The 143,152-nt window shown below is 46.3% G+C and overlaps 4 protein-coding genes and 2 long non-coding RNA genes across 13 annotated transcripts; 3 read left to right on the top strand and 3 right to left on the bottom strand.

The window, feature by feature from the left end:
* The first annotated feature begins 34,652 nt into the window (after positions 1-34,652).
* Positions 34,653-54,266, top strand: TMEM72 (transmembrane protein 72). The gene is made up of 5 exons (XM_081560499.1): positions 34,653-34,722; positions 48,835-48,901; positions 50,635-50,706; positions 52,223-52,362; positions 53,788-54,266. Exons 1-5 carry the CDS (start codon positions 34,653-34,655, stop codon positions 54,264-54,266), a joined length of 828 nt encoding a protein of 275 aa, XP_081416625.1.
* On the bottom strand, positions 49,312-75,338 carry LOC145533339 (uncharacterized). The gene is made up of 2 exons (XR_014074009.1): positions 74,895-75,338; positions 49,312-55,681 (listed from the first exon to the last, which is right to left on the bottom strand). It is a non-coding gene; the product is annotated as an uncharacterized LOC145533339 (long non-coding RNA).
* On the top strand, positions 72,675-106,869 carry RASSF4 (Ras association domain family member 4). 8 transcript variants are annotated; one of them, XM_081560436.1, is made up of 11 exons: positions 72,675-72,767; positions 83,441-83,537; positions 85,916-85,991; positions 95,092-95,225; positions 96,592-96,683; positions 97,599-97,756; positions 102,000-102,101; positions 102,384-102,435; positions 103,039-103,160; positions 103,989-104,086; positions 105,331-106,869. In XM_081560436.1, exons 2-11 carry the CDS (start codon positions 83,476-83,478, stop codon positions 105,389-105,391), a joined length of 957 nt encoding a protein of 318 aa, XP_081416562.1. In that variant the 5' UTR covers positions 72,675-72,767; positions 83,441-83,475; the 3' UTR covers positions 105,392-106,869. The 8 variants fall into 8 exon arrangements, with proteins under 8 accessions (XP_081416562.1, XP_081416571.1, XP_081416579.1 ...); XM_081560445.1 differs by having other exon boundaries at positions 83,444-83,537; XM_081560453.1 differs by having other exon boundaries at positions 83,444-83,537; positions 102,000-102,071.
* On the bottom strand, positions 90,851-92,317 carry DEPP1 (DEPP autophagy regulator 1). The gene is made up of 2 exons (XM_081560530.1): positions 92,106-92,317; positions 90,851-91,536 (listed from the first exon to the last, which is right to left on the bottom strand). The coding sequence occupies exon 2, from the start codon at positions 91,507-91,509 to the stop codon at positions 90,883-90,885; it is 627 nt and encodes a 208-aa protein (XP_081416656.1). The 5' UTR covers positions 91,510-91,536; positions 92,106-92,317; the 3' UTR covers positions 90,851-90,882.
* LOC145533336 (uncharacterized) lies at positions 103,758-113,996 on the bottom strand. Its single transcript, XR_014074007.1, has 4 exons — positions 113,717-113,996; positions 109,260-109,367; positions 108,025-108,056; positions 103,758-104,884 (listed from the first exon to the last, which is right to left on the bottom strand). It is a non-coding gene; the product is annotated as an uncharacterized LOC145533336 (long non-coding RNA).
* Positions 113,997-116,459: 2,463 nt separating this feature from the next.
* Positions 116,460-118,743, top strand: ZNF22 (zinc finger protein 22). Its single transcript, XM_081560515.1, has one exon. It carries the CDS (start codon positions 116,550-116,552, stop codon positions 117,225-117,227), a length of 678 nt encoding a protein of 225 aa, XP_081416641.1. The 5' UTR covers positions 116,460-116,549; the 3' UTR covers positions 117,228-118,743.
* Positions 118,744-143,152: the final 24,409 nt, after the last annotated feature.

A 143,152-nucleotide genomic window follows, 5' to 3' on the forward strand; every position in this document is an offset into this window, starting at 1 on the left:
AAAACTCACATATCAGACAGTAATGAGAAAAGACAAAAGCTGATTTACAAGAGTCCAGTCCTGGTAAGACAATTCAGGCCTCTAAAGAGGACTCCCCACCCTCGGGGAAGTGGGGATAGCTTTCTTCCCATAACAACAGATTAGAGAGAAGAAAGAGGCCAGCCTAGATCCAGGGAGAATAGATGAGCATCAGCACTTGGACTAGAAGGAAGGAGGAGGGGGGCTTGGGGAGAAGGTCACAAAGGGTCAGTATTGAACCTTCCACCCAGCACCGGGGAGCCACTGATTGGACGTCATCTGCACATCACCTGGGTTGAAAAGCTAAGCCAACTGTTGCTTTCACTGCTAACATGTGAGGTCCAGCCAGGGGCAGCGGTGGCCATGCTGCATGCAGACTTGATTCACCAACCCAGGGGCTTTGCAACTCCCCAACCACCAAACATCTTTCCCCACTCTCACCAGTCCCTTGAGACAAAAGCTATATCCCTGATGCCCAGAGGGCAGAGATGGGGTACAATGGAAAGCCCCCAGCTCTTGAACATGGTGAGACTGGACTGCAGTGACCTTCATCCCTGTCACTTTATGGTAACATTTTACCCACTCCAGAGTGGAAGTCGTGATGGCTAGGTCCCAGTTTGCTCATCTATAAAATGAAATTCAGTGGTCAGACTATGTCATGTTCAGTTTGACATGTTCAGGCTATGTCATTGCCCAGTACCTGCCACATGGACACGCTAAGGAGACTTGTCCTGCCCACTGTCTTTCTAGGGGCCAAGGGACCCATTCAGACCACAGGAACTAAAGTCGCATTTCCAGGACTGACCAGACTTGGGACAACAGAGGCACAGAGATCAGAGTAGCAAGGGCTTGCCAACCTCCCTCTGAGCTCTCCCTTCCTGGTGGCTGGCAGGAAGAGGCAGGGAGAGGCTGCCCTGTGTGCTTTCTGTTCACATCATCTCAGATGCCCTTGGCAATATTCTGAAATAAGGTTATAAATGCAGGCTGAATAGATATTTCCTCAGAATAGGAATCCTGAGGATAAACGATAGCAGAAAGTGTGAACCACTCTTACTTTGGAGATAACTAGCAAGGCGCCTGTACAAACACGGGGCTTCCCAGGTGGCGCCAGTGGTAAAGAATCTGCCTCCCAATACAGGAGATGCAAGAGATGTGGGTTCTATCCCTGGGTCTGGAAGACCCCCCCGAGGAGGGCATGGCCAGCCACTCCAGTACTCTTGCCTACAGAATCCCTTGGACAGAGGAGCCTGGTGGACTACAGTCCATGGGGTCGCAAAGAAACGGACAAAACTAAGAGACTGAACACACACAGTCCCCTATTTTGTAGGGCAGTCAGGCTTCTCACAGTGTCCTGGAAAAGTCTCTCACACACACACACACACACACACACACACACACACACACACACAGCCAGGTGCTGGTTGGGGAATCACAGAGGGTAAAGTGAGTTGACATGGCCTGCCAAAGATCCCAAAGCCCACTTAATGGTCACACCTGCTCCCTCACTGGCCCTCAACACATCTCTGAGAAGCAGATAAGGAAGCAAAGGCTTGGAGCCAGGAGCCGGCCCAACATATGGATGATTCAGGAAGACACTGTTGAGCTCATTAAGAGGAAAAGTCATTCAGATCTTTTGCAAGTTTGAGGTGAGGTTCTGTGATTCCAGTTGCCTTTATCTCTGACGCTCTGTGTGTGTGTGTCTGTCTGTCTGTCTGTCTCTCTGTCTGCCTGATTTTACTAAATGCCAGTAAAATCACAGAACACAGAGGCTTCATTTCTAAACTCTTTCTCTCAGGGCCAATATTGTCTCAAATAAATGATAAACAAATGAATACACAGAAAAAACTGGATTTGTCAGGAAGATCTTCAGTATGTTTGCGTTCTTAGCTTCCAGCCTTTGCCAGAGTTGTTGCTTGCCTTTTCCTGAGTTTGCAGACACACGTGTGCGCTCACATACACTCACACTCATGCACACACTCAGCACATCTGTACTGGGCTATATGTGTCCCTGTCTTAGGCACATTCTTTCCTCCAGAACAACCTTGCCCTCTCTCCAGGCTGATTATCCTTTATGATTAATGAATGGCTCGAAGGCCCTATTAGATTCCACAGATGGGCCTTTGATAGAGCTGCCCTCGGGATGAGCTTTAGAGCAAGCACAGTGGAAAGTGCACAGATGTGTCTGCGGGGAAGCATGGTGCCCAACGCATCCTCCAGAGCCAGGGGACTGGGGTGCCAGTCATCCAACTCACCAGCTGTGTGACCTGAGACAAGCGCCTTAACCTCTCTGAACCTCAGTCTCTTTATTTGTAGCTATGATAATGATAGAACTTGATTCCTAGAGTTGGTGCGGGGGTTAACTGGTCACAACAGAACAAGGTTTAGAGCAGCATCTTTCCCATCGTAAGGCAGGAACTCCAGACCTTCATCCTGCAGGCTCAGACCCCCAGGACCTACAAACCCACCAGCAGCCACACTCCAGACTGAGTCCGGAGACTTTAGTTGTCTATCTTTCATTTCTTTGTAGTTGGGCCCCTAGGAGTTGGTTCCTTTTTAGTTTTTCAACTAAAACCTCCCCATTGGGCCCATGAACCCTACCTTTGGACCCCTGCCCATCAGGCTCAGCCCTGACTCCACAACTGCCCTGTTCGGGGATCTACCCCTCTCTGCCCTGGTTCAGCAAGTTCATCAAGACAGTTCCCCATCTGCCAAACTAGGCACACAAATCCTGTTCCTAGGCTCCTGTGGCCTCGCACCACCCACTAGATGCAGAAAGAAGTAAACCAGAGCAACCTTCTGAAACGGTTCAGAGACTAACCAAACTACACGGTTCAAACTCCACTGGGCAGAGTTTTAGAAACAGTGGCCCCTGGAGAAAGGCAAATTCTCATTGTGCCAAAAGGGGGGAAATGATCCCACCCACCCCATATGCATCACCCACGTAGCCCATTTGAGCACGTGGAGATTCACAAGTATATGATGGGCTGTGGGAACTGAACACACCCCCACCCCTCAAGGATATGCTCTGGGCTTCACCCTGGTGTCCCAGCCACAGGGCTTGTCAGCTCAGTACTTGTGACTGTCATTACCAGTGACACCCTAAAATTACTGCAACTTTTTAAAAAGATGAGCCTATTTCTATTTTGCTTTTAAAATCTTTAATGGCTTTCAACTTTTTTTTTTTTTAAGATTTCATGTGGACCATTTTAAAAGTCTTTATTGAATTTGTTACAATGTTGTTTCTGTTTTTTGCTTGATACTGGGGCCAAAACCATGTGGGATCTTAGCTCCCCAACCAGGAATCGAATCCACACCCCCTGCATTGGAAGATGAAGTCTTAACCACTGGACTGCCAGGGAAGTCCCTCAGCTTTTTAAAATATATTAGTCTTTGTTGTTGTTGTTGCTCATTTGCTCAATAGGATCCAACTCTTTACAACCCCAAGGACTGCAGCATGCTAGGCTTCCCTTCACTGTCTCCTGGAGCTTGCTCAAAGTCATATCCATTGAGTCAGTAATGCCATCCAATCATCTCACCCTCTGCTGTCCCCTTCTCCTCCTGCCTTCTATCTTTCCCAGCATCAGGGTCTTTTCCAATGAGTTGGCTCTTCACATTAGATGGCCTAAGTATTGGAGCGTCAGCTTCAGCATCAGTCCTTCCAATGAATATTCATGGTTGATTTCCTTTAGGATTCACTGGTTTAATCTCTTTGCAGTCCACGGGACACTCAAGAGTCTTCTCCAACACCACAGTTTGCAAGCATCAATTCTTCAGCGCTCTTAATAACAAAAATATCACTAACCAAAATAATAATAACTAGAAATCATTGAAACCTACATGCCCAGCACTGTGCTAAGAATTTATGTCACCTGTTTGCCGTTTTATGATACATATTAAGCAGGTAGTATTGCCAACCCACTGTACAGAGGAGAAAGCTGAGACCTGGAGATACGTAGAAGCCGGCTAGTGCCAAAGGACAAAAGGCCACTTCCTTCTCCCAAACTGATTTTTCTGGATGGTCAGTTGTCATCAGTGTCTCCTTGTCTCTGCTACACTGTCCTCTGCTTTTCAAGGATACACCTGGAACCACAGATTCACTGGCCCACTGGGTAGAGGTTAGACTCAGTTGGTGAGCACAGGAGCTGGGTTCTGGTGCAGAAGTGGAGACATGGTGTGTGTCTTGTCCTGTAGCTGCCTTCATGGGCACCGCTCTGTCTGCCTCTTCTAGCTTCTCCTGAGAATCTCCCTCTGGGTGCCCCAAGTTGGTGACACCCTCGGGCAGGCAGCTCTCAGGTCTCCCGGTGTCCTGCCCACACCTGCTTTGGGATGCAGGCTCCATGGTCACTGGTGATGATGGGCTGGATGTCTGTCCTGGATGCCTTAAGGCAGTCTTATTGACCTCCACTCCCCAAGTCTCTCCCATGATTTGAAAAGCCCCCAACTTCCCATAGTAATCTCTCTCTGCTCCAAATGCCTGCAGTGGTTCGGTTCTGCTTCACTCAGCAAAGTCCCTCAGCAGAAGTTCACAGGCACTGCTGACCAGTGGGCCATCCATGCTCCTCCCCACATACCTTCTGCAGGAGCTCTCTGCTCAACCCAGACTCCTCCCTGCTGCCCACCCTGTGCTCCCCACCTGTAGGCTTCTCATTCATTTCTCCAGCTAGTCTTTCCTGACCTCAGCATCCAGGTAGGCCTCCTGGTTTCACGCCCCCTACTTTCCATGCATCCATCCTCCTGCTTGATGTCAAGCTCTATAAACACAGCGGTGATGTCTGTTTTACACACCATTATACCGCCACAGGGTTTGTAAATATATTTGCATTAAGGAATAAATAAATAAATGTTGAAAAGGCTTTGAGGTTATGATGCCATGGATATGGGGAAAGAGAGGAAGAGAATATGTGTCTCTCAAACACACTGTTTGATCAAGAATGCATATTGGCACTGACTCTGATCTGGGTGGGCTCCAGGAGGTGAAAGGTGAGTCCAGCAGGAGTTCAGATCCAGGAGGGGTGAATGCCTGTTGGTCTCCGTGAGGCTGCATTCTGTTAAGGTGACTAGTGGCATCTGCCTCCCTTTGTCCTCTAGGGTCTGTTCTTGTACCTGGAGAAAAGGCAGTGATAGGAAGGAGCCCACTCTCAGACGTCAGGAAGACTGACTCTGCACTCAGCAGATGACTCGTGTAAGTTCCAGAACTTTCAACAAGAAGAGCCAATTGCTATCAGTTCCTTGAACAGACTACATAAAGAATGAGTTTACGGCACTTAAACCATTTTTCTATATTTCATCAAGGTCTAGTAAAGCAAAATTTTTTACTAAGCACAGTAACTGTTCCACCTTGTCATCACCATGAGCGTGAAGAAACAGAGCCTTGAGAACCAACTGGTCGGCCAAGCCCACTTGAGGCTGTAACCAGACTTTAGCCGTGAAAGCCGTAAACGCGTTTTTAAACCCCATTGCATTCTGTGTAAGTTAGGCTGGAGAGTGATGGGAAATCCAGCTTCTCCGCACCACGTGTCCTCTGTGGTTGGCCTCAGGCAGCTGCCTCTCAGCTCAGACTCTGGCCCAGGGCCTCTGTAAACTGCTGTCCTCGGAGCAGTGGTTCTGGGGCTTCCTTTCAGCCCATCATCCAAGAAGCAAGGTTGTGAGGCAACAAAGCTTAAAGCTAAGAAATCACCAGGTGTGGACTCAAAAGCAGTGACAAAATAGGAGCCAAGAACAAGATCAAGAAAGCGAAAGAAGCCACAGCGGGGAAAAGCCACCACGTTTCTTCCAACAATACTGGACCTCTGCTGCCCTCTAGTGGACACTAGTCACATCACACTCTCTGCTGGGAGCGCAGAAGCCTAGAGCTGCCTGAAACTGGGATCTGCTAAGGAGAAAACACGTCTCAACCCATTCTAAGAAACCAGTATCATGCAGACAGGGACATTATAAGAAAAGAAAACTGCAAACCTATGATATCCCTATGAACACAAAAGAAAAAAATAATGAAAGAAAAAATAATTTTAAGTCAAGCAAAACTCTAACGAATCAAATCTTACAACATAAAACTAAAATCCGTCTTGACCAAGTGAGGTATATTCCAGAAATGCAAGGTTAGTTTATGATTTAAAAAGCCAATCAGTATAATTCACCATATTTTTAAATTTAATTTCAAAAAAAAATAAGCATCTCAATAGACGTAGTAAAATCATTTTCGAAAGTCCAACTTCCATTCCTCATAATAAATAACTTTAAGAAAACCAGAAATAGAAGAAACTTCCTCAATCCATAGAGGATCTCTCTGATAAACCTACTGTTCGTATTACAATTAGTGGTGGAAGGCTCAATGTTTTCCCCCTAAGATCAAGATCAAGACAGGGATGTCCGTTCTTATAACTTCTCATTTCTTTGGAGGTTCTAGTAAATGCAACAAGGTAAGAGAAATAAATTACATTACAATAAATCCAGGATTAACCAGAGAACAGTTACCTAGAACTCCCAGTCGACTGTAAAGTCTTTCGAGTTTACCTCCACTGTTAGAAGTAACAAGCTAAAATAGTAATAGCTCCCATTCACCCTGAAAGCCAACCATAAGCTTGACATAAATTGGCGCTCTGGATATGCTACCTAGAAGCTTCATTAAAGCCACAAAAGGAAAAAAAAAAACCTTAGTAACCTTGTTTCACTGATGAGGAAAATGTGACTCACATACGTTAAGTGACTTGCCTGAGGTCATTTAGTGAATAGTAAAGGTGGGGATTCCAATTTAGATCCATCTGGTTTTCAAGTGCTCACTGAAAGCTAGAATTTTTTTCAATAAAGAAGCTTCCAAGGAATGACCCAAAATCAAATGGTTTCTGCCAAATCTACCCACAAAAGTTTAAGCTCCTAGTTAATATTTTAACTCCTGGATCGCTATTAAATTCCATGCCTGTAGTAACTCCTGCCTAATAAAATGGCTGTCCAGAGTCTTACAGTGAGGAAGTTTGGGGCTAAGAGAGAAAGACTGCACACTGGATTCTAATGCAGTTTGTGTTGGTTGGGATTCTCCAGAGAAATAGAACCAATGGGCTGGACAGATGAAAAAATGAGAAAGAGGAAGAGAAGGGAAGGGAAAGGGGCAGAGGAGGGGAGGCGAGAAGAGATTTTTAAGCAGTTGGTTCACATGATTGTGGGTGCTGTCAAGTTCGAAATTTACAAGGCAGGCTGGCAGAGGAGAAATTCTGGCAGGAGTTCATGCTGCAGTTGAGCTCCAGAATCAGAATTCCTTCCTACCCAGGGGACATGTGTGCTGTGTGCTAAGTCACTTCAGTCTTGTCCGACTCTTTGCCACCCCGTGGACTGTAGCCCACCAGGATCCTCTGTCCATGGGATTCTCCAGGCATGAATACTGGAGTGGGTTGTCATGCCCTTCTCCAGGGGATCTTCCCAACCCAGGGACTGAACCCACATCTCTTGAGTCTCCTGTATTGGCAGGAGGGTTCTTTACCACTGGCACCACCTGGGAAGCCTGGGGGATGTAAGCCTTTCAAGTGATTGGATGAGACCCACACAGATTATGAAGAGTGAAGAAAGTGAAGAGGAACTAAAGAGCCTCTAGGTGAAGGTGAAAGAGGAGAGTGAAAAGGCTGACTTGAAATTCAACATGCAAAAAACTAAGATCATGGCATCCAGTCCCATCACTTCATGGCAAATAGAAGGGAATAAAGTGGAAGCAGTGACAGATTTTCTTGGGCTCAAAAATCACTGCAGATGGTGACTGTAGCCATGAAATTCAAAGACTTTTGCTCCTTGGAAGAAATGTTATGACAAACCTAAACAACATATTAAAAGCAGAGACATCACTTTGCCAACAAAGGTCTGTATAGTCAAAGCTATGGTTTTTCCAGTAGTCAAGTACAGATGTGAGAGTTGGACCATAAAGAAGGCAAAGAGCCAAAGAACTGACGCTTTCAAACTGTGGTGCTGGGGAAGACTCTTGAGAATCCCTTGGACAGCAAGGAGAGCAAACCAGTCAATCCTAAATGAAATCAACCCTGGATATTCACTGGGAGGACTGATCCTGAAGCCAAAACTCCAATACTTTGGCCACCTCACTAGAAAAGACCGATACTAGGAAAGATTGAAGGCAAAAAGAGAAGGGGTGGCAGAGGATGAGATGGTTAGATGGCATCACTGACTCAATGGATATTAATCGGAACAAACTCTGGGAGATAGTGGAGTACAAGAAGCCTGGTGTTCTGCAGTCCACTGGGTCACAAAGAGTCAGTCAGACTCAGCTTAGCGACTGAACAACAACAGTCTTATCTACCCGAAGTTTACTGATTAAAATAACTTTCACAGCAATACCTAGATTCATTTTTAACCAAGCAACTAAGTACCATGGCTCAGCCAAGTTGCCACATAAAAGTAACTATCACAGTTATTGATCAGAAAGACAGTGTGCTGTGGAGCAGTGGGTCTCAAACTTTAGCCTGCTTCAGAATTACTTGGAGAGCTTGTGAAAACACAAACCTAATAACTCTTCCACTCAAGTTTTTACATCTCTTGAATCTGTTCAAAACAGACATTCACACAGCACTGCTGGAGGGGGAAATGGGCTGCTTCGTAAAGTAGGAAATTCCCCATGAGTTGGGGGAGTCCAAGCTGCAGGACTTTTGGTAGGAATTTCATAGAGAGGATTCAGGGAGCAGCTAAGACACTCCCTTCACCCTGTGAAGTTCGATGAAACCCTGAGTTCCAGCCCAAATTCCTGGGATGAAGCTTAAAAGGAAGAAACAAACTTTAAAGAAATAGAAGGTGCCACTGTTAACATAATCATTATGGATATCCATTATAAAAATAGTACTCATCGTGCTTATGCATCTTTCATGCAGAAATCCAAAATAGATCATTAAAGTAAGGTCTCAGTAAATAAGTGAATAAACAAACAAACAAACAAAAAGCTACACCTTCAGCAAAACTGTTCCAACTTGTATAATCTGGAACTGAATGTCACATTTAATTCTGCCAAGCCTTGGCAGGGCCCCAGGCAGGGAACTGTTTGCATTCCATCAAGAAAAGCTGCTTTGGGTGCTAAGTAACCAGTAGTCTTGGTGGTTGGTCATTTAGTTGCTAAATTGTGTGCAACTCTTTTGAGCCCATGGACTGTAGCCCACCAGGTTCCTCTGTCCATGGGATTTCCCAAGCAAGCATACTGGAGTGGGTAGCCATTTCCTTCTCCAGGAGATCTTCCTCACCCAGGGGTCAAACTTGGGCCTCCTGCATTGCAGGCAGATTCTTTACTGACTGAGCCACCAAGGAAGCCCCCAGTCTTAGTGGGATCTGACTAGGAAGGTAGTGTTCTTTTGGGTGGGCTCGTACAGCATGAGTAAAATAAGGGTCACTGGCGTAGTTTCAAAGGCAGCTCCCCACCCCCACTCTCAACCTGGCCCCTACTTGTCCTTCAGCCAGTGTTACTGCTGGAAACATAGCCAGCTTATGCAGCAAAACAGAATTACATGTCTTCCCCATGCAGCTATGATTCCCATTGTATCCAATGATCAAAGACTCAAAAATCAACTCTAAGATTCAAACTAACTCTCTCTTTCTGATGATTAATGAATGGACATGGCCTTAAACTTGGAGGCAGACGATCCGAGTTTAAGAACAGGCTCTGCTCTTGGAGGGATCTGTGATTTGGACAGGTCAAATCACCCATTTGAACATTTATTTCTTCATCAGTAAATAGGACTGACATTCCTCTCCCTGTGTGCCCCACAGAGGGCCTTTGCAAGGGATTATTAAGGTGGAACTTCTCACACTGTTCAATACACATAGGACATGTGATTCAAAGAAAGCTTCAGACCCAATTAGCATGAGTGATGTAATATGTCACAAAGGTGAAAATATGGCATAAAGTGTTCATAACTTTTCCCCTATCTCACTTTCAGTGGCCAGGTGAATGGGGAAAGAAAGGATCCTGAATTGTTGTGTAGGGTTGGGGACACAGAGGGAATTTGCAGGCTGGGGGAGTCATTCCTGATCCAGAGGGGCTGTGTGTTCCACCAGCCCGCACTGTGGCAGCATCTCCAGGGACACAGAGGTCATCGCTTGTATCCTATTTCCACCCACATTTTGTCCATCCAGTATGTGGAGTGGGTTCTGCCCGGCTGATTGTCTTGCTCTTGTTTTTTTATATCTACTTACGTTAAGGGAGTGCTTGATCAAGTAACTTCAAGGACTTGTGACGTGGTTTTGCTGTGTTTGTTGTTGCTGCTGCTGCTTCTGCTGCTGTTACTCTGCCCACTGTAGTTCATGGTCATCTTCCAGGTGGAAAGGCTTGGCTCAAATTGTCACCCCCAGTGAGTGCATGACCACCAGGGTCACTGCTCCCGGCTCTAGTCCCCAGAGCTGCAGCTCTCCTGCATGGAAAGGAGACCCTCCCCAGCTGTGGGGATGCTGATGCCCTGTGTCTTCAAGTCTAGATTCATTTTTATATTCAAGGACAAGTGAAAATTTGGTCCTTAGAAAGGATCATTCCAAAAGAAAGAAAAGCATACAATTCCCTGATTAATCAGAGCAATAGTCAAAGAATGCACTGAAACCCCAGTGAGGCCTGATTTATGAATTATAGGAGAGAAGTCGTCTATCTGACCATGAGAAACAAAGTACCTGGGGAATGCTGGAGTGTTTGTTTGGGCTGGGCCAAGAAGCAGAAAATATCTAAATTAAAACTCACAACCATCTGAACTTGGCGTTTCTAATGGATCTAATGACTCATTTATATTCAATCCACTGACTCCTAATTAGGGAACAAGCAGCGAATTCCAGAGAAAGAGGTCCCTTGTCTTTTAGAATGGTTCAAGGATTTCCAGATGGCATATTGAAAGGTATGACAGTAGAAGCAGGCCTGAGAATGGGAGAAAACAAGTGTGCTTGGAAGTCAAAATGAGATGCCCCACAGCAAGGTTAGAGTTCCTAGCAGCAGCAGAAAAACAAAACAACCCCTTGTGATCCTGCTGGGTTGAAAAAACTGCCAGGTCACAGGACCCACTCCTGCAAGCCCTGGAGCAATCAACAGCTGGAAAATGTACTGAAACTTGGGAGGGAGCAGCCTGGTGACATTGAAAGGCCAGCTTGGAGGAGTTAGGGATGCCCCCACCATTTACCATGTTGAGCACTCAACTGCAGAGAAGAAACATCTGAGAAGGAGCCCGGGCGCATCTGGGTCGGGTAGGGACAGCTGTGTACCCCTGCCCAGCACAAACACCCCTTAACCAAGAAGCCGCGCTGTTCGCCTCCCTGGGCCTCAGATAGGGGATCATGTTCAGAGAGGGTGCAGGTGAGATGCAGAGGAGAGCACACGGGCTGTGGAAGCAGACACCCTGCATCCAGATCCCAGATCCCAGGGGCACCATGTCTAGCTGTGTGGTGCTGACGACAGCTCTTGATCTCTAAGTCTGATCGCCCTCCTCTGTGAGGAGGTCAGGGGACACCCACCTTGCAGAGGACGGATGACAGCCTCGTGCTCCAAGACTTAGCTGTTTGTATCCTCTCCTGCCCCTGGTTACTCTCTCAGCTGATCTCGGGATCCTGCTTCCCTGTGGGCACTGAGGACAGGGCTGTGACTCACTCCTCCTGCCCTACTTATGCCCAGTGTGGCCCCCAGCAGGTGTCCTTAGACAATCTCTTCCTAACTACCCCTGAGGCCCCAAATCCCCCACCCAGAGCTCCAGAGGCCCCTTTCTGCAGCTCAAGGAATTTCCCCAGGAGCCACCTCCCAGCCTCAAACCTCTGACACTTGGCTGGTTTCCTGGGTTCTGACCACTGTCTCAAGTCTCGGAGATCCTCTTTTCTCCACTCTCTTCCCCTTTTTCCCTTTCTTTTACATTTATCTTTTTGCCTTCTTCGTCTCCTCTCTCTCTTCCCTGTCCTTCCTTCCCCCCCTCCTGCTTCCTCCCTGCCTCCCTTCTTTTTCTTCTTCGAAGTGATGACTGATTTTGGCCCTCTGAGCTCTGATTTTATTTTACTCCCAAAGACACACTCATCACCTCATTCTTTACTCTCACATCCTTCACTCAGGGCCCCGAGTGCCTTCAGCCATGCTCCACTCCCTCCCCTAGACACTATCTGAAAGTTGGCAACTGTGGTGGACATTTGATTTGCAAAAGTAAAGTAGAGAGAGGTGGTTTATTCTCTCCAGTGAGATCCTGGACATCTGCCTGCTCCAGGCCTGCTCTGCAAGCCCTCCCTTCCATCCCGCGGGCAAACCCACACCCCTCCTATGCATCTTCTTTTGTTTAAGTTACCAGAATAGGTCTCTGTTGCTTCCAACCACAGAACTCTCGCCACATGAGTGAGAGAGGGCAAGACACCCAGGACAACAGGGAGCACAGGGCCACAGAGGACCCTGTCAGAGGCTGTTCCAGCTGTCACAGTGAGAAATGATTATTGCCTGAGCTGAAGCAGGAGCAGCTGACTGTGCTGAGAAGGGGTTGGATCAAAGGCTATTAAGAAGTCCAGGAAAGTTACTTCCCTGATGGTACAGTGGTTAAGGCCACTTCCAATAAAGGGAATGTGGGTTCGATCCCTGGTTGGGAAAATAACATCCCACGTGCTGTGTGGCTTGACCAAAAAAAGAAAAAAGATAACCAAACAGTTTTTTACAAATCCAATTAAAAAATGAAAAAAATAAAGAAGAAGGCATCCAGGAAAGAACTGGGTGTGGAAGATGAGCCCACCACCAGTCTCCCAGTCAAGGTGTTAGACAGAAGTTGAGCAAAGGAAGCAAGTGTGAAATGTGAAAACTTCACCTACTACTTGGTCTGGCCTCCAAGTCCTTGTGGATCTAAGGTTTCTCTCCCTAGATTTGCAGGTTTAAGGCCAAAGTGAGGAAAGTCTTGTTAAATGCGGGTTTGCTCTGATACCAGGGTCCAGGAGCCAGAAAGGCTCACTGATGGTCCAGGGATGTTTTCTTCCTTGCTGTCTACCTGAAGCTGGAAGACTTCTCTGGGTCTGGGGGACTACACAGTTCCCAGGCCCACGAGCAGCACAGGGAATCTGGGAAGACACAGAACATGTGATAAAGCAGACAATACCTATTTCTTCAGCCACTGGAAAACAGCCATTGACCAAACCAAGGGGAAGCTGCTGATGCTGGAGGTGCTTAACAGGTGGGATTAGACAAAGCGCACCCTAGTAGTGACTGTGTGTGCACCCCCTCTTCAGAGCTACAGTTAAGACCAAAGAAAATGGAGGCATGTGATTCAGGGTGGGCCTGAGCATCCCCCACAAAGACAACTGGGAAGTGGTCTTTGCATGACCAGTGCTAAGTCACTTCAGTCATGTCCGACCCTATGAACCATAGCCTGCCAGGCTCCTCTATCCCTGGGATTCTCCAGGCAAGAATACTGGAGTAGGTTGCCATTTCCCCCTCCAGGGCATCTTCCTCACCCAGGAATCAACTGAACCCGTGTTGCTTACATCTCCTGCATTGGCAGGTGGGTTCTTTACCACTAATACCACCTGGGTGACCAGGGACCAGCCTAAAAATGATGAGCTGCCAATGGATTCTGTAATACTGAGACCAAGAAGACCCCCAAATCACATCATCATCTGAACAATGGGGCTAAGTGAGACCCTGAACCAGGAAGAGGGCAACATTTGCAACATTGGGTTGCTGTACAGTCAGATCACATGGCAGATGCCCACTCGCTTGACCTTTGACACTGGGGAACTCACTTCACCTTTCCCAGGCTCAGCCTTCTCTCCTGAGGGCTATGGGTGCACAAAGTATTGACAGAGCACTGACGCATGGTAAAGACTCAATGGATTAGAGCTTATATTTTCATATGACATCACTCTCTCTCTCTCTCTCTCTTTCCTTTCTCTCCGGAAGTGAGGCATTGCCCTGCAACCTGCATCCCCCACACACAGCAGCAAAAGTCCAAGGAGATGACGTTCTCCTCCTGCCAGTGACCAGCTGGACTTATGCAGGTGTTGTACTTCTCCAGGACCGAGCCCCTCATCTCCTAACTTGAGGTGAAAAGAGAGGAAATGTGGGGCCACTTCTGATAAAACCACATGGAACTGAAAGTTCTCTACCGCTTGGCTCTCCACAGTCTGTGCTCACGCAGCTGGGTGGTCTCAAGGCCTCAGGAGTTCCCAAGAGGTTTTCGTGGACAGATAATGGCAAGGACTGTCTTCACAGGTTAGTGTTAGTACCCAGATATCCTCATGATGAAGTCAGCTTCAGAGTCTAAACTGCAATGTACTCCAGGTTCGACCACACAGTATGAAAGAAAAAGTCTTAGACACTCTGGGAAAACATCACTTCTGATAAAGATAAACCTAGCAAATAGTCCCAACAGCATTAATGGATATTTTTATTATGTACAACTAATAATGGGAGACAAAAATTGTATCCCTCTTTTCCCGTTCTTAGTATTTTAAAATGCACAAAACATAATAAAATTCATAAAATGCCCCTAATTATGACTCCATTGCCATTAGTCTTGTTCACTGATGATGTTTCTATTTCCATTAAAGTACTTTTACAAGACTTCTCCATGTCATCTCCCTCAACTCACAGTTGACAATTTATGCTGTCTACTTCCCCTTCTGAGCTCTGTGACACATTCTGGAATTCAGTCTTGGTTAGAGTCTGTCCTGAGAAGCCTGATAAATAGTGTCTGGGAAATCCCCAGAGATGTCACAATTCTGCTATTTTAACACAAGCATCAGCCCATTCACATGGCTCAGAGGAGGGCTGTCTTGTCACTCTTCGGTTCTAATACCAGCAGGTCCCACTGTTTAAAGGGCCATCTAGTACAATATGCCCACCAAAAATGGAGGGGCAGCAGCAGGAGGTAGCCAAGAGTCAGACTGCCGGGGTTTTTACTGATGTCACGTACATCCTTCCAACACCAGGTCTCTGATTGGTTGATACCAACTAGGCATCCAACAATTCAGTTCAGTTCTGACACTAACAACCCAGAACTGATGCTGATCCCACATGTGAAGGGTTCAGTCCCACAAGACTGTCCCCACATTAGATGCCAGCTGCAAATGAAGTCCCCAGACCTACCCTTCTACCTGGCCAACTACAGATCAGGGTCCCCCTGACACCCTCGAGTTTATAATTTACTAGAAGGAGTCTCCAAACTCAGGAAAGTAACTCTACTTACAAGTACAATTTTATTTAAGAAGATACAAATGAATAACTGATCAGAAGAGAGGCATAGGCAAGGTGTGGGGTGGAGGCTGTGCTGAGCTCCCACACCTTTTCTGAGTGTGCCGCCTTCCTTGTACCCAGATGTGTTCACCAACTCAGAAGCTCTTTTAACCTCATTTCTTCGGAGTTTTTAATCCAACTTATTTTTTTTAATGTGGGTATGAGTGATTAAATTGTGGTCATTGCTGATTGAAGTCAACCCCCAGACCCTCTCCCCTACTCAAAGGTCAGAAGGTGAGGTTAGGAATTTACTCCTGTAATCATGTGGTTGTTTCCTCTGGCAACCAGTCACCATCCTAAGTTCTCCGGAGCCAACCAAGAATCAATTAATTAGCATAAACTCAGGGGTGGCCAAAAGGGGCTTGTTATGAATAATAAGATACTCCTACCACTAAGGAGCTTCCCTGGTAGCTTAGATGGTAAAGAATCTGCCTGCAATGCAGGAGACCTGGGTTCAATCCTTGGGTTGGGAAGATCCCCTGGAGGAGGACATAGCAACCTACTCCAGTATTCTTGCTTAGAGAATCCCCATGGACAGAGGAGCCTGGTGGGCTACAGTCCATGAGGTTGCAAAGAGTTGGACACAACAGAGCAACTAAGCACTCCTATCACTAAGGAAATTTCTAAGGTTTTAGGAGCTCTGTGCCAGGAACCAGGGACAAAGATCAAGTCTATTTTTGATTGTAAACACAGTCAGAGCCAGGCTTGAATACCTACACTGTCAGGTATCACCTGAGCAAAGTACTCTCTATGACCATCGGGTTCCTTGTCTGTAAACACTCCCAAAAAGAAGAAAAGTATTAGTCACTCAGATGTGAATAGCTCAGACCCCATGGACTGTAGCCTGCCAAGGCTCCTCTGTCCATGGAATTTCCCAGGCAAGAATACTGGAGTGGGCAGGGATTCCCTTCTCTACGGTATCTTTCCGATGCAGGGACCAAACCTGGGTCTACTGCTTTGCAGGCAGATTCTTTACCATATGAGCCACCAAAGAAGCCCAAACATGCCCAAGACATCCTCAAACTTAAAGGTAGGGTAGGTTGTGAGCTTCAGGAAGAAAATGTGAAAATGCCAAACAAGTATAAGTTAAAACTCTCCACGATGCCCTTCTATTTCACACCCCAGCTGTGATGTGCTGTGCTGTGTTTAGTCATTTAGTCGTGACCGACTGTTCGCGACCCCATGGACAGTAGCTCTCCAGACTCCTGTATCCATGGGGATTCTCCAGGCAAGAATAATGGAGTGGGTTGCCATGTCCTTCTCCAGGAGAGCTTCCCAACTCAGGGATCAAACCCAGGTCTCCCACATTGCAGGCAGATTCTTTACTATCTGAGCCACCAGGGAAGCCCACTCCCCATAGTGTGACTAAAATCAGACCCATCCAGATTTCTCCTCCAAAGCTGTAAGTGTAGATTGCCACACCCACTAAAAAGAATTGTTTGTTAGTTTCTATAAAGTTAAAGATACATCTACCCCATGACTCAGCAATTCTACTCATAGCTATTTACCACAAGAAATAAATACCTGTATCTACAAAAGAGAACTGTACTTAAATGTTCATTGTAGCTTTCTTCCTAATAGAAAAAAAAATCTGGAAATAACAGGTAGTTGAATAAATGAGTTCTGGTATAATAAAAATGGATATAAAAATCCAAATAGATGAATCTTAAATTTTTAAGAAGCCAGACACAAAAAGATACGTACCTTATGAGTCCAGAATAATCAAAACCAATCTCTACAGGCAAACTAACCTCTATGGACAATCTCTATAAACACAGTGGTTGGGTGGTTGAGTGGAGGAGGTAAAGGGAGTTCTCTTGAAAATTGAAAATGTTCTACCCTTTGTTTTAGGTGATGGTTACATATATACATTTGACTATCAAAATTCTCTAAACTGAAAGCTTAAAATCTTCCCTTTTACTGTATACTGGTTGTGCCTCAATCTAAAGAAATCTTTTATAGCTCTGTCTACGAGGATCATGGACCTAGGAACTGAATGGAGTTCTTTCTCTGGGTGGGAAGAGGGTGTGCTCAGTCAATAAGTCGTGTCTGACTCTTTGTGGCCTCAAGGACTAGAGCCCACCAGGCTTCTCTGTCCATGGGAATTTTCCAGACAAGAATACTAGAGTGGGGTGCCATTTCCTTCTCCAGGGGATCTTCCCAACCCAGGGATCAAACTCACATCTCTTGCATCTCCTGCACTGGCAGGTGGATTCTTTACCACTAGCACCACTTGGGAAGACTTGGAAGAGGGGACCTGGGCTATAAAGTACAAAGTGGGGCCCATGTCTAATCCTACATCCCCAACCCTCAGTCCCAGAGTTGAATTCTTTGCCAGAGACTTGCTAAGGGTGTGTTCCCATGCAGACTCTGAATCCAGAGGGTACCTCTCTGGATCCAAATCAGAGTACAGCTTTACCAAGTGTGCACAAGCCCCTCCTTGAGAGATAAGGAAGTGATTTCTATTCAGAGATTTTATTTTCTTGGGCTCCAAAATCACTGCAGATGGTGACTGCAGCCATAAAATTAAAAGACGCTTGCTCCTTGGACGGAAAGCTATGACCAACCTAGACAGCATATTATTAAAAAGCAGAAACATCACTTTGCCAACAAAGGTCGGTCTAGTCAAAGCTACGGTCTTTCTAGTAGTCATGTATGGATGTAAGTTGGACCATAAAGGAGGCTGAGCACTGAAGAATTTTGGTGCTGGAGAAGACTCTTGTCCCTTGGATGGCAAGGAGATCAAACCAGTCAATCCTAAAGGAAATCAACCCTCAATATTCATTGTAAGGACTGATGCTGAAGCTGGAGCTCCAATGCTTGGTCACCTGATGCGAAGAGCTTACTCAATGGAAAAGACCCTGATTCTGGGAAAGATTGAAGGCAAGAGGAGAAAGGGGCAACTAGAGGATGAGATGGTTGGATAGCATCACTGAGTCAATGGACATGAGCTTGCACAAACTCCGTGTCCGTGTCCGTGTCCACAAAGTGTCAGACATGACGTGGCAACTGAACAACAATCCTGCTTGAGCTCCCTGGGTGGGTATGAAGGTCACCGGCCTATTCTGACTCAGAACAGCACAGCAATCCTGGATACAGATTTCAAAAGAATATGGGTGGAGGAGGGACAGACAACTCACTCCTCATCCTTTTCTCCTACTCATCAATCTCCCTGGCCTCTTCTAAAGCCCTGCACTCCCAGGAAACAGTGTACCTGGTGTGTACATCAGTCACCTTGCTGTGCTCAAGGCTTCTTTTGTTTAGCTAGTTTTCATTTTTACTTTTAATATAGTTTCCAGTTATGTGCTGGAATCAATGCATGTAGTCTTGTGAGAGATGGTTATTCAATTTTCAGGTATTTTAAGAGCTCGTCATTAAACAAAACCATCAAGTAAATAAATTATATAGTAAAATGTAATAAATATTCAAAACTCATCATGGCCTAATTAAAATATTAATTTTACTTTTAGCTCTGCTCTTGAAATCATTTAGTGCACATATAATAGTGTGCTATTGTGTGTCTCTTCCTAGCACTGCAATCAATAACATCTTGTTGGTAGATTGAAATCACCCACTGCAGGAGTATTCACACTACAGAAATTGGCAAATGCTACAAATAAGTGCTGTCCTACTGAAAAGCTGTTTTTAATCATTTACCTGCTAGCCACACTATTGCCCCAGAGCTCTGTGTACCTGCAGGAACTGTTGATCTCTACACTGCAGAGTGGTGTGGTTCCTTCTGTGTCTCTGAATGACCCTGTAGCTGTAGTGTGGCATCTGGAGTGTCAGAAGGAGGTACATGAGGCAGGGTGTTCAGCTGGCAGTCAATGGCACACATCAGAGGGTAATAAGGCAGCCCTGGTGTCGGCCACAGCCACGGGGGTGGTAAGAAGTGGGCAGATGAGGGCAATGCTGGGAAGTGGGAACAGCAGGGCCCATGCTGACCCAAGAAAGACCGAAGGAAAACTAGAGCACAGTCTGCTCTGAGGTTTTGAATTGAGCCATGGATAGATACTGTTGTCATAGAAGGAGATTAAACTGGGGACCAGGACTGAGAAAAGATGAGTCCCTTTGAGGTAGGAGATAGATGGACTCCAGACTAGACATTTACAACTGGCCTCCTGTTTGCATTTCCTGAGACAAGAGATAGGTGAGCTCCAGTCCAGGCATTTACAGTCAGCCTTCTGTTTGCCTCCAAAATGGAAGCAACAACAGAAAAAGGGTAAATAGCCAGTCTTTGTCTAGTGTAAACATCTTAAGATAATAGTGATGGCAAGGGCAAAGAGGGGCAAAACCTTGTTTGAATAAAGCATTAAGTCTTCCCTACACACACACACACACACACACACACACACACACACACACACTTTCCACACACACACAATTTTGGGACAAGGAAGACACATGTGCAGAAGGACTCCTTGGGGTCAAAAGTCAGGGGATAAAGCCAGACCCTAATGAGTCTTGCTCCTCCCAGAAGCCTTCACTTCAAGATCCATTTTGGCTGAGGAATGTGTGCCACCTCAGGGGAGGGTCCTGAGACAAATAGCCAGGGGGTTACAAAGCAAGATGATTGGCCTGAGGGAAGACAAAGACTCGGAGAACTGATCCCTTATAAAGGATTTAAACTTCACAAAGGTGCGACTCTCTCTGAGTTCACCTGAAACCCTTTCTACATGTACTTTCTTTTCAATAAACTTTTTGCTTTACCCTTCACCTTCTGCCTCCTCGCCTGAATTCATTTTTGACTCAACAGGCAAGGACTAAGGACTCAGAACCTAACTGCTGGCCTTGGCCCCTGTGGTCCAGGAGTTAGAACTCCCATTTCAGAAAACAAAAGTCTTGCTTCCAGCTATTGCTTGCTGCTTCTTGCTGTAAACTGCCTGCTTTATACTGTGTGCATCCAAAATCACCTTTGAACTGTTTTAAAACAGAGCTAATAACAACTCACTCTAGTATTCTTGCCTGGAGAATCCCATGAACAGGGGAGCCTGGAGGACTACAGTCTATGGAGTGGCAAAGAGTCGGACACGGCTGACAAACTAAATAGCAGCAGCAACAGAAATGGGCGGTACCCGTGACCCAGAACACAGGGTGTCAGCCAAGCAGAGATTAGAGGAAAGGTGTTCGAGTCCTTTGCTAACAGATCATTTCCCCTTGCTCAGCATGTTTTCACCTTGTTTTACGATCTGAGTGTCAGAGCTGGAAGAATGTTTGTGACCCTCAGACCCTCTCACCTCATTGAACAGATGAGATCATTAGGAGATAAGCAGATCCCAAACCTGTCCCTCTCAGGCCAGCCCTGCCACCCCAACACACCCCAAAACCGGGGGTTGGATGGGGTCTGTGAGGCACAGCCTTTTCCTGTTCAGCAGGGGACAATTTGATTTGCCATCAACTTTGACAGGACAGGCCCTTGTGTTGGAGACAGGAGTGAAAGTGAAGGTAAAACCTCAGCCCCAGGGAGCTACATGGGTGAGAAGCAGCATGGAAGGGAGAAGAAAGCCAGTGCAGGGGCTGAAGGCGGAGCCAGCTTTCACCTCCTGCCCAGAGAACCCCAGGCCCTGGCTCTCAGCCACCCTGAGAAGGACAGGGAGAGCTTCCACTCTGGCCCAGAACTGGGAGGCAGAAGAGCCTGAATCCAGCAGGAGCAAAGCAAAAGAAGAGGGCTCCCCTGTCTAGGTAGCAAGGTGAACTGGGGCAGGATCAGGAAAGGGGGAAGCAGGAGGCTAGGAATAATTTCAGCTCCAGAAGTGGGTGACTCCAAGAGGGAGGCCCTGCAGCCATCAGGAGGGTGCTGTTGCTCAGAGGGCAGCTCTCCAGAGGATGTTTATCCTGGTTTGGAGCATGAAAGATTTCACGTTCATGGGGTCCCTATTCTCCCACCCAGACAGAACACAGGGAGCAGAATCAGAAGGATGAGAGGCCCTTGTTCTGTGTCTGCTCCCTGCCATCTCAGATGACTATTACTTGTATCTTCACTTGGTATCAGCATACATGGGTGCTAGGCACCATTGCAGACACAGGGAATACTGGGGTGAGTGACCCCACAAAGTCCCTGCCCCGAGAGAATGCATATCCCAGCGGAGGTGAGACTAGCAGTAAGCAGGCATACAAATGAGAACATGTATGTCTGTGTTAGGAAGAAACATAAGGAGAATAACAGACCTGGCAGATGCCCTGTGCTCTGTTTACTCACCTGTAAAATGGGACTGACATCTCCCCAGTAGGGCCATGCTGAAACACAGGTGGGATGTGCTGGGGTCCATGCCCCCCAAGGGGAGGTGGGGCAAGTGAGGTGAATTCAACCCATTGCTCTGGCTCTTTATGTTGTGGTCAGTATATACAAAACTCACCACTGTAAACATTTTTATGTGGCATCAAGCACATTCACAGTGTTGTACAACCATCAGCACCATCCATGCCCAGAATTTTTTCATCATCCCACAGAAACTGAAACCCTTAAATAACTCCACACTCCTCCTGCGCTCAGCCCTGGCAACCTCTATTTTACTGTCTCTATGAATTTGTTTGTTTTAGGACCTCATGAGAGTGGAGTCAATCATAGAGTTTGCCCTTTCATGTCTAACATTTCACTTAGCTTCACCTAGAAGAGGAATCGTTGGATCATACAGTAATTCTGTGTTTGGCTTTTTGAGGGAGCTCTCTTTTCCAAAGTGTCAGCACCATTTTCCATTCCTATCATCAGTGCACAAGGGTTCCAATTTCTCTGTATACATCCTATGCCTATTATTTTCCTTTTTTTTTTTTTTTAGTGATAGCCATTCAAGTGGGTGTGAAGTGGTCTTTTGCTCTCTTTTACGTTATCACAATAAATACTGTCAGAATGTTTCCTGCATACATGTTCACACCATGCCTGCCCTAAGCATCATTCGTTCATAGTACACATTTTTGTACAGGGCTGATGCACCAGTCTCTACACTATGTATCTTACGGGTCATTTAAGGCATTGTCAAAGGTAATCCCAAATGTGTAACTGTCTCTGTTTCCTTCCGTAGAAAAAGAGGTAACAGAGGACTGGCAGCCTGTGCAGAGAGCTTGGTATTGTGTCACTATCAGACCTGGGGTGTGTGAGAGCCAATTCCAGCTCCCTCCTCCCTCCCACCCCCCACTCCTGTGCACAGTAAATCCAGTGCCCGGGAGGAAGGCAAGGACAAGGCCGCTCACCCAGGCTCACACTCATATTTATGGTGCTCTGTTTCAAAGCAACTGGAACCAATGTGAGAGGATAAGGAACAGGCAAAATACAGAGCCTTGAAACAGACACTCCAGGTCCCCCAGATCTGATCCTCTGTGATCCTCAAGCTCAAACAATAAATAACACGTGTCCTGGAGCAGAACACACAAATGTAGTTTATATCTCAAAATCCAAGCAAGTTCCAAACAGCAGCCAAGCCTACAGATATAAATCCCAACTCATTCATACGCTGACATTCCATGGTCTGAAAAAATACAATGAGCAAGAAGATGCTTTCCCGGGTAAGAGATACACATGGCCAGGTCTTGAACTCCCAGGGAGGAGCGCTTCCAGGGGCTTTGTCAAGAACTAGGCAGCGACTGGGAGGAAAATGTCCATGTCCTCGGCTACAGATCGTCTTCTCATTCAGCAGTTTTTCACCTCGTTTCACAGTCTCAGGGCAACAAAGCTGGGGGATGTTGATGATCCTCAGACCCTCTTACCTCATCACACAGATGAGATCATTGAGGCCCAGCTTTCTACAAGGTAAGCAGCCCCAAGCCTGTCACTCGCAGGCCAGCCTCTCAGCTTCAGTATGTCCTCCAATATCTATTAAGGACAGCACCTGACCTTCTTCAAACGGGCAACTTTGAGATCATTGTTGACAAATCTGTTGTTTTTTTTAAAAAAAACTGACATTTGAGACCCAGCTGATTCTTTTATCAAGAGCAAAACACTGACATGCCAAGGGGTGGGCTCGAACATGAGACTGCTTCACTGGAAGCACGGAATACACCATTACACCATGGTGGGCCCCAAAGGAGAAAAGCCAAATGCTGATCATAAAGCAACTGGAAACTGAAACTCCCACTGCAAGACAGGAGAAACTTTCTTGGAAGAAGGCAAGGCTAGCTCCCTAGAGGCACCCACACCCCCAAAAGCTCCTGGACCAGAGAGACAGAGCCAGCCCACTGGGGAGACCCACAGCTGTCCTGAGAAGCAGCTGCACCTCTGCTCCCCGAGTGACCTGTGTTCACAGATCCCTCCCAGCTCTCATATTGGGGTGTCCCAGAGCCTTCTTCTGCTACAGATTTCCTTGGTTTGGACAAGAATAAGAGCCAGTTTGACAGAGGACAAAGAAATATTCACTGAGTACTGCCCCATGCCAGGGCTGGGCTGGGGGCTTCATGTCTCGAAATTGAAAGGTGAGGGCCTCCCTCCCCACAGATGGAGGTTGGAGCTGAATCTCAAGACCACACACAGCCAGCAGAAACAGCTCTGTGCCCATTAGAGCCGGCCTCCAACCCTGGCTGATTCCTAACGCCTAAAGGCCCAGGCTGATCTCCTTGGGTTTAGGGCACAGAGGCAGCCTCTGCTCATTTTGTTGTTGCTGTTGTTCTTTTCCTTCCCAGTTGATTTTAATGTGCAGTCAGGATTGGGCTTCCCTGGTGGCTCAGCTGGCAAAGAACCTGCCTGCAATGCACAAGACCCAGGTTTGATCCTTGAGTCCGGAAGATCCCTGAGAGAAGGGAATGGCTACCCACTCCAGTATTCTTGCCTGGAGAATTCTACAGTCTATGGGGTCACAAAGAGTCAGACATACCTGAGCAGGTAACACTTTAACATAAGATTGAGAGCCACTGTTAGACCAGCAGTTCTCAACGTTACATGCACATTAAAGTTACCCAAGAAGCTTTAAAAAAAGGTGCTGAGCCTGAGTCCCTCCCACCCCCAACCTCCCTATGTTCTGCTTGAATTGACATGAGGTGACCTGAGCATCAGGATGTGTAAAAGCTCCTCAGGATGATTTCTCTGTGCAGTCGCGCATAAGATCCAATGTCTTAGGTGATACTTAGGGGAAGAGAGTCCGGGTTTCTCAAAAAAGTCCAAGGATCCCATTACCTGAGTGCTTAACGCCGTAGGGTTCTGCCCACCCTATTCTCCAGGTCAAAGTCTCTGGTTTCACCTGCTCCTCAGACACCCTTTCACACAAAGGACACTGCAGCCAGCACTGCAGAGCTCCAGCCAGCCTGTGTCTTTCCCCAGAGCCCCATCGAGGCTCTTCTCCTGCATCTCAATTCCTACGTCCCTGAGTGAGCCCAGCTGGCATCCCAGAAGACCCTGCTAGAGGCTTTTCAGTTCCTTCTGCCCAATTTTCTGGGTTGTGTTACTTATTCAAGGCATCAGTAGCCTGACTTCTGAGGAAATGAAGCTCTCAGTCCTCAAGGGAGGCCCCAGAGTGACTGGGAAGCCCTGGCATCCTAAGAAACCCTCACTGGCCACCAGGCACAAGGCAGAGACAGTCCAGCCCAGGTGCACAGCAAGGCTGGGAAGGATGGCTGAGCTTGAACCCAGATCTCAGCAGAGCCACCTGCACAGCTTATTAAGCCAGCCTGAAAAGAGACATGTGGATCTAGCATGGTGAGGCATGTGGTGAATATCATCATCAAGAGGAGGAAGGGGTCTGGCCCCACCCAGCCTCCTTCCCAGCCAGGGACAGAGCCCCCTGAAGCCAGCAAGGAGTTTCATGTCCGTTGGCCAACCATGATTGATGTGGGCCCAGCAAGTCTCAGACACGCACGTCAATGGTTGTGGGTGATGTGGGGCTGCCACCGTTCAGGGCACTGTGTCCTCTCTCACCAAGGCCTCCACATCAGTGACTTTGAGTGCTTCCTGGAAACCACTTCTTCTAAGGAGTCTCCCTGGATAAGACCAGCCCTCTCATTTCTCTCCCAGGGCACTCAGATCATGAAGATTTTATAATTGTTAACTGTATACAACTTCATTCTCTTATGTACCACCTAGCAGTGGGCCTTCCACATATAGGCTTTCTATATATTTTATTGGCAGGTACATAATTCCAGTATACTTTTAGGTTAAAGAATCAATTATTTAGCAACATGCATACTGTGGTGAAAAAAATGTTTTTCTGTATATGCATAACTATATAACTTGAAGGATTTACTCTAGTATGTTAGACTAAACAATCTGGAAGGAGATACTTTCTTAATTTTTATTCCTATTTCTTTTTTCAAAATGCATTTTTATTTTTGTCCAAGTAAAAAAAAGTAACCAGGCTTAATTCAATTCAGTTCAGTTCAGTCGCTCAGTCATGTCTGATTCTTTGAGACCCCATGGACTGCAGCACACCAGGCTTCCCTGTCCATCACCAACTCCCAGAGCTTGCTCAAACTCACATCTATCAAGTTGGTGATGCCATCCAACCATCTCATCCTTTGTTGTCCTTTTCTCCCCCCACCTTCTATCTTTCCCAGTATCAGGGTCTTTTCCAATGAGTCAGTTCTCCGCATCAGGTGGCCAAAGTACTGGAGTTTCAGCTTCAGCATCAGTCCTTCCAATGAATATTCAGGAGTGATTTCCTTTAGGATGGACTGGTTGGATCTCCTTGCAGTCCAAGGAATTCTCAAGAGTCTTCTCCAACACACAGTTTGAAAGCATTAATTTTAAAAAAGATGTACTGAGCACGACCCTACCTATCAGAATAAGACCCAGTTTCCCCCCTAGTCAGTCTCTCCCCATCAGGAAGCTTCCATAAGCCTCTTATCCTTATCCATCAGAGGACAGACAGAATGAAAACCACAAATCACAGAAAACTAATCACCTGATCACATGGACCACACCCTTGTCTAATACAATGAAACTATGAACCATGCTGTGTAGGGCCACCCAAGACAGACAGGTCATAGTAGAAAGTTCTGACAAAACGTGGTCCACTGGAGAGGGGAATGGCAAACCACTTCAATATTCTTGCCTTGAGAATCCCACGAACAGTGTGAAAAGGCAAAAAGATATGACACTGAAAGTTGAACTCCCCAGGTTGGTAGGTGCCCAGTATGCTATTGGAGAAGAGTGGAGAAATAACTCCATAAAGAATGAAAAGACAGAGCCGAAGTGAAAACAGCACCCAGTTGTGGATGTGACTGGTGATGGAAGTAAAGTCCAATGCTGTAAAGCACCAAGTTTAATAAGGGCACGAAATAATCAGAGTCTTAGAGCTGCAAATAAAATCAATGGTAACAAACAGCGATTTGTTTCTCTAATTCTTCTCCCCAGTTCCGCTGCCCAAAGACAAATACTGTCAACTCTTTTAGCAAATTCTTCTGATAGCCGCTTTCAAATTTTTGGTGATCTTCTTGTTGCAGTTTTTCTTTAATCAGCTGTAGACATGAACTTTTGACATCCTCATCACTACCTCTCCTCCCATCTTCCTAAAATATAATCATTCTGGGTACTTGTTTTCTTTATTTCTGAGAAATTCTCCTGTGCTGTTTCTTCAGTACTCTTCCCCCTTTGGTCTGTATTTTTGGGACTTCTATAGCAAAGTAGATTAACCTTAGCCTTTCTCCTTTATTTCTCTGTCTCTCTCTTTTGTTCCATTGATTTCAGATTCCAACTGTTCTATCATTTCATTCTGTTTGCTTTATTTCATTTGATTCTGTTTTCTTTTCTTTTCAAAATTCTGTGCTCTGGCTATTTTTTCATTATGTTATGTCCTTGTTTCATGGATGTAACATCTTCCCACATATCTTTTAAGATGTTAATCATAGGGCTTATTAGTTTTAGCTTCCTGCATTGTCTTCACCTTCCCTCTGTGTCTTCTCTTTCTATTTGTCTTGGGCCCTCTCTGTCACATGGGAATCTTCCTCAAATAACTCATGGCCCTGTGCTGTCCTTATAACTGGGACAAGGTCCTGCAACACTGACTGGAAGTTTTCTGTGGAGATTTCAGGGACTTGTGGGTTCCACCAGAAGATCATTAGATTTCTAGTTCCCTGAAAGTTAGTGCCCAGGCCTTCTCTGAGGCTATTTGTACTCTCCAGAAAGAGCCCTCCAGCTGCCTTCCTGGGGGTATAGGCCTGCCTGCTGCTGTTCTAGAGTCAGGGAGGAGAAAAAGGCTGAAGAGTCCCCAGCTCAGCACAAGTCTGACTAATCCCTGTCTTCTGTCCTTTGCTTTGCCTAGCCTTCCAGGGCCTGACACATTGCCACCATCCAGTTCATCTGCAGAATAGGCCTCTGTTTTCTGTTGGATGGAGAAGCCGAAGGGCAGGGCAGAAAGGAGGGATGAGGGTCTCCAGATGATAGGGGGTAGGGGAAGGACCCAAGAGTACAGCTGCTCAATTTACAGAATTTCAACTATCCACCCGTCTTTGGGCCCACTCTTAAGCCCTGCTCTTTGGTTCTTGGTGTCTGTGGGTGCTGAGTCCCTCAGGGATTTGTAGGATGAAAGATACACTGTTGATAGGAAAAACCCACTGCAGGCAAGTAGCTCGAACCTTTCCATGTTCTGAAAAATCAGCCACCACGCCTCCATCCTTCACTTGAATCCCCCTCTCTGCTCTTACCTTGTGTTCTTGGAGTGAATGCTTTTTTTAAAACATTTATTTATTTGACTGAGCCTTGAAGGATCTTTTAGTTGTGGCTAATGGGATCTATTTCCCTGACCAAGGATGGAATCTGGGTCCGGTGCATTGGGAGCATAGAGTCTTAGCCACTTGACCACCAGGGAAATCCCGGAATGAACACTTCTGAAATTCTCACACTGTACTTTGATGGGAGCAGGGGCTGCAGAGATCAAAAACAATTCATTCATCAGGCAGGTTCTAGTCACATGGACCTTCAAGGATGAGCATAATGGTAATGAGGAGGAGAGACTATTGCAAAAGGACACATGATGTTACAGAGAGAACAGCACAAGGAAAGACAACATGAAAGTGTGTGTCTGGTGGGGCTGAGGCTGAGACGCCAGATTGTCTGGAGAAAGAGAAGAAGGGAGGGGCCAAAGACTCAAGAGATGGCATGAGGCAGCTTACAGAAGGCCTGAGATGCTAGCCTAAGGAGTTTAGAGTTTATTCATTAGGCAGTAGAAAATCTTTGAGGATATTAAGCAAAGTCATAGCTTGTAAGATCTGCAATCTCCACCAGCAACTCAGGCACAGGATGGAGGCTGGAAGTCCAGACAATGACAATTACCTGAGCAAGAAAGAGTGAGAGCTGAGCTTAAAGAGGTCTAGGAGCAGCAGACAAGAGGATACAGATGAGACGCAATCGTGGTATAAACCTGGAAGAACTGAAGATAGAGGGAGAGGGGTTCTCAAAACGGATGTGTCTAGCTTTGGTGACTAGAGTAATAATGAGGCTAGTAGCCAGGATGTAAAAATCAGGACACAGGAAAATAATGGAGTGGAAACACTAAGTTCAACTTGGGACAAGTTTGACACATAGGTGACCAATATACAGGCAGAAGTTTAACTAAGGAAAGGAGTCTTGGGCCAGAGGCCCTCCCTGGGGTTAATCTCATGCCAGTAACACTCAAGCTATGAAATTAGAGAGAATGGAGAGTGGATGAGAGAGAAGGGAGTTCCAAACAATGTATTAGTTAACTCTTGGTGAGTAAAAGATTACCCTAAAACTTAGCAACTTGAAACAACACACTCAGCTGTGTGAGTCTAGCTACGATCTTCTTATGATTATAGTCAAGCTGTCAGCTGGGGCCACAGTCATCTGAAGGTTCAACTGGGGCAGGGGATTTGCTTCTAGGCTCACTCATGTAGTTGCTGTTGAGGGTGTCAGTTCCCCAACATGTGGCCTCTCAGTAGATCTCCTCAAGACACAGCAACTGTCTTCCCCGAGATAGAGAAATTGGCCAAGGCAGTGTCTCTTATAACCTAACCTCAGGCTGACATACTACCACTTCTGCCATATCCAGTCACACAGACCAACCCTCCCAATGCAGGAGGACACACACCAAGGTGTGAATACCAGGAGGGGAGATCATTGGAACCGTTTGGAGGCTACCAACCACAGATCACCACCAGGGAAACAGAAAAGAAGACTCAGCAAAGGACGCACAAGAAAAAGAAAGAACACAAGCCCTAATGCATGAAGGATGATTGCCAAAGGCTAATGTCCAGTAGTAACGATGTTAATAGCTTCAAATGCTGAAAAAATCCAAGAGGTGGAGCTGATAGAAAACAGCCATTAGGCCACTGGATCTGGTGGTCAGCTACCAGGCCAGCACAGTGGCAGTGACACGTACCCAGGTGGAAGCCAAATTTTAGTAGGTGGACAAGGGAACAAAACACAAAGAAATAATGGGAAGGAGTGGTAAATTTAGGCCTTTCAAAAGTCTAGGTGGTGCAGGGAAGAAAGACTGCATGTGGTTTGCAGGGGAAAATAGCATCTTGTAGGATAACTTTGTTTTTGACTGTAGATGAGTAGATGGGAAAGGTGGAGGCAAAAGAGGAAGATACAGGTCCGAGGCCTCAGGGGACAAATGAAGACAGTGATTGACAGCACAAGTGTGGGGATTAACCCTTGTGCCTCCACTGGAAGGAAAGGACAGGTGAGGGGGAGGATGCAGTTAAGAGGAATGCAAGGGGTTCAGGGGTGCAAGTCTGAGGGCCTATTTTCTTCTGCAGATGCTGAAATGAGGGGTGAGGTGACAGGGCAACTGATGAGGCCAAAGGCTCAGATCAGCTCCAGAGAGTTGTCTCCAGGGCCAGGCACTCACTTGAGTTACACCTAGTGTTTTGCTGAAGCTTCCGCAATCTCAACAGATGAAGATTCGTATACACCCACATTTCATCTTTTCCTGACTTCTCATGCTCCCCAGAGCCATCCCAAGCATCTGGAATTTTTGTGCTGCTACTAATGGTGCAGAATTTATGGCTGTCCTGAATGATGGGGAGTCCTGTGAAGCTTCCATTTATAGCAACACACAGAAGCTCTAGATGAGACCCAGGGAGAGCTTCAGTCCAGCACTGGAGGCATTCATTCCCAAGGACTGCCATTGGGAGGACAGCATGGACAGCTTCACCACACCCATAACTGCTCCCTGGGATCCAGGAGCATCGAGGAAATTAACACCCAGCTTCCACCCAAAGCCCTCCTGAATGATCTGCCCGAGGGTACTGGGATGGTCTCCTCTCATCAGCGGCTTTGTGACAGAGGCAACTGTAAAACCAGAGAGGGCTACAGAAGGGGTCCAAGCTGAGACAAGTGAACTAAAATTCCCCTTATCTCTGTTCTCTGTAGGCTTGAGCAAATGCATTTAACCCAGCATGACTCTGCTTCCTTGTCTGTAAAATGTGAATAATAATAAAAATATATATTGTGTATATAGTATTTAGCTGCTGCTGCTGCTGCTGCTAAGTCGCTTCAGTCGTGTCCGACTCTGTGCGACCCCATAGACGGCAGCCCACCAGGCTCCCCCATCCCTGGGATTTTCCAGGCAAGAACACTGGAGTGGGTTGCCATTTCCTTCTCCAATGCATGAAAGGGGAAAGTGAAAGTGAAATCGATCAGTCGTGTCCGACTCGTAGCGACCCCATGGACTGCAGCCCACCAGGCTCCTCAGTCCATGGGATTCTCCAGGCAAGAGTACTGGAGTGGGGTGCCATTGCCTTCTCTGCAATAGTATTTAGCACAATACCTAAAATACTGTTAATACTAAGCAAATGTTAGTTATAATAATCGTCACTGACATCATCACTGGTTTTCACAGCCCAAAGTCAGGACTTGGATTATGGTAAAATCTTTTTTTATTTTTTCGGCCATGCCATATGGCACGTGGGATCTTAGTTCCCCAAACAGGGATCAAATCTGCACAGAGTCTTAACCCCTGGACCACTAGGGAAATCCCACGGTAACTCTCTTGAGTCAACTTGCCTTCCTATGGCTGCAACACACAGGGTCTCTGGTTGGTGTAGCATGAGATGAGACAATATAGTAAGCAAAGCCCTGGGTGAGCTCTGTCATCTCAAAGAACAGCTTCTCCTTTTACCCTGGTTCTCCATGATGTCAGGGCCAGGCTGTGCCCCTGTCTGGGGTATCGTTGGTTCAGTGGGTAGGCTCTCATGTTGCTCTCATGTTAATGAACCTACGTAAGGTGGGCCATGGTGCAGTCAGTTTAGTTTGTTCACTTATACATTCGCCTGCATTTCCTGGCATCTGCTCTGGACAGGTCTTTCTGACATGGCACTTCTGATCCCCTAGTAAGACCCATTTTACAGATAAGAAAGTCAAGAGGGTAAGGAATGTTCCAGGCCACACATCTGTTAAGGGCAAAAATGAGTTTGGAGACTATCCTTGCTAGTCCCCACACTGATTCTCTTCACTGGCCAGGCAGTCAGAGCCCACAGGTAGGTGGGCAGAAGAGGAACTAGGCAAGGTAGGAAACCCCAGCTCTCTTCCTCTGAATCCTAAGTGATGTCCCAGTCACTTCTCACAGTCCCTGTCTTGATTCTTTCAGGCACCACAGCCATCTAGAATCAAAGACCCTGGGTCTGAATCATCCAATCAGTGCTTGAGAACTTCCCACCATGTCACCTCCCCCCACTACGTAGTCACGTGGCTCCAAGGAGCCCATTATCTCCTGCAGCAATTCATCCTACCGATGCGGGAAGGATGGTTAGAACACCTTCCTCTGCTTGGAGCTAAAAGCTTCCCCACATAATTTCCATCTGCTAGTGCAAGTTTGGACTCTCCAGGATGCAATAACAGGCAAAACAATGCTTTCTCTGTGCGAGACCCGGGTCACACTATTGTCAGGAGCAGCAGGGTCCCTAGCAGGATGCTTCTTAGACCTCTGTAATCTGAGACTCCCTTTTTGTTGCTCTCAGTACTTTTCCACACACTTGATGCATGTTCCTCAGCACTCGGCAGTTCTCAGTCCTTCCTTCTGTCCCTCCCCCTTCTTGGCTTTTCACCGGCTCCCTGGGCGGTCCCGCTATTTCCCCAGGAATTGCCCCTTCTCCTTGTCCTCTGGGCCCATTTGTGACTGCCAGGTCAGACTCGGACGTCTCTGCCTTCTCAGCCAACTTCTATTTTAGTGTCTCTGACCCTTGGCTCCTGGCAATCTTTTCTCTAAATTTATAGAGTTCTAATATGGCCCAACCAGATTTCTCCCTAAACCATAACCCCCTCCTCCATCCCTCTAAGGCGGCAAGACCCAGTGAAGAAGGGAACCTTCAGGGATGGAAGAACATGCCTAATGCTCAGCGCCATTAATTTTCAGTCTCTCCCAATCTAAGCCCAGCTCACATACAAAGAGCTTCCCAAAAATAAAGGCTTGGAGAGCCATGAAACCTAAGTCAACCGGCTACCAACAAGGAACAGGTAAGTTCAGCAGCTCCATAAGGACGTTCGATGCCCTGTTCTGCTGGGTCTGCCCTTTGCCTCATCCCCTCATCACCAGCTAGCTGCCCAGCCAACACAGCCATATCCAAAGGGAGAGAGTGAAGCCCGTCCAGCCTCGGGTTAAAGTGCGGGGCACTTTTCCAGCAGCTCGTCAGTACATGCCCCTTCCAGACTATTTGACCAGACTTGGCTTCCATATTCGTTCCTCAGCCTCTAGAAGGGGAGGCTGTAACCAGGACCAGTGGGCTGAACAGACCCAGCCAACCAAGGCCTGGAAGGACTCCATGTCTTCTGAGTATGGAGGCACCAGATTTACAACGTCACTGCTGTTATCAAGGAAGAAACAAGATGTGCTGTGGGGCCAACCAGAGCTTCCCAAGGAGCTCAAGGAGAACAGGTTCCTCAAGGACATGAGCCACAGGGTGCTGACCCCAGCCCCCAGCATCTCCGCCTGTGCAATTCAGCATGTGCCATAGAGAGCCAGGTATCACATCAGGAGGGCCATGCGAGTGCCAAGACCTGTTTAAATTGGGAAGTTTGGAGTTGTCTGCTACTAAAACGCAGTCAGGTAATCAAAAAAATAAATATATATGTCAAATCATACTTTTTTTTAACCTCAGTCTTAAAGATCACATGAATGCAGAGGTTCTTAAACTCATTCAAAGGGGGAAGGGAGTGTGAAAAATACAAGCTCTAGAATTCTTTATGAAATCTTGGTCAACTTAATCAAATTAAAATAATTTGATAGAAAGAATATTTATTATATGAGGGTATATACATTTTCAACAAAGAGAAAAGCAAAGCAGACTATGCCTGAGTTTTCTATTGTTACTAGAATTTGGTTTGGGTTTTGTTTTGGTTTTTTTGTTGGTTTTTTTTTGGAGTATAGTGGCTTTATAATGTGTTACTTTCTGCTGTACAGAAAAGTGAGTCAGCTCTACAAACACATATATCTCCTTTTTCTTTTTTGGATTTCCTTCCCATTTAGGTCACCACAGACCATTGGTTCGAGGATTTTTTTTTTCCTCCTAATTTAGTGGTTGTTTCTGTTGTCTATTGCATAGGGGCAGAGGCATAAAACATTTCAGGAAAATGTCTGGAAGGAAAACTAAGACTTGATATAATTCGATCTATGTCAGTTAGTAAATTAAAAATTAGTGAAAGCCCACCATTGTCCAATTTTAGAGGACAGTCTCCTCCAAGCCACCTTCAGAACATGCTTTGAGGACCATCAATCCAGGCAAACCCTCTCATTTGTTTTCTGCAAGTTACCAAGGCACACGCATATATCTGGATTTCCCCAAGGTGACCCAGTTAATTATTGACATAGAAACTCACCTCCCAAAGAATCATAGTAATTTCCCACATCACCTGTCAGGGATGCATATCAAGGATGAAGAAAATTCTGTGTGTGGCATGGGCCTGAGCTAAGCATGTCTGGTCAGAGTCCAAATGTGCCACAGACCTGAAAGCTTTCTAATCCACCTATGCACAGAAGAATAGAAGCTTGGAACTCATCTCAAAAGTTGTTTCTGTGATTTAAAGACACATGCCTCTCTCCCATACACACACACAAACACAAAGCCGCATGCACATTGTCACCACCAGACACTGACTCTCAGACCCTCAGGCTTGAGGCCCAGGTTTGACTCTCTCTGGGCCTTTCTGCTGCCAGTAAGGAACAGCCTGGGCTGGCTCCTTGGCCGACTCCCTCCTCCCAGCCAGAAACAGTTAATTGCCAGCTCCAGGCTGCCTCCAGCCCAGCCCTAATCGGCCTGATCTCAGGCAGCCACTCTGGGGCCGCGGCAGCTCCAGACCAGACCCTGGCTGTGCTGAGCGGTGAGGGCATTCTTCCAAGGTAATGATTAAGCCGAGCACCTGGCAAGCTGGGAAGGTGAGCCGTATTCACACCTCCGCCAGGCTGAGGTGGCCTGGACTGGTTTCGGAAGGCAGGGCCCCAGGGTGTACAAGCCCAGAGCTGGCAGCCACAGCCTCCCGCTGCACACAGGCGACCTGGAACCTCTCTGGCCAGAGCTTCTGCTGCCTGTCCTGCTGGGACCCTGCCTCGCCCCCGGCACCATGAAGCAGCAGGTGTTCTGGACGGGGCTGGAATACACCTGTCGGCTCCTGGGCATCACTACCGCTGCAGGTAAGACCCTGCCTCCCAGCTCCAGTCCCCTGTGCGCTGGGCACAACAGACAGGGCTGCCCAAGGGGTGGGTGCTGGCCAGTGGGGGATGGGCAGAAACACCTGGCCACATCTTCTTCACTTTCTTCCCCCAAACCCCAGAAACACAGCTCTTCAGGGCAGTGGCAGGTGCAGTGGGGTTAGCCTGGGGCTAGGATCCAGGGGCATGGTACAGAATCTCTGCTTGGCCACCCACCATCCATGCGACTTTGGGAACCCTCAGCATCGTCATCTGTGAGGCTGAGGGGGCCACCCCCCCTTCTTGGGGACTGTTGCGAGGTGGATGGGGGAGACCTGAAGGTGGAAGTGTAAAGGGCCAGGCAAATGTAAGAACCGGATTCCTCACTGTATGGACATGGAAATGGTCAATGGAGTACACCTTGTTTTACTCAAACCACAAGCCACTTCATGGAGGGAAGGTACACTCAGAGATCCCAGGCTTCCCTTAAAGCACCATGGGTTTGGGGAAGGAACAGTTCCCCATGCTGGGATGCTCTTCCTCACCCAGCCTGATTTGGAGGCTGCTTGACTTGCTGGGAAGATGGATGGTTACAGAAGAACTTGAGCAGCTGTGACTCTGAGCTCTGCCTGCTCACTTCCCCAGCTCAAAACTGGTCCTGAGCCCTGTGCCCGCTGCATGGTCAAGAACTTTGTTGGGAAAGTGAGCAGGCAGCACTCTGAACTGTTAGCTCTGGGCCCCACTGAACTTTAAGGACCAGGAAGAGACACCCACTGCTGATCAAGTCCTTGCCTTCCCACTACTACTCACGATCTTAAGCATGCATCTTGGCAAATGGGAAATGGCCCCCAGCTGATCTCAAACAGTGCTAGTCCCCAGCCCTGTCACTCACCAATGCATGACCTGGGGAAAGCCACCTGGGTGCTCTGGGGTCATGCTTTCTGGTCTTTATGATAAAGATAACTGGCTAGGTGTTTTGGAAGATCAAGGATGCATGGACTGAGCATAGCTAAGTGGAACTGAAGATTTAAGCCTCTTGAGAGAAGCCCCAGGACATACTTCAGAGCTCCAAGTGTATCTGTGTCATTCCCAAGGTAATATACTAGCAAACAGACTTTTCTTGCTTGTAATCCTGAGTTAGCACAGGGAGGGCTGTCATCAATAGTCTAATCCCACCCATCCTGTTACAAAACGGAGCACTGAAGTTCAAACAGAGGTAGTGACCTTGCCTAAGGTCATGCTACAAGTCAGGTGGACAGCTGACCTGGAACCCTGATCCCTCGACTTTTTAAAAGGCCAGGACTCTGGCCAAAGAGCTCCCCCTTCCCAGGGTAAGAAGCCCCATGCCCCAGGGGCACTAGAGGGTCTGGAATTGCTCTGCTGAGGGTTCTGGGTAAATGCACAAATGGAGGCCTCAGCTCCAACCTCTGTGAGAACCACTATGTGGCCTGCACCTGGAGGAAAGAGTGCCAAGCCTCCTTCTTATCCAGCCTGGGAGAGGGAAGTTAACCCTAAGGGTTTCTGTGTCTGGGGTTCGACCCTCTACCACTGCTGACCTGGAGTCCACCCTTCCATCCTCTAAGTCTAGGTTTCCAAATATATAAAACACACCCCTTTCATTTGTCAGAAATCACAGTGACACTTCTCTCTGCCATACTCTGCCTGGAGGGGAGGCCTGGTTCCTGTTGGGAAGCTGTTTTAAGAGGTATATAAACTTCTAATGGATTAGCTGCAGACAGTTTAAAAGCCTGATTTATCTCAGCCAGTGGAAGGGCCTGCAGCTACACACATACAGCCCACACCCACACACACATACACCACACACACACATATACACACTACACACATAGAAACTGCGCCTCTGAACCACAACCCTTATCTCTTGCAGAAGGCCACTGTTAATGCAGGGGACGGGCCTCCTGCTTGGTTTTGATATAGGGTCCAGGTTAAATGTAGGCCACCATATTGCTTTCTAATGACCAGGCTTTCCAGGAATGGTGTTTTGGGGCTTTCTAGAGTGCTAGGAGCAGGTGGGAAGCTAGAAAGAGGGGTGTTAGTCATCTTAGGAAAATCTCAAGTTTCTTTCAGCATCCCTGAACTGTTGGCCTATTTCCAATGTGTAAGATTTGCAAATTCCTTATTCCCTTAAGCCTTTTTTTTCTTGAAATCCTCTGTTGAGAAGTCCAGGCCTTGTGAATAGGGCCATTGCTGCTAGAGGAGAAATCAGACTGGAGACAGAGGCTGTTACTTTGCAGAAACCCTGGGAAACCTAAAGTAGCCCTGGTCCCCCTGTGCAGAGGAGTGTGGGTTTCCTAGAAACTAGGAAAAGCGTGGGACCCAGGTCACCCAGAGTGTCACCTGCAGGGACCAGGCAGCTCCTGATCCAGCAGCCCCTCCCTGGTTTCCCTTTCCCTCTGCAGAAGGATCTGAGGCTGTCAGCAGCTCAGAAGGCACCAGGCCCTGGGGACACACACCAGGATGGCAAGCCCAGCAGCTGTGGCCAAAGCATGCCCCGTGCAGGTGCTTCTTGGCTAAGCTCATCTCTTCTTTCCCATTCAGCCCCTCTAAATGAAGCTCCACTAGGATGTCCCGGGATCCCACAGGCCATTGTTGTCCCACCCCCACAACCAGCCCCACACCACAAGTGGACACTGAGTATTGCCACTGCCAAACAAGGGTACACAGGCTTCACAGATTTCCCCCCAGACAAAAGTGTTTTTAAAATTAGAAAATGAGACTACTCTTGCCTTTGGATCAGTCGTAAGCTTTCCAGAGCATCACAGACCCACTTCTCCCCATTTACCATACACTTGGCTAGCGTCATTCATTTGTACCCTTTCCCTGGCTATGGAAGGCATTGGGAGTCTCTCTTTCGCTGAGATGTGGCACCAGACACACAGACACATATGTGACTGGTTGAGGCCACCCTATCAGTCTGGTGCCCCCATCATCAGTCCACCCTGACCAGGCACAGCCTCAGGCAGGTGTGGTCATGGTGAGAATGGATAGAGTTACACTGAAACAAAGGAAAGTTGACCAAACACTTCCTAAATCTAAAGACTGGCATTCTTTTTATCTGCAATATTATATGATCGATTTTACTGAATGAAAGATTCATTAAATTCTATAGTACTTTACAACTTTCAAAAGTTTCACACGCATGATTTCATATAATTCTACAATAACCCTTTGTGTTCCTTTTGCCCTACTCTTATATTGCCCTTCACCCTTCTGTCTCCCCACTGGTAGGCACTCATTCGTTCTCTATATCTGTAAAGTCACTGATATTTAATCCAATGACTCATGCTTTGTCTTTGAATGATTACCAAGCATGCTTTGACCAGCATCACCATAACTATCTCCAGCCAAACTCACTCCTGGACCTCATCTTGGAACAGACAAATCTGGACACATTTCCAGAGGGAATTATCACAGTAGGACCTTCCATGTATGTGTACAGAGATAACGTGACTGGCAACAAATTCGAAAGTCAATTATTAATTAAAGTCACTGCTGCAGACTTACCAGTGTCCATGAGGACCAAAAGCTGAGCTAAATCTCATTTTACAAATGAGGAAGTGAAGGATTAGAATGTTTGGGTAATTTGGTAGAGATTAAACAGCCAGTAAACAGCAGGTCTGGTCTTCCCAGGTGGCGCAGCGGTCAAGAATCCACCTGTAATTCAGGAGACATGGGTTTGATCCCTGGCTCAGGAAGATCCCCTGGAGGAGGACACGACAACCCACTCCAGTATTCTTGCCAGGAAAATCCTATGGACAGAGGAGCCTGGTGGGCTACAGTCCATGGGGTTGCAAAGAGTCAGACATGACTTAGCAGCTGAGCATGCATGCAGAGAGCAGGTCTGGTGTTGGAGCCCCAGTCTGCCCAGTCACAGGGCAGTGATGCAGTGGAACAAAAAGTCTAGAAGTCCATCTAGGATTCATTTAACTGGCAAACATTGACTGAGTTCCCACTTTGTGCAATGTAGGCACGTGGATTAGGATGGTATGACCTCTAGCCTAGAGAAGTGCGTCTGGGGGCTGTCGGCACACATCTCCCAAGAGGACACCATGCAGCCAACAAGAAAATGATCTGGGCTTGAGACAAAGCCATTTTAAGCAAATCCTGCTTATCACAAATCAATGCGGGATCAATCTGGGGTCACTTAGGAATTTTGTTTTGTTCCAGGTTCTTGACCCATTAACCTCTACATAAACGACAGAGCTGCATTCCTGACAGCCCCATGCCTTGCACAGCCCATTCAAATGGAGACTTGGCTTATGAATATAGACCAGGATAAAGGAAGCATTTAAACCTAGACGTTCTCATTATTTTTTAAAGAGTACAGCAAATGCATAGTCTGACTTTAATCCTATTTAAAGCCTTTGGAAGAAAAACAACTGATGCTTCTGAGACAGTCATCGTGGGCCCTTCATACTAATGTCCACCCTTCTTAAATGTATGTCCCTGTGACCTTCTCCTGCCATCTAGGGAAGCTTCATGCACTCCAACAGTCTGCAGGTGGATTTATTACTCAAGCAAGACCTTATTGTTTTCAGATCTTATAAGTGGATACAGACTGTTTTCCACTCTGATTGTCCCAATGAGCAAATTAAATATTTCCATCTTTGTTCCACCTTCCTACCTTTGGGAGATAGTAAATTTGGTTCAAGCATTTCTCTCTTTACTTCTTTATGCCTGTGACCTCCCTATTAGGGGCTTCCTGGTGGCTCAGACAGTAAAGAATCCTCCTGCAAAGCAGGAAACCCAGTCTCGATCCCTGAGTTGGGAAGATTCTCTGGAGAGGGGAATAGTTACCCACTGCAGTATTCTTGCCTGGAGAATTCCATGGACAGAGGAGCCTGGTGGGCTATAGTCCATGGTTCACAAAGAATCAGACATGACTGAGCAACAGACACTTTCACTTCACTTTCTTCCTTCTTAGACTTTGAAAAAAAAATCTAGAAGCCCACCTAAGACTCATTTATCTGGAAAATATTGGCTGGGTTCCCACTTTGCACAATGTGGACACATAGATTAGAATGGTATGACCTCTAACCCAGAGACGTGTATGATCTGACCAGGGAGACAAGCTAATAAATACATATCCCAGCGCCTAGCTCTGAAGCATAGTATTTGGGCGGGTGAGTCTGTGTCCCTCTCTACCACTTACTAGACGTATGACCTTAGGCATGTCACCTAATCATTTTAAATGTCAGTTTTCTCATCTTTGAAATAAGGATGACAAGTTCATCTGCCTTCTGGGGTCATGAGCATCCAATGAAACAATGACTAAAGCAGCAAACTTCACGGCACGTAGATTCTCACTCAGCACTGTCTAATTTTAGAGGAATGTGTAGGACATATGGACTGCACAGTGTGAGCTGCGGGATCTCCTTGCAGGATGGAAAAGAAAAATCAGAGGAAAGGAACAAGCTAACATATGATCCTTGAGGCTAGAAAGGAAAAAGGGGCTATACTGTGAAAGGTCTTACCCTGAGTCATATTTTTCTTCACATTTTGAGCTTGGGCCATTGAGATCACCCCACAGGACGCTGATTATTCCTACACCATGTGTAGTGATAAAACTAGAGGAAAGATGGTAGCCTCATTTTATTTTTCATGGGCTAACAGGTCTTTTAAGATTATTCTTTAGTCTGTGCAACCAACTGAAGAGAATTGTTATCAAGAAGGAAGGTAGTCAGAAACAAATGGCTAACACTGGGGCTGTCCCCTGAGCCTTCCTAGCTTGCCATAGGCCTAGGTAAAGATCCGATAAAAAAACATGGCATGTGCAGCAAGAATAGAGAATAATTGGAGGCATAGTCATTGTTTTCTAATGCCAGGAAAGCTGCCATATGGAAGAGTGAGTGAGCAGAGATACATTCTCTTTGAATACAAGAAAGCGTAAGAATCAAATACTTGAGCCAAATTCTTTGACTTGAAATCAAGACCTAGAAGAAATTTCTTTTGTGGGTTTCTACAAGAAGGATGTTATTCTGCATCAAGGTCAATATTAGCAGCAGTATCAGTGAAAGTCTGTAGGGTCCCTCCATGTAAACGACGTCATCAGCAAAAGGCAGAATATTGTCCCAGGTGGTTTCTTAACCTTGAATCTTATAACCCTGAAGGAAGAATTAATACTATGCCACATAGCCCTTCCAGAAATTTGAAAAGGAGGGGATGGTTCTCAAGTCATTCTATGAACTAGCATTACTGTGTTATCAAAACTAGACACTGGTGGCACAGTGGTTAAGACTGTACTTCCAGTGCAGGGCGCACATGTTCAGTCCCTGACTGGGCACATGCCACATGGTGTAGCCACAAAAAATTTTTTATTTAAGGACACCCACAAAGAAAATGATTCAAAATGATTAGACTTAAATGTAAAACCCAAGACTATAAAACTTCTAGACAATAGGATAAAACCTTAGTGATGTGTTAGGCAGAGATGTTTTTAGGTACAATATCAAAAGTTCAATTCATAGAAGAACAAACTGATAAATTGCATAACTTCAAACTTAAAAACATCGCTCTTGAAAATATAATGTTAAAAGAATGAAAAATAAATCAACAGAGATATGATGATAAATAAACACATGAAAAAATATTCCACATCAGTAGTCATTAGGAAAATGAAAATTAAAACCACAATGAGATACTACCACATACCTATTGGAAAGACTAAAATTAAAAAGACTCACTATACCAAATGCTGAAGTGTTGGTAAAGATATGGAACTCTCATACATTACTGATGGGAATTTAAGATGGTATACTCACTGTGGAAATGGTTTGGCAGTTTCTTTAAAAATTAAACATACACCTACTGCATGATCCAAGCGTTTTGCTTCCAGGTGTTTATCCAAGAGAAAAGAAAGTCTATGTTCATACAAAGATTGTACATAAAGATTCATAATATCTTTATTTGTAATAGCCCAAATTAGAAACAACCCAAGTGCCAATCAACAGATAAGTTATAAACCAAAGTATATATCTTCATTACTCAGCAATAGAAAGGCATGAACAATTGATACTACAATATGAATAAGCTCAGAATAATTATAAATAAAAGTAGATAGCAAAAAAGGAGTACATCTTGTATGATCCCATTTGTATAAACTTCCATAAAATGCGAACTAATTTCGAGTGACAGAAAACAGATTAGTGGCTCCCTGGGAGTGGATACAAGGCTGCCCAGGTGGCACTAGTGACTAAGAACCCACTTGCCAACGCAGGAGACATAAGAAACGCAAGTTTGATCCCTGGGTTTGGAAGATCCCCTGAAGGAGGGCACGGCAATCCACTCCAGTCTTCTTGCCTGGAGAATTCCATGGACAGAGGAGACAGAGGTAGGCTACATTCCACGGGTCCCAAAGAGTCAGACACAACTGAAGTGACTTAGCAAGAACGTATGCAAGGGAGTGGATACAAAGATGGGAGGGTAGGATTACAAGGACACAAGGAAACTTTTGGGGTGATAGATATGTTCATTATCTTGCGTGGAGTAATAGTTTCCCTTGTATATACATACATTAATACTTAGCAAGTAGCACATTTTAAATATATGCAGTTCATTTCATGTTAATTTTACCACAATAAAGCTGTTTTTAGTAGTAGATGTGTCAGCTATCTATTGCTAAAATAATGCTGTTACTTCAAAACCTTAGACATACAGCCATAAGCTTTTTGTGTGTGTGTGTCTGCAAGGCATGCAGAATCTTAGTTCTTGAACCAGAGATCAAACCCACATCCCCTGCAGTGGAAGCACAGTCTTAACCACTGGACAGCAAGAGAAGTCCCCAGAAATAAGCTTTTATTGTTCACACATCTGAGCGAGTAGGCTAGGAGACTCTGCTAACGTAGACTGAATACATTCACCTATCTGAGGATCAGACAGCTGTTGGTTCATCTAGACTCGCCTTGGCTGGGTTGATAAGGCCCCTCGTGCTCCAGCAGGCTGGCATAGACACATGCCTATGATAATGGCAGGGACACGAGAGGGTAGGTCCAGTTCCCAAGTCCGTTTCACATCTGTGCTTGCCTGTTATCTGACAGTCCTGTGGTCCAAAGCAAGTCACACTGCTGAGCCCAGATTCAAGGGGTGAGGAAACAGACTTCTCTTTAGTGCAAGGGACTGCACTGGCATATAACAAAGGGTGTGAATACCAAGGGGATGAAGACTGGGGAGGTGTCACTGCAACCTGTCAAGGCACTTTAGCCAATCTACAAGGCCAGACAAAATAGACCTCTTGGATAATCCACTATAGTCTAAGACAGAGAATCTGGTAGAGAAAAGACTCTCTTGCCTTCAGGATATTCTCCCTAAGCAGGCATGTGAGTGCTGATGGAGGGCACTAAGGACCACCCTATACCTTAATCTCTTCAAACTGAATATCTAAAATTTTCTTCTATAAAATCTCGGCCTCTTCTCATAGTGTCTCTGAACCCTGGTTCCTAAGTGTCTGTTGAATGGCTCTCAACACCCAAGCAAACTTCCCCGCCATACTTAGAATCTGCCACAACTCCTTCTAAGTTAAGAAGCTTGCAACTACTATTTTATTGTCTCATTGGATTCTTAGCAGCTAGTTCCTGCATCTCTGGGTTCTTAGAAATGGTGCAGATTTAGCTTTCAGGTCTACAGTCAGCTGTGACCCCTTCTGAACCATCCCCAGCCATTGTCATCAGATCAGTGTTTCCCTATCAGAGATGTCCCTACAGACATTAAGACCAGTAGGAGATATGCCATAGCCGTGAATGAAGAAAATCAATAAATACAATGTGGGGTGTTAAGAGGTACCTTCAGCAGCAGTGAGTCCAACCTCCTTCCCCAACTCCCCAGGTATCCAGGGCCGAGACCACTGCCTGGCATGGAAAGTCAGTTAGCATGGCCTCTAGTGACCTTTGAGAAGTGTCCTATGTTCTCACCAGGACACTGCACTGAATGCAAGTAAAAGTGAAAATGTTAGTCACTCAGTCGTGTCCAAATCTTTGTGACCCCATGGACTGTAGCTCACCAGGCTCCTCTGTCCACAGGATTCTCCAGGCAAGAATACTGGAGTGGGTTGCCTTTCCCTTCTCCAGAGGATCTTCCCAACCCAGGGATTCAAACACAGGTCTCCTGCACTGCAGGCAGATCCTTTACTGTCTGAGCCACCAGGGAAGCTTGCACTGAATGCAAGACAGGTGTCAAAACTCAACCCAGTGGCTGAATCAAAAGAGATAAGATTCAACCAGCCATGACGTTGGCCCTGAAGCAGAGGAAGCAGAGGTCAGAATTTGTGGAGATAGCCTCTTAGCCATTAACCTTAACTCTAACCCAGACAGGCCCCATCCTCAGGAGCACATGGACACTTAGCAGGATGCACAGAGAGGCTTACACGTGAGATGTAAAGGTAGATGGGGCTTTGGACCATTTATATCAATTGAGACTGCAGAAGGGATCTGCGAGACAGGAAAATCAATGAGCAACATTAGTACACAGAGAAGAGCTCTTGAGCCACAATAAAAACAAGCATTAATGGGAAGAAAAGGATAAGAATAAACCCTCCCCTTCCCCCATGGCTACAGATGGAAATGCCCTGCCTCTCCTAATAACGCTATTAACCATCAACTACATTTGCACAACACTTTATAATTTACTAAGACTGATGCTCATAGCCAGTTATGCATGTTTTATGATCCCCATTTTCTGGAATAGGAGGCAAACAAGGGAGTTACCATTTGTGTGAGGAACCAGATTCTGCTTTTCTGATCAAGACTCCCATTCTCTTTGCTGCAGCCCAGTACATCCGCCCACACTTCTGTCCAACCACACTCTGGGACCAGAGCTTTGAGATGTCTGGAAATATGCTCTGCTGTGTGCCTGGCCCAGGCCTGCACCACAGGTCTAGAATCTCTGATCCACGCTAAGGCTGATTAGAACAAACACCTCAGGATGGCAACTCAGAAGAAAGCCCTGGCTTCTGGAAGAAGAAAATACTTTACTGTGGTTAGACACAGCCCAGACAAGAGGGAAAGAAATCAGAGGCCAGGGGATGAGATGAAGAGGCCAGGCTTGTCCACAGATGCTGATTATAACAAGACTCCAGGAAAAATGCTTCCCCGGAGACAGTGACAGGAAGTGAGATGGAGGGGTGGGACAGGCTGTGTCAGGGTGGGCTTGTAATGGGTTCTGTTGGGCTGGGACCAGGGCAAGAGGATCCTTCAGGATGGGTGACTGGGAGGGACAGAAGGAGTCTAAGGCCCCTCAGTGGGAGTGTAAAAGTCCCACATACCACTCCGCCCAGCACCCCTACCAGCTGCAGCACAAAGGACAATGCAACTCAGAATCAAGGCTGCTCTGGGGCAATTTTTTCTTATAGAGACATTGTTATAATGAAGCCTTGATTCGGGAGACATGATGGCATTTGTCCCCCATCTTCATTCTCAAACTATCAGCTCCTCTGTCCCCATCCCCAGCTCATGGCGAGAGCTGCAGCGTCATTTGTTGGGGTGAGTGGCTAATGTACTCAGATTTACTCAGAGCCAGAGCCCTGAAAAACCACAGAAGATGAGATGGAATCACAGTCTAGGAATAGCTGCCAGGAGACACCATGCAGCCTGGGCAGGCAGCAGCCAGGCAGAAGCAGGGTCAAGGCCACAAACAGACAGATGGGTACAGAGAAAAGGAAAGACTTCACATTGATCAGCATTGCCTCAATGTCAATGGTCTGCCTTTGAGAACATGAGCCCCAAAACTAGGAGGATCAAGCAGGGGAACCCTTGGCCCCAGTGTCAAAGGGCCTTATAGGCCTCCCATGAGAATCCACTATGGATCTGTTGGCCTGAGGGGTCATGCTCCCAACTCCAGCTCCCTGCTCTCCTCCTCCAACCAAAGGCCATTCCTCTGTCCCTGGGCTTGCAGAACTAGCATGCTAATTGTTGGTTGAGAGCTCTTGGAAGGGTGACCTCACTTCCCTTGCTCCAAAATGGGTTACCTGGAGGCTGGGAGAGCTGAACACGCCAGAGTCAGAGGGAGGAAGGAACTCATGTGTCAGAGGGAGGAAGGAACTCATGTGTCTGGACCACCTGATGTGTCTCAGCACAAAACCCAATACTTTCCCCAATCCAAACAACAACTCTGGGAGATATAACTAATTCTACACATTCCACACATGGTAAACCCAGATCAAAAGGGCTAAGTGTGGGCATATGTACTTAATCTCTTCAGTCATGTCTGACTCTTTATGACCCGATGGATCTAGCCCACCAGGCTCCTCTGTCCATGGGATTCTCCAGGCAAGAATACTGGAGTAGGTTGCCATGCGCTCCTCCAGGGGATCTTTCCAATCCAGGGACCAAACCTGCATCTCTTATGTCTCCTGCATTGACAGGAGGGTTCTTTATCACTAGCACCACTTGGGAAGCCCCATGGATTAACTACTTATCCACAATTACCCACTCAGAACCAGGGTTCCAACCCAACTCTTTTTCCTGTTGTTATTCTCATTTTTTTTTTAATTTTCTTTTCCTTTTTGGCCTTACCATGCACCATGGCAGACCTTGGTTCTCCAGCCAGTTCTCAAACCCACGCCCTCTGCATTGGAAGTGCAGAATCTTAAATGTTAGACCGTCAGGGAAGTCCCTGTTATTCTCATTTTTTAAACTACAAACAAGCACTGCCTCTAGAGTGTTCCTGAAACGTCCCTTTGACTACTGATGCTCTGCTTAAAGACATCAAAATAGCTCTCCATGTGCCAAAGGGGTGCAAGTTAGGGAAAGGGGCTGAGTTCCCAAGAACCTCTCCTCCCATCTGCTGGTCATCCACCAGGAGTCGGTGCAAATGTACAAAGACCACAGAGGTGAATGAAGGCCCTGCCTCACCCCAGAGGTGAACAACCATAAGCATCATCTGGGGCAGACGGTCCCTTCCCCCAGGTCCTGGGTGGGAAGATCCTTACCTGGGCTGGGCTGTATTCTTGTGCCAGAAATTAGTGATTTCATTGAGCACCTGTGATGTACTTGGCATTAATTAACTCACTGAGTCCTCAGAGAGATCAGCAGAACTATTAACTGGCAAATGTGAAACTGAAATTAAGGATCTGACTTAGACATCCATGATTGGTTGGCTGATTGGTTGGTTTTACTTACACCCTCTTTTCCTCCATCACCTCTTGCATGAAATGAGGGTAACATGGTACCTTCACATAAAACTGTTGTGAGGACTAAATAAGTTGTATGGTATGCTAAGTCACTTCAGTCATGTCCAACTCTTTGTGACCCGATGGACTGTAGCCGGCCAGGCTCCTCTGTCCATGAGATTCTCCAAGCAAGAATACTGGAGTGGGTTGTCATTCCCTTCTCCAGGGGATCTTCCTGACCTAGAGGCACTTGGGAAGCCCCTTAAATAAGTTAATAAATGCTAAATGCTGAAAACAGGACAGAAAACATAGTGAAAACTAAATACATGAATATTTGCCTGCATCACACACACACACAGGTCCACAGTGGAAACCAGGAAATGGTCCATTGCCTGGAGCTAGAATTCTCAATTTTGTTTTGTAGGTCCTTTACTTTCTAGATGTGTCCTTGGGAGAACTACACAAGGTCACTGAGCCTCGCCTCCATCCCTGTAAAAGGGGGCATATAGAACTCCCTGAGTCATGGGGCTGCTGGGAGGAACCAGGACACGTACAACCACTGTATGTAATCCACTGAGTGCTCTACAGGTTATGTTAACACTTCAGAGGGGCATGAAGCTGCAGGGTGTCCCTGACTCTGAACCTGGGACAAGCCAGAAGGCAGTTAGAACTTGACAAGGACAGAGGCATGGTGTCCTCCACTGCCCTGGCCCTCAAGCACAGGGCGCACTAGAACCCAGTCCCTAAGGATACATTGGTATCCCCTTCCTAGATGGAAGAGCTCTGTCCCCTTCTCCCTAAAGTACTTCTGCATCCCACCGTGAAGTGAGGGGTGGAAGTGCTGGCGGCTAAGAGAGGGACTGAACCCTGCATGTCAAAAGTTGGAATTTCTGCAGTGGATCAAGAGCTCAGGTCGCTCAAGCATGGGAGCTCACACAGGGAATCCACCAGGGAAAAGAGGAGGCATCACTGCCCAGGAAAACAGCCCCCAGTGCAGCAGAGATGAAGGGCCACACAGCGGCAGCTGAGAACAACAGCCCAGCCCTAACTCTCTGGGGGACAAACGAGGTGAAGTCACAGTTTGGCAAATACCAGTGTGGGTTATCAGAGCCTACAGAGAGAAATGTAGGATGCATGGGCTATAATCATGTAGGGCCAGAAAGAGATCTGATTCATGGGTCACTACGGTGGGAAGAACATCTCCAGACAACCTGCATGCTGTCTGTGGCGTGTTTCCATCCTTGGGCAAACGGATTGGAGCCACGGCTGGCTGAGTGAAGCCATGAAAGTGAGGAGACAGCCAGGACCCAGCAAGTCCACAGAGCTGGGTCTGAGATAGATTCATCCCAGACAAAGGGAAGTTCAAGTATTTGAACACAAACACCAACTGCCAAGAAAAGATAGAAGGTAAGATGAGGCTGAGCCGCATCTTGTGTCTGAGCAAAACCCCAGGGACTTTGTCAGCACTGGGTCCAAAACAATGAGCCAAGAGTGTTCGATACAGCCGCCAAGCCAGCAAGTGAAAACAAGGCCATGAAAACAGCAAGAACAGCGATCTGGAGCCAGGTCCCACGGCCAAGCACTGAGGCCCAGACACAGCACCCATGGGCCTGTAGGATGCTGAGGGCCCTTGAAGCCACTCCACGTGGAGGACAGCTGTGGAGCCCAGGGCTCGGGGCCTGTCTGTGGGCTGTTTCAGGGGGCACTCAGGGTGGCAGCATGACCAGTGTGGTAGAGGATAGGCGTCTTCTCTGGGGAGGTTGGATTAAAAGGCCTCTGGGCTTCTGCATAAAGCCCCTCCAGTTCCCAGAGACCAGTCCAGAAGCTTCCTTGCCCTCCTTCCCAGCCACAGCTGCCTGTGCCCCGTGGAGAAGAGTTCCCCTGGCTCCCAGTGCCCAGGGGATGGCTCACTCCAGGGCCAAGGAGCCTCCACAAGGCAGTGCCATGGCTGGAGCACCCGGGCCCATACTTCCCTGCTCTTCTTCCTCCCTTAGTGCTGATCGGCGTGGGCACTGAGACCTTCCTCCGGGGACAGTTCAAAAGCCTGGCTTTCTATCTGCTGTGAGTATGTGTGCACAGGCCCCTCCCTGCCAGTATGTTCTAGTCCAGCTTACCCCAATCCTTCTGCTGAGATTCACCCGCAGCACCTCCCCACATCCCACATGAGCTCCATTCTGTCCCAAAGGTGAAAGGAGTAGCGGGGGCTTCTGGAATATCCTCTTGTTTGGAAAGGACTTTAGACAGATCATCCCATAAACCAACCAATCAGCATTCCATCCATCCATCCACCCACGCTTCCACCTACCCATCCATCCATCCATCCATCCATCCATCCACCCATCCACCTATTCAGCCATCTATCCACCCACCCACTCTTCCACCTACCCATCCATACATCCATCTATCCATCTCATCAATCATTTCTTTATTCAGCAAACATTAAGCAAGCTCTTTTTTTAGAGAGACGGGGATCAGTTCAAAGGACTCTTTATTTGAGCTCCTCTATATGCCAAGCACAGTTAAATGTTTTATTTACATTATGTCGTTTACCTTTGACAGAGTTATAGGAGAAGTGCACATTATATAGTCTGTTTTGCAAATTAAAAGAATTCAGAGGAGTAAGCAGCTCAGCCCACATCACCAAGCCCAAGACCAGCAGGGCCCAGATTCATCCACCTGGGTCCCTTTAGTTTCTCAACCTCTGTCTTTCTCTTCTGCCAGTTGCCTCTGCAAACGCCCCCTAGTGGGGAAAAAAAACTGTACAAGGATGAGGAGAGCCTGGGGTCCTTTCCCTGTGGGTTCTGACAACCCAGCTTCTCAGCAGGCCATCTTGAGGGACCACCAATCTGCCTGAAGCATCACCAGGCTGCATCCTCCGCCCCCACCTGCTCCCGTCCACACCCACCTGCATCACTGTGCCCTGGTCTGTGTCCTAAGGAGCCCTCCCCAGGGCTGCTCCTCAGGGCAACCTCCTTGGTTTGCTGTTAATATATGGATCACACCCATCAGCTCCCAATACCATTCTACCCTTCCAGTCCATCTCCACTCTACCACTTTAGCCACTTAAAACTAGGTCTTTCTGACACTCTTCAATGGATCCCACAGCCTCCACCCTACACTCCTTTGTCATCCTCTGGCCACTGCCTTATTTCTTATCCCTCAGTTGATACTCTAGGAACTTCTAACTAAACTCACCCATGTCACCTCCCCTCTAAGCCGTTACTCCATCTTGTAGAGCGCAAGAGAGCCTTCCCAGTCACTCTGGCATTCCCAGAGCCTGACATTTTTCCCTGCAGGCCTCCCGAGCCTGGAGCCCCCGCCAGACAGAAGTGACTTTTCCTGGCTCTGAAGGCCCTCCATGTCTTACTGAGCCTGTGCCAGGCCACTGTGCACTGTCTTCCTGGAATCCAGAAGCAAGGCAGGCCTTCCCCCTCCCCAAATGGCTGCCTAGTTCACCCACAGTCCTGGTGACAGTGGGTGGATGGATATGCCTGCCAGTGTCCAAGCAGCAGTGTGGGGGTCAAGATGGTCTCCCCTGCTGGCCTGTAGGTCCCTCACCTACCTCTGGGCCCCAGCCTCCACCCCACCCCCACTACCAAGGCCCAGCCCAGCCCACCACAGGGTCTGGCATCCAGGCAGCTCCAGTGGATGTTGGCTGGATGGCAGGATTCGGTCAAGAAACTCCCGGTCAGTTGTTCAACTATACACAGAAGGCCAGGAGGCCAAGGTGCTGTGAGAAAACTCCCAAGGAATGTGAAGAGTGTGTCTGGCCTCCCTCACCTGTCTCCACACAGGTTTACTGGAGCTGCCGTCTCTGTGAGCGAAGGGGCCTACTTTGTGGCTCAGCTGCTATCTGTCTGCTTCCAGTAAGTAGCCTCTGGAACTCCCCCAACACCCCCAGTCCCAAACACCCCAGATGCCTCCACCCATTAGCACATGACTGCAAAGTGTTCTGCTCCTAAAGCAGCGGTGGATGAGTTCCCTCCCGACCCTGCAGTGAGCCCCAGCCCAGACTTGACACATCCATCAGGGCTTGACCCCACCCAGAGTCCACTTGCAGAGTCATCCTCATCCTCCAGAAACACCCAGTCACCGTACCTGCCATCTGAGTCAGCCACCAAGGGGCAGAATCCCACAGAAGGCCAGCTTGGAGCACGCAGAGCTGAGTTTGAGAACTGACTCTGCCTCCTGCCATGACGCATGGACAAGTCAGGGCCTTGGCCTCCAGGCCCATTTTTGGGGCAGAACTGCAGACCTTGCAGGGTCTTGGGAGACCACATGGCCACAGAGGCCTGTACCTCTGCCCACTCGTGCTCAGCTCACAGAAGCTGTCATCAGTGTGGCCAAGGACTAATCCTGGACCACATTCTCAGAACCTACACAGTTGGGTCTCTTTGCAGTCAGCATGAAGAGTCAGACTTCAAATCCAGCTGTCCTGGCATCTTGCAAGGCCACTGGCTGCCTCCCAGGGTCACTAGCCCTGAGGCAGAAGTCTTCTCCCATTTCTGCTGAACACCACTGCTAAGGGACCCTTGCAGCTTCTCAGGGCAGGGGAGGGTGCTGCCCTCACCCTAAAGGGGCATTTTACCCTCTCTGGACTTCCTCCATTCCCACCCTGGGTTTGTCACAAAATAATGACCACCAGGGGGCACCAATGGACCATGGCAGAAGGCTCTGGTCCCACATAACTCAGCCATAACATTCCTGCAAAGTGAGCCTGGGGTGTGTGCAAAGTCCGGCTTTAGCCCAATTCAAAGGGTGAAGGAGGTGGAACTAAACGCAAACACTAACTTCCTTTGCAACTTGGAGGAAGCATCCTTAAGGAAACCTGCTCAGCATCAGACTTCTACCAGGCCCATGTGTGGTCCTTGCATGCCAGTTAACAGAGAAGCCCCTCTAGGCCTATGCCATCTCACGTCTAGGCAAGGCCCCTTTGAGCGGGGTACAACTGGATTCCAGCCCTGTCGCCCATGTGTCTAGGCCCTTTGTACAATGCACAACCCTCAAACTGTCCCAGCCAAGTGTCCCCTGTGCTGCACACTTTCTCCACTTCACAAGGTGCCCCTGAGTCTCCTACTCTTCTTCCCACCACCTTTGCAGCATCCTGAGAGCATTTACCTTCTTCCCCCTAGACCAGACAGCCGTGGCTGCACGGCCTTTCAGAAAAACTGTTGGAGACCCTTTGGAGAGGCTCAGGCAAGGACCCCTAACTGTGAAACCCACAGTGAGGAGTTCACCTCCTGGGAAGAGTTCAACCAGAGGCCACTGCAGAGAACACTGCCATAATGGAACCCAGTCCCAGACTCTGAGGGCTTCTTACATTGCTGGGACTTTTCTGGGCACCTCCCTACTTCCTGCCAATCCTGGACTTCCTCCCTGCAGGTGTCAGCCAGGGTCCCTAGCCTACAGAGCAAGAGAGAAGGCCCACTGGCTGGGCTGTTTCCAGAGGTTCCTGGCCTACATGCTGCTGTCAGTGGCCTGCTTCCTCCACCCTGTCCTGGTCTGGCACGTGACCATCCCAGGTAGGAGCTCCAGGAGGTAGTGGAGGCAGGCAGACTCCAGCCAAGGTTAGGTTCTGAGCAGGAGGGTCTGAATCCCCCTCTCATGGGCCTCCAGTGATGCTGGCTTTAGGGTCGCACTGGCCCCTTCCTGGCATAGTTCATAGGGATGAAGAACTGATCAAGAGGCAGGAACGTCCCAGGAAATGCATTTTTCCTCTAAATGTCTAGAGGTTATACCCACAAAAGCGAACTGACCTTTTCTCCAATTCTCGTGTGTGATCTGAGTTTTCAGAGAGAGTGAGATGATCACTTCTCCATCCAAACCTTTGTGTCTCCTTAGCCCCTACCCATTCAGGTGCAAACTCCTCAGCCTGGTTTGAAAGGCACACTAAATGGGACCCCCAAAGGTCCTCACAACCCCCTCTTCTTTTTATCCCCCTACACTCACCCTGCTAGCCAGCCCAGTTTTCTGATCTCAGAAGCCAGAAATGGATGCTTCTACCTCCTGGGTTTCAATGATGACTTTTTCTGCTGGGACACTTCTCTCTCTGTGAAAACTGCACCCCTCCTCAATACCCATCTAAAATGCCAGGAAGCCGACTGCCCTTGGAAATGAGGTTCAAAGGCAGAGCCTCCTCTTCTTCCCTATAGTTTCTTTCCTAGCCTCTCAGATCTATCCTTGCCCCTCAGGGCCCCTCCAGGCAGCCTCAGTTGAGTCAGACTCAGCACAGCCAAGGTCAGAGTGAGCCACAACCTCCTACCTTTGAGAGTTTGAGATACACAGGAGGCTCTGGCCCTGGCAGGCAGGAGAGCCTCTTTCACCCCTTCCTCTGGACAAGGAGGGGCTCTCAGCAGGAGACAGAGGGGCCTCTGGCCTGGGGGTTGCATGAGGGGCCAGGAGGTGAGTAAATACTGTGCCGGCTGCACCCAAAGGGCTTTGCAACTTCCTTTGTGTTTACTGGAGGCAGGTGGGTAGTAAAGGAGATTGTCCCCACTCCTGGGAATAGAAAGAAGCTCCCATCAGCAGTCGGATCCTGGTATCCAACCTAGGGTCCAGGTTTGCTGAAGGCATTGCAGGTCCGGACCCAGCAAGCCATCCCTGAGAGGGAGGCTGAGCCCAGTGAAGGGAGGACAGGCAGGAACAGCACAAGGATCGGTGGCTGACACAAAGTGGGTCTCGGACACAGGGTCTCCCGGCTAATGGTCACAGTGAAGACCCCAGCATAGCACTGGCCCCGCTGACATCCCCTGCTGGCCAGGCATCAGCCTGCCACAGGGTCTGATGTGGGTGTGTGAGGACAAGTTAGGTGTATGGGCTGGAGCACTGGGGGCCTAAGTGTGGCTGCGCAGGCGTGCCACAGTGGCCTGTTGGGACAGTGGGCGTGGACAGCCTCTGGCTTTTCTCGAGGATGTGTCCAGCATCCTGACCTCCCAGATCTCTCCCAGGCTCTATGCTCATCATCACCGGTCTGGCCTACTTCCTGCTGAGCAAACGGAAAAAGAGCAAAGCTGCAGCAGAGGTGCTGGCCCCCCCAGAACAGTACACAGACCCCTCCAGCAGTGTGGTGAGCACCACCGGCTCTGGGGACACCGAGCAAACCTACACCTTCCACGGAGCCCTCAAGGAGGGACCTGGCTCCCTCTTCATCCACGTGAAGAGCATCCTGAAGGGGACAAGGAAACCCAACGCCCTCCGGCGCCCAGACACCCTGACGGAGCTGACTCTGGAGCCGGCTGACTCACTGGCCAAGAAGAAGCAGGTGCACTTTGAGGACAGCGTGGTGAAAATCATCCCAGCCCTGGCAGAAGACCCGGACGATGGGGACAGCGAGCCGGAGGAGACCACCTCTGACACCACCCCCATCATCCCGCCCCCGGAGGCCCCACTCTTCCTCTCTTCCCTCGCGAGCCCCAGCCTCTTCTGAACTGCTCTTTCCAGGCTGGGGGATGCTCAGCAAGGGGTCTGTATAGATAGATGGTCCTGCCAGAAATTTTCTGGTGTCCAGGGCCCCTCGGGGGAGCTCAGAGTCTTCACAGGTCAGCTCTTCAGGGGTTACCAGACATCTCCATGGTGGCTGGGCCTCTGGGGCCATTGGGCAGCAGGACAGGTCCTGTGGAGACCGTGAGGGTGACACAGATGAAGCTTACGCTGCCTTGAGCCCTCACGGGTTCCTCCCTCCTGGACCCAGACTGGAGAAGTCCTTGTGCTTCCCTGAAGGAGATCATCACTCCCACCTCACACAAGGCATAAGCCCAGAAGTCCTGGGGCTTCTTCGGCTCCTGACACCGGCACTATACTCCTTCACGGCCCATCTCCTCTCTGATGTAACATCTCAGCTCTGCAGGCCCAGCGGTGCTCTGGCAGCTTATGTATCTCAAAGGCAGGTGTTGACAACAGCCATGGTCCTGAACTCCAACTGAGAGTGTTCAGGACTGGAAGCAGGGAGGGAAGGCAAGGTGGCGAACCCCCAGGGTGGGAGCAGCGCCGAGCAGTAGACCACATTCTCTGCGTGCTCCAGTGCTGGCGGCAGGCAGCAGAAGTCACAGAGCCACTCAGGGAGACAATGCAGCTCTGTGCTCACTGCAGGGAGAGCTGGGCCGGGAGAGTGATGCTCATTCCAGAAGCATCGCTGAGGGCTCCCTGTATCCCCACCACATGGGTTCTCAAGATTCCAAGCAGATGATGTAAACTAAAAGTGACTGTGAGCTGACAATCTTCGGCTGTGAATGCCAACATACAGGACAAGGCGCCTGCTGTGTGCAGGGACCACAGGGCGGTGCCTTGGAGACTCACACAGCATGGAGATATGGCTCTGGCCTGCTTGGTGACTGGTAGCAGAGAGGTGAGAAATGTATGTTTGTTTGAAATGGGAGAGAAGGAAAAAGAGCAGGGGGAAAAGGGAAGATAAGAAAGTGGGCAGGCAACAGGCCAGCTCTGTGCCACAGGACCATGGAAGTGACAGTTAACCCAGAATGAACAAATAAAGTTGAATCAAATATTCAGTTAAGGATCTGCAATATATATTTCTAAAAAGTGTTCTGTGTTCCTTCAGGTGGTTGCAAGGAAGAATAGATGTGTTATTCTTCATAAGCAATCTTAATTAATGAGCAATTATATTATAATGTTTCTCCATTCGTGTGTGTGAGCAAACACTAGGGTTCTGCAGAATAAACCTTAGGGCACATGCTTTGAGGTCTAGGTAAGAAATATGTGCTTATTCTTGTACACTTTTCCACATTCCCTACAAGTTATTTTGCAAATGAATGGAAATAGTCAACCGGAAGCTGGTATCAGTGCGGTGCCTAAAGGCAGCAGGTGTCCCAACAAGCAGATTCTTTCCTGGGGAAAAACAAAGCAAAACAGTTCTTCTGTAAAACCAAGTGAGAAAGGATACTCTCATAAGCCCTCAAAGGTGGAGGCTTCAGAGTTGTTTCTTTAGCTGCCACCGAGGAGGAACTTCAGGAGTCACTGTCTGGGGAGAATGAGTAATATGGATCACGGGTATGTGTAGGCAGGGATTGTGCTGGATTCATAACAGGCCAGAGTTCTCAGGCTGGCCTGCTGTGCACCCAGGGTGCCCAAGTGGGGAAGAGCTAAGGTGTCCACCTCTCATGGGGGGCAGGGGTGGAGGTGATGGGCAGAGACACCCTCAATGCACAGGCCCCTAGGGAACACGACGCTCCTGCCCCGTTCTCAGCCCAAGTCAGCTGAGCTAGATGGATGACTTGGTCTCAGTCAGCAACTGGGAAGCACAACCTCAGAGCTTTCAGATCCCATTAATAAACATCTCAGTTTACTAAGAGGTGTTTAATAAACATCTGCTATCGCATTGTTCGTGAGGTGTCTTAGAGGTGAGGTGGGCAAAGGGAGGTCCGGGTGATATTCTGAAACCTCTAGGTTTTCTGGCGGGCTTCCCCGGTGACTCAGACAGTAAAGAATCTGCGTGCGATGCAGGATACCTGCATTTGATTTCTGGGTCTGGAAGATCCCCTGGAGAAGGAAACGGCTACCCACTCCAGTATTCTTGCCTGGAGAATTCCACGAACAGAGGAGCCTAGCAGGCTACAGCCCATGGGGTTACAAAGAGTCAGACATGACTGAGCAACTAAACACTAGCACACTAGGGCTTCCTGGTGCCTGCTGTCAGTAAAGGGAGTCTGCTGGGTATGAAGCATTAGAGGCCTTGGTGATTATGAACCTACCTAGGTTAACAAGGTAAAGCTCTTCAACACCCTTCTTGCTGACCCCACCCCACCCTCCAAAAAAGGCTTGGATGAGGTCATTCAATAGACCAGAGCCCTCATCTCTATCAACAGACCAGGCAAGAAAGTGGCACCTTCCTCAAAAGCAGGCGACCACCATGTCTCCATTTGATTCTCAATCCAACACTAAACCATATCCTTATCTATTGCTGTCCTTACGAAGATGTCCTAACTTCCATCTCACTGAGAAACAAAGACTAGAAAGGCTGACCTTGCGGTAGCCTGCCCCACTTTCTCAGCAGAAGGCAGAGCAGACATAGTGTAGATGTAGAACAGAACTGTTGGAAGAGGAGCACTGGGCTGAGGTAGGGGGAGTGGGGGGTGTTTCTTAAATCTGCTCTTAACACGTTGACTGACTTCTGCCAATCCCCTTCACCTCTCTGGTTCCAGGTTCCCCTATTAAGTAGGAATAACAGCACTTCTGTCAGAATAGGTGCAAAGACTCTTCCAAGAAAGATGGGGAAAGTGCTTTTTCAGATTACACATCACCCAAGTCAGTGTGAGTGCTTGTTACTATGGGGACTCGCAGTGAGAAAACATCAACAAGGCTTGTCTCCAGGGCAAGGCCAGTGCAGGTCTCAACTCCAGATTCCAGGGCTTGAGCCTGGAGAGGGTGTAGACACCACCCTCCAGCTTCGACAGAGATCCAAAGCAGACCCCCAGAAATGAGGAGCCGTGCTCTTGGGTCGGTGAGGCTGGGAGGTGACCTAGTATTCTAGTCTCTCTCCCATCAGTACTAAAGGGTTATTTTTTAATTTTTAAAATATCTTTATTGAGATATAGTTCAAGTACCATACAATTCACCAAAGTGTGCAATTGAATGTTCTTTGTTATATTCATAATCGGGTTTACTACAACCTAAGATAATACATTTTCATCACCCCTACAAAATGTCTGTTACTCATTAGCAATTATTCCCCACCCTACTCCACTCCTACCCTAGGCAACCACAATCTACTTTCTGTCCTTTTAGGTTTTCCTATTCTGGACATTCCATGCAAATTGAATCATATGATATGTGGTCTTTTGTGACTTGCTTTATTCACGTAGCATAATGTTCTCAAGGTTCATCCATGTTGTGACACATATTTTACTTTATTCCTTTCCATGGCTGAACACTCCTATATGGATATACAACTTGTGTTTATCCATTCATCTCTCGATGGACTTTTGGGTTGTTTCCATTTTGTGCCTATTATGAATAATGCTGCTATGAACATCCTGATCTACAAGTTTTAGGGTGAGCATGTATTTTCATTTCCCTGATATACACCTAGCTGTGGAATTGCTTGGTTAAGTGGTAAAGCAATGTTTAACACTTTGAGAAACTGCCAAACTGTCTTGCAAAGGGGCTGCATCATTTTACCCTACCATCAACAGTGTATGAGGGTTCTGATTTCTCCATATTCTCACCAACATTTGTTATTGTCTGATTTTTTGTATTATAGTCATTCATTAATTATGATTTTGATATGCATTTACTTAACGACTAATGGGTTGGGGCAACTTTCCATGTAATTATTGACCATTTCTATACCTTCTTTGAGAAACGCCCATTCAAATGGTTTGCCCTTTTTTAAACTGGACTATTTGTCTTTTTATTTTGAATTGTAAGAAAAGAGTTTTTAATATATTCTGGATACTAGACTTTTGCCAGGTATGAAATGTCAAATATTTTCTCCTATTCTGTGGGTTGCTTTTTCTCTTTCTTGAAGAGTCTTTTGAAGCCTTTTCTCTTTCTCGCCTGATTTTCCTAGCTACCACCACCAGTACAACATTGACTAGAATAAGAGCAGACATCGTTATCTTGTTCCTGAGTCTTAGAGAAAGCAATCTTTCACCGTTGAGTATGATGTTAACTCAGTTTTTTGTAGATGTCTTTACAAGGTTAAAGAAGTTTCTTTCTATTTCCAAGTTGTCGAGTGATTTTATCATGAAATGTTAGTGGATTTATCAAATGCTTGAGGGAAAACTGTAATGTAAAGTGAAAATTAGAGGGAGAGGGCTCCTCTGTGTTATTAGCCATCCTTGCCCAGAGTGGACTACAGGTACCTGGAATGATTTACAAGAGAGAGAACTGAGAGGGAGTAAGCCAATGGGTCGTGGTTCAAATGCCATATACCCTCTCTGTTCCCACCAGCATGTAATAGATTTTCTTGAATGAATATTTCTCCATTTGATATATGCCCTTAGGACAATTTCCAGGGATCTTAAATAATTGATACTTTTAATTTCCTCCTGCTAAATAGTTGGTTTGTAGGGAGAGTGTCCCCTGAGTTCCTCATACTGCCAGTCTATAAGTCTTGTTCCTAATTACTTGTGTCACAACCATGAAGATATGGCATGTGTTGATGAGAACATTGGCCATCAGATGCACAAGGTGTAGTCTGGAATCTTACATCTACTTTTCAACAGCTATGTGGTCAGAGCTCATGGAATCCCTCTGAACCTCCATTTCTCCATTTGGAAAAAGGAAATAATAAGAGTACCTACCTCTAAGAACTGACTGAGAGTTAAATATAAGGATTTAAATGAAGTAAAGCACCTGGTTGCTGGCAGGGACTTACCAAACATCAGTCTCCAGCCTCTGAATGCTCTTTTTTTTAGAACATGAATGCCTATGGCCATTCTGGAATCTTTTGCTGGCTCCCTGGTCAGCTTTGCTGAAATGTAGCTCTCTTTCTGCAGGCTTTGTGTTACTGTCTCAAAGTCCCACCTACCCCTTTCAGCTCAGGGTGGAGTCCAAATCTTGCCAGTGACATATATGTCCCAGGAACAGACTTGAACCTCTTTTTCTGGAGTTCTACTCCTTCCACCCCTTACTGTTCTCTCAAAGGACATGTATTATTTGGTGTGTCTAAATGGGAGAACATCTTGCACCATCCACTGCCTGCACAGAATGTCAGCCTTTCTCTGCAAACTGGTCAGTCATCCAGTCTGCATCTTCACCTCAAAGCCCTGGGATCAGCTGGAGATTTGAGCTGCTGCCCTGTCAATGGAAACCGAGCTGTTTGGCCACTTGGAGAGGGGAGGAAAAATTAACATTCTTGGGAGACAAAGAAGTAGTGTCGCCATTGGCTGGATGAGGGCTGCTCCCATGGGGTTTGTCTGGCTGGTTATTTTCTCATTGTCTGGAGAAGAAGAAAGAATTGATTCGTAAAGACCTTTGCACAAGAGGGAAGTGGATTTCTGAGAAGCCAAGTTTCATTTAAGGGGAACATTATGCTGTAAGTTTCATATTATGACAAAAGTGAAAACAGCCTTTATAAAAGGAAGCTTCCAGGAAGCCAGGAGTATGTTCCCCCGGGGTCTGCTGAGAAATGAGGTCATCTGTAAAGTTTCTCCCAGCTCCAAGCCTCAGCAATGCCCAGCCGGGCACGTTAACAGGGAGTATTTGCCCAGACTTCAAAGTGAGTCCAAGGAAAATCCAATACTGAGTCTAAAGATAGGCTGTGTGGTTGGTTTGTTTTTTAAAAAAGCTAGATCTTCTGGGAAATTCATAGTCTCTGAAGATAGAGAATGGAGATCTGGGGCAGTGGGAGTGTCAGAACTGTGGAAGTGCTCTGACATGTACTGAGGCAGGTGCAAGAGCCCATCCAATGAAATGTTTACCAACTAATGGATATTGAAAGCCTTTGTGAGTCTCAAATCAAATTCCCCTTTAAAGAGAAGATGACAAGTAAAGTAAATAGGCAATGCCTGTGATGATTCATTTGTCCCTAAACAACTGCTTCTGACTGAGGCTGCATGTCGTCCAGAGTGGGGTTGAGGCTGCCACAAGCCCACTATCACTTCAGTTTCCAGGAGACCCAGTGAGATGTTTACAGGTCCCAGGTCTCAGGTTCCCCTCCTCAAAGTGAAATATATCTTTCTTTTTGGCCAGCAGCACCAGTATAAACTTAGAGATCGGGTTGCTAGGGACAAGAGGCCATTTAAGCAACAAATATCCATTAAGCTCCTCCTAGTGGGCTAGGCACCATGCGAAGTGCTGGGGCTAAAGGGATGAGTCCGGCTTACTGTCTCATCCCATAGATGGACGTGTGGCCAACATAAGGCAGATATAAGCATTATAATGAAACTGCAGACAAAATTCCATGAGAGATGAATTCAGAGGGAAACCCAGGAAGGAAGATTCATGTTGAGCTTCAAAAGCACTAGCATATTACCAGGTACATCATTGTCTCTTCTGGGACAAGAGAAGCATGGCAAAGTCCATCAGAATCAGAAGCCAGAAGATATGTTCTCCATAGACAACAAAGAAGGTTTTTGTGCAGTAGAAAGAGCTCAAGGCAAAGAGCCCTATCAACAACAAGGCAACAATAATGGGTAGAAATGAGACCTGAGTGTGGGGGGGGGCATTCAGTGTTCTGCAAGTTTGTGTTCTCTAATTCTCGAAGCCTATGAGGCAGGGTCTTTACAATCACACATTACAAATGGGAAATCACAGCACGGAGAATTTAGTAATTTGCACACTGGATCAGGAGGTGCTGAAGGACAGGGAAGCCTGGTGTACTTCAGTCCATAGGGTCACAAAGAGTCAGGCACAACTGAGGGACTGAACAAAAACTCCTGCTCACAGCTAAAAAGCAAAGAGCCAGTATTCATCATAGGCTCCAGAGCTGAAATTCTTCAAGCCATCAGAAGAACAAAGTCTTAGATTGACCACAGACCTCATCAGCCCATGACCTTGACCTTGTCCCATCCTCTGGACCTGTCTCCCCTGTGTTTTGAATGAGAAGGGTGTTATCCAGAAAACCCTAAGGTCCTTTCCATCTAAGTCCTCTGAGGCTCATTTTTCTGAGGGATGGATTGAGAGGAGGAAAGGAACAGGGAGGGATAAGGACAGTTTAGGGAGTTTGGGTGGGAAGAGGCAGAAGACCAACCCCCCACTGAAGCCTTGACTGTTTACATCATTTTCCACCTGTGTTTGCATGCCCCGGAGCAGTTTCTATTCTGAGCACTAAACCCTCCCACCTCCTGAGCAAGGCCTGACTCCTGCTCAAGGCGCAATTAGTGCTGAGTTGCTCACCCTTCCAGAGGCCTGGCACCTTTGAGATTTTCCCTGGTGGCTGATGGGCCTGAACAGAGCCTGGGAGCTGTGCCAAGCCCTCCCACATGGCCTGCCTCCAAGCTCAGAACAGAATCGCATCCTCAGCAGGGTCTCCCCTGCTCCATGCGGTAGGTAAGCAAGCAGTAGCTGAGTAAAAAGCTCTCTGACACTTAGAGAGATGCATCAATCCCCAGGCTATGCTCTGGTTTCCTTCCAGAGGCCCAGGTCTCTTTCTGCTCCTGCTTGCTGTGTTTCCAAAGAATGCTCAAACTACGGCACAATTGCACTCATCTTGCATGCTAGCAAAGTAATGCTCAAAATTCTCTAAGCCAGGCTTCAACAGTACGTGCACCATGAACTTCCAGTTGTTCAAGCTGGATTTAGAAAAGGCAGAGGAACCAGAGATCAAATTGCCAACATCCACTGGATCATCGAAAAAAAGCAAGAGAGTTCCTGAAAAACATCTACTTCTGCTTTATTGACTATGCCAAAGCCTTTGTGTGGATCATAACAAACTGTGGAAAATTCTTAAAGAGATGGGAATACCAGACCACCTGACCTGCCTCCTGAGAAATCTGTATGCAGGTCAAGAAGCAACAGTTAGAACTGGACATGGAACAACAAACTGGTTCCAAACTGGGAAAGGAGTACATCAAGGCTGTACATGGTCACCCTGCTTATTTAACTTATATGCAGAGTACGTCTGGAGAAGGCAATGGCAACCCACTCCAGTACTCTTGCCTGGGAAATCCCATGGATGGAGGAGCCTGGTAAGCTACAGTCCATGGGGTCGCGAAGAGTTGGACACAACTGAGCAACTTCACTTTCACTTTTCACTTTCATGCACTGGAGAAGGAAATGGCAACCTACTCCAGTATTTTTGCCTGGAGAATCCGAGGGACGGGAGCCTGGTGGGCTGCCATCTATGGGGTGGCACAGAGTTGGACACGACTGACGTGACTTAGCAGCAGCAGCAGAGTACATCATGAGAAATGCTGGGCTGGATGAAGCACAAGCTGGAATCAAGATTGTCAGGAGAAATATCAATAACCTCAGATATGCAGATGACACCACCCTTATGGCAGAAAATGAAGAAGAACTAAAGAGCCTCTTGATGAAAGTGAAAGAGGAGAGTGAAAAAGTTGTCTTAAAACTCAATATTCAGAAAACTAAAATCATGGCGTATGGTCCCATGACTTCATGGCAAATAGATGGGGAAACAGTGGAAACAGTGACAGACTTTATTTTTGGGGGCTCCAAAATCACTGCAGATGGTGACTGTGGCCATGAAATTAAAAGATACTTGCTCATTGGAAGGAAAGTTATGACCAACCTAAACAGCATATTAAAAAGCAGAGACATTATTTTGCCAACAAAGATCCATATAGTCAAAGCTATGGTTTTTCCAGTAGTCATGTATGGATGTGAGAGTTGGACTATAAAGAAAGCTGAACACCGAAGAATTGATGCTTTGAACTATGGTGTTGGAGAAGACTCTTGAGAGTCCCTTGGACTGCATGGAGATCCAATCAGTCAATCCTAATGGAAATCATTCCTGAATATTCATTGGAAGGACTGATGCTGAAGCTGGAACTCCAATACTCTGGCCACCTGATGTGAAGAACTGACTCATTTGAAAAGACCCTGATGCTGGGAAAGATTGAAGGTGGGAGGAGAAGGGGACGACAGAGAATGAGATGGTTGGATGTCATCACCGACTCTATGGACATGAGTTGAGTAAACTCCGGGAGTTGGTGAGGGACAGGGAGGCCTGGCGTGCTGCAGTCCATGGGGTCGCAAAGAGTCAGACACGACTGAGTGACTGAACTGAACTTGCTGTGTTCCAGTCTCTAGGGTTTATAAAAACGGTTAGCAGAAAGAGGCCAGCCAGCACTGCCGCCCAAAGGCCTCATGCTTCCTTGAACCCTGAGCCCATGGCCAAAGACCCCCAGTTGCTGGTGGGCGTCTTTCAGGCCTCAGGACCCCATAGCCACTCTTCCCATTTCTCAGGTTTGGGCAGCTCCCAGTGCTTGCAGCCAGGCCACTTTTCTCTAGTCAGGGTCCTTTCCCAATTACTGAGAGCTTCCTCCCCACCTCCCTGGTGCTCCACAGTGGACACTGCTCGCCTCAACTTCTCTCCAGCTGTTGTCCTCCCCTCTCGCTTCAGACCCAGTTCACTCACCCCAATGCAGTAACTTTGCCCCCACAATGGGCTCTCCTTGTCTGCCGTGACTCTGCAGTTACCGCAGGCATGGACGGGCTTCTTTCCAGGGGCACTGTTGATCCCTTGCTTGCTAGTAGAGCCTGAATTTTCATAGCTGATCTACCTTCCTCCCCTCTGCCAGTCATATGCTGGGTCACTTGGGTCCAGTCACCTAGGTCCATCCTCTGCAGGGCATCCATATCCCACTCCTAGCCTATGAGAAGTGAGAGGTGGCAGGGGTGGCCCAGTGCCTTCTGGACAAGGTTTCCTTGCTATTAACATGAGCCTCACTTGATCACACCCTTCCTCTCCTTCCACTCAATGTAGTCATGACTGCTGAGAAATATAAGAACCGTTTCCAAATGTAAGGGGGAACTAAAAGTGTGAGGATGAGTGCAGAGATGGAAAGAACCTGGGTCCTTGAAAAGTTCTCTGAGACCCTGACTTAAACAACAATGGAACCACCCATCCCTGGGGCTTTTTACGGTGTAAGATAATAAAATCCCCTTTGTTTAGGTTTTTTGTTTCTTACAGATGAAAGCATCCCATGCTAGAGTGTAACTTACCCACACCCTTTGCTAGGTTTTGCATAAAGAAAATGTCCTATAGCAACCCCACCTCTCTCTTTACTCATGGACCAACTTCAGCCCTCATCCTGTTTTGGTAAATAAAGTTTTATCAGAACACAGCCATACCATTCATTTACAGGTCATCTGTGACTGCTTCTGCTTGAGAAGTAGCAAGAGAGATAGCACAGGCCACAAATCAGAAAATATTTACTATCTAGCCAACTCCTAAGTTAGACTCAGTAGGCCAATGGAGAAGCAAAGGTTCCTCAAAAATTGTCCCAGATTATATAGGTACATTAAAATGGGAAATCCCTGGGAAAGGAGGCACTGTCATATTTCAAAGTGTCTTGAAATTCCCAGCATCAGGCCACACCTGGCCACGGACCCTGTTCTGAGAGGGGTGTGATTCATTTTCTATGTCCACTTGGCTAAGCCATGGTGCCCAGCTGTCTGATCAAACACAAGTCTAGATGCTGCTGTGAAGGTATTTTTTTAAGATGTGATTAACGTTTACATCAGTAGACTCTGAGTAAAGCATATTTCCCTCTATAATGTGATTGGGTCTCATTCAATCTTGAGGCTTCCCTGGTAGCTCTGGTGATAAAGAATTTGCCTGCAATGAAAGAGACCAGGGTTCAGTCCCTGGGTCAGGAAGATCCCCTGGAGAAGGGAATGGCTACCCACTCCAGTATTCTGGCCTAGAGAATTCCATGGACAGAGGAGCCTGGAGGGCTACAGTCCATGGGGTTGCAAAGAGTCAGACACGACTGAGCGACACATACACACTCACACATAAACACATAGCCAATCTTACGGCCTTAAGGATACCTTAAGAGCAGTGACTGAAGTTTCCTGTGGAAGAAACGATTCTGCTTCAAGACTACAGCATGAAAATCCTGACTGAGTTTCCAGACTGCTGGTCTGCAGATTTTAGACTCAAGACTGCTACATCAACTCTTATCTGAATCTCTAGCCAGTTGGTCTGCACAAAAGATTTTGGACCTGTCAGCCCCCAGGAATTATTTATTGGAATTGTCAGATGAGCCAATTTCAACAAATAAATAAATCTCTATCCACCTATCACAATAGGATATATAATATAATATAATATATATTTCCTATTTGTGTTTCTCTGGAGAACTCTATTACAGCAGTCATTCTAATTCTGTCCCAGGTGTAAGGCTGACATCTTAATTATTACAATGAGGGAGAGTTTTCAAAGTGAAAAAAAAGACAATTTCCAATGGACACACAGTTTAAGAAGTTTAGTAATTATACAGGGCTATCCTTTCTTAAGGGCTTCCCTGGTGGCTCAGATGATAAAGAATCTGCCTGCAGTGCAGGAGACATAGGTTCGATCTCTGGGTTGGGAAGATCCTCTGGAGAAGGGAATGGCAACCCACTCTAGTATTCTTGCCTGGGAAATCCCATGGACAGAGGAGCCTGGAGGGCTACCGTCCATGGGGTCGCAAAGAGTCGAAACGACTGAACAACACACACACACACACACACACACACACACACACACACACACGCACACACATTCTTTCTTAAACAGTCAGGTCCTTAGTTTACAAAGTTTGAGAAGGAAGCTTGGGAATGGGCAGCTTCTGTCACACCAGGGGCAAAACAGAGGTGGCTTTGATAGCAGGTTCAGAGGTAAGGTCAATTCAGCTGAAACATCTTTTTAAACCCAAGGTTAACAGGTCAAGTCTGGCCAACTTGCCCCTTCCCCACTGGGGATGTTTCACATTCCTCGGGAAGCTGCATGCTTAGAAGACAAGGTAGAGGAGGCAACTCTTCCCTCCAGAACACAGTAGCAACCACATTCTCTATTCTGGGGAGTCTCCCCAAAGTGCCTGAGGAGGATCATTTTGAAATTTACAACCCAGGAGCTGGACAAATGGCCCTTGTTTATCAAATGCTTTATTTTTCATCTGGAAGGTCTCCACTTCCTTTGGCTGCTTAATATCCTGGCTTGAGGGAAGGTCCTGACACTCCTTCATTCTCAGTCAGTATTGAGTATCAGTCAGTATTTTGTTATTCATAGAGATTCTGGCTCCCAAGCAACACAGACTCTATGTGGAGGGAAATCCTTACTTAAGACATTCTCCTTTGAAACGCATCGTCCTGTAAATCCTCCTGCCCTTATACTCTTTCACATCCAGCCATTGTGTTCAGTAAACAGTCTTGCTTTTTGTTAAATGAATCAAAATATTAAACAACCTAAAGTCACTTTCTATTATTAAAATTATAGTTACAATGAAAATGCAGTTTGTCCAGGAGTTTTGCATTGCCAGTTATTTTCATCCTATTGTGAAGATCTTATTAACTCCCGATCATTACAATATCCATTCGTAATAATCAACTTTTTAGCAACCCCATGTTGTCAGCATCCTCCAGAGGCACAGCCACATAGACGGTGGAAGAACATATGAGATGTGGGTGAGTGGGGAGGTGACACAGGTCTGGGGGGGGCATGGGAAGGCAGGGAGAATCCAAGGACATGGAGAGATGTCCATTCCCTAACTTTCTGATTTGTACTGTTGGATGAACAAAAAAAAAAACAAACAAAAAGTCTGTATGTCGTGTCAGGAAGATAGGGAAGAGGGTGTGAAGAGAAAGATCTTGACTGATCAACAAACCAGACCTGTGTATGCTCTCTGCCTAGAGATGTTCGTGCCATCCTTGTCCTCACATATGTTTTTCGAGCAGTTCTGGGTACATTTACATCCTCTTCTTGGGGCCAAGCGGAGAAAGGGCTTGAGCTAAGCAGTTATTTTTCCCCAGAGGAAATTTCAGCAGCACTCTTTAGCAATTAATATATCACCTTTTAAAGCAAACTCTCATCCTCCTAAGAAACCCAGTGCCTAGCACTTATTAGATCTGCAGTATGGGATGGATGTTTTTCCAAAGCATAACTTAAAGGACACATAATGTGTTAAGTGTGTGTGCCCATTTAAGGAGAAAGCTCTTTTATGGCAAACATCATTGAAATTCATGTCCATCTGTAGAATAAATTCTCATTCTCAGCCTGCCTCTGGAATGAGTTGCAGAGTTCCATATATTAACCTGAAGTTATTATTTATATGCTAACAAATGGAGCTAATGAAAACTATTTCATATAGGAAAGAAACGTAGATGGTATGCAAATTATTTGAGACATTGTCTGAAAACTGGCAAATCCTGCTGCACATTAAGATCATACAATGGGATGACCTTGCTACTCAAGAATTCCACCAAACTGAATAGTACAAGAAGTATTCTATAAGTGGACTCTTCCTGCTAATGGGTTCAATAAAACAGAACCCATTAAAGTAAAGAAAATCTGCTTGAAACTAGATTGTACCGATCTCAATCAAGTACAATCATCAAGTTGTTTTCCAAAGATATACATTCAAAATCTGCAGAATTTTTGGAAACTTGCTTTAAAAACTCACTTGTCCAGAATCTTCTGTCAGAGAAAGTAAAAGGGAAAAATCATACAAAGTCACCCACAAAAGGCCTTACGAAATTACCCAGTAATTTTAATTCAAACTCCACTTTATTGTTTTAAAAGAATGGCCTTGAAAATCATCTCCATTGTTAATACTATTTATGTTAAAATATATGTCTATTTTCTTTCAAGACTCAGAGAAATCTAAGTCGAATCTTAACAGCGTGTGATTATACCCAGGCATTTTCATGACTTGCCTCTCAAAACACCAGAGGGAAGAAGGTAATTTCTCCGTTTTCTTGGAATGGTGCCTTGGTGCCAAGAAGCTTCAAGAAAAGCCAAGCAGAATGCACTGCTCCAGGGGCAGCCTTACCTGATGCAAGAAGTCACATGTGTTTGATCAGACTTGGGCTGCTTTATGTTTCCACACTTACAAGTCAGACATAAGTTTATTCTCTGTGGCTCCTTCTTAATCCAAATGTTGGATCATGAGTGCTTCCCCCCGGCATTTTATGGATCTTACAAGTCAATCTGGACTGTTCAAAAAATAAAGATTTTTTTCCTAACGATTTTCTGAAGCAGGAATGCTATAAAAAAACGAGACTGCCCAAGATAACAGGATAATGCCCTATTTCCTTATTGACTCCTAAAGGTCCCCTTTATTGGGACAATTCCCTGGGGGAAGAAGTCTTCCAGAAAATTCTGTGGCCCCTGCTCCCCTGAGTCCCAATCTTCCAATAGAGGTACGTGCTTAGTCGCCCAGTTTCTTTACCCACTGAGTCATCAGGGAAGCCCCCTGTAGAGGTAGATATTGTTCTACTCTCATTCCCTGGTGGCACAAATATGACCATCAGGGCAATTAGGAGGCAAACTCAGATTCTATGACTTTACTCACTTTGTCCCCTTGGATGGGGTAGTGAGCCTCCTTATGTCTGTTTTCTTACTTGAATCTGACAGGCAGGAAAAAAAATCAATCCTACACCAAATATTGATTAAACACCTTCACATTCCAGGCAGAATCAGTGTCTAAGGAAACAGATAAAATCTCCCTCTCTTAAGGATCTCATGATAAAGAAATGAAATACACAGCATACCAGAGAGTAGTATGTGCAGGCCAGGGACTGGCCTTTTAGATAGTGGGCAAGGGAAGACTGCAGAGAAGAGCAGTTTGTGTGTAAAACCTGAAGGAGGTGACGGAACGAGTCCTGCAGATATTTGGGAGAAGAGCCTTCCAGGCTGGGGGAACAGCAAGGGCAAAATCCATGAGGTGGGAGTGGGCCTGGTATGTGGGAAGAAGAACAGAGAGAGGGAGGGGAAATAGGAGGAGATGAGGTCAGAGAAGCAATAAAAACGGCAAGATCATCCAGGGAAAGCTAGCAAACTCCAGCCCAGGGGTCACTTGTGGCCTGCCACCTGTTTTGTTAATAGTTTTATTGTAACTTCACCAGTGTCCCTTGATTTGCCTGCTATCTATGGATACTTCCAAACCACAACAGCAGAATTAAGGAGTTGTGACAGAGATCACTTAGCCCACAAAGCCTAAAATATTGAATATCTGGCCCTTTATGGAAAAGACTTACCAACCCCTGCCTTAAACAAATAGTAGTTTATTTGGGGGCCTTTCCTGGTGGCTCAGAAAAAGAATCTGCCTGGATGTCTAGAGAAGGCAGTGGAGGCATTGTGCAGCAACTCCATAATGTTACTAAAGGCCCAGACTCCTTTTATCTTTGTGCTCCATTAGCTTTAGTATGTGGACATGTTGTACCATAACCTCAAAATGGTTGCCGATGTTCCAGACATTACACATTATCCACATTTGAGACAGAAAGACAGGGAAAAGGGGAATCTATCTGTTCCTTCTATCAGGAAAGCAAAAGTTGTCTTCACCCTCTAGCACAGTTTTCCCTATCTCTTAGCTCAGAAGTGGGTCATATGACCACTTATAGCTTCAAAGGAAGCTGAGAAAACTATGTAAAAGATTGTCAAGATTGACTTAGACAGTAACTTTCAACCTTTTTTTTACTGGGGCCCACAGTGAGAAATATACTTTATATAACAGCCTAATACACATAAATGAATCATAAGGTAAACAAAATTTTGTAAGATACAACTTTCATTTACTGTGTGTGCTATACATTGATATTTTCTATTTTCAAAATACTAGTCAAATCACATACTAACTTAATTTCATGACACACTGTTGAGCTGTAAGTACAGTATGAAAAATACAAATTGTCACAATCCATTACTAGGGAGTGGCACATTGCTGCTCCAAACAAGTTGCTCACTCTTGCTATCTCCCTCTCTGTTTCTCTCTCTGTCTCCCTCTCAACTTTTTTTTTTTTGAAGTACTGTTGATTCACGATGTTGTGTTAGTTTTTGGTTTATAGCAATGTGATTCAGTTATATTCCTTTTTCTTGTTCTTTTCCATTATGGCTTATCACAGGATATTGAATATAGTTTGCTGTGCTAAAAAGTAGGACCTTGTTGTTTATCCATTTTATATATATATGATAGTTTTGTAGCTGCTAATCCCAAACTCCCAATTTATCCCTCCTCTATATCTCCCTCCTCCTTAGCAACCACAAGTCTGTTCTCTATGTCTGTGGGTCTGTTTCTGTTTAGTAGATAAGTTCATTTGTGTCATAGTTTAGATTCTACATGTAAGTGATATCATAGAACATTTGCCTTTCTCTTTCTGATTTACATCTCTTAGTATGATAATCTCTAGGTCCACCCATGTAACTGCAAATGGCATTATTTCATTCTTTTTTATGACCAATATTCCATTGTATATATTTAACCATATCTTCTTTATCCATCTGTCAATGGATATTTAGGTTGTTTCCACGTCTTGGCTATTGTAAATGGTACTGCTATGAACACAGGGATCCATGTATCTTTTTGAATTAGAGTTTTCTCCAAATATATGCCAAAGAGTGGGACTGCTAGATCATATGGCAACTCTATCTTTAGTTTTTTGACAAACCTCCTTACCATTCTCCATAGTGGCTGCATCAATTTTCCTTTCTTTTCCTTTCTTCTTCTCTTTCTTTTTTCCAAAATAGAGAACGGGTACTGGGTTGGCAACTAAGAGTATACACAACACCTACCATAAGTGATCTGGGGGCCAAATACGGTGCCAATGAATACTGGAGGAAAAGGTGATTCTCCTTCTGAAGGTCCTTGAGGATGGACCATTGTGTTCCATGTAAAACGTGGTTAGTAAAAACCATTCCCAGGAAGGTTGTGGGAATCGGGTAGGATCCCTACTGTAAAGCACCTACAGAGTGCCTGGCACACAGTGGGAGTGAGGGACACATCAAGCTGTTCCTTAAAGCCAATCATCACTCCAGGCTAGTCCTAGCTCTGAAGATAGCATCAGCTTGATCAGCACTCTCAAGTGCTGGAAGGCCCCAGGGAAATTGTATCTTACTTTTATCCTATTTTTGTCCTATTTTTATCCTACTTTTGTCCATTTATCCTATTGGGCATGAATGAATGCTCAGAGGTTGAGGGCTACGTTGAGTTTTACTTACTGTTTGAAAAAAGAAAGAACTTCTGAAGCACCCAATTATTGTCCTCAGCTTTGGTGATCAGGTCTTTGGGCTCTGCAGGAACGGAGGTCCCTGACCACAGGGGTGTCCTGAATTGGCAGAGGATGCGCTACTCTTCATGAAGTCATGCAAAGACAGGGCTGAAAGATCCTCGGCCTGGTCATCTTTAGCTCCTTCATTTTTACAGATGGGGAAACTGAGGCCCAGAGCCACTTGCAACAGGGCAAGGTCATGCAGGAAGTCGAAGGTAGAGCCCAATCTCTTTACTCCATATCTACCAGCCCTAACAACAAGGATTAGTACAGCCTCTCTCAAATGGGGTCCAGAGGCTCATAGACTCAAATCCCAGGCTGAGTTTTGCCTATGTGGGCACCTGCATTTTTCTAAAAGGTCCATATCACATTCTAAATTAGCCATATGGCTCTAAAAATATTAAAACCACAGATTGAGACGAAACTAAAATGATTCATGTTGGGGGGAGGGAAGGGGAAGTCCCGAGATCAGGGTTGGGATGGCGGTATAAAACAGATATTGGACTTGTTTTCCTCAACCCTTTCTCCTTCCCTTCCACCCCCACACCCCAGAATTACTGAATTGTTCCGAGTTCCCCAAAAGGCCATGGTCTTCCGTTCACTCTGCCCCTGCTCAGGTGAATCCTCTTGCAGCAGGCAGTAACTGGCAGAGAAGTTACCTCCTCTTCATCATCTGAGGATCTGATTTCTTAAACGCGGTGAAGCTCTGAGAGGCAACGCCAACCTTGCAGCCTAACTGCAGACGGGTGGCCCTTGAGCCAAAACTAACATCGTTCGGGTTCTACTGATAACCTCCTCTCTCATGACAGGCACACTAAGAATTGCGGGGCTTGCACAACGACCTTTGTTGGAAACCCGAGTGTCTATACCCGCAGGGTTCCTGATCTTGGCCCGCAAGCTTGATACTGCCGACCCAGTTGGGGCTGCTTCCTTCGTGAGTCTCCCTCAAGGCGCCCTCGGGGTGGTCCCGAGAAATCCCGCTCAGCTGATGCCCCAAATCTTTCACGAGGCCCCTTGGCACCTCCCGGAGCCTACCCTCCCGGGTGTGCCAGGAGCTGGGCGGGTCCGTCAAGGTGACATGACGCCATTGGCCAGGGCTGGGCGAGAGGCGGGGAGGGGCGGGAAGAGGAGGGGGGCGGAGCGGAAAGGGAGAAATGGGGCTGTGCCATTGGCTGGAGCGAGGCGAGGGGAGGGGAGGGGCGGGCCTGACCCTCCAAGTCCTGGAAGACCGGGCAGCAGGCGCTGCGGAGGTATCTCGGGTGACTGCGAGGGCAAGGCACCGGCAGTGGGTACTGGACTGCGCGATGAGTGGTCGGTGAGTGATGCACGGGTCGCCCGCGGAGCTCCGACCTCCCTCCACCGCGCGAGCCCAGGACATTCCCCAGCCAGGGGCTCTGGAGTCTAGGCATTTGTGCCCCTTGGCTGCCTCGTGCTAAGTCCCATCCCTCTGCCAGCCTGGCACTTTCTGGGCCTCGGGCCCAACGCTGAGAGTGGGCACTGCGCCAGGCACCTGCTCCAATGAGAGGACACTTAAGGAGCTAAAACCTGAGCAAAGAAGGTGCGCGCGTGGCCGCCGGCTACATCTTTGCCCACCTTGATTCTTATCTTGGCCAATATCCCAGCAGCATTGATCTTAGAATTGGGGGGAGAGGCTTGAAGTGCCTCTGGTGCAATCCTCAGATTTCATGGATGGAAGACCACGAACACCAAGATAATAGCAGCAGTGAAAAGTGAAGTCGCTCAGTCGTGTCCGACTCTTTGCGACCCCATGGAATGTAGCCTACCAGGCTCCTCCGTCCATGGGATTTTCCAGGCAAGAGTACTGGAGTGGGTTGCCATTTCCTTCTCCAAGAGACCTTACCCACCCTGGTATTGAATCCGGGTCTCCCGCATTGTAGGCAGACGCTTTATCATCCGAGCCACCAGGGAAGTCAATAGCAGCAGTAGGGCCTCACAATCGCTATTTACAGAAGATTTACCTTGTTGTCAGACCTGTGCTAAGAGTTTTAGCACAATATGCTTCTCACACTTCTCACAGCCTTGATGCTTTCAGTGCCCCATCTTCAGATGAGAAAACTGAAGTTTGAAAAGTTACAGAGTTGTCTGGTTTTACAGAGATGAGTCAGGGATAGGGTCAGGATTTTTAGCCAGGGCTTATTATGCCAGATTTCTTTCATTTCCCCCACTGACTTCAGCCACCCTGTTTGCCCCATGCTCCTGACTCTGTCCTGCACTTCCCATTCTGGACAGATGCTTTTGTTTTATTAATCTGGCACAGCCCTGGGGGAGGGCTGTGTGTGATCTCTCGCACCAGGATCAGTGCCAGGCCAGTGACAGTGTTTTCTTAAAACACTGAAAAAGCTTTAATAACCCCACTTCACAGAGGAATTAAGTAGGGTCATAACAGGTGAGGGCTGGGATTCTGGAATTTGAGCCCAGAAATGGTGAAGGACAGGGAAGTCTGGCACGCTGCAGCCAATGAGTTTGCAGAGTAGGATATGACTTAGTGACTGAACAAGTTGGACTCCAAAGCCATGCACTTCCACTTGCAAGAAGGACCCTCACAGGCTTCTCTGTAGTTTAACTGCTCACAGCACGATCAAGATTTGTTGGCAGAAGCCATGAGTGAACAATAACAACAACTAAAATGCCGATCTGTCTGCCTCCAACTCCCTTGAGTAATTCCTGAGCTGCTGCCAGCAGGGTGGGAGGTGCTAAGGAGAGAAGCCAGGAAGGCGGAGGTGGGGGGGATGGGGATGGGAGGGAGAGGGGAGGAAGGGGAAGGAAGAAAAGAGAAGATGAATGCCTTAGCCCTAGGTCAAAAAATTTTGCTGGCCAGAAGTTGTTATGGGGTGTGTTTCACCGTTGTCAGTACATTTTCATTAGTTTTTGTCATTATCCGCTCTGTGCATAGTGCTGGTGGTTCAAGACTTTGCAGGGAAAGGGAGATTGAGACCACAGATTAAAGTGTCAGTGTGAAAGCGAGGGTTGTGGAGGAGGGGTGGGGATGAGGGGAGGTGAGGGTGTGGGGGGTTAGGGGGTGAGGGGGATGGAGGCGTATTTCCACCATGAGACTCCAACAGGTGGCCTGGAGAACAGAGTAAAGGTCCAGAGTCCCCCTGGGTCAGGGTCAGCTGGACAATGACCCGTAACAACAGAATATGAACAGAACTCAGGCATGTGTTATAGTTCAGGTTCTATAAATGCAGAGGCTCAAAGGGGAAGCTCTGACTATGGGAGCTGCCAGAAAGCACTGTGGACTGGGCCCTGGTTTTGTGAGTTCAGCCAGATACCGTGGCTCATAGACGCTCCTGCTGAGGACCGTCATCCTCTCTGAGTACCGTGTTCCCATATCAGAGCCTCGCTGTCCCTCTGGAGCCCTGGACTCCCATTCAGACTTCTACTGGGAAATTTTGTTTATCATGGATGAAGCCCATCTTACCTGTTCCCTCATTCACCTTCACAGCAGTCAGTGATTCAGCTGAGGAATCTGAAGGTCAGAGAAGGAAAGGGATTTGCCTAAGGTCACACAGCTACAGAATCCTGGTTCAGTTCAGTTCAGTCGTTCAGTCATATTCGACTTTTTGTGACCCCATGGACTGCAGTACGCCAGGCTTCCCTGTCCATCACCAACTCCCAGAGCTTACTCAAACTCATGTCCATTGAATCAGTGATGCCATCCAACCATCTCATCCTCTGTCGTCCCCTTCTCCTCCCACCTTCAGTCATTCCCAGCATCAGGGTCTTTTCAAATTTGTCAGTTCTCCGCGTCAGGTGGCCAAAGTATTGGAGTTTCAGCTTCAGCATCAGAATCCCAGAGCAGAGCTCTAAATCCAGATCTTTGCAAAGGCTGGTGGTTATCCTGCCACAGAGTACACTGGAGAAAACATTTTCAAATTGTTTTAAAGTAAATCAAAATCAAATAGGAAGTGGCTGTACTTCCCGCAGCTTCAGCAGATTTCTCACTCTTGTTAAAGGGGAACTTGCAGTTGGTTTCCTCGCTTTTTTGGCTTCTGACCTCCTTCCCCAGGATGCACTGCTGAAAGAGATTTGGAGCCCCTTCCCCTTGCCTTGGGCTTCCTAGGTGGTTCAGTGGTAAAGAATACACCTGTGGTGTTAGAGACACAGGTTCGATCCCTAGGTTGGGAAAATCCCTGGAGGAGGAAATGGCAACCCAGTCCAGTGTTCTTGCTTGGGAAATCCCATGGACAGAGGAGCCTGGTGGGCTATAATCTATGGGGTCACAAAAGAGTTGAACACAAGTTTAGTGACCCAACAAGAACAACAACAACAGCCTTGCCTGACCTTGGTGGGTAGAAGTGAAGGTGTCGTACAGCCCCATAGCTGCAGAGCTGGGAAGAGACCTAAAGACACTCCTGTCCAGCTGCCTGGCTACAATCCTGGCTAAGCTGAGGCCCAAGAGATGCAACAGCATGCTGAAATCATGTACCAAGCCAATGCCCCAGCAAAGCTCACACCTGCCTTCTCTCTGGGATGCCTCCTTGTCTCCTCTCTCTTGTTGTGACACATTTCAGCAGAATTTCTTAACCTGGGACCTAGGGATCCAGGGGCACATGGGTAAGGGTTTACTGATCCCCTGCAATGGTATGCAAATCTCATGTGTGCATGTAGGCACACTCACGCACACATGGGCATTTTTCTGGAGAGAGTGTGTTAAGCTTTCAAGAGACTCCAAAGGGCTCCATGATCCATGGTTCTAAGCTGAACCATGTCTTGCAGGAAGGCGCCTTCAGCAGCTGCATGCGGTACACAGGTATGGTGCAGTGGGTAGCACTGGCTGGGAAGGGAGGGCGCGTCAGGGAGCAGGGGGTGGGGGCAGCAATAGAGAGCATCAGTGCTGCCCCACAGCACTTGGCACTTAATAATCGGAGGGCCTGCCCCTCTATCCCCAGGCCAGTGGGATATTGGTCAGTGATCATTCTGAGTAGCTATTTGGCCCAAAAAGCACGGCTGCAAGGATTCCTGTTTCTATGAGTGCATGTTCAGTTGTGTCTGACCCTTTGTGACCCCATGAACTGTAGCCCATCAGGCTCCTCTGTCCATGGGATTCTCCAGGCTAGAATACTAGAGTGGGCTGCCATTTCCTCCTTCCTCCTTCAGGGGATCTTCCCTACCTAGGGATTGAATTCTCATGTCTCCTGCATTGGCAGGCAGGTTCTTTACCACTAATGCCACCTGGGAAGCCCTCCTGTTTCCTTAGATCTCTTCTTCCATAGGCAAGGGGCGGGTCCAGTTTGAGGAGGAAGAGGTGTGTGTAAGGACTTTGGCCAGGGAGTATGTATGTGTGAGAGGCAGCAGGAGGATTGGAAGTGCTTTCTTGCCCCAGGTTGCCATGTTTTGAAAGCAAGGACAGAAACCAGAGATCTGGCTGCAGGAGTCTGGGTGTAGCACCACCTCCAGGTGGGAGCTGTCAGAAAGCTTATGAGGAGGGCCAGGCTGCCTAAGTGCAGAGGGTTCAGCTCTTCAGAGGAAGGGCAATGGTGTCATGGAAGCCTGGGTGTTGGGATGATCTGAGGGAGGGAGCTGGTGAAAGCCCAAGACTTGGGGGAGAAAAGGATACAGTGAAGGTGAGCCAGGGTCAGAGGATGGACCCAGGAGAAGGTGGTGAGTAGAGGTGCCAGTGTCTCTGCAGTGGCCTCTCCTGCTCTGCTGACTCCAGCTGGACTGCACAGTGTCCCCCTGGGCTTCCCGGCCACCAGGGCTGGAACGGGGAGGGTGTGGTCATGCCCAGGGTGGGGGTGAAGATGGAGGAGAGAGGAAGAGCCAAGATAGCAGTGTGAAAGGGGATGGGAGCTGCAGCTGCTGTGTTCCTGTCCACCACCCGCATCCCAACAGCTGGCTCTCTTGGCAAAAATCTGTTGCTTGGGAGTGGCCTGTGTCTGGCCAGACCCCCTATCAGGGGCAGCTGGTACCAGCAGGCACCACAGCTTCTTCCTTGGCCAAATTCCTGCCATTTGCTGGCTAACAGTTGCTCTTGAGGGCCCATTTAAAGGTTCATTGTTTTCCTCGCCACCTTCCTGCTGGCCCATCGAAAGTTCTAGCCTTGGGCTGCAGAACAGGGGACTCGGGCTTCCCAGGAATGCATGGCAGTGTCCCAGCACCTGCTCTTTTCTTGAGAACCTCCTTCCTCCTTCTGGTCTGAGCAGCCTGGGCTCAGAGGCTCCCAGCCATGCCCCACACGCCCTGTCCTTTTTCTTTGGCTCATCGTGTCGCGGTCCTTAACATATTTAATTTGCATCCTGCCTGCCCGCTCCTGTATTCTTGCCTGGAAAACTCCATGGAAAGAAGAAACTGGTAGGCTACAGTCCGTGGGGTCACAAAGAGTCAAACACGACTGAGCACCCACGCAAGGAGGAACATCAGAGTCATAATTTTATAAGATGTAAAAACAGGTTACCAAGCGTTCAGATTTCACAAACATCCTCAGAACATTTTAATTTGGACACTGATAACATTTTCCATTCTGCCAAGCGAGGACAACAGTGACCATTTATTGTTGCCACAAGTTTATGAAAGAGGGGGCATTGTGGGCAGCACATCATCTTGAAATAAAAGGCTTTCAAATGTAGTGGATTTAGCCTCAGGAAAACACCACTGCATTAGCCTTCTTTTTCTGCTTCAGACCTTGGCCCATAGGAAGTGGGCTATAGTGATGGCCTGAAGAGCCATCTGCCTTCTCCCGTGATAACCCACTCCACAACCCCCAAAGAGGAAAGATGGTCCAAACCAGGCAGCTGAAAACCTTCAGTGTCCTTTGTCCCAAACGAAAGGCCAGGGACAATGGTGAGGGCGGGCAGCTGGCCTGCTGTCCTCATGGCCCCTCCTGACGGCTGGCAGAGCAGCCACTGAAGTGGAAAGCGAAAACAATTGACTGCCTGTTCACTGGGGCAGGTAACCATGGCTGGCTTGCTGCCCTGGGGCCCCTCCTCTGGGGACAAGGCCTGAGTCCTTGGGTTGGGGACAGAGCCTCCTCCAGCCAGGGAAGCAAGAGTGAAGGCCCGATCTGTGTGCCCTGGGGCCTGGGGGGAGGGGAGCCAGCTAGGACAAAGAAAGCTGGACTCCCCAGAGCCACAGAGCTTGGCCTGCCCAGCTGCATCTGTCACTCTGTGCTTTACAGACTGCGCCAGGGTGGCGGGCCAGCCCATCCTCTTCCCGACTCCATCCTCAACCAGAGCAGCCCACTTTAATCCATTTGTGTATTAGGCTTCTCCTAGGGTTTTGTTTAAAGATAAGATCATGTTTTATATAAAAAGTAGAAAAACATTCCAGTGGAGATTCATTAAGTCCTGCCCAACGCATGAGGACAGTGAGTGTTTAAGGGGAGGTTTCAGGAACATGTTCCAAATGGAGAGACATCTCCATTGGCTTTCTTCCTTGGCACGTGTCCCTGCTCTCTCTCAAAGCTCTCATTCAAGTTATCCATAGGATGCCTCTTAGGTACCCATGCAGCTCACTTGAGAACTGGACAAGACATTGGGAATGAAAACTGTCTCAACCTCCAGTCAGGTAAATGAGGCACAAACACAGTATCGACATTTGGAGTGGAATTCTGAAAGTGACCCCAGAGCTCAGGTCTGGAAAGCAAGGAGATGACGGAGTTACCAACTTGGGAGTCGGGGGATGAGACATGTAAGAATCAGAGACCATGAGACTGGCTTCAGGCCATAAGCATGATGGATGTCAGAGGACACAGCAGTAGATGGTTCTCTCAAAGAAGAGAAGATTGTTTTCCCCTGGTTCCTACCCTGTAAGGTTCAGACCTCACCTGGCAATTTGGAAGCAGCTTTGTTGCTTCCCCCAGCCTTCCTTACTTCCCTCCTTCCCTTACTTGGGATGGTGTCCTCCATTCTCTTTCCCTGACACATAAGCTGTTTACTCAACAAGCCACCTTCTCCTTTCACTTCATTCTGTGTCATCTAGGATCCTTCTGCACTTTCCTCCTGATTCCCTCTGAGCTGCCAACCCCAACTGATGTCACCCAACTCCAGCTGGAGACCCTCAGCTTGTTGATCATGTCCTTTAAATAAGCAGGCTCTCTAGAGTAAAGCATATTCCAGAAGCCCAGTGTGGAGAGCATCTCCTTTGTCATGCAGCACAGTATTATCCAGGGCTGGAAGATCCCCTGGAGGAGGGCATGGCAACCCACTCCAGTATTCATGCCTGGAGAATCCCATGAACAGAGGAGCCCAGCAGGCTACAGTCCATAAAGGTCTCGAAGAGTCGGACACAACTTAGCAATGAGCACACACATGGACAAAGCCATGGATGGGGGCTCCCCGCCTCCTACCTCACCTTCAACCAGAACACCCCCCTTTAATCTAATCTGCATAAATATTCCATTTGAATGAAGAGTTCCACAGCTAAGAAAATTTCTAACTCAATGGAAATCAATATTTTCATTGTACAGCTGGAAAAATCAAGACCCAGAGAGGAAAAAGCATGCAACTGAAGCTATATGGGTTTTTAGCAACTCCCAGCCCAGAACACTTTAAGAAGCATCTTCTATTAATGACTAATCACTGTCTATAAGAGAATTCTCTTAGAAGAGAATTCCACTTATAAGTGTCCCTACTAAATAGAGCAAAATGGGCATAGTCCTCACATGCTGTGGGAGAATGAAAGCACAAAGTGTTATAAACTGTCATGTATCTGCAAGTTTTATATATATATATATGTATATGCATGTGTGCTAAGTTGCTTCAGTCGTGTCCAACTCTTTGCAGCCCTATGGACTGTAGCCCACCAGGCTCCTCTATCCATGGGGATTCTCCAGGCAAGAATACTGGAGTGGGTTGCCATGCCCTCCTCCAGAGGATCTTCCCGACCCAGGGATCAAACTCGCATCTCTTGTGTCTCCTGCATTGGCAGCCTGGTTCTTTACTACTAGCACCACCTGGGAAGTTAAAAAAAAATATATATATATATTCATTTTTTAATTAACTTATTTATTTTAATTGGAGGCTAATTACGTTATGATATTGTAGTGGTTTTTGCCATACATTGACATGTATATTCATTTTAATTGAATTATTTACTGCGTTAGTCAGAACAAACTAGATTATCCTGCAGTACCAAATCCCTGAAACAGAGAGATTTATTTCTCTTCCCCCATCCACATCTGTTGTGGATTGGCAGAGGCCTCTGGTCCCCAGAGATACTCTGGGACCCAAGCTGACCATCAAGAAGCTATACTAACTGGGTTATGTGGCTTTCTGGGTCACTATAGCAGGAAGCAGGAGAGCTGCAGGGTCACACACCGGCCCAGATGCGCTGGCCTGGGAGTGACAGACAACACTTCTATTTGCAGAGCTAGTCACACAGCCCCATGGCTGCAAGAGGCTGGGGAACGGGAGCTATCACGTGGTCATTCCAAGGGCAGTAATTGTCTCCACCACAGTCACCCAACTTTAAAAGTGAACTATGGTCTGTAAAAATCCAGATTTCTGGCTTCTCATGAAACACCAGAAAAGCTGCCCCGCTGGAAGAAGAATATGTCCCCAAGCCCCCACAGACTCCACTGACCAGTGTCCCTCAGCCAAGTCACGTCCCTGGCCCCTAGAGACTTTTACATGATTTATTCTGGCTGTGTATACACAACTCTGGGAAAGTTGACTTTGGGGGACCTCATGAGGCTTTCTGTACTCATTCAATAATTTAACAGCCGTTTGTGGATCTCCTGCAGCATCCAGTCTTGTGATCTGTGCTGGAAACAAGCAATGAGGCATAAAAACAACATCTCTGCCACACCAGGCTGCTGCTCTCCTGGAAGAGTCAAAGCAAGAGGCAGGTCCTGCGGAGAGCGGGGCCCAGGTGCTGGGCCAGAGAAGAGCCGATGGGGGGCCTGGTCTGGGAAGGGCTTCCTGGACAGCTAAGGTTAGGGTCTAGGATGAGGATGATGCTAGATTCTGAGAGAGAATGGCCATAAAAGCCCAAAGGGAGGACAAAGCCTCGAACCCGTTAGGGGACCTGAGAGCAGCTCAGGCAGGCTGGAGCACAGAGCAGGAAGTAGGGAGGAGTGAGAAAGAAGCTGGCTGCAGAGTAAGGCATGAGGGAAAAAAAACTCCTCGGGTTATTTCTGGGTAAATCCAGTCCTTCCCATTATGAGCTTGCTTAAAATAAGACAGTTGGGTCACTGACCCAACAGAAACAGTGTTGACTAAGAGACTCAGCCCTGCCCTGGGCTGAAGCCAGCTTCTGTGTTGGTAGCATTTAAGGAAGTACCCAGAAAGAGAACCTGGCAGATCACTTTTTCCACAGGAGAGCTGAAGTGCTGAGGAACTGAAACCCTATTTTGAAATAGGCGAAGGAGAATGCCGCTGGGGGCCCCCAGCTCCAGGCCCCCACGGTGCCAATGTCCTGCGCCCTACGGAGGCAGGCTCCTGGCCACAGCTAGGAGCCTGCCCTGTCTGTGGGCCAGTTTGCCCCACTGTAGACCAAGGCAGAAAGGAGGAGTTTAGGGGATGATTCTGATGTCACTGGGAAGCTCACCTCCCTCAAATCATTCCCCTCCTCCACGCCTACTGTGCATCCCCTGCCTCCAGCATCGATGCTCAGGGCTGATGTGGCCACAAGAAGGCTGGCTCTTCCTGTTTGTGGGAGGATCAAGCCAGCAAGGAGAGAGTGTGCTGCGCTAGTTGGGATCAGCACCCGGGGCAGTGTGCAGTGAGGTCACCCATGCGACAGCAGTTGAACGGGATCTCTGCCCCACAGTAGCACTGGCATGCACACAAGTCAGGAAGATGTGGCTGAACCAGGTTTGTGTGAACAGATGTTGAGTTTTGTGTGTGTGTGTGAAGAAGTTGAAGGAGCTCCATGATGTGAAAGACATGCTGTGTGCTCTCCCGGGGCTGTGCACCTCCCAGGGTCACCAAACCCCTCATTCCCAGCTGCAACTTGGGAGAAGGGGGGCAGAAGCAGGATCGAGGTTAGAGTGTGTGTATGTGTATGTGTGTGTGTGTGTAAAGCTGGCTTAGAGCCCAAAGCACAGGGGGTGTTGATAAGAGAGCACTTGGCCAGAATAATGCAGAGACAGAAAAGAGTAGGAATCTATGCACAGGATGCCAAGAGGATAGAGAAAGCTCTAGCGGATTTACCCTCCATGAAAGGAACCCCGGAGGGCTTGGGAAGCTCCACAAACATTTCCAGGTTGTGAATGAGAAGAGACAGTTTCATGGACGAGTCTGTGAACAACCCTATAGGACAGAAGTTACTTCATGCACCAAAGAGAAAATGAAGGGTCTGAGGGTTTAAGTCACTGTCAAGATCAGTATAGAGAAGGGGCTAAAAGACCAGAATCGAGGGGCTAGATGCTTGTGATCAGTGACTTTGCCATTTACTCACTGGGAATCTTAGGTGAAGCTACGTCACTTCTGTCCCTGTTTTCCCATCCGTGAAATGAGTATAGGATGGTCCTTACCTCATAATAGTACTGTCAGGAATAAATAATTCATAGAATACACTCAATAGCCTCCAGCACGTAGTGAACATGGTACCAATTAGCCTGTCACTAAGAGGGCTGGCCCAGGTGTGCTGACTCCAAAGGCAGCAATGGTGCAACAACCCCAGGATCCTTGGGCATGGACCAGAAAGGCTCGGGGTGACTTAGAGGTTTGAGGGAGCAATCGAGGTAGAAGACATCATTCAAGGTGTCCTTAAAAGGAAAAGAGAATATAATCTGAAACACTTAGGAGATTGATCTGATTCCTAGGGATTGTGAAGAGGATTGGGGGAGGTGGCTGATCGGTAGTTCTGACCTTGCCCTGCCTGGGCTGGCACCTGTGGGTGTGGGGTCCCATTAAGTCCTCTGGGTCTGACACTTCAGCCACTCTGTGTCTGGGGATGGGGGGTGAGGTGAGGTGAAGTAGGAATAGGGAAGTGGTCTCAGGCCTCTGAACCAAAGCTCTGGCCCCACACTGGCTGTTGCCCCTCCTGGCTTACCTGTCTGTGGGCTCTTCCTTGTCTACCTAGCAGGTAACTTCCAAGTCTGCAGACAAGAGGAAAAGATGAAGGAAGATTGTCCCCCCAGTTCTCATGTGCCCATCAGCGACAGCAAGTCCATTCTGAAGTAAGTCACTGTGCAGAGAAGGGCCTCCATGCCTACCATCCCTGGTGGTCATGCCCCTGCCAGGGGCAGCCTTTGTGGGAAAGGATTCTGGGCACTTTTAATAGATATGATGGTGGGCCTGCCCCAGGGACAGTGATGGGGGTGCTTCTTTTTGAAATCTTTCTCTTTGGAGATCAAGGATCAAGGTATGCATTTGACCCCCACCTCCTAGGGCCCAGGAAAGCTGGAAAGTGTGACTGCCTACTGTGACTCTGCAGAGATGGCATTTAATTTATTTAAAAACTAGAGCAATCCTAAACTCTTATTGTGTTAAACAGTTCATGGAAGGAACCCTCAAAACTGGTGTTGAGTTTTTATTGGAAAAGTATATTTTATTGACATTATGATTTAATTCTGATTCTTTTTATTTTATTTACTCCCTGCCTGTCTCATGATTAAAAAGAAAAACTGTTTGGGAAACTTTTCCAAGTTCACTGCTGAACTAAAGAAAAGAGCCTTTTTTTTTTTCATTTTATCTTGCTTTTCGAGTCCTGAGTCCAAATATTTTCTAAATTTGGGCAGCTCCTGTCTGCTGTCCTGAAGGCAAACTAAGTCTCCTTGAAATTCATTAGCTTTTGCTGAGGACCTGGCCCCTAGGATCCTCCTACTGGAGAACCTGAAAAAACAGACAGTGCTGCCTACACGATCGTTTTCATTATTTAGATTTGATAATAAGAACAATGTAACAATATTAAATATCATTTTGAAAAAGTCATAATAATAACCTTAATGTGATGAATTATATGTTGCGTGCATTCTAACTCGCTTCAGTCAGAGATCGAACCCCCATCTCTTACATCTCCTGCATTGACAGGCAGGTTCTTCACCACTAATGCCACCTTGAAAGCCCAATTATATGTTATGCATATATATATATATACTATTAATTATGTGTTATATATATTCTAACAGAATTATATTCAGTGTTTACACACTTAGGAGCACAGTGAACATGCAATATTGAATCCTGCATTGTTAATGCCATTAAGTTGTAAAACCTTGCCAGTTACCATCATCCCATGTCACACAGGGCTGCACACCATAGCACCAGAGTGTGTTTTGCTCATCCAGGCCCTAGATTTCTTGAGTGTAGGTGAAAGCACTGCCTGAGAGGTTCTAGAGCCTCTCTTGCCAACAGGGGAGTTACCAGCCACCTGTGGCTGCCAAGCACGTAGCCTATGGCTGAAAAGGTGTAGTGAATAGAAAAGAAGCTCCAGGTGGCAAACGTCTTACAAAATAAAATAATGAACAAAGTCTCATTAATAGTTTTTACATAGATTACATGATAATATTTTAGATACATTGGTTCAATAAAATGTGTTATTAAAAATAATTTCCCCTATTTTATTTTCCTTAGTAATATGACTGCTGTGGTGATTTAGTCACTAAGTTGTGTCCAACTCTTTTGGGGCCCCATGGACTGTAGCCCACCAGACTCCTCTGTCCATGGGATTTCCCAGGCAAGAATACTGGAGGGGATTGCCATTTTCTTCTCCAGTGGGTCTTCCCAAGCCAGGGACTGAACCCGGCTCTCCTGTGCATCTCCTGCATGCAGGCAGGCAGGCAGATTCTTTACCACTTGACCACCAGGGAAGCCCGATATGGCTCCTGGACAATTTAAAGTCATGTGTGTAGCTTTCATTTCATATCTATTGGACCACACTGCCTGCAGAGCCCAGCTTGGGTGCAGCAAACTGGAGCGATTTTCTCTCTGCCACACCTCAGCCAAGACACAAGCTGTGGCTTTCCCTTTATTCTGGGGAGAAAGTGTTTGGATAGAGTAGCCTTCCTAGGGCCTTCAGGATCTTACTCTTGGAGCTGTCACCCTCATCCCTTGACCATGTCCAGAAAGTCAGGAGGAGGAAGAGACAGACATCTCTGGTGGTACCCCACAGCAGCCACCCCAGATCCTCATAGGAAGTCATATGGGGGGAAAAAGTAAGCTTTTAAAAAGCCAATTATCCAAGCCCAAGTGATTTATTCTGAGGAGGTGACTCAGAAGTAAAGTATAGAGAGATCGTCAGGAATTCTTATCTATAGCAGTGAAATTGTGCAAACACCCGTAGTACAACAGTATGACCTGGGCCCCTCTGTGAGTTTTGCTTCCTTCTCAGTCCCACCTTAGACTTTCCAGGAGTGCTGGTATGTGAAACTCCCTAGAAGATTAAAAGGTATGTGTCTGATGGCAAAGTCTAGCCTCTCAATGGAATATATATTGTTGACAAAGTGTGTACATTATGCCCGTTTTACAAATGAGGAAACTGAGGCCACTAAAGCCAAATGCCTTATCTAAGGCCCAGCCACATTCCAAGATCACATGTGTGTCTTTACCTTTTCAGGTCAGAGCTCTTAAGCCTGCTGAAAACCTACAACTGCTACCACGAGGGCAGAAGCTTTCAGCTAAGACACAGAGAGGTAAGGCTCATTTCTCTTCTTTTTCATAGGGTCACCATTTATCCTGGCTTGCCAAAAAGACTTTGGCAGGTCTCTTTTGGCAACTGCTTTATACCTGTTAACCAAGGGTAATTCTTTATACCTGTTAACCAAGCGAAAGAATATTTCCTTCACTTTAAGTGTCCAGTAAGGATAATGAATTGTAAGGTCTCCCATTCTCTGAGCTGGGGACCAAATTATCTCCTTTGAGGTCCCTGCAAGGGGTGCTGAGGGTCGGACCATCCCTGAGAGAATGCAGAGCCAATGGATTTCACAACGTGGGTCTTCTCCTTCCTTCTGGGACTTTTGTCTCAATGAAGGTCAGGATTCTGGTGTTTGAAATCTTTGAGATTCCACCCAGCCCAGTCCTTCCTCTGCCCATCCTTCATCACAGGGCCCTGGTTTGCCCAAGTTCACAGCAATCCAGGAGTAAAAGCAGAGCCTCTCTGCTTTTCAACCAAGAGGAGAGCCTTGCAGTAAAGGAGAGCTCCCCAAATGATGCTCACAGGGCCAGGCTGGTCCAAACATGAAAGGCAGGGTGTGCGTGGTGAGAGAGGACATTGGAGAGGACATCAGTCCACTGGCAGGCCACTGCTGCCTGTTAGATCCAACCCAGGGTGGCTGTGTGGAGTTATGAGATTGGGACACCCGAACCCTTCCTGATTTTTCAAAAGAAGCTAGATATCTGGAATTTCACGTGGAATTTCCAAACCTCGAAACACTATGTGAGCTAAACAAAGCATGTCTGTAAGCCGAACATAGACCGTGGGCACCAGCTGGACTCCAGGGAGTGACCAGCATGGCCAAGGCTCAGGAAGCCACTCACCAGGCAGATTAAGTAGAATTGGTCTTACCACCATCCAGAACTTCCAGATCTTTCTCAGGGGGAGCCCTGGTCAGGATATTGGGGCATTTGAAAAGCCAAATGGGGAGTCTTATCATGATCATGATTAAGCTAGGAAATGGCAACCCACTCCAGTATTCATGCCTGGAAAATGTGATGGACAGAGGAGTTACATGGCAGGCCATAGTCCATACGGTCGCAAAGAGTTGGACATGACAGAGAGACTGAATATAAGGTTGAGATCATGTTGGCTCTTGGACTTTCTGCAGCCCATCAGTGTCTGAGAAGGGCCAGCAGACTCTTCCCACCCTCCTTTTCTCAGGCCTGCTGAATCAGAAACTCTTTCACCCTCCCAGCTGTTTTTGACAAGTTCTCCAGGGAATTCTGGTGATCGCCAAGTTTGAGAACAGCTAATCTAAGAGCTTGATCTTGGCACTTGGGATTCCCCAGAACATTCCCCCCTGTAGGAACAGCTGAGTGGGAAGAGGGACTGGGAAGCCCCAACCCTGTTTGTGTGATGGGACAGTCCCTGTGGAGGAGTAGAGGACCCTGCATCAGGAAGAGGAGCTCCTGACATTCCCCAGAGGCAGGAAGTTAACATCCCACAGGCAGAGAGTTTCATTTTTCTAACCCTAAAGCTGGTCGGCGGGTCTGACTTGATCTCCTTGGAGCTGGAAAGTACTGTTCATGAAACTTCTGCAGCTTTAACCATCCAGGTGTGCCAGCCTGAGGGAGTGTATGTGTTTGGAGGTGACTGCCACCATAGAGACAGGTCACTGGCTTGGGAAGCAGGGAGTTCTAATACTGAAATGCATGACTGGTTCCTGGAGCACCACGTCTCAGAGTGACTCACCCACCACCCAGTGTCGGGGCCTCTGCAGTTCCTCAGATCGCTCACCTGAGACCTTCTGGGCCTCAGAGACTTGCTGTCCTCAGAACTTGCTACAAGGCCACCTGAGACTGGCCTCTCCTGGCCCTGCAGGCCCCAAGGGCAGGACAGACAGGAGGAGCTTGGCCTCAACTCTATTCATTGTAGTCCTAGAACTTGATGAGGGAGGAGCAGCCATTTTCCAACAAAGAAACCGAGACTCTTCAAGTCTCTGGTCCAAGATGACACTGAAGTAAGTCAAAGATACTGGTGTGGCTCCAAGGCCTGAGCAGAAAAGTATATAATACAGTGGTAGCATGGTCAGCATTAAGCTCTGGAGGGCTTTGGAGGTCTCTAATGAAGATGACTCACCAGATCTTAGAGACTCAAGAGAGCTGTTCATTACCTTTGTTCCCCAGGCTCGATACCCAAGCTAAGCATAGGGCGCTCAGCATCGGGTACCTCCCTACCCGTTTTCACCGGGCCTGCCATGGAGCAACCTCAGCTTGGCTGCTACAGTTGGGGCACCTTCTCTTCCACTGTCTCAACCGCAGTCCCTTGAACTTGGAGAGATAAAATGTGTCAATGGGCAGGGGCCACACCTGGAGCAAGCGTTTCCCTGTGAACTTTCCCCCAGCTTTTAAAGGGCTAGGAGTGAAGGATTCCCAGCTCAGTAGGCTGAAGCACTAGCTTCCTTCATTGAAAACCTTGCCTTTAGGATAGGATAATTCTGCTTGTTTTACAATGAAAAGTGTGAATAACCAGGAGCAATCTGAGCCTTTTGGAAAAATAGCAAAACATTTTAACCAGGCTGGTTGGAGCCTCTAGAGAATAATGGACCACCAGGAAATGCCAGTGGGCAACTATATCACTGCTGACATTATGAGCTAGAGGCCTTAGGGCCCTGGGGTCACCGGGTGTGGTGTGCGGCCAACTTCCAAAGCCAGCCTCCCACCTTGCCCAGCGCTCAGCTCTAAATGGACGCAGAGCTCCCCCTGGTGGCCTAAGCACCTATCACACCCAGTATAGGTCCTCAGCCCCTGAGCCACAGCATCGTGCTTAAGAAAGGGAAGGACCTTCCTCCACCAGGGGTCCCTTTCCCTCTTACAATGATCCCCCTTCCTCTAAGGCCTGAAGGCAGGAATGATGGGTTGACAGACCACCGGCCCCTGGTGAGTACTAGGCCCGTGTTCCCTGGGAGTTGCTGAGTGCTTTCCAGTCTGCCTCTCCAGGTGAAAGGGGCATTTGGTTCCCTTCCCTGTCTCGGTGGTGGGTGGGAGAAGAATGAGTCTGCTCAAGAGGGCCTCGCCACGAGCACTTTCTGTTCTGTCCTCAGGAGCTTGGGACACTACTGGAGACCACTTCCCCCAGACCTTTATTCTTTTTTTTCCTTTTTAGGGGGTACCTTCTGAAGGAGCCTTTAGCTTCTTTTATATCCAGGAAATAGACAGAGAAGTCCAGAGCCCAGGGCTCTCCTTGGCCCTGTCTGATCTCCCCAAATGCAGCAGTGTGATTTCTGAGCTTGCGGGATTAGCAACGTCATCCTAGTTTCCCTTGCTTCACTCTGAGGCTGGCCCAGTGAGCCCAGCACATCCCGTCACCAGCCACACACCCGCCCAGTAGGTCAGCCCTCCTCATCACCTCCTAAGGATGTTCCAACCAATGCCTGTCCCACACATATTTGCTGCAGAAGGTCAGGGACCCAGAGGTTTGAGCCAACCAGAGGCACAGCAGGTAGTGACGGCTGGGAATTTGTATACAGTGTTCATAATTCCGTCTCTGAGTTCACTTGTACTGTTTCCCTAGTCACTGTAGAATGTGAAGGATGGGCCTTGCTGTCCCAATTTTACAGACCAGGAAACTAACCACTTGTCTGAAACATTTTCTTTTAACATTATTGTAATTCTAATAATTTTTTTTAATGTATGGTTTACATTCTGCCTCCTCAGAGAACACACATTAAAGAGGACTGATAAGCACTGTAAACGTCGAAAGTGATTTTTGTAAATATTTTAAAGTTGAAGGAAAGAAAGGGCAAAAGAGAGGAAGGGAGGGAGGGATGGAGGGAGGGAGGGAGAGTAATTTGCTAGTCCAGAGAGCAAGGAGGTAAGGGAGACTGAAGCAGGCCGCGAGCCCACTCGTGGTCCCAGCTCTATCCTTTGCTCCTCTGTCCTTCCCACCCAGGGCAGCCAGCCCTGGCCTGGCCCAAGAGAACCCAGCAGCAGGTCTCAGGCCTGTGTCTGCTGAGTGCTCTGATGCCCCGCCCCTCCCTGAGGAGGGCAGTCCGCCCCCTCCCCTACTCCTCATCCTCACCCCCTTGCTCTTCAGATGCCTCTGGGAACTGGGGTTTGCCAGGCTGTGGGGACCCAGGACTGGGAGGGACTCACGGACATGTGGAATGAGGCTGTGGTCCCTGAACCTTGCCGTTCACCCCACGGATGAGAGGCCCCCGGGTGAGGCGGTGGGGGGGTGGGAATGAGGGGAGACAGAACCGTGTGGTCTGGTGGGCGGTGCCCTGCAGGCTGACCGGTGCAGGTTTTGTCTTGGCCATCAGCATGGGGGAATGCTCCTGAGGCCACAGCAGGACTTGCGAGGTGGGACCACTGAGGCACCCTGGGAAGCCCCAGGGACAGACCCCCTGAAGCACAGCGGCTGCATTTGCTGAGCCCCTCTGTTTGCTCATGGGCCCCGTGGGGGGACTTGGGAGTGCCCAGGGCTGGGCTCTGAAACCACTGGGGGCTGAGACCTTCGTTTCTCTTCTCCCCCAACCTTCCTTGTTGCCCACCTGTGAGGCCACCAGAGAGGCAGCAGCTGTTCCACGTGTCGGCTCGCCCCCGAATGTGTGAGGGTTTTAGCACAACCTAGGAGGCAGGTCTCATTAATCACAGCTTACCCAGAAGAAAACTGAGGAACAGACGTGTTAAATAACTTGCCAAAGGTGATAAGCCAGTTAGGAGAACCACAAGTGGGATAGGCTGTTATTCAAAGAAGGGGTCTCACTAGGACTTGCCAAAGCAGGGAGCCCCTGCAGAGCGGTGGTTCCCTTCCAGAGACCTGCCACGGGCAGTGCCCACCTGGATTGGGGCGGGTGGATAGGAAGGGGAGGTGTGGAGGAGACACAGACCTGTGTGCTATTTACAGAAGTCTTTATTGGGGAGGTGTCAGAGTTCATGGATCACCGGGAGGTGCAAATAAAGAGTTCTGAGGATGCTGCTGTGGCGGGGGCTTGTGGGGGAGCCCGCATCCTGTCCAGGTTGCCCAGAAGCCTGGGAGCACTGGTGCCAGTCCCTCGACGTTCTCTGTAGAGAGTTCCCTGGAGCCTTGGCATCACTCAGCCTCCCTCTGGGGGTCCCTGAGGCCTTGCCACTGTCCGTCTGTCTGTGAGAAGCCCAGGGATCAGCGGAGGGTCCAGTCCTCCTTGGCACATCCCTTCTACTTGGCTGCTTCTCCTGAGACTCCCCAAAGAGCCAGTCCAGGGGGTCCACAGTGCCAGTTCCAGGCAGGGAGGGCTGCTGGCCAGTGAAGCGAGTGGTGATGTCCTGTAGAGACCCAGTGGGGCAGCTCTTCGCACAGGAAAGGGCTTGCCGGTGGGGTCTGCTGGTTCGCACCCTGGCTGCAGCCTCATCCAGCACTGAGGTGGGCTGTGCCAACTGACAAATGGACCTCACATAGTCATCCAGGCTGGGGGAGGCCGGGGGTTCCTCTCCAGCCCCTCCAGGTAGCATCTCTTCTGAGGTCTCCCGAATTGTGGGCAGGAGGGCCACAGAAAGCAAAAGCCGGGACCTCATGGCTGCCGGTGACAGGGAGGCAGCAACCTGTTGGTTGACAGAGGACTCGGGGTGAGGGACTGCTGAGCATCCTGACACCCCTCCTGTGTCCCCTCCCCCATCTGAGGTCACCTGGGTGAATCAGAGGCCTGAGAGCAGGTTAAAGTCTGCAGATCCAAGACCAGGCTCGAACTCCTGGGCTCTTTCTGCTAATAGTACTTAAGAATCTATCATTACTGTGGTTCAAGAACCTGTACAAATCAGAGAACTCAGCCTCATGGACTGGAGTCAGAGGAAACCTGGGTTTAAAACTAAACTCAGCCGTTCCTGACCCAGGGTTCTTTGGCAAAGTCACCTCTCCAAGCCTCCACTTCTCCATAAAATAGGGTTATAAATACACCTCTCAAGGGTGTTGGGAAAACATATGGAACGTTTCCCTCAGGTGAAATGCCTCTATGAATATAAAGCCCCTCTGCAGCTGCTGTCACCACTGTTAGCTGCATCCTGGCCGCTAACCCGCAGTGAGGCAGTGCACATCCCATACTGAGAACTGCCCTCAAACATACCCAATGCGTTTTTGTTTTATCTCAAACCAGAGAGTAGTAGCCCTCCCTTACCTGTAGCTGAAGAGGTTTGTGGGTAGCAGGGGAGATGGATGAGTAAGGAAGTCCTCAGGAAGCACCCAGGAAACTCAGGGCCGAGGGCTCAGGGTCGAGGAGTTGGAGCCGGTGTCTGGAGCCGGATTGCTGCGAGGACAACGAGGACGATGTGCCAGGCCTCTGTCCACTGTGCTGCTGTCCAGAGTGAAAGGCTCCCTGAGCTATCTGGCAAACCTCGGGGCCTGGCCGCTGCTTTTATACCTTTCCACCAGCAATCAATTACTGTCACACGGGGCCAAAAATAGCAGTGCTCAGGAAGGCTCTCAGAGGAAAACAGCTTGGTGGGCGGGGTCTGGCCCAGCTGCCAGCTCGGAGCAAGTGTTTGTGCCCGTGGGAGGTTCTGGGAATGTTTACTCCGCAAGGCAGGGGTGGGGTAGCCACAGCTCCTGGCCATCTCAGGGCACTGGGAGGGGCAGGGGCCTCCACTGGACTTCCACAGCTGCCCTAGGCTCTGCCATCTCCACCTGGAAGCGTTCTTTGATACATCTTACACCAGCACCCGGACACCCCACATCACTCTGGCCCAGTGCTGGCTCTGGCTGAGCCCCAGGCCTGCACCTGCAGGGGACCCCATCAGACACAGCGATGCAGAATTCAGCCTGGAGGTGGCCAAGGCCGGGCTTCCTGGGCTTGCTGAGACTTGGGCTATGCCCACCTTCCTCTGGGACCAGAGGCAGCCTTCAGGGTCTTGGTCTTGCCATTTCACAGATAAGGAGCTGTCCGATGAGAACTGACTCGTGTATTTGTTCCTGGGTATGTAACTAGTACTATTCTGCACCAGTGACTATTCTGGGTACAGAGAACATAGCAATGAACGAGTCGTTATGTCCTTCACCCAAAATGCGGTTCAGGTCTTGGCTTTCAGACTTGGCTTCAGACACCACTGTCAGATGTTGACACACTGCTGGAGAGAGCCTCCGCTCCACCAGGAACATCTCATGTCCACTTGCAGACATGTTTATCCATAGATACCCGCCCCACAGTGGACTCTGGGTGGAGGAACATGAAGAAAAACACAGCTGCAGACCAGCTGATGCTCTGGGGCAAGGCTGGGGTGGGGTCCATGAGGCTGGACATGCTGAGGTCAGGCCTTCAAAGATGGCTCTGGGGACCCCACCGTGAAGAAAGAGGTGGGGGCTTGCTCTGGGGAAGCTTCCCCACAGCAGAGGAGAGGGACCTCCTTCACCACCCACTTTGGGTTTTCTTACTATCCTCACATGACCTTTAACTCATTGAATCCATCTAGTCTTTACTTTCGGAGAAGGCAATGGCAAGCCCATCTAGTCTTTACTTTCGGAGAAGGCAATGGCAAGCCACTCCAGTACTCTTGCCTGGAGAATCCCATGGACAGAGGAGCCTGGTGGGCTGCAGTCCATGGGTCGCTAAGAATCGGACACGACTGAGCAACTTCGCTTTCACTTTTTACTTTCATGCATTGGAGAAAGAAATGGCAACCCTCTCCAGTGGTCTTGCCTGGAGAATCCCAGGGACGGGGGAGCCTGGTGGGCTGCCATCTATGGGGTTGCACAGAGTTGGACATGACTGAAGAGACTTAGCAGCAGCAGTCTTTACAGTGATAGTTACGGATTTGTGCCTGTGTAGCATCAGTGGTTATCAGTGGCTCTGGGTGTTTCTTTTGTTGTTGTTGCTATTTGTTTTCTTTTTAGCAAATGATGCAAGGCCATTCCAGAAAGCTATGTGTATTTTTGATAACCTTGAACAGAAGAGAACTATTTTCTTTGTGGATGGCAGGGTGTTTCTAAACTATTACTAACTAACCATGAAATCAATACTACAGGACACCCCTATAAGTGTTGCCAGGAATATGAAAACTCCCACAAGTTCCCTGTTCTCACAGTTTTCAGTGCTAACAAGGAGAAAGAAATGGTGTTGATGAATCTATAATAAAATGGTGCTTGAGATAGCACTGGGAGAATGATGTTTTAAGTTTATTGCTGAAAGACCAGTATCAGAGCAGATTAGGAGCATGTAGCTGGGGAGACCCGACTCTGCTGAAGGGTGAGGCTGAGAAGGTTTCTGGCAGGTGCTCTGAGGGTACAGACAAAGCAGCCTGGCCAGGAGCACACGTGCGCTTGATTAGCTTGGCACAGGGAAGTTGGAGGTGGTTGTGTGCAGACAGAAGCCTGAAATTGGTCAAGAAACAGAATCAAGGACCCAAGGGGAGCAAGTGGGAGCTGGCTGAGAGTGCTTCTGGAGGACTCTGTTGATTAGGACCTCAGGGTTTGGCAGCAGGTGAGTGGCCGTGCCATCTGCAGACCTTGGAGAATTAGGGCTGGTCAGGGACGCAGGCTGGGAGCTGTAGTAGATACTCTAAGTGTGTGTGCCACTGGTGAGATGTGGGACTGGCCATATCCCAGGTGGTGAGGAAGGCAAGACTGGCCCTCGGGAAAGAGGCCAGCTTGGAAATCTGGGGGTGGAGACTATGCTGGTCCTGCTCAGCTCTAGTGGGCATGGGATCCAGCACCCTTGGCACATTCCCAGTAGGACCAGGTGACCGTGGGCCCCCTGAGCAGGCGCATTGCTGGGCGGAGAGCCGCCCTGTGTTGCACCTGTGTCTACACAGCTGTGCTTCCCTGGGATGTGTTTCCTTGCCACTATGTGGACGTGCCTGCCGGATAGCAGCTGCGTTCCTGTGGGACACCTGACTCAGCGCCCTGTCCCAGCCCCTGCAACTGAGCGGTGGAAGGGCACGCCTCAGGCTTCCTCTCCAGCCCAGGCCTCGTGCCTCAGAGCACAGAGAAGTTCGCAGGCCTTCCCCTAGAGGAAGACAGGACCCCAGGGACGAGAGGCTGCATTTGGGGGCCTGAGTGCACAGGGGAGTCCCATGGGCGGGGGCTGACTTCTGAGGCGGATGTGAGGGTGGTCAGTGACCCCTGAGTGCGGCTGCTCTGAGAGGAGAGGCTGAGCGTGTGGGTCCCCACAGGAAGAAGGGGCTCTGATCATCGAGGGGCTCCTCAACATCTCCTGGGGACTGAAGCGGCCCATCCGGCTCCAGATACAGGACGACAGGGAGCGTGTGCACCTCTCCTGGACAACCGGACAGTCCAGCTGCCATTCGTGAGTGCCTCGCTGGGTGGGGTGGGGCCAGGTGGTCTCCATGACAACCTGAAAGTACTGCTTGGAGTGTGCGGGTGGGAGGTTGATCTCTGCCTCTGCGTGAAAGCCCCATTTCTGTTTGGGGCGGGAGGTGGGAGGGTAACCCACCCTCAACCCGGTCACTCCTGTCACCCCTTGACTGCCTCAGCCCAGGACCTCAGCTGCCAACCTGAAGCCTCACTCCCAAGTGGTTCTTCTCCATGACAACCAAGTCACCCTCAACTCCTGGAGAGCGATCCACGCTGCTCTCACCTCCACTTGTGCGTCTCAAACATTCCTTGTCTGTAAGAGAAAGAGGCCCCCCAGCACCATCTGCAAGCCAAGCCTCTCAGCATCTCCTGTTCTGTCCTTAAACACACAGGTTTAGCCTCCAGCAGTTCTGCTTTTATTTCAATATCAGAATTTATTTTTACAAATTTATCAGAATTTTATATCAGATTTATTTGAATATATTAAGAACATTTTGATCAGGATAAAATGGTTTTCTACCTGTCTTAACAGACATTTGCCTCTTCCTACTTCACACCCAAAGACGGGCAGTAAGTTGCTGAGTTTTGCTTGCTTCTACATGTAATAAATCCTTCTAAGAGTTGGAAATTCAAAACATTTTCCCCTTCAAAAATTCAAGTAAAGTTGCTGCTCTCACGGCCCTTTGCACGTTGAGGCCCCTAGTGCATCTCCAGGTATCCCTAGTCACTCATAGTTGATTTTGAGCTTTAGAGCTTCAAGTTTGGATGGGCTCCTTAGAAAGGAGGGTAAAAGTGGTCACACGAGCAGTCTCAAAGGACCCTCAGAGGCTCCTCAGTGCTGGCTTGGCTCCTCTGTCTACTCCTCCCAGGTTCCCTTTCTCGGTGTGGCTACTTCCCATTACGCCCATCCCTCCTCCAGTCCAACACTGGCTACCCTGGCTTGGAGTCCACCTTTCTCAGAGGCCTGGAGGTTAGCCCCCTCAAGGATGCTGCTGCCAGACTCCCCCAGGCCAGACGGCAGCTCAGAAAGCCCACTCGGCACGTGGCCACAGAAGCCAACTGCCTCAGCCTGGCACGCAGCATGGGTACTGTGTGTGTCCCTGTGTCCGCACCCCAGGGCCTAGGACAGGCCACTCAGGTCTGCAGGGCAGACTCCCTCTCCTTCCAGCAGACATTGGCAATCTTTTGCTTTTCTTTTTATCTTTTACATTGACCATGTGTGAAATCCTGGCCTCAACTCAGCCTGTTCTGCTTCTGGCCTGTGTCTGGTCCACACAGGCCGCCAGCCTCCTTTTCTTTGATCAGAGCTACCTTTCTCTGCCAGCAGCCCTCTGAGCACCATGACTGTCTCTTTTCAGGAAGGAGCCACCTGTTCAAGATGGCAGAGTCACTGCCCAGGAACCCAGCACTCAGGCTGGGCCCCGGGAGGAGAGTTCCAGAGACAGCTCAGGTCGGTGGGGCCTCGAGCAGCCCAGGACCGGGTCTCACTCATCTGGGATGGTGGGGAGGCTGGCTCATGACTGCCATCTCTGGAGATCAACTTTGTGGAGAAGCAAGGAGTGGCTTCGTTTGCCTTCAAGACCGTGTGTGCTAAGTTGTTTTGGTCATGTTCGACTCTTTGTGACACTATGGACTGTAGCCCGCCAGGCTCCTTTGTCCATGGAATTCTCCAGGCAAGAATACTGGAGTGGGTTGCCATTCCCTTCTCCAGGGGATCTTCCTGACCCAGGGCTGAAACCCACATCTCCTGCAATTCCTGCACCGCAGGCAGATTCTTTACCGATGAGCCACCAGGGAAGCCCAGACCCTGCTAAATCTCTCCTCAACCCAAGGGGTTCTTATTGACTCCTCACCAAGGACAAGGAAGCGGAGGCTTCCAGAGGTGATGTGGTTGTCTGAGTCCTGCAACGTGCTGCCTTCTGAAAAGAACGTCTGCAAAGAACACAGCTCTTACCTGGCCCTGAAGGCCTCTGGGACCTCTTCCCCACCTGCCAGGATCCATACCTGGGTGTCTGTCCTCTCTGCACCCTCCTCTTGGACTCAGTGAAGGGCTTGTCCCAGAGGACAGGGCTGGGGCTGTCAACGTCCTGCTCTGGGTTCCTGGAGTTGGAGGCCCAGAGGCTATGGCCATGCGGCATGGTGACACAGGTTATCCTGTCTGGGGTCACCTTTCCTGTCTGCAAAATGGGTATCACATTGACTGTACCCCAGCATCTATCACAGGGACAGCGTTCACACTGCTGTCTCCTGCAGCCCAGTGTGCCAGGGAGCCACACTCCACACGCAGCACGACCACACAGGCTATTCTGTCACTGCTGCACCCCCCTGCCCTGAGCCTGACCCCCTTGTCCATTTCTCGCCACAGAGCCAGTGGAGGAGGACGAGGAGACCCCACAGCTGATGCGGACCAAGAGCGACGCAGCCTGTGTGATCCAGAGGCGCCCCAGGAGCAGAGCGCCCGGTGAGGCCCAGAGGATCCGACGACACCGCTTCTCCATCAACGGGCACTTTTACAACCACAAGGTGATGTCCCAGTCTGGCCTCTCCCCTGGGCCCTGAAGCTGAGGCATAGGGAACCAGCCCCAAGCACCAGGCAGTCCTTGGACCTTCTGTAGTGGGGGCCCCTTGATGGTCACCCCTGAATTCAGCCCTGGTGGGCTTCCCAGGTGGTGCTAGTGGTAAAGAATCCACCTGCCAGTGCAGAAGATGTAAGAGATGCAGGCTGGATCCCTGGGTCAGGAATATCCCCTGGAGGAGAGCTTGGTAGCCCACTCCAGTATTCTTGCCTGGGAAATCCCATGGACAGAGAAGCCTGGTGGACTACAGTCCAAGGGGTCGCAAAGAATCAGACACAACTGAAGCGACTTAGCATGCATTCACAGCCCTGGTATACAGGTGAGGCTGTGCCTATGTCCTGATGGAGAAACAGGCTCAGGGGGACAATTGTCTTGCCCCAAATAACATTTCAGTTCATGACCACAAAGCCTGTATTTTTTCCATCAGACGGTCACTGTCAATTCATTCTCACAAACTGCATGGATATTTGGAGAGTGATGCTAAATTTGTCTTTAACAAGTCAATTTTCTATAAGGTTTCTACCCAAGGTCAGTTCATTGTTTCATGGGAATGTCATGTCCCCTACTGTCATTGTCACTTGGTAGATTAAACCAGCTAGGTCGAGGTGTGCCCCGGAGCCTGTGTGATGGGTCCCAGAGAACTCGCACAGCTCCTGATTCCCAGCACTTAGCCTTTTGTCCAAGCCTTTTGTCCAAGTATGTATTGTACTGACCTCAGGAAAAAAAGATCTCCTTCCCCTGATGACATCATTCCATAAACAAACCCAACTGTAAAAAGGAGAACTGGATTGTTACTATAAATGGCACACATGGCAGTGTGGGTGAGGCCCTGAATGGAGCGTCCTGTCATAGAACACATCCTGCAGTGCTGGGAAGCTGGAAGCCGGGGTTTCCAGGCTCAGCAGCTGCCCTTCCTGATAGGTGGTGGGTGACTCACGGGATGGGGGGAGCTGGGCAAAGGGAGGTCTCAGGTCAGATCTGAAGCACAGTCGCATAGGTGAGGTCTGCTCAGAGCCATTCAAACCACTCTTGGAGTACCCTGCACTTGGGGGTGAAGAATTCAACAAGGCAGGCTGAAGGGACCCTGCTCCATCATCAGGACCTCCCTCCACTCCACACTAGGTTTGCATAGGTTATCTTCACTAAATCTAGGAGGGTGAGTGTGTCAATCACTCAGTCATGTCCGACTCTTTGTGACCCCATGGACTATACCCTGCCAGGCTTCTCTGTCCATGTGATTTACCAGGCAAGAACACTGGAGTGGGTAGCCATTCCCTTCTCCAAGAGATCTTCCTGGCTCAGGGATTGAACCCTGGTCTCCTGCACTGCAGGCAGGTTCTTTACCATCTGAGCCACCAGGGAAGCCCAAATCTAGGGAAATCAGAAGTATTTGAGTAGTTTCCTCAGAGGGGGAGGGGAAGGGGGAGGCAGGGCTGAAGTTAAACAGAGATTAAAGATGTCTGGATTAGCCAAAGGACCAGCCATCTAACTTGGATATTCTTTTTTTTTTTTTCACGTGGACCATTTTTAAAGTCCTTATTGAATTTGTTGCCATATTGCTTCTGTTTTATGTTTGGTGTTTTTTGGCCACAAGGCTTGTGGAATCTTAGCTCCCTGCCCAGGGGTCAAACCCAGCCCCCTGCATTGGAAGGCAAAGTCTTAACCCCTGGACTGCCAGGGAAGTCCCTGACTTGGATATTCTTTAAATACTGTTCCAAAGGGGTTTAGTCTTCAAATTGTTAAGTAAGCACCGTTTGCTAATATTTGAATAAATATTGATATGCTATTTTAAGGGATTATTTGAAAATTTAGAAAAATTCTTTGCATGGATTTAGGCTCGTTCTAATTCTACATTCCTAAAAAAAAGAAAAAAAAAAAGGAGGTTTTTATGACTCAAGGTACTGAATCATGGGCTTTATCTTCAGTATCCTCTAAGAGGTGTGTTGGGCACTTTAAACCTTACATTAGTCATTGCAAATGTCACAGAGACATGGAGAAGTGTGAACACTCTGTAGCCTTTGAAATGAACCGAAGTGAACAGTCAGGGCCTTCATCACAGCCTTTCACATCCCTTGGTGCCATCCCGACAAGAAGGGCTTCTTAGCCAGCCAGTCCTACACTCGACACACTAGCCAGTCAGGTCCCAGTCAGGCTGGCTTTTCCCCAAGTCACAGATTTATCTGCCAAATGTGGATCCATCCTTCCAGGCCAACTGGGTACCTTCTAGGACATGAACTAGTGTCTTAGGCATGTTGGACAGTTGATTCACATCTCCTGGAGGAGCAAGGGGCTCCTTCTTTTTCTCCTCACTCCACATGCGTTCAGAATCCGCGTCCTTAGAAATTAGGTAACAAAGTACTTGAGTCACAGGCAACAATTAAAAAATAATAACAATGATAAATTCATAGAATTAACTTCCTGGAGTTGTTATTCCAGGTTTTATTTCTTAGAACTGTACACGATTGCTCCACTTAATTATTTTCTAAAACAGTTCTTACTCACAGTAATGTTGGCTTGATTTCCAGAGTGAGTAAATTTGGTACCTGTTTTCAATGCTTCGCCTGTCAGACTCAAGCGTGATCTATGAGGGAGAAACCAGTGCGGTTAGAAGCGGGAAAAGAGCCACAGGACCTTTGTTCCTACTTGGAGCTGGTTGGTCTCTTCTTGAGAAAAGAGTTCAGGCAGAAGAAACACTATGCCCTGTTGACATGACCTTTCTTCTCCCAGAGATAGCCTGACTCCTCTGTTTCGTATTTCTTAGAAACTGAAAGTCTAGTCGGACTTTCTGTATCGCCCAGAGTCATTCTACATCTCAACTGTGGAGAAAGCAGGTCTGGGTTTGAGGCTGGCTCTAGTACTTGGAGATCAGCTGGGGACACTGAACAAAGCCCTCATGTACCCTGAGCCCCAGTACATCCTGGGAAAAGCAGAGCTAGGATCATGCAGGAGGAATGTGTAAACTGGAATTTGGTTTCAGAAAGCAAGGAGGAGCTTGCCCACAGGGAAGTCAGACATGAAGGGAGGACCCTGTGCCATGCTGGTAAAGCATGGGGCTTGGGGCAGCTCTGCCCTTTCTAGACTGGTGACTCTGATGAGCTACTAACCTCCCCAAGCTTCATGTACTTCTAAGGACTGTTGTGAGGATTAAATCAAAGAATCTATATTAAGTATTTAGCAGGTTTATTACCTGATTAGTGATCATTAAGGGCCTAATAAGCTTTAAGTTTATTCCCTGGAAATTCCCTGGTTGACTTCATGTATGGTGTCTCATGAACAAAGGCAGGATACCTGCAAGAATATCACGGGCCCCCAAAACTGTGCAGAAGCAGTGTGGCTGGAGCATGGGATGCTTGGGAGGGAACCGTGTGTCACGTGTGCACAATGTGGGAGGAGCTGCAGACACCACTGTTTAGGCTGTGGCACGTGCTGTGATACAGTACTGCTCAAAGTTTACCCTACAAATCGCATCATGGGACATTTTCCTCAAATGCAGATGTTGATCCAGGAGTCTGCACCAGGGAGCCTGAGACTGTATACTGACATGGCTGGTCCAGAACACACTTTGAGCTGCAAAATGTTTGAAAGGTTGTTCCTTTGGGCAATAGGGTGGAAAATGGATCGAAAGGGCTGAGACTGGAAGGGAAGAGTTGGGAAGCTGATGCAGTATAAACAGAGGGCCTCACCGCAGGCGAGCTGGGAGAATAGAGCAACATGGACAGATTTTAGAACCTTTAGCCATAGAATCAGCAGACACTTGGTGATTTGATTCTAGACAGAGTAGAGAGACTTGTTCCCCAACCCCTTGTGAATGACTCTCATGGCCCTTGTTATTGTTCAGTCACTCAGTTGTGTACAATTCTTTGCGACCACATTCACTGCAGCATACCAAGCTTCCCGTGGCCCTGGTTCCTAGAAAAAATAATCTGGCTCTTATAGCTCTTCAAGTAACTTTCTTGGAGGCCTCTGTATGATGTGAGCTGTCAACGCTTCTCTGCTCATGCCTGGATCTGGGCGCAGCTTGTGTGTGGATCTGTGTGGATGGACAGACACAGGTGATCGCAGAGCCCAGGTTCGCCTGCTGTCCCAGGCTGCTCAGTGCCAGCTGGCTGACAGTATGCCCATACCCTGCCTGGTGTCAGTCCTGTGTCCCCTCTGGCCTCACCCTGAACCACCTCCCCCTTTCTGTGCAGACCTCCGTGTTCACTCCTGCCTATGGGTCCATGACCAACGTGAGAGTCAACAGCACCATGACGACCCTGCAGGTGCTCACTCTGCTGCTGAACAAGTTCCGAGTAAGTCTGGCCACAGGCAGCCTCACCCCAGATGCTGGTGGTTTGCAGTTTTGCTGGGGAGGGGGCTGGCGAAAGCCATGGCTCCTGGTAGAAGGCTGAACGAGGTTTCCTCTGCTGAGCTGGCAGGAGAAATGCTCTGGGAATTTAAGGAGAGAGAGGGGAGGGGAGGGTCCTTGGGGTTTTGTGTGTGTGGCATTGGAGATGTGGTTACTGCCAGGAGTCCTTTTCTCTCTCTCCTGTCTTGAAAAGCCATGGTCTGACTTCCTGTCACTACCTGTGCAGGTGGAAAACGGCCCCAGTGAGTTTGCACTCTACATCGTTCATGAGTCTGGGGGTAAGTGTCTGCCTTTGATTCCTGATCATAAAAACTAAAGTCCCCATCCATTTGGCAAGCTCACCAGCTCAGCTCCTTCTCTGAGGGCTGAGCTGGCTTGTGCAGCGGGCACAGGGCAGGTGCCCTCCTGGCCTTGGGACACGCTGTGCCCCCACCACAAGCACCCCTCCCAGGCTTATATCCAGGCACACTTGTCATCCCTTTCAGAATCCCACCAGAACCACATGGTGAGCCGCTCTCTCCAGTAGGTTCAGTGAGGAGTGGGGAGGACTGTGTGTCTGGGTTTTCAGGATGGATGAGAAGCCCCTCACCCACCGAGAACTGCTGTTGCAGAGCTTGTACCACACAGCCCTCTGTCCAGCGCTGCATGGCCTGGCCTCCCCAAGTCCACTTCCTGTGCCCTGCTCCTCCAGCCACTGTTCCTCTCTGAACTGGGCCTTCGCTGAAGGACACGATCCACATCATCAAGGCAGTGTCCATCACACAACATGTGGCAGCATTTCCAGGGCCCCTGGACATCTGTCTTCCATCCCATTCCCATCCTGGAACAAAGAGACACGGTCCTACCGCCCCATGAATTTTGTCTACCACCTTCTTTTTCAGAGCGGACAAAATTAAAAGACTGTGAATACCCACTGATTTCCAGAATCCTGCATGGGCCCTGTGAGAAGATCGCCAGGATATTCCTGATGGAAGCTGACTTGGGCGAGGAGGTCCCCCACGATGTGAGTGGGGTTGAGGCGTCTCGAAGCCTCTCCTGAGGGAGGGGCTGGGGGGACAGCATGGTGGACTCCTGTGACCTTGGGCAGAGCCCCCTTGGGCAATGCTTCCAGGGCCCCCCACGGCCATCACAAAGGTCCATCCCGTCTTGATGGTTTCATCCCGTCTTTTTCCTATCAGCCACCACCAGATCCATCAGCTGGTTCAGGGAAAAAAGAAGTTGGGTCTTAGAAAACCATGGCCTGGCCTTTTCCATTCTTTCCAGACAGGTAGAGTCTTTTCCTTCATTGGAGTGTGTTTTGTTGTTATTTACATTAAAAAAAACAACAAAAGCTCCTTACCTAGGGTCTAACTGCACCTTATGGAAAGGACCAACTGTCTCAGGACATCTTGAATCCTGGCTGGGCGATGAGCACATTTCCAAACTCCACTACACAGAATAGGTCTTAGGGTGTGGACCCCAAGAAGAAGGCCTGTGACCCTGTGTCCCTGGGGCCATTTGCAGACTAGTGAGTTTCATTCTATTGTTAGAAACAATGGCATTCCCACCATCTCCACCCCCACCCCAGAGAACACCCAGAGTGACTCCACTCACTACTGAATGGTCTTCCTAAAATTCAGTTTAATCTTTCCTCCCAGGGATCACAGTTGCCTTTGGGGTCAGAATGGGCTCCATCCTCCCATCCTGGTACACACAGAGCTGTGTCGGGGGGTGGAAGGAAGACGGGCAGCCTCTTCCTTGGAGACAAGATCCTGCTGAATCGGCCACAAGGAAAAGAAAACATTTTTGGCCTCTAATTTAAAGCACATTGAAATGTTCTTGGATTTTCTAGGTCGCTCAGTACATTAAGTTTGAAATGCCGGTGCTGGACAGTTTTGTTGAAAAATTAAAAGAAGAGGAGGAAAGAGAAATAATCAAACTGACCATGAAGTAAGCAGCACTTAAATAGCCAGTCGTGGGTCTGGAACATCAGGGCAAGTCTGCAGTCAGGGCAGGGGCTGGGAGAGCTCTCCCTCCAGTTGTACCATTGTCCTCATGCAGTTCAGGGATGCCTGCTAACCCTGGCTCCCCAGCACCTCCTCTGGCCCCTTGCTCCGTAGTGACACCAGACTGGGGTGACAGCCTTCCAAAATGGGGGCCTGCAGCCCAGGCCGCCCATCGAGCCTCGGCAGCCTCACCATCACGGGATGGACACGAGCTGCTGAAAACTGGGCAGGAGTCAGGCAGCAGCACAGGCGGGCCCTGGCCCAGGGCTGTGTGTTCTACTGGTGACACTGCCCTGGAGGTGCCGCCGAGGGGCCTGCCCGTGCACATTCAGCCTGGTCTGAAAAGTGCCCTTTCATGCTAGCGGGAGTGCTGAGCCTGCCCCAAAGCAGCAGTTATTGGGACTGCCTGTACCCGCTGATGGTTGCAAGTGCAGGGGACCAGTTCAATGGGCAGGTGAGCTGGTGTCACCTGCTGGCTCCTGGGGGGAAGCTCCGGCAGGGCCCGGCTGTGTGAGGTCAGGTTGCAAACCCCGATGGTCTGAATCTCCCTCTGCAAGGGAAACTCGGTCCCAGAGTCCCTCTTAGGAAGTGAAGGAGGGAGGCCGCTCACTGTGAGAGTCTGCGGTCGGGGGACTGTGCAGACCCTGGCTTCTGGCTGAATGTCTCTTAAAAAGGCTTCTTTGTGTACTGTCAGGCCCCACTCAGGCAGTCAGCGGAGACCTCATCAGAGGGAACTGTGTCACTGTAGTGAGAAAGGACCTGGGGGTCACCTGGGCTAGATCTGCTCAGTGTACAGAGAGGGAAGAGCAGCCCGAGATGAGGAAGGAGTCCACATCACGTGATTGTAGAGCCAGGGCTTGAACACAGGCTTCCCGACCCCCCTCTGCCACCCTGTCTAATCCAGCACACTCCTGTCAGTACTGGAGAATCTTTGGAATAGGAAGAGCATTCTCCTGTGAAGCTTGACAGGGTCTGCAGCCCTATTTGACTGCTCCTTGAAGCCAGTGGCCTCGCAGGATGTGGGTCCTGGCTCTTCCTTCTCCTTGGCAGAGGAGAGATGGCGGCCACTAATCAATCGGTCAGGAGCCATGGGTCTCCAGGCCCAGCATCTCTGGGCTCCTTTGCTGTGCTCCTCGCTCCCTGTCCCCTCTGGTACCAGTGTGTCCTCTCGGCTGTGTCTCCCTCCAGGTTCCAAGCCCTGCGTCTGACAATGCTACAGCGCCTGGAGCAGCTGGTGGAGGCCAAGTAGCCCACCAGCACCTGCCTCTTCTGAAGCCCCCCGCAGCCAGTGCACACTGAGTGAGTGGCCAGGCCCTGACTGGTCACCCAGATCGGTCACACGGCCGAGGAATCCAGCATCTGTGCTTCTGCCTGTCCACCTGCTTAGGCAGCATGAGTCCCACGGCCCTGGCCCTTGGCTCCAAGCTGAGCACTCACGGAGCCCAGCCCTAAGCCTCAGGACCCAGGAACTTGCTGGGTGGGGTCTGCATGTGAGATGGGCCTGGGCTGTGAGCAGCTCTGAAGCTGTGACATGAGCCAAGTTAAGGAACTAGACGGCATGGCCAGTCCTGTTCATGCCACACCTCTCCAACTCAGGGGAGCAGAACACAGTCTTGCTTCTAGAGTGTGGGCTCCATCTGCTTTTCCAGTGCCTGGCCCAGATCTACTGCAGAACCTCAAGCCATTAGCCTCATCAAACACGTGAACCACTAGACCCTATCCACCCTCGCCTCATGCTGCCACTCAGAAACTCTGCTGGGAAAAGCAAGAACTGCCAGAGGGTATGGGACGTACCCATACTCCCAGCTGTCACTTTACTGTGACATGCCAGGTAAAGCCTCTAATGTCCTCAAGCCTCTGATGTCACTCCATGAGCCTCGCATAGCTCAGCGCCCTGCCGGCAGAGGTCAGACCAAGAATAACAGCACCAGCGGCCAATCTTCTCTCAGCGGCACTCATTCTGAACTTCCCCAGCAACACCCAAAGGAATTCTTATAAGGAGCTCGCTGCAAGAAACATGTCAATTGTATCACATTGAGGAGGTGCCCACATGACACTGAAAGGATGCTTCCAGGGTGGGTGAGAGGCCAGGAGATGTCTAGGGACTGCCGGCAGCAGCTTGGGAAGGCCACGCTTCACCCATCACTGCTCTCCTTGGACACTTATATGCCTCCTGCCCTCTCTGGCTGTGCGTCAATACTTCCCATCAAAGGGCCACCACTGGGAAAAACTGTTTGAGGAGAAAGGGCTTTGAATCCCTTGGGGCCAAATTCAGAACAATTTGGGTCTGCCAGTTGATGGAAAAATTCTAGAATGAACAAGAAGGCCTTTGCAAAAATTACACAACAGTTTACAGCAGTCATGTGAGGTGTTTGTCCAAAACAGAGCAAACGAGACCAGATTCTCCCCATGAGGCCCATGGGTTATGGATTTAAAGGGAAAAACTATAAAGTCTCCCAAAGCCAGAAAGTCAATATGAGTGAGATTCCAACTCTGCCTCATACAGCAGCTCCTCACCATCACCCATAAAGAACAGAGCTTGGGAGCAGCTGTGCCATTTGAGTCCACTGTTCAGAGTGAACCTCACACCAGGATTGTCCCAACCTGGCGCCGTGCTCACAGAGGCAGGCACAGAGATGCCCAGGGGAGGTCTGCTGCAGCTTCCCGTCTCCTTTGTCAGCAGAGTTTCCTAGGTACTCAATAAAGGTGTTGCTATATGGAACCAAAGGAGTTATGTCCAAGCTTTTTTTTTCACTTGTGTGTGACCACCCTGACCCTCTGCTCTGACCTCTGAAACTTTTGTGCTATATTATGTGTGGCCAAGTTTGGTAGAGGAGCTAACGCTGAACACAGCCCACTGCTCTTGACGCTGACACGACTCCTTCCTTTCCATGCACATTCTTGGGATTGGTGTGGGGCCTGAGGACAGCAACAGCTACAGGGCACAGAGGAGGAGGTCTGTGGGCAGCCTGGACAGTAAGTGTTAGGGTCACCCCAAATTGCAGAGTTCCAGCATCAGGAGCACCTCGGGAATCTTCCGGGGCTCAGGGGGATGCGACAGGGTCTAGGAGATGGTAGAGAACTGGTCAAACAGGGTTCCCCAGTAAAATAGTGAAATAGCTACTACCCAGAGAGCTTCCCTGGTGGCTCAGACGATAAAGAATCTGCCTGCAGTGCAGGAGACCTGGGTTCAGTTCTTGGGTTGGGAAGATCCCCTGGAGAAGGAAATGGCAACCCACTCCAGTATTCTTGCCTAGAAAATCCCATGGACAGAGGAGCCTGGTGGACTACAGTCCATGGGACAAGAGTCAGACATGACGAATAAAACCACCACCAGCTTCCCAGACCATATTTATAAGTTCAGGTCAAGGACAACTTCTGACCATCGTTCAGCAGTAATCAACGGACTACTGCCTTGTGCCAGACTTGAGCTCAGCTCTGAAGGGACAAAAACAGTCATGCTGCACCCTGCATTCAGAGGTCTCCTAATTGGGAGAACAGGCCACACACCCTGGAGGGTCAGGGGATCTGCAGAGCAGAGAGATGGTGAAGCTCCCTGGAAGGAGGCCCAAGGCTGAGCCCAACTTGCCTAAGACAGCGTGTGTGACATTCCAGCCTGAAGACGCCAGCTAACCTTGGAGCAGACAGGGCCTGACACGTGAAAAGCCATCAGATGAAGAAACCCTCTGTAAACATTCCCCAGTTTTGTTTTTGGGGGTTGGTTGGTTGGTTTTGTTTTCTTTTCTTTTCAGTTGTTACAATATTACTTCATTTAAGGCCTGTCTTGATAAGGGTCACTTGTGAAATAGAAAAGTTATCAAAACTAACTTCTGAATAACATACCTAAGACATCTCTAACAAGGGGAAAAGATATATACATACCTCAGAGATATTGCAGATTTGGTTCCAGAGCACTGCAATAAAGTAAATATCACAATAAAGTGAGTCACACAAATTGGTTTCCCATTGCATATCAAAGTTATGTTTAAGCCCTACTATCACCTATGAAGTGTACAATAGCATTGTGTCTAAAAAACAATGCACGTACCTTAATTTAAAAATACTTTATTGGTAAAAAATGCTAACCATTCTCTGAGCCTTTGGCAAGTCATAATCTTTTGCAACAGTGACATCAAAGATTATTGATCATAGATCACTGTTATAATAATGACAGGCTTGAAAACTGTGATATCAACTGAAAAAAAAACACAGCCTAAAATTTGCAAGTTTTTTTTTAAAATTAGAGGATAATTACTTTACAATATTGTGGTGATTTTTGCCATACATCAATATGAATTGGCATTGGTTTACATATGTCCCCTCTCTCTTGAATCCCCTTCCTGAGTTATGTTTTATTTTGGGGAAATTACTGAGGACCAAAGCCCATGGGAGAGGCTAACTGTTAGACAGCTCTGAAGAACTGTTCCAAAGAGGTAAGGGAGGAAACAAGATACAGAGTTTTTGCTTAAAAACAACAAGAAAACATGTAGTCAAACATCAAAAGATTAATGCTGATCACAAAAGAACAGACATCTCAAGTTAATGATTTTACTGCCTTTTGTGTATGGAAGATACAAGAGTCTGGGTTCATTAAAATTACTCCTTAGATATGCATCTTAACTATCAGTATCCTGTTTTTCTCTATCCTGAATTCCCCTTGGGGTACACCCTTGGAGCAGCTGCAGTGACTGATGGCTTGATAGCAGGCAACACTTCTTGTTTACAGAAATGGCTGGCAACATGCAACATTTTTTTGTCCGCAGTGAGAATTACCAAAATGTGACACAGAGATATGAAGCGAGCAAAGGCTATTGGAAAAATGGCACCAATAGACTTATTCAATGCAAGGTTGCCACAAACCTTCAATTTTTAAAAAAATGCAATGTCTGCAAAGAACAATAAAATGAAGTATGCCTGTACACTTCTACGACCATCTGAGGATTACAAAGCTTTCTATCAACGATACTTGCTTTTCAGAGGCAATTTGAAAAGATGCTAATTCAGCTCACCGGGACATTACAATTTCAGACTTTGTCCTAGGCTCTGTGGTTCCCTGCTGGTTTATGTGGGAGTTCCATGTGCCTCTCTCCATAGAGCTTTTGGAGAGTTTGTCATACCTTGCTTCACTCACTGGTATCTCAGGTAGAAAATGTATCCAAAGGTAAAGTGAAGATTGCAGTGATGAGCGTCCTCTCCTAGGTCAGGACGGTCTTCCCGGGTCAGACCTCAGGAACCAGGGAAAATAATAAACACAAGATAAAATCAACATGATTGCAAAAGATCTGAACTCAGGAAAAACAGGGTAATTTGCCCAGAGCAAATGAGCAGAAGGAATAAAAAAGAAAACAACAGCTTGTTTTTCCTGTGGTGATAACCATATGCTACCTGCTTAGCATGTTTACCAGAAGATGGATTAAAGGTCTTCCCACTGTTAAAATAAAGCCATTGGTTCACCAAGGACACACCTGGCCCCTTAGCCTTTCCAAATGTAAAAACAGCAAGTGCACATGCTGTCTTCAGATCCCAGCAGCTGTGATTATCTGGGAGAAAGCCAGCTGCTGATCCACCCCTGGACTCTGCTCCCTCCTGCCTGGGCTTTTAACAGAGATGTTTTCTGCAAACTCAGGAGCGGGAATTCCCAGAGTTTCCTTTCCCAGAGAACCCAAAGGAAACAGAAAGCAAACTCTCAGGCTTGGAAGGCAGAACCATTGTTCGGGAGCCCTTTGTGGGAGAGAGACGGCCCCTGTTACTGCACTCGGTCCCTGGGCCACACGTGTGACCGGCCTCCTTTGCATTGTTGCCAATGCAGACCCCAGGCAGTAGCGCTCCCTGTTGAGGCAGTGCTTTCTGGTGTGTGTCTGTCTGCAAGGCAGTTGGGGTGCAAGGGACAAAACTAGAGTAAAAAGAAGCTGTCTTGCCAAGACGGTTCTCAGTCTGTAACACAACACTGTATAGCAATTATACTCAAAAAAATAAATAAATAAAAGACTATTCTCAGCTCAGAAGCCTCTTCTTCCTAGAATGAGCCCTTCAGATACAACTGGGCTCAGGGACACTCTGGCCCCTTCTGTGAGCAGTTTCCCAGAGAAGCCCTAACCATGAAGAGAGCTGGCCTGTCTTGACCCAATTTTCTCAGAAAGATGTGCTATCTTTCTGATAGGCCGCAGCCTATCTCTGCGGCCCTGACTGTACAGTCCCCCCCCCCCCCCCCGCCTTTTCCCTTCTGCTTTGTAAATATCCGGGCTTTCCTTGTGGCTTAGCTGGTAAAGAATCTGCCTGCAGTGCAGGAGACCTGGGTTCGATCCCTGAGTTGGGAAGATCCCCTAGACGTGTAAATATTTACACTGGATCTGTAAATATCCAGTGTGACCAATTTCAATCATTTACTCTGTTTAAAAGTAACCTGGAATTCTATTTGACAGCTACTGCTAGGTAGAGGCAAAGAGCATAGGCTCTGAGGCCAAACTGTCTGCCACTTATGAACATGTGGCCTTAGGCAAGCTACATGCCTCCATTTTCTCATTGTTACAGGATTATAACAATTCTTATCTCTTAAGGTTGTGGAAGGTATATGAGCTTTGCTGTAGTAACAAATAACAAAAATAGTGGTTACAACAAGAGCTTTTATTTCTCTGGCCTGCTACCTGTGACTGCAGGTGGCTGCAAGTGGGCTCGTGTGGCTCCGCTCCACATGTCTTCTCATTCTGGAGCAGCCACTACTTGGGACATATTATTCTTGAGGCAGAGGGAAAAAAAAGTGGTGGAAGAAACACAGTGACCCAAAGCTTCTTCTGGAATGGGCTATATGTTGCATCCACACACATGCAGCTGGCCAATGCTACTCATATAAAGTTAATGTCAGTGGGATGGGCAGTCATTCACTAGGAGACAATGAAAGTCACACAGCTTTAAGCAGGGATGTAAAACTCAAGAAGGATGGAGCAAATGCTCAGGAACAATCACACCACAGGAATACTGAATGAGGCACTGCCAGTGCTTCCAACAGTACCTGGAACCCAGTAAGCACTCAATAGGTGTTGGCTATTATCATACTGACAAGTTGAGAGCATAAAACCCTGCCTGCTTTTTCTCCCTCTCTTCTTCCTTTTCTTTACTCCTCCCCCTCCTCTCCACCCCATATCCTTTTCTATCTCTTGCCTCTCTCCATCCTTACCTCCTAATCTGTTCACTCTTGGCTACCCACAGCCCTTTATTTCCTGATTTCTGTTCTCTACTTTTTAAGATTCATCTTTCTTCATCCAGTTCTCTGCTCCTCTCATCTACTCATCTCTGGGCCTTCTGTAGCTGGCCCAACTGTTTTTAGGTACAGGCAAAAGGGATAATCCACCTTTATGTGGGATGTGTAGTTTAACTGGGCTTCCCTGGTAGCTCAAATGGTAAAGAATCTGTCTGCAATGCAGGAGGCCTGGGTTCGATCCCTGGGTTGAGACGATCCCCTGGAGAAGGACATGGCAACTCACTCCAGTATTCTTGCTTGGAGAGTTTCATGAACAGAGGAGCCTGGCAGGATACAGTCCATGGAGTCGCAAAAGAGTCAGACACAACTGAGCAAGTAACGCTTCTCTTACTAGTAAAATTTTTTGAATAAATTTTTACTATTTTAATGCACATAAAGCAAACAGTCCCAGCAGGTCACTTTTGTTCTTGAAACTTTACCTAAACTATCTTTGGCCACTGTCTCATACCCCTACTCCCATCCAGCCACCAGAATCAACCACTTGTAATAATAATTTAATAGTAAAATAACAATGCCTGGCATGCTCCAGTCCATGGGTTCACAAAGAGTCGGACACAACTTAGCAACTGAACAACAACAAACCACGCCTCATATTTCCTATGTGTTAGGCATTGTGTTAAGTGCCTTACATTATCTTATTTAATCTTAACAGTCTGGCTATCATCTAGATTACTGAGTTGACAGTCCCTGTCCAGGACTTAGTCAGTTTCATGCTTTGCCATCTGCAGAGCAGAAGGCTCCATCTTGAGATCTGAACCTTTGATCTAGTCTTGCTTCTGCCATCAACCCACTACGTATTCCAGGCAAGTTTCCCTCTCAGCCTTATTTTATTGCTCTTTAAGACAGATACTAGTATCCCTGCTTCATGAGACTATAGTAAAGATGAATGACCAGAGAACAGATGTAAAACACTTTGTGAACAATGAGACATCTTATAAATTCATTCATTCAACAAATATTTGCTGAGTGTCTGCTACCTTCTGAGCACTGTTCTGAGCACTACAGATATGACAAAGAACAGGAGACAGATCATGACAGCTTGGTGCCCCTGTGAAGTCATGAGCTCTTGTTCTAGAAACATGGGGAGCTTTTGCTGTAATAAGAGCAAAGTCTTTCGAGAATTTGGGAAGCCTTTGGAGGATTTTGAACAAAATGAATGACATGATCTGAGTTGGGTTTTTCAGAGGACCACTCTGGGGCTGTGAGTAGATGTAGGAAGACCAGACAAGAAGCCGATGCAATAAACCAGATAGGAGGTAATAGCAACCTGGTGGCATTAATAGCAGTGGAGATGTTGAAAGTGGTTCAATTCTGGATATATTTTGAAGATCGAGCCAACAGAATTATAGATGGCTTGGATTTGGGTTTGGGGTGAAAAAAAGAGACAACAGTGACATCAAGATTTTTGACCTGAGCAACTGGAAAGTTGGAGTTGCCATCAATTGTCAGGATGAAGACTGCTGAAGTAACATGTTCAGTGAATATCATAAGTTCATCTGGGGGTATACCAAGCATGCAAATGGGCACTGAGTAACTGTATATACAAGTCTAGAGCTCAGTAATACCTGCATCCCAACTTCAGACTGGAGTTACCAGTTCAAGAGTCTTCAGCACATACAGTTGGTATCTGAAGCCATTAGACCGGAGGCGTACTGTGGGCAAAGGAGGGCCCAAGAAGAAGAGGAGGGATCAGGTGACCCAACACAGGCTAGGTGGGATGAAAAGGCGATTGGCTGCAAGAGATGAAAACCAGGAGAGATCATTCCAAAGGAAAAACAGGTGGTGTGTTGAAAAGCACCAGAGGTGGAGCCAAAAAGACACATTCCAATATGTGGCCATCCATTTACACACTGTCTGAACTTGAGCAAACTGCTACTCTAAGCCTTGGTTTCCTTAACTGTAAAATGTGGATGATCAGTTAACACAACACTGTAAAGCAACTACGTGTGTGTGCTTAGTGTCTCAGTCACGTCCGACTCTCTGCGACCCCATGGACTGTAGTCTGCCAGGCTCCTCAGTCCATGGGACTCTCCAGGCAAGAATACTGGAGTGGGTTGCCATTTCCTCATCCAGGGGGATCTTCCCGACCCAGGGATTGAACCCACACCTCTTCTCTTATGTCTCCTGCTTTCCAGGCGGATTCTTTACCCGCTGAGCCATCAGGGAAGCCTCCTCAAAAGCAACTATACTCCAATAAAAACATTTAAGGAAAAAAAAAAAAAGACTATGATCGTTCCCATTTTGTAGGGGCTTTTTGGTATAATTAAATAAGGTGAATCAAAAGTATCAGGAATAGTTTAGGCTCTCCAGGAGTACCTCTATATCATTAGTAATTAATATTTGTACAATGAAGTCTCGGGGTCGAACGGGCTGGTATTGCGTTCAAAAGCCCTTAAACACTGGCTGCAGCTCCCGGCCTGTTGGTGCCTCCTCCATCACAAAGGGAGATAACATAACCACAGGTCTTGCGCTCCTGGGACGCCACACGAGATAGGAGATAAAACAAAACGACAGGAAGAAACGAAGAGCGTTTTTTTCCGGTGGGCTCGGGACCATAGAGGGTCACTCCGCCAGGATCCTAGAGCGACCGCGTGGCGCAGACTAACGGCGCGGCCTGCACTTCCGGCAGCGCGAAGGGCTCGGGGCAAGCAAGCGAGGGCGGCGGCGGTGAGTGGGCCGAGCCCGCAAGGGCGCGAGCTGGCCGCGGCTGGGCGGCGCCGACCCGGGAACGGCGTGGGGGGCGCGGCTTCGGGCCTCCGCTACCGGGAGGCCCCGAGGGCTCCCCGCCGGCCGTGGGCGAAGTGGGTGGGGTGGGCCCGGCCGTCGGAGGCCTCGGCAGGGCGGAGGCCTTAACCGGAGTCCCGGCGAATTGAGGCCAGAGGAGGACTGGCCCGGGCTTCTGAGCCGCATTCCTTTCGCCGTCCATCAGGCGCGTGTCCGGATTAAACAGATTGAATAAACGATTGGGTAGCGCAGGGCTGTTCTGAGCAATTTACATTGACTCATGTAAATTTCTAACACCCTGATAATGTGGCGGCTTTATTGTCATCCCAATTTTTATTGGCGAGAAAGCAAGCGCGTTCCAGCTAGGCTTGTTCGCATGGCCAACAGTTCCATTCACTCAGATTTACCTTAATACCCGCGACTGCCATGGAATTTGGCAGAGCACCGGTCGGAGCGCTGGACCTGGCATTGCAAGTTGGGGTTGCAGTCAGTTCTGCCTCTAAGAGTACAGGCTCTGGGGTCAGGCTGCTAGGGGCTGGGAACCTGGCCAAAGTATGCCTACTCTTTCCTTAGAAATGGAAGTAGAATGAAGATAATCCCATAAACCTGCTCTGAGAATGAACTAGACAGCACAGCGACCCAGGCTATCTGTATCATTTCCTCGTCTGTAGTGTTCTAGCCGAATTAGAGTTTCCTGCCAGAACTGCCTTCTATAATATTGAAAAATAAATACGGTTGTTTTTTTCAATATATAATTACCATTATAGCTATTTTTGAACACCAACATCATGTACCTAACAGATGTCTCCTTGAAATAGATGTTCCACAAATATTTACCAAGTTAAGAAATGAGCAGTGCTCTCTAATTTTGCATTGAGCGCAGTTTGCTCTTTCTAGTACTTACCTTAATTACAGCAGATGTAACTGTTAACTACACAGTTAAAATTTCAGCACTATCAGGTCTAGAGTCTCAGTTATACAATATAATGAAGGAAAAGCAGTAACCATGAAATAATTTTTATTTTCAATTATTTGCTTTGTAAGCTTGTATGCAAAGACCAGGGTGATTTTCCCATTTTAAAGTCTACTTGCTGACACAGGAGGTGGAAATTAATTCCAATAATGGTATTACCTTTGCAGTCTTAAGTTCTCGCACATTTGTCACCTATTTGGAGTTCGTGCTTGTTTGTGGCCATAATTTTAAATAACCTTGTAAGTAATTAAGTGAAATTAATTTATTTGAAATTTTGAATTCTTGCAGCATTTAGGTATCTTTAAAATTCCTCCCTATTTTTACGTGTAAACTTACTTTGTTCTCCTCTTCTTCTTGTGTTTTACCTACCACCTTTTATTCTGTTTCATTACACTATCAAATAAAGTTCTTTGGAAATTTTTCCCTCCCAGAAAAAAATCCTCTTGTATCAAGCTTTCAAACAATTGTCCTTTCTTGGATCATTAGAATCTAGAAGAAATAATAATGAAACATTTCTTTGTTGACATTTTTTTCATCCAGTATTTATCAAATAGATTCACAGAAACTTTCCACTCTTTATAGAATAGTTCTTACATTCAAAACAATTTATGCTACAAAGTTAGAACTAAATTGTCCTCCATAGCTGTGAAAGTAGAATGGCTAAGCAAATAAAGATAAACAAATATTTAATAAAGTAGTATGATTTATCATTTCTTTCTAATTTGGACACCCTAATTAGCCACCCATAAATGACTATCAGTTTAATATGGGAGCAAATATTAAAACATAATGATAATCTGTTACCCAAATTTTAATTGTCTTTTGGAGCTACTTTTTATTCCCATTAAAATATTATGTTGCCTCTACTTTTTAATCTTTCAGAATTACATACTCACTTGTTATTGCCCAACAAAAATTTGTGTTATATATTATCACTTTTTTTTGTCCTGTCCCAACAGACAAGAACTCCAAAGGTAAATTTGTTGTATTTATTAAGTTTAGACTCTGAAATTATTGGGCTTCCCTTGTGGCTCAGCTGGTAAAGAATCTGCCTGCAATGTTGGAGACCTGGGTTCAATCCCTGGGTTGGGAAGATCCCCTGGAGAAGGTAACAGCTATCCACTCCAGTATTCTGGCCTGGAGAATTCTGTGGACTGTATAGTCCATGGGGTCACAAAGAGTCGGACAGGACTGAGCGACTTTGACTGAAATTATTAGAATTATTTTGCACATATTTTTCCCTAGAACTATCTTTGTTTTCATATATATGTTGAATACATTCATAATTTAAAAATAGATCAATTTTGATGGGCTGAATAACAAATCATCTATAATTTGTTTTTTATTTTTTTCTTTTATACAGAAAATTCTGAGCTGTGTAGCTCTAGGAAGTGGAACACTCATTCAGAAGAAGAACACAGACTCTCTTAAGAATACATTTGGCTCTTCACCATGCGGTTAGGAAAAGCTAAAGGAGGTATATCTCGGAGCTCAAGCCAAGGAAAAGTCTATGAGAACCAGCGCAAAACAGGCCGGCAGCGGCAGAGATGGGGGATGACTGTCCGATTTGACTCAAGCTTGAGTAGACTGAGAAGAAGCTTGGATGAGAAGCCTTATAAATGTGTTGAATGTGAAAAGAGCTTCAGTCAGAGCTCAACTCTTTTTCAACACCAGAAGATCCATACTGGAAAGAAATCCCATAAATGTGCAGATTGTGGGAAAAGTTTCTTTCAGAGTTCTAACCTCATTCAGCATCGACGCATCCACACTGGGGAAAAACCCTATAAATGTGATGAGTGTGGAGAGAGGTTTAAACAGAGCTCAAACCTCATTCAGCATCAGAGAATTCATACTGGAGAAAAACCCTACCAGTGTGATGAATGTGGCCGATGCTTCAGCCAGAGTTCCCACCTCATTCAGCATCAGAGAACCCACACTGGGGAGAAACCCTACCAGTGCAGTGAATGTGGCAAGTGCTTCAGCCAGAGCTCTCATCTTAGGCAGCACATGAAGGTGCACAAAGAAGAGAAGCCCCGTAAGACCCGAGGCAAAAATATTAGGGCAAAAACTCACTTGGTATCATCTTGGAAAGCTGGCAAAGGAAGGAAGTCAGTGGCTGGTCTCCGCTAAGTAAAGGGCACTGCATCAGCCCTTTTTTAAAAAATAAAAAGTGTTTCTTTTAGAACTGGAGATATTTTTTAAACTTAATAGTGTACTTAAATACCGTATCCTTTCCTAGCATGAGGACATTGGGAGTTTAATGACATTAGGCTCAGAGTAATTATGAGTCCAGCCTTCCTCATTTTTTATGTAACCTGCAGTACAAAAAACAGAAAATGTGTTTCTAGAGAACGTAAGTTCCTTGATTTCATTCGAAATTGCTTCCTGCATCATTTTGACAAAAAAAAAAAATCATGTTTTGATGACGTGTAAAAGTATAGAAATTCCAGCGACTGCTCAGTTTCAGGACTTTCCTTGGAAGGAATAGTTAAAAGGGAGAAATTAATTCCATCAGTTTTGGAGTTCTGCCGTAGATGAGATTTTATGTTTTTAAAGTTTTGTAGTATATTAACCATTGGTTTGTAAGTATGTCTCAAGATTCAGCATACTGAAATGAATTCATGTTTACAGATTTTTAGTCAGTGAAGTACATCACTTTGTGTTAGCTTTTTTTGTTTGTTTGTTTCTCTTGTTTATAGATAGTTACTAATTAAAGGAGTATAATTCCCCGATTTTTCATCAAATTCTTTGTGATACTCTGGAAGCCAAAGAGAGAAGTGAATTAGATCACAGGTCTCTGATTCCTGCTAATGCTGTCCTTTGTGATGGTATTACACTGTGTCACTTGTTTTTAGAAGTTGGAATGGCTTTATGTTAGTCCATACCCATGTCTTTGACTTCTTTCAGCTCTCTCTTGTGCTCTGACAAACTGAGCCAGCCTTTTAGAGCTAAATGAATACATAAACCAAAATTATTTCTTCAAAATAATCTCAACTTGCAAATTAAAAATCTACAATTTATGTGCTTCTCTGCCTCCCCCTTTGAGAGCTTCATATAACCCTGGTTATCTTAAATGTTTGCTAGTAGCATAGTGAAGTTTTTACAAAGTCAAATGTTACTGCATTGTAGCTTTTTTGAAATCTAAGTTTAACTTTTTCTGAGTTACCTGTCTTATTTATAAGACCAAACAAGTTTCTTATCTTTCATGAGAACAGTGCCAAGTATCAAACATTTTGATCAACCTTCAGCTCAGGTTTTAATTTCTATTAAATGCTAACATTCTTCTGATATTTTTTGTATCTTTCATAATCATATCTGATCCTGCTGTATTAATGACAGTTAGCCATAAAAAATTTTTTTAAAATAGAATATTTTGCATATTACTACCTTCTGTTTATTTTTCTCCTGAGAAGTTGCTTTGATGATGTAGGCAGCATCTAAAATCACAGCCTTGGAAGAATCACTTGTTTTGCCTGTCTTTGATTGCCTCAGACTTGAACTTTGCCTCCCTCATGGCCTTGTATTTGAGCGCCAAGTCATGGAAGATGGCTTTGTCAACAGCAGTTTGATCCAATAGGATATTCACAGTGTTGTGTGAGTACAGGCATGCCTTAGAGTACCACAATAAAGCAAATATCACGATAAAGTGAGTCACATGAATTTTTTTGGTTTCCCAGTGTACAGTGAAGTTGTGTTTACACTGTATTGTCGTCTATTAACTGCAGTAGCATTGTGTCTAAAACACAATGTAATACTGTAATTAAAAATACTTTATTGCTAAAAATGCTAGCCATCATCTGAGCCTTCAGTGAATCATAGCAGTAACATGAAACATCACCTATCATGTAACAAATATTATGAAAAAGTTTGAAATGTTGCAAGGATTGCCAAAATATGGCACAGAAACAAAGTGAACAAGTTCTGTTGGAAAAATGGCACTGATAAACACTTGATACAGGGTTCCCACAAACCTTACTTTTTTTTTAAAGCAATAAAGCATAATAAAACAAGGTATGCCTTACAAAGTGATCATAGTTATCTTTTACAAAAGACATTGTTTAGATTTTACTGATTGACTTATTAGGTCTTCGGACGCAGAAAAGCTATTGGATTAAATCTAAAATTGTCAGCAGCAAAAGTATTACTCCCACAAGATTTAAAGGTGAGTTCAATTTTATTTTGACTGAGTCAGTACTCTTGAAAGAGAGTTATACCTGTAAGGGCAAGAACCATCTAGTAAGTTCCTAAGGGAAATTGAAGTATTTGTTTGAACTTTTGACAAGTACTGGGAGTATGTCTTCAAAATAAAGATACATAGCTACAAACGGTATTTAGGCCCCATGATAGGGAAGGAAAGTGCTGTCATTCTGTTGAGAAAATAAAATATTTGTTGAGTACTGGCCATGTGTATTTCTACCAAAGACGGGCAGAAAAGGTAAAATTTTTTTAAGTGAAAGTAAAAAACATAATGAATATACAGTCTGATTGCCATTCAAATTGGGAGAATTTTCATCAGGTACAGGGAAGAAGGAAGGGCTCTTGGAAGAGATGACATGTACACTCAAGGAATAGAAACCCTACAAGTCTGCAGAGGTCAGGTAGCTAGTGTAAATGAGTGAAGTGAGAAGAGTGCTGTAACCTGAAGTGCATATGCCCATCTAAAAAACCTGGCTCGGTTTTAGTCAGTTGTTGCCATGCAGAGAATCAGGCCCAGATATGCCACATCTTGATATTTTCAAAAGAAACCAGAAATCCAGATTTTAAAATTCACAGTATGCCTTACCAGTTTACCACACCTGAACTATCTTTTCAAGGCTCTGTGTGGCTGGCTGTGTTGGAGGTGGAGGTGGAGAACCTGGCATGGTGAGAGGTAGAGGTACATGACAGTGGAAGCTGCACAGCACAGAAGAATCTGCTCAGAGAACAGCAAGTGGCTGCTTTATTGACATTTGGTGTCCCTGAGAATCAGTACAATGTGATGCAGTGCTCTGTCCCTGAACCATGTTTTGGAGCGGGTGAGGGTGCGGGTGCAGATAGTGAGTCTTTTTTGGCTGGTAGGGCTCTGGACCTTGCTAGTGGTAAAGAATCTGCCTGCCAATGCAGGAGACACAGACATGGGTTCGATCCCTGGATGAGGAAGATCCCCCCAGAGAAAGAAATGTTACCCCACTCCAGTATTCTTGCCTGGGAAATCTCATGGACAGAGGAGCCTGGTGGGCTACAGTCCGTGGGGTCGCAAAGAGTCGGACATGACTGAGGGCACATACACAGAGAGGGCTCTGGACCAGCAAGAGATAGGCCAGGCATTGGAAGGACTGATGTTGAAGCTGAAACTCCAATACTTTGGCCACCTCATGCGAAGAGTTGACTCATTGGGAAAGACCCTGATGCTGGGTAGGATTGGGGGCAGGAGGAGAAGGGGACGACAGAGGATGAGATGGCTGGATGGCATCACCAAATCGATGGACATGAGTTTGGGTAAACTCCGGGAGTTGGTGATGGACAGGGAGGCCTGGCGTGCTGCCATTCATGGGATCTCAAAGAGTCGGACACGACTGAGCGACTGAACTGAACTGATGCAGCAGTGATCCAGAGGCATCCCTTTCTTATCCCCGTTCCTCCAGACAGAAAACACTCATCCAGGGAAAGTGATCCTAAATCCCATACAGTCACTATAGCAATCCGAAAATCCAAGATTGCTGACATCGCCGCTGGAATTAGAAAGTTGGTCCTGAGACTTATACAGTTTCTTCAGACATGGGGAAAAGGGATGTGCATCCCTCTTACATGCAGAGTGTGTGTGACAGGACCAGTGACAGCATGGTGTGTAGGCACCAGGAGGACCCACCTATAAGAGCTAGATTCTTAAGTGTGCAGGGGATGGATCTGCTACCTCACCTTGATTTCAAATAGGTAAGTCATCTTGGGCAGTGAACATCCCAACCACAGCCATGGTGAAGACTAGAGGACGTTCCTCTGAAGTCCAGGTACCACAAAAGGCCCTAGGTTGTGATGCAACTCTAGAGGTGCTGAGGGGACTACGAAACAGGATTGAGACTGGATTTTTCACCACCCTAGAGACGAAAGGGGCTATCCATTTTCTTTTTTTTTTTTCAGGTAAAAATGTATTGAGCTGTTTCTTAAATTCAGAGTTCTATTATAAAACTCATAACCCAGAAATTCTTTTCTGTCAGTTTTAGGTAAAGCACAGGGGCTTATCTGGTAAAATAATTAGTTTTGCTTAGCTTTTCATAATAAGTGCAAAAAAATCCACTCCAGTTTGAACCATAAATTTTGCTACTGAAAGATGAGAAAAGATGCAAACTACAGAGATACAATTCTTGGTTGCATTCCTTGGAGAAAAACCAAGTACACATAGCAGTGTTGTCTAAAATTTAAATATAAGTTGGATTAAATCTTTTGTGATTATTTTATGAGGTAGTGATTTATATTTTTCTCCTTTGACCCATTTACTTGGTAATGTATTGAATAAATTCTAGAAAGTATACCTACTAAGTAATAGGATTTTGTTACTAGTGCTGTTTTATTGTTAGCATTATAATATCTGATAGTATTTTATTCAGAGTTTTTGCATTGGCATACCTGAATTAACTTTGTTGTAAGTTTTTTCTTATGTGTTATCTTTGTTGTAAAATACATTGCTATTGATTACACCACGTCATAGTTTTTGAGAAACTGGGCCAAGATTGTAGTGGCTTGTTTAACGTGCCATTCTGCCTCCTAGTTTTTCAAGAGACCTCTCAGGCACAGATTTTTAAAAATTCAAAAATTGGGGATGCGCATGTTGACTTAAATAAAGCTTCTGGGATGAATATATTTCTCAGATCTCAGAGAACCCTCCCAGTCATATCTTTATGTTCAAGGCCATCTTCTGGCATGTAAGAAGCCCCTCTAAATTCAGTGAGATTAAAAGGCTAAGTGTCAAAGTTTGACCAGGTAAGTCAGAGAGAGGTCAATATGATGATTTGGGGGCAACAGTCATGGAGAGAAGTCAAGGTTCAGTTGAAGGCCAAAGTCACTCTATATATTCCAAATATGAAGAGTTTTAATATTGTTGATTTAGCTTGCACTCTTTCTCTATTTCCTCATGCTTTCTTTTTGCCTTTTTAGTCTAATTTTTGATTAACCTTTTACCTGCATTTAGTTTTCTATATTAAAATATTTGGTGTAGTTTTCTTTTCCTCACTAGACTTTTATTGAAACAATAGTAAAAACAGAAGCAAACCAAAAGTACAAGAATCTATCATTTTCTACCTACCAGATTGGTATTATCAAAAAGTGTAAACCCTGCTCTGCCGGCGAAGCTAAGGAGAACCAGCCAAACTCATATTTTATTGGTGGGGAAACAAAATACTGGAACCTCTACAGAGGGGAATTTGGCAATATCTAGCAGATTTATATATGGGTTTACTGTTTGACCTAGAAATTATGCTTTGTAGGAATTGGTCCCAAAGATACAATAACAAAAGATATAATGTACATACATGGCAGAAAATTCTTATAGAAAAGGCTTATTTCTCACTGTAAAACATTTAGCTTCAGTGTAATCATATATGCATTTGTTCAGTGATGGGTTTGTTTTTCATGATGTCCTCATGGCTATTTGTTTGCGCTTTAGTTGAATCCCACTTGTCATTTTCAGGGGACTGCTTGCCTTTATAGAGGACTCAGAAACAAGTTTAGTAAGTGCTCTTGAGGAGTTAAGTGTCACCACTGGTGCAAATCAGCAGATCAGATTCCGAGGCTTAATCAGAAACACTCCAGGCCAATGAGGGCACTGCATGGGCAAAGGAAATGGAATGTACTCAGTTCCTGAAGTCTTCATTCTTCTGGGATGCTGGACTCCTTCATTTATTTACATTCCCTGGAATAGTCGCTAGATGGCAGCAAAGGAAATAAAATGGAAGCAAGCTTCTATACATTGAACTATTTTCCCTTGAAAATACCATACCTAAAATGCTAACAAATTTGAGGCCACTCTTTACAATCAGCTAGGATTTAGTATGGAGAAGGCAACAGCAACCCACTCTAGTACTCTTGCCTGGAAAATCCCATGGACAGAGGAGCCTGGTAGGCTGCAGTCCATGGGGTCACTAAGAGTCGGACATGACTGAGCGACTTCACTTTCACTTTTCACTTTCATGCATTGGAGAAGGAAATGGCAACCCACTCCAGTATTCTTGCCTGGAGAATCCCAGGGACGGGGGAGCCTGGTGGGCTGCCATCTATGGGGTCGCACAGAGTCGGAGACGACTGAAGCGACTTAGCAGCAGCAGCAGCAACAGCAGGATTTAGTAAAATGTCTTTGAGGATACAAACTTAATTTTTTAAATTGAGCATATTTTAGTCAAATTACCTGGATGTCATTTCCATTTCCACTGTAACTTAGACATTAAATAATGTACAAAGCACAGGGGTATAAGCAAGTCCCTTTCTTATTTTGGTAGGGAAGTAAATCATATAAAGTGATTTTTTTAAAAAAAATCGCAGCTAGTTTCTGTGCTGCCCTCTTTCTTTGCTCTCCTCTACAGCCTACTCCTTGATCTGTTTATATTTCCCCCTTTACATACCTGGCATTCTTTCCTTAGACCATTCCTTGTTAAAATCCATCAGGCTTTCCGCACTTCTCTGCTCAGAAAAACTGTTTCCAAGGATTCTCTGAAAATTCATTCAGAACAGTGGCTCGGGGCCATTGAGAGGAAGGTTCAAAGGTAAGGCTAGAACGCTTGCAGGGTAGAATGTAGTTGAAGGTACTAACGTTAGAGAATGTTTTAGAGTTGGGTGAACAGTTAGTTTGCTCTCCACAGTTTGAACCTTTGATTTCAGTACAACTATTTGAACTTTTTACTATGTGAATGCATTATACTTACAATTTAGATATAAATGCAAAGTCAATTACATTCCTGTAGCAAGATGGAGATGGGAAAGAGTCTGGGAAATAGGCAATGTGGCCCCAGAGCAGTGCCCAGGCACTGTATCACTTTTGCCTGGTAGATGAGAAGTCCTAAGTAGCATTGCACTTCATAAACTCACCACCTCATCTAGAACTTATTCCTCTCATCCTTTTCCTGGTACTTTTATTTTCCCCCACTTCTAAAGACTGAATTATATCACAGAGCCTACATGTGGGAAAACTTTGTATTCAGTGGTTGTATACATCTGGGGTGGGGCAGGGAGAAAGGGGCTATTGAATGTAAAAGACAGTGAGGCAGTGTAACATACAGAAATATCTCTGAATTGGAATGATTAGTTCTGAGTTCTAGATCCATTTCTGTGGAAAACCCGTGTGCCCTTGGGCAATTCATTTTTCCTCTCTGGTCCTATATCTGCTCATCTATCAAATAAAGACGAGTTTGGCAGTTAAACCAGTTGTTTCATTTATGATTCTATGGTTGTAAGTTGCTGAAACTGATTTTGGCTAACTAAAGAAAAATCCAGTGAAGTCAAGTTGGCCTTCGGGAGCATTAGTACAAACAAAGCTAGTGGAGGTGATGAAATTCCAGCTGAACTATTACAAATCTGAAAAAATAACGCTGTTGAAGTGCTGCACTCAATATGCCAGCAAATTTGGAAAACTCAGCAGTGTCCACAGGACTGGAAAAGGTCAGTTTTCATTCCAATCGCAAAAAAGGGCAATGCCAAAGAATGTTCAAACTACCACACATCAGCACACATTTCGCATGCTAGCAAGGTAATGCTCAAAATCCTTCAAGCTAGGCTTCAACAGTACATGAACCAAGAACTTACAGATGTAAAGCTGGATTTAAAAAAGGCAGAGGGACCAGAGATCAAGTTGCCAGCATCTGTTGTATCATAGAAAAAGCAAGGGAATTCCAGTAAAAGCATCTGCTCACTGAGTGTGCTAAAGCCTTTGACTGTGTGGATCATGACAAACTGTGGAAAATTCTTAAAATGATGGGAATACCATATCACCTTACCTGCCTCCTGAGAAATCTGTATGCAGGTCAAGAAGCAACAGTCAGAACTGGACATGGAACAACGGACTGGTTCCAGATAGGAAAAGGAGTATGTCAAGACTGTATATTGTCACGCTGCTTATTTAACTTGTATACAGAGTATATCATGCAAAATGCCAGGCTGGATGAAGCTCAAACTGAAATCAGGATTTCAGCGAGAAATATCAATAGCCTCAGATATACAGATGATATCACCTTAATGGCAGAAAGCAAAGAGGAACTAAAGAGCCTCTTGATGAAGGTGAAAGAGGAGAGTGAAAAAGCTGGCTTAACACTCAACATTCAAAAAATGACAATCATGGCATCTGTTCCCTCACTTCATGGCAAATAGATGGGAAAACAACGGAAACAGTGACAGACTTTATTTTCTTGGGCTCCAAAATCACTGCAGATGGTGACTGCAGCCATGAAATTAAAAGACATTTGCTCCCTGGAAGAAGAGATACGACAAACCTAGCAGTGTATTAAGAAGCAGAGATATCACTTTGCAAACAAAGCCTGTCTAGTCAAAGGTATGGTTTTTCCAGTAGTCATGTATGGATGTGAGAGTTGGACCATGAAGAAGGTTGAGCACTGAAGAATTGATGCTTTTGAATTGTGGTGCTGGAGAAGACTCTTGAGAGTCCCTTGGACTGCAAGATCAAACCAGTCAATTCTAAAGGAAACCAACCCTGAATATGCATTGGAAGGACTGATGCTGAAGCTGAAGCTCAAAAACTTTGGCCACCTGATTCAAAGAGCCAATTCATTGGAAAAGATGTTGGGAAAGATTGAGGGCAGGAGGAGAAGGGGACAACAGAGGATGAGATGGTTGGATGGCATCATAGACACCATGGACATGAATTTGAGCAAACTCCAGAAGACAGTGAAAAACAGAGGAGCCTGGTGTGCTGCAGTCCATGAGGTAGCAAAGAGTCGGACACAACTTAGAGAATGAAAAACAACAACGTGTGTTTGACAGTGAGCTGTAGTCTCTGATATCAGTCTTTCTTTGCAATCTATTTTTGCATCTGTTTTCCTTTCTAGTAATCTATCAATGTTGCTAGAAATGTGTCGGTTTTATCCATCTATCAAAAAAGTTAACTCTGGCTTTGTTAAATTTTTCTATTTACATTTTTAAAATTAAGACTATAACTTTAGAACAATTGTGGGTTCACACAGCAAAACTAGGGGGAATGTACTGAGATTGCTCATATTCCTCAACACGTGAATAGGCTATTCTGTTATCAATCTATTATTCAGATTGGCTTCTTTCAGTTAGTAATATGCATTTCAAATTCCTCAATGGCTTGGTAGCTCTTTTCTTTTTAGTGCTGAATAATATTCCCCTGGATAAAACAGAATTTATTTTCCATTCACCTGTTAAACAACATCTTCGTTGCTTCCAGGTTTCGGCAGTTATGAATAAAGCTGCTTCAAATACCTGCATGTAGGTTTTATTGTGTGTGCGTGCTAAGCCGCTTCAGTTATGTCTGACTCTTTGTGACCCTATGGACTGTAGCCTGCCAGGCTCCTCTGTCCGTGGGGATTCTCCAGGCAAGGATACTGGAGTAGATTGCCATGCCCTCCTCCAGGGGATCTTCCCGACGAAGTTGAAAATGTATGTCTGTGTTTTTGTGTAGACATACATTTTCAACTTCTTTGGGTAAATACTCAGAAGTACAATTGCTGGGTTACATGGTAAGAGTGCTTAGTCAGACTGTCTTCCAAAGAATGCACCTGTTTTCCAGTAGTGTGGTGGGTATACTCTAAGATGGCCCACATGACCCTCACCTCCTGGTGTTCAGGCCCTGTGTGATCTAACTTTGAGTGCAGATGACCCTTATGACTTGCTTGTGACCAACAGAATGTGGCAACGGTGATGGTTGTCACTCTTGTGGTTACATTACATTGTACAAGACTTTATCTTACTAGTACTTCTTTCTTTCCCATCCTGGCTTCTAAGAAGCAAGCTGCCACATTGTGAGAGGACCTACAGAGAGAGCCACAGGTCAAAGAATTGCAAATAATCTTTAGGAGCTCAGAGTGGCTTCTACCTAGAAGCCAGCAAGAAGCCAGGCCTGTCTTAACAGTGACAAGGAAGTGAATTCTGCCACAACCTGACTGAGTCTGGGAGTGGATACATGACCAGTCAAGTTTCTGGATGAGAACCAAATCTGGGCCAACACCTTGACTGGAATCTTACAGAGGATCTAGCTAAGCTATGCCCAGACTCCTGACCCACCAAAAAAAAAAAAACTTGAAGATAATTACTGTGTGTTGCTTTAAGTTTTTAACTTCGTGATGATTTGTTACTCAGCAATAGAAAATTAACACTAATAATTAAACAATTGAAAAAAACAGTCTATGCTTGTTGTTGAAAAGAGGAACTTCCTCTCAGTTCCCGATGCTTCTATCCATGCAAATCTCCTGCAGTTGTAACACATTTGCTTTCTTCCAGTCTCATTCACTCTTCTCCCACAGAGGTGTGGGTTGGGGATGACCTATGTTATTGGTGAATTTGGAAGGAAAAACTGAGCAGGCATGTCCCAGTCCTTTTCTTTCCCTTTCCTCTTAGAAGCGAGCTGCCCCACAATCCTTATTTCTCCAGTGGCAGTTCCCCTATGTGGGGTCACTTGTGTCCCCAACTTCAAAGGTGTGTTATAGGGCCCCTTTGTCTACACTGTCACCAGTACTGAAGAAGGAATATATAAAATATATTATATATATATAAATACATATATTTATATAAAATATAAACACTCTAAAAGATGTGTTAATGCACATCTGGGCCTTTGCCATTGTATAGGCAACATCTGGTTCTTGCTCTTTTAAATGATGTACAATGAGATGAATTTTTCACTTGTGTATTATCACTTGAATTTCTTTTGTTATTATCTGCTCCTATCCTTTGACCACATTTCTCTTGGAGTGTTTATATTTTATTTATTGACTTGGGTGATTTTTTTACATATTAATAATATTAATTCTTTCTCTCATATAGTCCCAATAGTTTTCAATATACAGAGGTTTAAATTTTTACATAGTTAAATCTATTATCTCACTAATTTTCCTTCTCCTTCTTCAGTTTTGTGCTTAAGTTTTTGCCATTAAGTGAAGTGAAGTGCAAGTCACTTAGTTGTGTCTGACTCTTTGCGACCCCATAGACTGTAGCTTGCCGGGTTCCTCTGTCCACGGAATTCTCCAGGCCAGAGTACTGGAGCGCGTAGCCGTTCCTTTCCCCAGGGTATCTTCCCAACCCAGGGATCGAACCCAGGTCTCCCAAATTGCAGGCATATTCTTTACCATCTGAGCTACCAGGGAAGCCCATCTGCCATTAAGAGATTAAATAGATATCATACCTTTCCATGGTTTCATTTTCCATGTTTAACTCTTTAATTCAAAAAGAATTGATTTAATGTTACATTGTGAACTAAGTATTTTTATAAATACTTCAAACACCAACACTTGTGAAGCTATATTTGCTACATATTAATTTATTAAATATTTATAGTTTGTTTGAAGGCTACTTTTCTGTTCTATTAAATCAAATAATTGTTTTTGAAACCATCAGTTCAGTTCAGGCACTCAGTCGTATCCGACTCCTTGTGACCCCATGGACTGCAGCACGCCAGGCTTCCCTGTTCATCACCAACTCCCGGAGTTTACTCAAACTCATGTCCATCGAGTTGGTGCACCATCCAACCATCTCATCTTCTGTCGTCCCCTTCTCCTCCTGCCTCAGTCTTTCCCAGCATCAGAGTCTTTTCCAATGAGCCAGTTCTTCGCATCAGATGTCAAAGTATTGGAGTTTCAGCTTCAGCATCAGTCCTTCCAGTGAATATTCAGGACTGATTACCTTTAGGATGGACTGGTTGGATCTCCTTGCAGTCCAAGTGACTCTCAGGAGTCTTCTCCAACACCGCAGTTCAAAAGCATCAATTCTTTGGTGCTCAGCTTTCTTTATGGTCCAACCTGCACATCCATACATGACTACTGGAAAGCATAGCCAGCTGATCATGCGTATGTGCATGCTAAGTTGCTTTAGCCATGTCCGACTCTTGGCAACCCCATGCACTGTAGCCTGCCAGGCTCCTCTGTCCATGGAATGCGCCACGCAAGAATACTGGAGTGGGTTGCCATGCCCTACTCCAGGGGATTTTCCCAGCCCAGGGATCAAACCTGCATCTCTTAACATCTCCTGCACTGACAGGCAAGTTCTTTACCATTAGCGCTACCTGGGAAGCCCAAAGCCCATCATGCCAGCTTTCAAAAGCACAGCTTTTATTTCAAAAGTAAAGGGAACAAATGCATGCTGGGCTCCTCTGTGGTTTCACACCACTTCACAAGAGAGAGAGATTTCAGAGGCAAAGCCACTTGCGACACACACACGACAAGCAGTTAGAGAAGTGTTCTCCGTTGTCTTACTTCACATGCACTGCATCTTTCTGACTCTCTGTACAGACACAGGGTCTTATAAAGTTAGTTCCAGCTGAGTTCTATTTTCCTCACCTTGTCACACTAGCTTCATAATATTTACTGTTTTTAAAAGGTCATGGCATTCTAATAGCCAGAGAGGTAGTAGAGAGACATGGGAGTTGGGCTGAGAGGAATACATTTCAGGTGACGGTCAAGGAGGAAGACTCATAAGCACTACACATCTCCATTTAGTCAGCAGCGAGCATTCTAACCCCTGCAGATCAGGCTTTTGCAAAAGCCTGCTCACTAACTTGGGGCATTATTAGCACAAAGGTAAACAATTCCCCAAGCAAAGAGTCCTTTGGGGCCTCCATTTCTCCTGGCATGTACTCACTCCAGCCTGTAGACTTTTCTCTTAACTATCACAATTCCCCTGGAACCCATCTGTCTCTGATCTACTAGAGGAAGGTTAACAAAGGTTCCTAGAGTCATCTCTGGCCAGAAACAGCCCCTGAAAACTTGTTCCAGAGCCTCTGCGCTCCCTGGAAGCACCCACTGGGAGAACTGCTTCCGCGAGATAACAAAGCCCGCAGAGACAAGCAGATAATGGCTGGATCCCAGGATCCCTGAAGACATGGCCAGGGCTCAGTCTCTGTCTCCAAGATACAGAGACTTCTTTTTGGCCTTCAACCCACACTTTCTGGGAGTAATCAATGCTCAAGAGAAACATCAATAAACTTCGGAGCCAGAGTTCCTGGGGGTAGGCCTCCAGGGTGAATCTGTTTTGGGCTGGGGATACACAGGCTTCTCTCCTACACTGTCACATTTGTGTCTGCTGTTTCCCTTGCTGCTTCACTGCTGGGCTATGGGAAACACAGAGTGCAGAGGGTGATCTGCGAGCAGTCACAGTAGGAAAGCTGAGGTCCTCTTGTGGAAGTCTCACAGTGTTTCCACATTGCTGTGTGTTCTAATATTGATACCTAATTTGCAAAATGCATTTCCTACATATTAGCCTTCATCCTTGCAATGGCCTCAAGTACACATCATCGTCAACAGTTTACTAGTGTGGAGGCTGTGTCTGGGATACAGATCTTTGACCACAGATTCTTACATACTGGGCCTTAAGTTTTATAGGATGGCTGTCCCAGGTGTGATTGTTGGATCATGTTCTAAATGTCGCTAGGTACTGCCAAGTTCTATTTCAAGAAATCCATGAAGGCTGTAGCAACTCAAACATCCACAGCAGAGGAATGGGCCTTTTTCCAGTAACCTTTGCTTACACTTACTGTTAACTGTTCTTTTAAGTGTTGGCCAATATGAGATAAAATGCTATTTCAATGTTATCTATTATTCACTTTGCATTTTTTGATTACCAGTGTATTTCAAATGAACATTACCTCTTCTTATGACAAAATTCCTTACTATTTTGTCTTTAGCTCTTCACTGTTGGAGATTCTCATCCCAGTTCTGAGTTTATATTCAGCTGTAGTGGATGTTTCTCAAATACGCTTTCTGTCTCAAGCATCACTTATTATCCAACACTGTTTCACTTATTCCATTGCTCAGATTGTTCCAGCATTGTTCTTTGAGAGCTCTTTCAGTTGGCTTCTGTTTCCCTTTGCCATATCCCTATCATTTGGGGATTTTTTTTTTTAGCACGTCCTTTTTTCTTACATCCTTTTTTCTTACACTACAAGATGTTCTATGCTTATCTTGTATATTTCCTGTACCAATCTTAGAATCAGCTATTTCTCCAAGGAGCCCTGGTGACGTCTATTGAAAATAGTAGTAGGAACCATGACCTGGGAATGCTTGGTCTGTTCATTGCTACTGGGGTGTCACTGCTCTAAGCGTTCTCAGCTGACAGATTAAGGAAACATGTTTACTATACTATAAACAAATAAACAAATATTTCTATATGTAACCATATATATCTACATTAAGCTAAACTTCAGTTCATATGGATCTCTTCAACTCTAATCCATGACTACATGGATCATTCTTGCTTTCTTCCCTTGATTATCTGTATCTCCAACTCCAACAATAGACAACGTGGCTCCTGCCATCTGCTAATCATTTACTCAATTGTTCAATTCCATTATATATATGTAGCACTTTCAGAATTGTTAACCCATACACCTGAGACAGACAACTTTATCAACTAGAGCATAGTGCTATGTAGTTTCTTTAGCCTTTAGTCTCACAGATTATACTCACATCACAATTTCTCAGGTCAGCAACTTTTTCCCATCTGTAAAGTTTTTATATACACTTGTATACAGTTAGATTCTTTAGTCACATTCTACATTCCATTCTGGGATAATCTGACTTCCTAATGATTTTTAACTTGAATACATCAAGATTTATTCTTTGTACTATAAAGTGCTATGTGTTTTGACATATGTGTGTCATGTACCTGCATTTACAGTATCATATAAAATAGTTTTACCATGCTAAGAAATCCTCTGAGCTTCACCTGGTAAACTGATCCCTTCCACTTTCCCCCTGAACTCCTTGCAACCACTGATCTGTTTATAATATTTATAGTTTTGTCTTATTCAGTGTCATATAACAGAAATCACACAATATGTAGCCTTTTCAGATGGGTTTAACTTAGTAATATGCATTTAAGATTTATCCATGTATTTTCATGGCTTGATGGCTCATTGTTTTTTTTATTAGTGAGTAGTGTTCCATTGTATGGATATACCACAGTTTGTTTATGCATTGACACACTCAAGGACATGTTGGTTTTTGCCAATATTGAATAAAGCTAGTATTAACATTTATGTGCTGGACTTTGTGTGGATATAGCTTTCAAATCATTAAATACCCAGGAGTGCAATTGCTGAATTTTATGGTAGTATTGCAAACTTTGTAAGATACTCCCAAATTATCTTCCAAAGCGGCTGTACCATTTTCCATTTCCAGCAGCACTGAATGAGAGTTCCTGTTACTGTGCATCCTCACCAGCAGTTGGTATTATCAGTTTATGGTTTAGTCATTTAACACAACTCACTGTTGAGTTTTCAGCCCCCTAATGATGAATGATGTTGAACATCTTTTTCATGCTTTTTTGCTGTCTGAAAATCTTCAGTGAGATATCTGTTCAGATCTGTTGTCCATTTTTAATCAGATTATTATTGCTGAGTTTTAAAAGTTCTTTGTATATTTTGGATACTGTATTTTATACTGTGTATTCTGCTGTTTGGCCAGTAAAAGCATTCTGTAATTGTCAATTGTATCTATTTAGTTAATGGTGATATTCAGTTCTTCCACATACTTGCTGACTTTCTTTTTCCTAGCTGAATTTATTATAAATAGAAGAGTCTTGAAGTATCCAATTATATTTGTGGATTTATTTCTCATTAATTCTGCCCCTTTTGTTCTATGCATTTGAGATTCTTTGATACATACATTTAGGAATTTTGCATCTTGGTGAATTAATGTTTGTCAGTATATAATGTTCCTCTCTATTCTTGGCAATTTTCCTAGTTTTCTAGTATACTTTTTCCTGATATTAATATAGCCACTCCAGCATTATTTTGATGAATGTTCACATTTATATTATTTTCTGTTCTTTTGTTTGTAACAACTGATATCATATTTGAAATTAGTGTCTTATAAATCACATACAGTTTGGTCATGTTTTATTTGCTTATTTGTACTTTTAAAATTAATCTGATATTTTCAACTTTTTATTGTGATAAAAAAACATACAATTTACCATCTTAACCATTTTAAGTGAACAAAAGTGTTAACTCTATGTACATTATTGTGTGACAGATATCTAGAATTTTTATTCTTATGAAACTCAAAGTCTATATCCATTAAAAAACTCCCTTCCTTCCAGCTCCTGGCACCCACTATTCTACTTTCTTTTCCTAAGAGAGTGACTGCTCCAGATTCCTCATATAAGTAGAATCTTATAGTATTTGTTGTGACGATCTATCTTTTCATTGGTGAGTATAGGTCATTTCAATTTAATGTAATTATTGATATGCTTGGATTTTGGTCTACCATTTTATCATATGATTTATGTGGTTTTCCTGTTTTCCCTCCCTTTGTTTCCCCAAATTTTGCCTTTATTTGAATTATTGGTATATTTTTATTAATCTACTTTAATTGACAAAGTGTGCTTTAGTATGTCTCTTTGTATAGATTGTTTTTGGTGATTACTTTGAAAATTACAATTTACATATTTAAATTTTCACAGCCTAATAGAATTAATACTTTACCTCTTTTGTCTTACAATTGACATTTTGTCTTACAACCTTTACCCCCTATATGTTACGGTTGTCTTATATTTAAATTTTTTTTAAACTTGCAGATGGTGTTTGATATTTTGCTTTCAATCATCAAATATATTTTAAAGAATTCAAGGATAGAATAACCTATTATATGTACCATGATATTTACCTTTTCTCTTGCCTATTATCCCTGATGTATTATTTTTTTTTTTTTGGTATCATTCCCCTTAAACTTCCTTTAGCAATTCCTTTACAACAGATCTGCTGGCAGCAAGTTCTCTTAGTTTTCCTTCATCTGAGAACACCTTCATTTCACCTTCATTCCTAAGGCCCTTCTTACTAAATATAAATGTTCAAGCTAACAGTTCTTTTCTTTCAGCAATTGAAACTGTCACACCACTTCCTTCTGTAGTTTCTGGTTAAAAATTAAGTCATTCAAATTGTTCTTCCCCTACACATATTGTGCCATTTTTTCCTGTGATTTCAAGATTTTTTTGTGTGTTTCATTTCAACAGTTTATTATGATTGATCTGAGCATGGAATTTCTTTGGGCTTATTCTGTTTCAGATTTGTTCAGCTTCTTGAATCTGTAGGTTTAGGTGGTTTGCCAAACTTAGGAAGTTTTCAGGCATTATATCTTGTAATATATTTTTTCAGCGCTCATGTTGCAACTAAGACACAGTGCAGCCAAATAAAATAAATAAATAAAATATATTTAGGGACTTCCCTGGTGGTCCCAGTGGCTAAGACTGCACATTCCTAATGCAGGGAGCCCAGATTCAATCCTGGTCAGAGAACTAGATCCCACATGCTGCAACTAAGACCCAGTGCAGACAAATAAAATAAATAAGTGTATAAAATATTTTTCAGCACTGAACTCTTTCTGCTGTCCTTGGACTCTGATGACAACAATGTTATACATTTTGTTGTTTTCCTACAGGTTGCTGAGGCTCTGTTAATTTGCTTTAAATATTTTTTCCATTTATTTTCCAGGTTAGATAATTTCTACTGATACATTTTCAATTTTACCTATCTCCATTATGTTTTTGAGCTCATTCAATGAGTTTTATATTTCAGTTATTATATTTTTCAGTTCTAACATTTCCATTTAATTCTTCTTTACACGTCATTTCTGAGTCCTTCTACTTATCTGTTAATTTTAAAAGTACTTGCCATTGCTTGAGAGAATATTTTAAATAACCAATTTAAAATCTTTGTCAGATAATTCTAACATCTATGTCCTGTCAGTATTGATGTCCGTTGATTGTTGTTTCTCCTAAGAACTGAAATTTTCCAGTTTCTTCATCTGCTGAGTAATTTTGGACTGGGATGTCATGTTTTCAGGCTCTTTAGAGTTTTTTTTTAATCCTCTGAAAAATGTTGATATGTTTATTTTGCCAAAAAATTGACCAGGTTAAACTCAGGCCATAAGTTCCCTCCAATCTTCTATAGGCTGTGGTTTCAATGTCAGTTTAGTTTTAAAAGCTTTGCAGAGCTATTCAGAACTGTCTCACATGTGCATCCAATGGTAGTCTGGGTTCTGGCCAGAAATTTTTCTGGAAATTCAGTTTTCAAAATCTGTATTATACTGATTAGGATCATTCGTATCTAGTCATGCACAGTTTGGGAGTAATTCTTAGAATTATTTAACAGTCTAACAGAATTTCTTTCCTGAGTTTCCCCGCTCATCATAATTGCTTCAGTGTATTTCATTTCCTTGAAGTGCCTTTTAGGTTCCATGTCCAGGAACCTGGGGCCTTAGTTACTCTTCTCTGCTGCTCACTTTTGTTGATTTCACCTGTGTCACAAAGTAAGCAGCAAGAGGATGAGAGGATAAAGACAGGGTAAGCTCACCACTGATTTGGTGATACTGTAAACTCTGGTCTTCTCTCCAAACCTCCTGCTACTGTTCACTCTGCAGAGCCCTCTGATAGCTGCTCCATCCATTCTGCCTCAGAGCTGCACAGCTGCCTCTCTAAAGACAGGGTAGAACATGTTTTCTCCAACTTACCTGGAATAACTCCCAGAATTACTTATTTGCTCTTTATTTCTGCATATCACCTACATCCAATCCTGGCTTGCCAGTTTCTGAATACTTCTGATCCTGATTCTTTTCCCTTAAAGGACTCAGTCTCAGTGTCATTAAATGACATGAATGCCTTTTATGTTGTAACTGCTTTGTCTAGCTTTGCTCTGAGTTCAAAGAGCAGACTTACTGAGTTTTGGTTGTGTAGGGGGAGAGGATGCCTGATAACTACTTTCCTGTATTAATTAATTAGAACATCAGCAAGAATGAAGTATTTTATGATTTCCCATAGGTGTTTAAGTTTCACAGAAAACATTTCCAAGTTGAACTAAACAGTGAAAAAAAGTACCCCCTAACAAATTAACTCTCTGCTAATTTATCACCACTGGAGTGACTGGCAAGCTAGGAAATAAATGTATTACTTTCTGTCTTAAGTTTATGTATGGAGAAATTCCCTTTAGTGGCTCCTTACTCATGGTGTTCAAGGATGACAAGCGTTCTGTGGAGTCCAGGAGAATTCCCTGAAAATGCTTGCTTGTGCTCAGTCATGTCCAACTCTTTGCAGCCTCATGGACTGTAACCCGCCAGGTTCCTCTGTCCATGGGGTTCTCCAGGCAAGCATAGAGGAGTGGGTAGCCATTTCCTACATCAGGGAATCTCCTCTAGCCAGGGATCGAGCTTGCATCTCCTGCATTGGCAGGCAGATTCTTCCCCACTAGCACCACCTGGGAAGCCCTTCCTTGAAAATGTTCTATCACAATTATCACTAACTGGCTTTGCTCATGGATCTCAGAGTCAGTTGACACACAAAGTAGGCAAATATAAATAAAAAAGTAAAATTCATTCTTCACTTTTCTTTTGCCTCTTTGCTCTTTCTGTCTCCACTTCCTACAAACAGCTCAGTTTTAATAGTTTAAGGCTTTAGGGCTTCTCTGGTGGCTCAGATGGTAAAGAATCTGCCTGCAATGCAGGAGACCCAGGTTCGATCCCTAGGTCAAGAGGAAACCCTGGAGAAGGGAATGGCTACCGACTCCAGTATCCTTGCCTAGAGAGTTCCACAGACAGAAGAGCCCGGCGGGCTACAGTCCATGGGGTCACAGAGAGTCAGGCCACGACTGAGCAACTAACACATTTGAGGCTTATTTCCCACTACATTGATTTGCTTATACTCCACTTTGTTCCTGGACTTAAAACATCTTATTTTTTCTTCAGTTTCATTTTTCTCACTGCTAATCTTCTTAAAAGACTAACTTACACTTACTAGAAGTGGAATGATGTCAAAGGAATGAAGTATTTCATTGGTTCTACACCAATAGCAATATAGCATTTAATAACTTGTTACAAACTCAAACTCTTGGGTGGTAGTCCAACAGTCTGTGTGTTAACAGGCCAAGTGACACTGATGCATGCAAAACTTGGGAACCATTCCAAGTGTTGATTTAATCATTGCCTGGCACTGGCCGAAGGAGGAAGAAGAGTGTGTTCCTGATGTGGATTATTTGTCAAATTGTAGAGGCCTATTGAACTGGTTACTCAACCATGCTTAGAAGAAGACTTGTTGCTAGCAAGTGGCTGGACAGAGTGGGAAGAGGAGACAAAGTATAAATGTTGGACAAGATGGGTTGACAATGCCAAAAGTCTTCATTTCATCTCTCCCTGCTCCATCTACTGGTTTCCACAGTAATCTCTATGGCTGCTGTAAACACTCTGGCAGTTATCCCAATTGGCACTTTTCTAATAGAAACCCACTCATTGTTCTGCTAGGTTTTTTCTTCCTCAAAGGTCCTGGGAGCACTTGACAGACATTTTTAATAATCAGAAGTCACAAATATGGCCTTATTCTCTTCTCCGTGTATTACTTCAATAACCCACTGAGCCTTCTTGGCTGGCTTTTACAGTTCTTAACATCACATAAATTTTTATTCAGCCAAACCTGGTTTTTGTTAACATAATACAATTATTTCAATATTATAAATAATCTGAAATCTGAATCACTATGGCTTGTGATGGACACAGCATTATATGCTGCACTAGAATTTATAATCGAACAAAGTTTGTCCTTTTGTATGAAGCATTCCTCTACATCACTGTACTCTACAAGGGAAATAAGGAAATGGTGACTGGTTAAACAAAACTTCTATTATAAGAAAAATTCTTTCTTCAGAGAAATTTTGAGAGAGTGGAATATGTCCATGGCAATACTGAAATTGATCCTGGTGATCCTACATTGGCATTTCCATCTAAACATCATGAAAATAAAGACTAGGAAAGTATGTGCAGAATGAACTAAGTCGCTTCAGTCATGTCCAACTCTATGTGACCCCTTGGACTGTAGCCCATCAGGCTCCTCTGTCCATGGGCTTCTCCAGGCAAGAGTACTGGAGTGGGTTGCCATGTCCTCCTCCAGGGGATCTTCCTGACCCAGGGATCGAACCCACATCTCCTGTATTACAGGCAGATTCTTTACTGCTGACCCACTGAAGAAATAGGAAGGTAAACATATTTTTAAATACACTACAAATCACTACCAATAGAAACACTGGCACCTAAAAAAACTCATATTTTTCTAAAAGCTTCCTCAAAGTCAGCAAACAAGATATGAAGCTATGTGAACATTAAGAGTCAGAGGAAAGTTTTTGTGCTTTACTCATAAATATCATTAAAACTTTAATCATGAAAACATTAATCATTAAAATATCATTAAGACATTAAAATCAGAAAGAGTTTTACAACACTTAACTTTTTCACAAAAATATGTTCACAGTTCAAAGATGATTATAGTTGGCCCCTGAACAATTCAGGAGTTAGGGATGCCGACTCTCCTTGTAGTCAAAAATCTGTGCATAACTTATAGTTGGCCCTCTATATACTTGGCTTCTCCATATATGTGGTTCTACATCCAGAGTCAACCAACGTTGAACCATTTTGTACTGTAGTATTTACTGCTAAAAAAAAAAATCCCTGAATAAGTGCACCTATGCAGTTGAATCCATATTGTTCAAGGGTCAACTTTGTTTTAGAAGATTGTGTTTCTAAACAATAAACTTTTTAATTTCAGTTTTTTGCTGTGCTTCTGCATAACAAAAGAAACTATCAGCAAAATGAAAAGGTAACCTAAGTAATGGGAGAAAATATTTGTAAACCACATATCTGATAAAGAATTAACCTCCAAAATGTATAAGGAACTCATACAACCTACTGCCAAAACAAACAACCCATTTTAAAAATGGGGAAAGGAATTGAATAGATATTTCTCTAAAGAAGTAGCACAAATGCATAACAAGTACATGAAAAGGTACTCAGTATAACCAATCATTAGGAAAATGCAAACAGAAACCACAATTAACTATCACCTCACACCCACTGGAATGGTGATTATCAAAAAGACAAGAAATAATGAGTGCTGGCAAAGATATGGAGAAGAAGGAACACTTGTACATTGTTGATGGGAAAGTAAATTGGTCCAGCCCTATGGAAACAGTATGAGACTCCTCGAGGAATTATATATAGAACTACTATATGGTTCAGCAATCCTACTTCTAGGTGTATGTCCAATGGAAACGAAATCACTAACTCCAAGATATGTCTGCATCATCATGTTGTTTGCAACATTATTTACAACAGTTAAGATATGGAAACATGTCTATTAGTAGATGAGTGGATAAAGATATGTGATAGACAAATACAGTGAAACAGTATTCAGCTATTTTAAAACGGTATCCTGCCGTGTAAGAAAACATGGATGGACCTTGAGTGCATTATGGTAAGTGAAGTAAGTCAGACAGAGAAAGACAAACACTGCATGACCTCATTTATATGTGGAATCTAAACTAAAACAAAAACAAAAAAAAGAATGCATAGATACAGCAGACAAATTGGTGGTTGCCAAAAGTAGGGCGTGAGGTTTAGGGCAAATGGATGAAGGTGGTCAAAAGGCACAGAATTCATTACAGTTATAAATAGTCCTAAGAATGCATTTTATAGCAGGGTGACTACTATAAATTAAAGAAGAAAAAAATAAAATGTGATACATGGAATGGAACCGAGTGGGATACTGTTTAGCCTTATAAAGGAGGAAATCCTGTCATTTTAACAATATGAATGGACCTTGAGGGCATTTTGTTAAATAAAACAAATCAGACAGAATGACAAATACTTTTTCTTTTCAATTATATATGGAATCTGAAACATTGACCTCAGATTGGAAAGGTGGTTGTCAGGACTGAGTAAGGGAAATGAAAAGAGATTGGTCAAATGGTCAGATTTTCCATTGTTATTTATTTATATATAACTTACTCATATAAGATGAGTAAGTTCCTAGGACCTGAGGTACAGCATGGTGACTGTTGTCAAAAACTGCATTGCATACTTGAAAGTTGCTGTGAGAGTAGATCTTTAATGTTGTTACCATAAGAACAACGAAATAGTAATCATGAGGTGAAGGATGGGTTAACTAATCTTACTTTGGAAAACATTTTGTAATATATATATGTATCAAAGAATCACTATATATACCTTAAACATACACGTTATGTGTAAATTGCATCTGCATAAACCGGGGGAGGGGGAATAATAATCTGTTTCATAGAATATTTTGGAAATTTTATTATATAAATTCTTTTCATACGTTTTGCAAGAGTGCTTAGGATTTACATCGCTTCTCCCCTTAATAAAGCACTGAGACGTACCACAAGAAAGCATCACAACCGCTATGGAGCCTGTGTCACTGAAGTGTTAAAGAGATAAAAATTAAGAGTACAGAAATACCATTGGTAGAAGGCCATAAAGAGGCAGACAAAGAATGTGTCTAGAGTGCTTTGGAGAGAGCATTGGAAGATGATCCAAAAACACAGATGCTGAAGTTCCTAGAATTGCCTTAAACCTAGGACCTTTCTCCACCTTTAGCGTCCATGAGGACCAAGGCTATTGTGACATCTTTATTTCTATGAATGAGATGCCTCTCATGAAATAAAGCCCCTTCAATTGACCAAGGTTGATTAGATTTCCCTTCTTTTCAAAACAGAGTCAAACTAAAATAGATATATGGAGAAGGCAGAGCTGTGCCCACCCAGCTCCTTTACATTTGCCTGTATATGTCTTTCTCCTTCTCAGACATGATGTATAAAGGAGAGGCACACTGCCAGGAGAAGCCAGCCTTCTGACAGTATAGACATGCTTGCCCTGGCAGCGTGTCTCTCCGTAATCCTGAGCACAGGTTCCCCCACTATGCCAGCACTGGCCCTTTTCCTTCACTGCTCTGTGGCTGGCCTCACCTCCCAAGCAATGGAGAAGAGGCAGATAGCTACCTCCACCCAAAGTGGAGCAGTTCAATCATATTAGGATGTTGAAGAATCCTAGTACATCTCCTCTAGTTCCTAAGAGTTCTTTTCAGAAACTTTGCTTTTCAGCAATGACTAAATAAGACAGAATTTGATTGTGTTATGATTATGTATTGATTATGTTATTGTTCTGGGGAATATCTCCCCAACATCTTTACAAACAACTCTGAATCCTGAGATCCACAGAGTTCCACATGTGGAAAGAGATCTATCTGGTTCACAGAATTTTAGAAACTGACTTTATGACACACACCTATATAATGTTCATTGGTGGAGGTGATGTCTCAAGCCCAGTCACAAGGACCACATTTTCTAAAAGGGGTTATATAACTTCATTTTCTCTCTCCATTGCACATCTTTCATCTTTTCCTCCTAGTAGGTTCCCCTCCCCAAATAGTAAAATTGTATGCTGCTGCTAAGTCGCTTCAGTCGTGTCCAACTCTGTGTGACCCCAGAGACGGTCGTGATAAACTGTGAGGATCTTAGGAGACACGTGAACTTACAAATGTGAACCTTGCCCCCATTTTAAAGGAATTGTGTTTGAGAGTCCCTTGGACTGCAAGGAGATCCAACCAGTCCATCCTAAAGGAAATCAGTCCTGAATATTCATTGGAAGGACTGGTGTTGAAGCTGAAACTTCAATACTTTGACCACTTGATGCGAAGAGCTGACTCATTTGAAAAGACCCTGATGCTGGGAAAGATTGAAGGCAGGAGGAGAAGGGGACAACAGAAGATGAAATGGTTGGATGGCATCACTGACTCAGTGGACATGAGTTTGAGTAAACTCCAGGAGTTGGTGATGGACAGGGAGGCCTGGCGTGCTGCAGTCCACGGGGTCGCAAAGAGTCAGACACAACTGAACTGAACTGAACTAGATCAAAACTGATGTATTCTGGGTCCCCCTTGGGATTGGATTATTGGCTTATTTTAATGAAAATTCCATGAAGGGACAGTTTGGTTCTCAAAGTATTATTAACATTATACCAAGTCCACCCTCAGACTGGGTTTCAATCTGCTGACAGTGCTTTCTCCCATCCCAACTGCCATTTCCTGTTCAACACATCATCCCCTAGTACCTCTCCCATAGTATCATAGTTGATAGCATTTACCTTTCTACAGTCCTTACATAGCCTTCATGTTTGTTGTTTCATCACTAAGTGGTGTCTGACTTTGCGACCCTGTGCACTGTAGCCTGCCAGGCTCCTCTGTCCATGGGATTCTCCAGGCGAGAATACCAGCGTGGGCTGCCCTTACCTTCTCCAGGCATCTTCCTGACCCAGGGGTTGACCCTGCACCTCCTGCCTGGCAGGTGGATTCTTTACCCCTGAACTACCTGGGAAGCCCACGTAGACTTCTTACTCAGGGATAAACCCCTCGAAATCAAAACCTTTCTATGAATAGATCATATTAATCATATACATTTTAAACCAAAATATTCTTATTATCTAGATCCCAAATATTGGTGCAGCTTATAGTTTTTTCAAGACTGGCTCACAGACAGATTGAAAAACAAAACAATATTCTGTAAAGGAAAGTCCACACAGCAATGTTTGCCTTACCCTTCCATGTTTAGATTATCACAAATGCAGTTTAAAGAATTATCCCTTTCTTTACCCTACTTGGCTAATTAAATCCTCAAACAACAAGGAATTCAGAAAAACTTCAAAGATACATGAGACTTGAGGTATCATAAAAAGCAAAAAAATTACTGATTATTGGAGAGCTATGAAGAGACTATCCAGAGTATGGTTAGTTTACCCCATTTCTATCTGAGTATTACCTTTGTAAGCTTTTTTTATCCAGCCACATGCTAGACCTCTTCCCACCTTCACACTACCATGTTATCACTAGGACTTGCCCAGGTGAGATATGTACTTCTGCACCATGATACTGGTACCAAACAAAATTAAAACAACCACATGCAAATAAGCCTTGTGTGCTTAGTCGCTCTGCCGTGTTCGAGTCTTTGTGACCCCATGGTCTGTAGCCCACCAGGCTCCTCTGCCCATGGGATTCTCCAGGCAAGGATATTGGAGTGGGTT

This window comes from Giraffa tippelskirchi, chromosome 2 (assembly GCF_054371585.1).
Source record: "Giraffa tippelskirchi isolate mGirTip1 chromosome 2, T2T-mGirTip1v1.2.pri, whole genome shotgun sequence".
Lineage (NCBI taxonomy): Eukaryota > Metazoa > Chordata > Mammalia > Artiodactyla > Giraffidae > Giraffa > Giraffa tippelskirchi.

Excerpts from the sequence above, each read along its gene's own strand:
- TMEM72 (XM_081560499.1), top strand. The coding sequence starts at position 34,653 with ATGAAGCAGCAGGTGTTCTGGACGGGGCTGGAATACACCTGTCGGCTC. Across the intron at positions 34,723-48,834 it reads GGGCATCACTACCGCTGCAG|TGCTGATCGGCGTGGGCACT; the intron begins GTAAGACCCTGC and ends TTCCTCCCTTAG. Across the intron at positions 50,707-52,222 it reads CTGCTATCTGTCTGCTTCCA|GTGTCAGCCAGGGTCCCTAG; the intron begins GTAAGTAGCCTC and ends TCCTCCCTGCAG.
- RASSF4 (XM_081560427.1), top strand. The coding sequence starts at position 83,476 with ATGAAGGAAGATTGTCCCCCCAGTTCTCATGTGCCCATCAGCGACAGC. Across the intron at positions 83,538-85,915 it reads GACAGCAAGTCCATTCTGAA|GTCAGAGCTCTTAAGCCTGC; the intron begins GTAAGTCACTGT and ends TTACCTTTTCAG. Across the intron at positions 102,436-103,038 it reads CATCGTTCATGAGTCTGGGG|AGCGGACAAAATTAAAAGAC; the intron begins GTAAGTGTCTGC and ends CTTCTTTTTCAG.
- DEPP1 (XM_081560530.1), bottom strand. The coding sequence starts at position 91,509 with ATGAGGTCCCGGCTTTTGCTTTCTGTGGCCCTCCTGCCCACAATTCGG.
- ZNF22 (XM_081560515.1), top strand. The coding sequence starts at position 116,550 with ATGCGGTTAGGAAAAGCTAAAGGAGGTATATCTCGGAGCTCAAGCCAA.